Source organism: Nelumbo lutea, chromosome 1 (genome assembly GCF_056320005.1).
Source record: "Nelumbo lutea isolate HS-2025 chromosome 1, American lotus-T2T, whole genome shotgun sequence".
NCBI classification, from domain to species: Eukaryota; Viridiplantae; Streptophyta; class Magnoliopsida; order Proteales; family Nelumbonaceae; genus Nelumbo; species Nelumbo lutea.
The window spans coordinates 86,763,094-86,907,272 of record NC_142684.1 but is presented as its reverse complement, the minus strand read 5'-3'; the positions used below and the strand labels follow the sequence as shown (position 1 = coordinate 86,907,272).

Sequence of the window (144,179 nt, the reverse complement as noted above, 5' to 3'; positions counted from 1 at the left end):
ACTGGTCCTTATTACTGGGGATCCATTAATAGTTGCAGTTAATATCAGAATCAGAGGAGCAGATCAACAAGTACGATTTTTTCTTTATGGGGAAGTGAAACCAAGTACATTAGGATTTGGGACGATAGTGGACCGGGTCAAACGATCCCATTCTATCTTGGGACGGTCCAATTGAAGTTGTACGATTTTTAGAATAGTTTCTTCTTATATATAGCAGCAACCTTCTAGAGTTCAAGTTCAACAAGCAGAGAGAAATTATTTGAGGGACATTTTTCCTGGTTTCAGTTGAAACAATTTCTTTGTAAATTACAGTTTGAATATAGTGACATGTCATACTTGGTCCACCTGGCAATTTGGCATGGCCCAAAGGATAAAGTTAGAAGATGATTTGTACAGGTCATGTTCCACTACAGCTGGGAGCTATGACCCTTATGTTATATCCTTGTCGACCTGGTACAAACAGCACGAGAGAGGCCCAGCTGCTGACGAACAAGGCTGAGAATGGGTTATGGCAATTGGCAAATCAAAGTCCCAATACGACAAATTAGGAGACAATAGATTGTTTGCCGGTGCTGGACAAGGAGACCTAGAAAAAAGGAGAAGATAGAAGTGAGAAATGGGTTGGTAGGTGGGGTACACAGACCACGTCGTTTTCCTTTGTACTCGGATTGTCAGAAGGATGCAAATTAAAGCATAAAGTATGAGAGAGGGAGAGAGAAGGGCTGATTATCTCCCAATGTTAGCCTGAAATCAAAGCTAGTCTTTTGATAAGGGTGTGGACCGGACCCACTCATGTTTTTTCTTTATTTATTTTATTTTTATTTTTAATTTTTTAAATCAGATTGATAAGGGTCAGTTTAAGGCCCGTCTACCCTAACCATTTTCTGATCCGAAATACTCTCTATACTAGGCTGTATTGGAAAGGCCCTGATACGATATGTATTGACATTACGGATTAGAATTTTGAACGAGATGGATTTTGGGCATATGTCACTTAATTTATACAAAATAAGATATTATATGGTATTTTATTATATATAAAATAGATATTTGTCTTGATTTTTGTATAGGTGATACTTCAATTTAATTGAGCATCAAGATGTGAGGTGGGATAGGGTTCTGGCCTGGTTTATGGGAATAAAAGGTTTGACCCATATGAGTAAGGCAAAAATAGGTTAGTTCTGGCCTTTGTTTCCTAACCATCTATGGTCAAAGGGTGAGATGGGGCCTTAATTCAGGTTCTACCATTTTGATCCTTTTGAATTTTTAGGTTTAATTTAATTGGCCGAAAAGGCTTAGATATTTTGTAGTTAGGCTTAGGTGGGCCTTAAATTAAGGTTCTTCATTTTTTTCCACAATTATGCTGTACTCTGGATCGCCTTTATTAGCTTGATGGAATGTTAAATGTTAAAATTAGAGTACTAAAATATATAAATAAAAATAATGAGCAAATTTCATTATTTAGATACTCAGCCTATAACTGAAAATTCATCCTTGTAATTTGTAAATATAAAAAAGAAAATCTTCATTATACTTTTATCTGTTTATATTATATTAGTACCCAATAGATTAGAAATTGTTTCAAAATCTCCCTTATAAAAGCCAAACCTACTTGTTAATAAATAGTTAATTTCTTTGACATGTTGGTTTCCACTTTTACCCTTTTCTTATACCTTATTTTTTCTCAGACGATTAATGATGTGCTGTGTGGGATAATATTCTACGGTACCCGGCTATACATGCATACCTCAAGCAAAAAATCAAGCAATTTATGCTCTACGGCATTGGTTCTGCTCAACACTAGAATTATCAGTAATATTCAGCCAATCAAGGAGATGATGAAACAAGGCACCAAGGCACCCTGGGGGAATCATTTTGCTTTCTTACATGTGCCAATCCCAAAGTTAGCTGATTCTGATACTGCAAATCCTCTCGATTTTGTGCTCAAAGCAAAGCACATAATCAGGAAGAAGAGAAGCTCATTGGCTGTATATCTCAACGGAAAACTAATTGATACCATGAGGCAATTGAGAGGCCCTGAGGCAAGTACCCCTACTATGGCTATGGCTTTGTTTGGTTGGTTGGTTTTACAAAAACTTGTGAAAACGATTGTTTTGAGAAATATTGATATTGTTAGTATTTGGTTGTCAGTAAAACATGAGAAGACGAAGTAAAATTTCTCTCAAATTTAGAGTGGAAACAACACAAAATCAAAATGGTTTATTCAACCAAGCCATTTTCACTTGGGGTTTCTAATAAGATCATCGTCACCTGTTGTTTCTATCTGACACGTTTTGAATTTATCGATACAAATTTTTGAGAAATTGTCTTGTCACATAATATTGCATGGGATTGATGTTGGCATGGTGAAAATTGTTAATTTTGACTTTTCACGAAGAAGCAGCAATAGAACCAACTGTTGTATTGATCAAATCAAAACATTTGTGGTAAGAAAATATTTCTCTCACAAATTTGTACTAATGACCAAACCACATGTAGAAGTGAGAATGGTACCAAACAACACCTATTAACTCAGCCCACCAAACCAAACTTCAAGTTTGTTTCCAGGTTAATTGCAATAAATAAAAAAAAAAAAAAGTGTTTTAGAAAAATACTTTTTTACAAGTAATTCTATATGTATTTGCATCCCAAAATATTAGCTTTGTAATCCAAACACAGCCAATATCTCTATATTTGTTCTTATCAGTATGCTGTATGTCATAGATAATTCGGTTTCCATTCATGATGCCCAGGGGATTCCATCAATGTTCATGAAATAACTTCTTATTTAAAGCGATATATTTAAATGGTTTCATTTTAGTTTTACAGAAAACAGCTCAGTACATCCATAGCACAATAAGGAAAACGAGCATGGGGATCTCAAATATGGTTGGACCAAAGGAGAAAATGTGTTTGGCAGGTTATCCAATTGGGGGCTTGTACTTTTTGGTGGCAGGGGCACCACAGGTAAGGCACCTACCTTTACTTTTATGTGAATGTGATGTGGGTACAAAATGTTAGAAAAATGTTTACTTCCCGTTTTTTGCATGGCTTCTCTTGATGATCTGCATCTGTTCTGAGATCTACCCAGTCACAATTCACAAATCATCACTTCCCCAAATTGATTTAGGATTTTATTTTTTGCTCTCCTGAAGCTGCATCTCTATTTAATTAGAGTATAACTTGGGCGGGCTCAGGTTGAACTTTTATCAAATTTGAATGGGTCGGATTGGGCCAACCCGAATTACAACCCTAAGTCTATATCATCTTGAGAGAGAGAGAGAGAGTATTAGAGAGTGAACAGAGTCTACTCTGCCAACGTACAGTAGTCTTGAGTGATGACCAGAGTATCTCATCCTTTTGATAAATCTTTATGATCAACACAATATAATCCAGTTACAGAAATATTTTGTACTATTATATCTATGGCCTTATATATAAGAAAAAGTTGATGGGTTATTTTGCAGAGTGTTTCAGTGACAGCAGTGAGTTACATGGGAAATTTAAGGATAGCAGTGGCAGTGGAGAAAGGTTTCATAGATAACCAGCTATTCAAATCATGCATGGAGAAGGCCTTTGAGAGGATCTCTGAAGCTGCTCTTTGCACTTGAATTGAAATGAATACAAATTCAATATCTATATGCACTACCTTGAAATTATATTATATAATTTCTTAGTCAAATTTATATTCTTGTACATTAAGTTGTTGTCAACGGTTATATTTATTTATTAAGGCCTTATTTGTTTGTAATGCGAATCTGAACCATATAATAGATTTTGCACCTGGTTCAGTTTTGTATCTATTTGTTTGTGATCGGTTATAGTTTGAACCCTTATCTGATACAAAATTTGCACTTTTGATTCATTTACATTTTATTTATAATGCATATTTTGTACTATTTTCCTCCTAAATGAATAGTTATCCTCCTGCGCAACTGGAGAAGGACAGATCTGACGCAAAAATAAATCAGAATTTAAACTGTACAATTGCAATTTGTACAGCAAACAAGCAGTGCTTAAAACGTGTTTTGCAAAAGCATTCATGGAGGATGATAAAAGTAATAGGGGAGTTCGGATCTGGTACCAACAACCAGTCCCAACATCCATTGCAGTTGTACATAGGGGGTAAAAAACTGAACTGAATAAATCAAAATTTTAATTTAAAAATTGAATCAAAACCAAAATATTGAAAAACCGAAATATTAAAAAAAATATATTATACAAAGTATTAAAAACTTTATTATATATAATATATATATATATATATATATAAATATTATATATTAGAAAATATATATTATACAAAATATATAATAAATTATATATTTTAATACACAATATAATATATTTTATACATATATGTGTATTATATGTTAATATATATATATATATATTATATATAATAAAGTTTGGCAGTTTTTTCAATTAACCAATTTTTTAAAATTAAAAATCAAAACTGAAATAGAAATTTTATCAAACCGAAAAAAAAACTAAAGTTTTCTATTCGATTTTTGGATTTGAAACCAATAATGCTCACCCCTAGTTGTACATCAGGAATAACTTATCACGAAGGAAAGGAGATGTTCCCAATGCGCGGCTGCCATGGCTGGGACCAGCGTTGGGACTGTATCTCGAAGGGGAGTCTTAATTTTAAGTTAGATCTTTCCACCGCCGAACAAACAAAAAGTTGTACCGAGCTGTTAAACGAGTAGAAGGAATGAATGGTGTTTTAATTGTGAAAACCTTATCCGAAGCTTCTCGATTTTTTGCTGTTTTGGACTTTTTTTATCGGGAGTTTGGAACACCCTTAACATCACACAGATCCGGATCTCCTGCCCACAGCTTCCTACCCACGTCCCTGCCTTTGAACACATGTCCATTAATACGTGCTTTTTCTTCACATGTGGAAAATTGCATATAAAATCAAATACATCTTGTCAGAACTCGGAATTTACCCATTACTTCAATTAATAGTTTTTCATTTTCTTCATTCATTATCTATAGCATAATGGACATCTGGGGCAATCGGGGACGTGTTCACCGATACACCGGTGATTAACACAATTGATCAGATACCTTTATCTGCAAGGAGTGGCATTTGGGTTCCCCCATGGTCTAGCTGAGCATTAGAACACAAGGCCAAGGGAGCCAAATCATCAGGTTTGGTGGTGTTGTATTTCAAATCGATGCTGAACAGTTGAACGTCCTCATAGGGCACCTGTTTGCTGCACGCTATATTGACTGCATCCTTTGATGCCGAGGTGCCTCTGATATTCTTGAAATTAACATCGCTGATCTTTACACGAGATAGCTGCCGGCCGGATAATAAAACAGAATCAATTAGTGGTTCCGACTTATATTGATGAGTATATATAGTAAATATTTTTTGTATTGGTTGAGGTTACTTAACCACTGGTGTATCGGTGAGCACGTCTTCAATTGCTGGTTGCCAGATGTTGGTGGAATCTCTTTGAATAGGATGTTGTGGAGAATAGAATAAGAAGGTTAACTGATGGAGTAGAGAGAGAATAAGATGTTGATAAACACGTCGCCAGTTGTTGGTTGTCGGTTGCCTGTGAAATTTCTTGGAATAGTATGCTGTAGAGAATGAATGGAGAGAATGAAACATTATTAAGGTTCTTGGGAAGGGGAAAGCAATTATTTTTAGAGTAAAAAATTAATTAGGGTAATGGGTGAATTCTGAGTTATAACGGTGTATCCAAAATTTATGGCCTGAATAGAAAGCTATGGGCAGGAGATCCGAACTCAAAAATACATTGATGGTCACGCTCATCCATCAAGAACATCTCTTGTAAATGAATAGACAAAGGATTGGTCCGATTGGAATATTTGCAATCCTTGTATGTTTACCAAATACAGTGTGGCACGCAATGGCATGTTTTTTTTTTTCTTCCTTTTTTAAGTTGAAACGGACCACTATGGATCAGATTAGAGAAGGGTTATCGACATGTTAGAACCAAGTGGTCAGACTGGTTTGACCGGTCTGAACCGGTTCAACTGGCATGGATCTTCTGTCCCTAGTACTAATAAAATCCAGGCCTCCAGGGAGTTCTTAAATTCCCAATCCTGAGAAAATTTCAGTGAAGGGGGGATATAAATTTTAGAAGGGCGAAAATCTTTAATGGAAAATTTACCTTTTTTTCCAAATGATCCGTAGCCCTCTTCCTTTTCTCTGTCCTATTTTATTGCCAACCAAACATAGACTAATGGGTGATTAATGTGCCCCTGACTATTTCACCCAAATAAGTTACTCAATTAAGGCACTTAATGTTGTATATGGTTCTCTATCTATTTATTCCCTAAGCCAAGAAAAAAAAACCAATGTACAAGAAATGTTTATTGAGGTAGTAAATAAGGTATATACTGGATCTCTCCTGCCAATAAAACACGTTCCAACCACCTATCAAATATGATCTCTCCCTGTGGTGTCAGATTATGTTGGTAGGGTGCTGGAACGTATTTTGTTGGCAAGTGATCCAGACTTGTATACTATATATTGTCATACCCTTGGATTTGGAGAGGATGTGTTTGCAAAAGTATCTAGAGATGCCTTTGTTTATTTTACCCTTTAATTGATCTAATTGGTTTGTTCCTTTTATTGGACTGATGCAATATGATTTGCCCTACTTTTCTCTATTTTTCATTGATGGGTTTTTGACAAACATAAGGAAGGGTTAATGGGTTAGTAAATAGTAAGTCGGGGATTTATTGTATGGCCAAAATTAGGTGTACACTTAGCTAGGTTGACAAAGGTTGCCCCATTTACAAAATCTGAATCTCATTTTGCTTCACTTTCTTTTAGTACAAGCGACAACCATTAGGGTGGGTTGCAAGGCACAATGGCACATCACTTTTAGGCAGAGTCCCAAAAGAAACTAATAATGCAGTAGATGAGGTGGCAAATTTTGGAATGTATTTGGAGATTAATGAGGTGGTGTGTTGGATGGGTGCATTGTACCACCTCAATGTATATGCCATGTTCCTTTCATGCTGCAGGTACAATGACTTCTGGTTTTTTGGTTACACATACCGTATTCTTTTGCTTTATTTGACCCATGACATTGCTCCCATAAAACCATATTATATCTATAAAATAAAATAAAAAAATATCTGTTATCCCGTTGGCTTAGTCTTGGGCTAAAACTGTGAATCGTGACTAAGAAGATGTTAAGATAGAATGACAGTCAACATCGAAGGCTTTGATCTCATAGTTTTAGCTAAAGGCTATTCCAGTGAATAGCTGATTTCTTCTCCTGTAAAATAAGGCTTATTCAACAGGGGAGATTGATTTCCTTTAGCTGTTGATTTTTTTTCCTTTTCACATGGTCCGACAGGTCTTACACAACGGGCTTAACCCATCCTCCTAGAATTGAGATCTCCTCCTCACACCGACTTTACTGTCACATTCTACTCTGTATTGAAAACATTTCTCATAAATAATAATATACAAGTACGAAAATGTTCCTAGTATATAATTGAGACATGCTGTGAGGTTGGTCCCAGTAATGCTTAGTGAGGAACAGATCGAGACCAGATATCTGAGTCCAGATCGAGACCGGATCTGTTTCTCACATTAGGCGTCTCACATGCACATCCTATCATGCATTGGGAACATGTCCCATACTTATTTATTATTATTCACGGGAGATCCTATCACGTCCAGATCTCCCAACAAAAGCCATCTCAATAAAGTTCCAACATGATCTTTATCCATACATCTCGTGCATGATGGGGCCCAGTCTTATGATGATATGTGCAGTCATGTATGTATGGACATTGATCATGTTGGAACCGTGTTGACACAGTTTTTGTTGGAAAGAGATCCTATAGCCAATCAAGTAAGTTGGCACATGGCACATTCTAATTTTTGATTACTTTGTATTTTAACTGGGGATATGTTTTTTGATTTCTTATCAAACGAGCATATAAAGACAAGGAAATCACTGCTAACAAGTATAAAAGACAACATGGAATTTCTTTTATCTTGTAAAGCATGGACCTTTTTTCTTTTGGTAATGGTTAACTTGTCTTTGAATCCCCTTCAATCCATACCTTCTTAACTCATTATTACTCTCTGAAATATGAGTAGTGAATAATTCAACCTAGCTGATTGTCCATTCAATGACACTATCAAATGGTCAAAAGATTATTGGTGCCATTTGATTTTACATGTGCAACTAGCGGAGGGTTCTGCATTGTAGGGACAAAACATGATGGTAAGTGGCTTATTAAAGGTAATTCTATCTCTTATTTTTGCTAGTAATAGTAATTTATTAGATTATTAAATTATTAATTTAATTAATTAAATAAATAAATTTATGTATTGTCAATATAAGATCGGTAAAGGTTATCTCAAATTATTTAATTAATTAAATTTACATTGTTAGTGGGTCGGGCAAAAATTATTGGGCTACTGAGCCCATGAACAGACTTAGCCTAGTTCATGGCCCAGCCTGGCCTAAGACTTGGCCCATGGACCAGCCTGGCCCGTGGCACGACATGGGCCCATGTGGGCTCGGGCTAAAATAAAATTTTAAGATCTTCTTAAATTTTTTACCTTTTTTTTTAATTTATGCTAAAATTTTCATTATTTTTTTTTCAAATTAAAAAAAAAAAACATTGCTTAGCCTGGTTCGTGCCCTGGCTTGGCCTATGGACCAACTCGACCTGTGGCATGGCACAGGGCCATGCAGGCTTGGGTTGTATATTATATGCAATAATTATATAATATATTAATATTTTCAATTTTATTATATTATTTCATTTTATTATTGCCTATATAAACAATTGTACACATAAAAATTCATATAATATAAAAGTTTGAGATCTTTTTTTTTTTTAATTTTTAATTTATAAAAACATGGCTTAGTATTTTCAATTGTATACAACAAAATTCATATAAAATAAAAATTTAAGATTTTTTTTTTAATTTGTTGTTTAGTTATTTTAATTTATGTTAAACTTTTCATTCTTTTTATCAAAATTTTTAAAAAACATGGCTTAGCCCGGTTCATGGCTCGGCCTGACCTAAGACTTGGCCCACGTCATGGCATGAGCCCATGTGGGCTCGAGCCATATATTATATAAAATAATTATATAATATATAATTTTTTTCATTTTTCTTATTTTATTTTATTTTATTTTATTATTGCATATATAAACAATTGTATACATCAAAATTCATATAAAATAAAAAAAAATAAGATTTTTTTTTTCAATTTATGTTAACTTTTTCATTATTTTTTTTCAAAATTTTTAAAAACATGGATTAGCTTAGTTCATAGCCCGACTTAGCCTAAGACTTGACCCATAGACCAGTCTGACCTAGCACAACATAGGCCTGCGAGGCTCGGGCCGAGGGCAATGCCGGGTTGACCCCATAAAGTATCATAGGGGAGGGAAGCATGGCCTACATGGCATGACCCAACATAACTCAATTGTAAATAAAATGAGAGATAAAGACAATTTATATCAAATATGAAAAAGGTAGAACTTTAGTGGCATTATTGTAAATAGTTAGCAATTGCACCATTATAAATAATTATATGTTTAGTATCAAATATGAAAAAGGAAAAATGACAAGTTATTGGTTTTTTTTTATTCAATAGCATCATTGTAATTAATTAAATTTGTAATGGTAATAATTAAAAGCATGAAAAGGGAAGATTATAAGATTTCATTTAGGTTATATAAAATAATATTCCATTTGGCAAATGTACAACAATTGGTCATACAACCTTTTGCTTTTAGCTTTTAGTTTATACTAGCTGAGGGGCTTTTGCATTGCAAGGGCAATAAAAATTTATAGATAATAATATATTTAATTTAATAAAATAAAATAATAAATAAATAAATAATCACAGCCATCGGGCAATCAAGTGAAAGGGGGAGAGATGACTTTTGTCATTGTATTTTTGTTTTATATAGTGGAAGAGTTTTAAATAGTTAAATAATAATTAATTTAATTTATTAAATAAATAAATTTATAAGATAAATGAGATAAATAGGCAATCAAGTGAGAGAATAAATATATAAAACTATATAAACGATTCTATGTCTTACTTTGCTAGCAATTATAATTTGCTAGATTATTAAATTATTAACGAATTAAATAATTTAGAAGAATATGTAAATAAATAAATAAAACTTTATGTATTATCAACGCAAGATCGATAAAGGCTATCTCAAATTATTTAATTAATTAATATAGCACTGTTAATGGATCAGGCTAAATTCGGGCTAAACTACCGGGCTATTGAGCCCAGGAACAAGCTTAGCCCGATTCATGGCCTGGCCTGGCCTATGGACCAGCTTGGCCCATGGCACAAGACCGCTTGTGCAGGTTTCAGCTAAAATGAGACTTTAGGATCTTCGTTAGTTTTTGTCTATTTTTTAATTTATGTTAAAATCTTCATTATTTTTTTCAAAATTTTTAAAAAGCATGTCTTATCCCAGTTCGTTGCCCAACTTGGCATAAGACTTGGCCTGCGGCATGAGACAAGCTTGTGCGGGCTCGAGACATATATTATATACAATAATTATATAATATATTAATATATATAATTTTAGTTTCAATTTTGTTATATTATTTCATTTTATTATTGCATATATAAACAATTGTACACATCAAAATTCATATAAAATATAACTTTGAAATCTTTATTAATTTTTTGTCTATTTTTGTTAATTTATGTTAAATTTTTATTTTATTTTTCAAAATTTTAGAAAACATGGCTTAGCTCGGTTCATGGCCCAACCTGCCTAAGACTTGACCTACAGCATGGCATGGGCCCGCGTAGGTTTGGGCCTTATATTATATACAATAATTATATAATTTATAATTTTATTTTCAATTATATTATATTATTTTATTTTATTATTGCATATATAAACAGTTGTATACATCAAAATTCTTATAAAATAAAATTTTAATATTTTTTTTATTTTTATCTATATTTTTTTAATTTATATTGACTTCTTTGTTGTTTTTTTTTTCAAAATTTTTAAAATATATGGATTAGCTTAGTTCGTGGCCCAACTTGGCCCGTGGACCAGCCCGATCCATAGCATGACAAAGGCCTGTATAGGCTCGGGTTGACCCCCTAAAGTATCGTAGGGGAGGGAAGCACGACCCAATTACAAATAAAATGAGAGATAAAGACTTTTATTTTGAGCAAATATAAAAAGGGTAAAAGTTTAGCGCATCATTGTGAATAGTTAGTAGTGGCACAATTGTAAACAATTACATATTTAGTACCAATATGAAAGAGAAAAGGGGAACGGACAAATTATGTATGCTTTTTGTTTTATTCAATGACATCATTGTAATTAATTAAATTTGTAAGGGTAATAGTTAAATGCATGAAAAGAGAAAGATTGTAAGATTTCTTTAGTTTATATATAAAAAAAAGATTCCATTTAAATCTTTTGCTTTTAGGTTATAAATTGTTGGGGTAGAGATGTATAGTAGAGAGATGAGGTTCATTAGTAACAAGATGCCTTACGTTACCTCCATGCATGCATTCCCTAGCCCATAGGGTTAGTGAATGCTATTCACTACACTTAGGGATATCAGTGGACTGGTTATGGGTTGCCTCCACCCGAATCAAAATCAATTTGAATAGATTCGATAGACCAATAAGACATACTGCATTGATTCACTTCAGACTTAACGGTCGGCAGTATTTATTGGATAGAATTGTAACAAATCGGGTCCAATTGACAACCCTAATAGTGATTTGGTCAAGACTCAAGATGCGTGTGAATTGCAAACACTGTGTTGAATCGCCAGAAAGGATCCAACTGTTTCAGCTCTGCAGTTTGTCTTCATCCAACTTTTCTTCCCAATTTTCTTGGGGGAGAAAGGTCAGAACTTTCTCAGTTCTCACCTATACATTATTGCTGCTTGCTTTCTCAGTTCTCACTTATACATTATTGTGCCCCTGAGAGAGAGAGAGAGAGACTAATCATACAGTACATGAAGTGGGCATGTTTTGGAGAGATCAGTAGAGGTGCATGCATGGTAGATACTAAGGGGAGTACCGCCTTCTTGGCTTCTTCCTTTCCTCGACCACAACAAAGGGAGAAAATTAATGGTCCCAAGGCTGTTGGTAATTGAGGGTTAATTAATCTTTCTGGTCCAGTCACTTCAGCGGTTACCAAACGGCCACTGAGGGCATATACCAACTTATGACTTTCATTTGTTTTGTTGTGAGACAGATAGGTTGAATCATTAATTTACAGAGATGACTGTCAATCAACATGTCAGTGAATGGTTGATGATCTCCATGTGGACCGGTAAGTACAGGATAACATGAGTGAGAGAGAGAGAGGTAACTAATTGGACTACCTAGCTATTATCATCTCTATTCTAGTCTATATATGCACACAAGGAGTGAAAGAAGACCGACTGAGAAGACGAGTAAAGCAAAAACACAAAACCCAGCAGCAGCCATTGCAACAGCTATAGCATCAATGGAGTTCAACAAAACACCAACTGTTGAAGAACCAGAGCCCGTAAGCCCCCATGCCCAGTACCTAAATAGTTCAGTTCTCTCTATATGCGTTCTTGCTGTTTTGGAATCCGAGGTTCCCATCGATGACTCCCAGACCACTGTTTTACTTGAGAAGATGCTCCTCCCCATCAACCCGCGCTTCTCCTCCATCATGGTACTCTCTCTCTCTCTCTCTCTCTCTCTTGGTTGTTTACTTGTTTAGCTTGTAACTGTTTGTGGGAGCAGGTATTAGACGATCATGGAGTAGGACATTGGAAGAAGGTTGAAGTTAAGCTTGAAGACCACGTCCGGGTCGCTGTTTTCCCAGACGGATTACCGGCGACTACCTACGATGAGTGCTTTCAGGAGTACATGTCAAAGATATCCATGGAAATGCTTCCACAGAGCAGACCACTGTGGGAGATCCACTTGTTTAAATATCCCACCAGCAATGCAGCTGGGACTGTGGTGTTGAAGCTTCACCATGCATTAGGTGATGGCTTCTCACTCATGGGTGCATTGTTTTCTTGCACCCGAAGGGCCGATGATCCTTCACTTCCCTTAATTTTTCCCTCATCTCGGCCAAAACCTATACCAAATAAACACGGCGCCGGCGGCCTCAGCATTTTGAAGAAAGCTCATGGATTTGTCTCCCTGCTCTTTAATTCCGCTTCGGATTTTGCTTGGAGCCTTTTAAAAAGCAGCTTTTTAGAAGACAAACAGAACCCAATCCGGTCCGGAACTGCTGGGGTTGAATTCCGGCCTAAAACCGTCTCCACTGTCAACTTATCTCTCGATCGGATCGGACAAATCAAGGAAAAGATTGGAGGGGTAAGTCTGGATAAACCTACACATACTTATTTGAGACTGTTCTTTTCCTTTTTTATTTTGGAAAATTTCCCATTAGTACTCCTGTACTTTGGCTTACTGATATTTTGATGTCAAACTTTAAAACTTAACAATTTAGTATCTTTAACTTTGAAAACAAGTGAATCTATACCTGCTGTCTATCAGTACATTAACAAACCATTAAGTGACATTTGAAAAGATATAAATATCCTTTTGATGTCTCTAATTCTCTTTATCAACCATCCAAATATTGATAAAAAATGAACAATCTCAAATTCTTGTCTCTTCTATTAAAAAAAGTTGGGGTCATGCCTCATTGGACAATCCTACAACCCCAACTTTCTTGAATAAAAGAGGCAATAATTTGGGACTGTTCACTTTTTATCAATATTTGGATAATTGATAAAGAAATTTAGATGACATTCAAAGGGCATTTGTATCTTTTCAAATATCACTACTAGACTGGAAGTTAGTATACTAAATTGTTGCATTTTAGAATTCGATTGCCAAAATGACACCAGACGCAAAGTAAAGATACTAATAAAAAATTTTCCCTTCTATTAAAAAAATCATTACACCTAATAGCAAATTTCAGAAAGTAAAAGTAAATTTGGTTGATAGAATTAGTAGGACACGTCGATTCCAACAGCATGCATGCATTAACTAGACTAGTTTATTTGCCTGAATGCAAGCGTGTATAAATAAGTTAAGTGTAAATTATGATTATTTACTTTCGCTTTATATTTTAAATTATATCATTTGTTTTTTGACAATTAAGTAAAGTGGTCCCCGCTTTAAATGATGCTGTAAAAACATATGATACGGGAAATAGCTTGACTAATCAATTATGTGGGAATTGCTTGTGGGTAGCAGATCGGAGAGGTAAGACATATGACTTGCAATTTTTTTTATCAGTACTTTTTTGGATGCAAAATTTAGATTGACAATATTGTCGATTAGTGCGATAGAATCTGGCGTAAAATTTTTTATCTTATTCAGATTTGCACCGTAAATAAAGACAGACTTAGAAACAACAGGTGGTTGAAATTTGGCTCACCCTATCATTCCTATTAGGTCGAGTTGAAGCCAACTCTAACCCAACCTGAGTTGTTGAATTGATCGAGGTTACCTTGTGCTTCGTTTTGGTTTTTTAAAAATATTTTCACTTATTAGATTTTAGATTAGTGTTGTAAAAATCAACCTAGAGGCTTAATCATTTTTTATTTTAGATTAGGTTATTGGTTTGACTGTTCGGGTTGAACGGGTCAGACCATGTCACATTATTATGTCATATATAGGTATATATAGGTTTATACATACTTACTATGGTAAAACATGTATAATATCAATAAAATAATATATAATTAATTTCTACATATAATATATGTATATTTATGTATTAATTATGTTTAAGTTATATTTTTTATTTGTAAAAAATGTTAAAAATTGGGATTTGAGGCCAAAAGCGTTTCTTTTTTGGTGAAAATAATGGGCAAGGTGACTTCAGCCCCTTGGGACATAGATCTTGAAAATTTATCCAAAAAAAAAATGAAAAGAAAGGATCACTCTAGTTAGACATCTGGGTGCAAAGTTATGGACTCTGGAAATTTGTATGTATATTGATTGTACAATTGTGACCTGGTGACCAGGTCAAATGAGTCATCGGTTCAACCACCTAAGTCAATGGTTTTGACCAAAAGACAGGTTTTAAAAAACCAAGCCTAAATATTCTCATTCATTAATGACCCGCAGTTCCAATATGTATGCATGTAAAGCTGCAACTTGGGTCGGGTTGGCCTGAACCCACCTATAACCCAACCCGAAAAAATTGGGTTGGGTTGGGTAGGGTTGATGCTTGGGTTAGGGTTGGGGTTGAAATTCATGAGCCCAACTTTACATTGGGTTGGGTTAGGGTTGACCCTTAGACAACCCGAATCCGACTCTATAGTTCATGTCATATATAAATATATGTTATATGTAATACGATACTCTCGATACGGGGTGTATCATATCCGTACCCATGATCATGGATACAGGATACACTACGACTGGATACGTATCATATGAGTTGTGTGTATCGATACGATATGCCTCTATATCGATGGATACGGTCTGATACACACCAATATGGAGGTGCATCCCTGCCTTATTTGACAAAATTGAACATTAAGTACCTTTAGATTGTTTTTCATCTTTAATACAAGTTGAAAAGTAGTATTATGAAAACTAAAATAAATAATTTAAGATTTAATTTTTCCAAAAAAAAATAATAAAAACTAAAAATTATAAAAATAATATATTTCATCTACCTTAGATGATTTATATATTTTATTGTACACATAATCATATGTTAAAAATGAAAACATGGTTATTATTTGTAAAAAATAGAGATTATATAAAAATACAAAATAAATAAATTTTCCCAACAAAATTAATGGAAAACAGAAAATTATAATTAAAAAAACTGAAACAAATAATTTAAGATTTAATTTGGCCAAAAAAATTTAATAAAAACTGAAAATTAAATATAATTTATTTTGTCTACCTTAAATGATTTATTTGTTTTATTTTACAATTATGTGTAAAATAAAAGCATTATATGTTAAAAATGAAAACATATTTATTATTTAAAAAATAGTTGTTAATTAAATAAAATACTAAATTAATAAATATACCAAAAAATTAATAAAAATTGAAAGAGTGATAATTATTGTACAATGTTTGAATGTTCTAGAGTCCCGGTATTGTTTATTGTAATATTTTTCTTCATATAACCTATTGAAGTATGCATTTCTCATGTGTTTATATCTTATTCATAGATAGTTCAACCTTTTGTTTAGTATGATTAATGTATTTATGCGATTTGTTTGCATTTCACTAGCGTATCCATGTGTTTTTACATCTTTCGTTCGTATCCACTCATGTCCAAAACATATCTGTGTCTGTATCTATATTTGACTTATCCAATATGATACCTGATACCGCTACTTTGATCCTTGTATAGCCCCCACCACATAGTATCATGTATTTCTTTTAAGATAATCACTTCACTTAATCCTAATTAGATATACTAAAACCTTAATAACACTATTTTATGTTTTTTGAAAATTTTATTCTTCATTTCCTATCTATTGTTTTTTGCCCATAAAAGATCTATCATAAGTCATAACTCATAATAAACTATAGTCCTTTCTAACACTTGTTTCTCTGAATTTTGTACCAAAAGAACAAAAAAAATAAAAATAAAAAATAAAAACGTCAACAAACAAATACTAATGAAGCATAGGATTAATATATGTAGTGAAAGTTGAGTTAAGATCTAAAATTGAGAAATTCTATGAAGTTTTAAGTGATGGGAAGAAGGTTGGTTGGGCCCAACCCGAGGCCAAATTTGGGTTGGATTGGGTTAGGGTTGAAGGAATTTAGTTAGAATTAGGGTTGGGGTTGGGTTGGTTGGATTGAAGATCAGGTTGGGTTAGAGTTAGGGTTGGGGGTTTAGAACTTAGGGTTGTTCTCAACCGGACCTAACCCAGCCTGACTTGCAGCTCTATATGCATGTGGGTTGGAACCCAACCTAACCCACTCATTTTGATCCATTTGCGGAATTGGGCTTATGTAAATATTTGAAAAATAATCTTTGGGATTTTCATAGTTCCATGTGTCATTGTTAGGTTAGTTAAACTAGATATACAAATGGCATTTAAACAAATTTGGAGGAGAGAGAAGAAGGGGAGAGAGGAAAAGAGAGTTGCGGGGAAAGAGAACGAAGAAAGAGTAAATATATTGGGAGGAGAGAGAAAGGGGAGAGTGATGAGAGAGATCATGAGGAGAATGGAAGGAGAGAGACAGAAGAGAGTATAGACAATAGGAGAAGGGGAGAGAAAGAAATGAGAGATTTTAGGAGGAAAGAGGAGAACAAAAAAATAAGAAGTGTGTGAGAGGAGAGAGAAAGAGAGAAGAGAGGAAATATTGCTACCCAATTGGTTATGGAACCCATTTATGTCCCGTTAATTGGAACATGTTTGGTACAACTCTCATTCTTTTTCATTTTTACCCAAGATGAAATTCTAAAATAGACAAGAATGGGTAAAAATGGGTAGAATGAGAGAAGATGGATATGAATCAAATGCTTTTTCCTGAAAAATGAATTCTTTTCAAACAATCAAGTACCTTATGTTGTTTATTTTTAATCTTAAAAAAAAAAAAACTGTGTTAACAGTCATAAACCAATGGACTAGGCCTCCAAAATTATTAGCATAGATGTTTACCGGTGGATGGCTGCAGTCAATGTCCATTGACATAAATTTCCACGGCAGCCCGCCAATAAAATTTATGGCAGTTTATGACCAATGGCATAGAATTTCTTTAAAGAATGAAAATGAGCAAGACAATGCATGATTATTTTTCATTCTACAGGCTACCTCAGCTTTTGTGCTATGGGCTGATTTTTCATTCTGAAAAGAGTGAAATCCATGGCAAGAATTTTATAACCAAATGCTTTAATGTTATTCATTTTTGCTCATTCTTACTCAGAATAAATAAGAATTAAAAAGATGAGGCCTAGAGCAATGAAACCAACATGGCCAAATTGATTGCTTTATATAGATATAAATAGGTGGGTTGGATGGGTTAGATGGGATGGATAAAAGAGATTTTTTTTTTGGCTCCATGGGGCCATAACCCTGAGAGGCATCCTCCAAACTCCAAACCCTCCAACCCTGGTGCAGGTGGGATTAGTTCTCAAGTCTTTCCACTACAATCATCAGTAAATTTTTACCAACCAGCTAAATGACACCTTATTAAAGAACGAAAAATCTATGTTACCGGAAAGATGATGTAATTGGTCTTAACATTTAATAGATGATCTAATTGGTCTTATTATCATTAATTCATCTTATTCTTTTACTTCTTTGCCAGACAATTAATGACGTGCTCTGTGGGGTAATATTCTACGGTATTCGGCTATATATGTACAATTCAAACAGAAGTTCCAGCCACATAAGTTCGACCGCTCTGGTGCTGCTCAACACTAGGATAATCAATAACATTCAGCCAATCCAGGAGATGATGAAACCAGATACCAAGGCACCCTGGGGAAATTACTTTGCCTTCTTGCATGTCTCTATTCCCATACTTGATGCCGATACTACAACCCCTCTTGACTTTGTGCTCAAAGCAAGGCAAATAATCAAGAGAAAGAAAAGTTCATTGGCTGTGTATCTCAATGCCAAGCTACTAGAAACCACCAGAAAATTCAGCGGCCCTGAGGCAAGTATACTGCATTTCTCTAATTGTACTGCTAATTTGTCTTTTGCACATCTTTCCCCTAGGAGTGTCAATTAGACCGGATTTGGTTCAATCCAATAAATATTTGGGAGAATGATGGTTCAGTAAAGGGTCAGAATTTGTAGGCTTAAAGTACATTTAGGGTAAGTGTCAGTTTGGAATTGATGCTAATTCAGGGGTGGGTATGGGTGCATAGAGTGTGAGTTTTTGACGTTTTGAATGTTTATAACTCTTCAATAAAAATCAGAAATCTGCATTGGGCTTATCTGTACTTCTCTATAAATATTTTGAACCATTTTGGACAAATCCAATTCAATGTCTGGACTGTTTAATCTGTTCAAACTGGTTTTAATTTATATTTTTTCCAATTCAATGTATTCTTTTATACTATCTATGGACTGGGTATTGGTTCAGTTTAACCCAATTCAATATAAATCTATTATGGATAGACGGGGTCCAATCAAATCCAATATACTTTGGACTATTAAGTCTGGACTGATCGAATTAATTCAATATATCTTATTAGTCCATCCAATCTGTTCAAATTGATTTTGATTTAGACAGGGTCCAACTCAAAACTGGTCCGTGACACCCCCTATTTGCACGGAAAGGGAGAATTGCATTGCATCAATAAACTAAACAGTTTCTTTCTAATTTTGCAGAGAGCAGCACAAATAATCCATAGCACACTAAAGAACGCGAGCCTGGCCATCACAAATATGGTTGGACCAAAGGAAAAAGTGACTCTAGCAGGTCATCCAGTCAGCGGCTTGTACTTTACATTGTCCGGGGTACCTCAGGTAATTAATCCATCGGCAAACAATTGCTTTGCTCAGTTTGGAAGGAGTGCAAATCCTTGTATTTTGTATTATTTTATATATATTTGTATTTGTACTTCTTCTAAACTGAGCCTTATGAGAAAATTGTTAGGTTAGGGTTTTCTGTTGAGAATACATATGCCTTATTAGAGTTGCCAATGGATTCGTCTATCCAATAGAATGAAATTGATCAAACCGATTTCTTTGATTCTAGTTCGGTGATTTGTGATACAGATAAATAATTGGGTTGGATCAATTTTTTTTTTTTTTTTCTGTTTTGAATTCATTAAAACCACTTGTTTTATCAACATATAACAGTTTTCTATTTATGTTATTTTTATTAAGTTATATTATCAAACTTCAAACTTTTGAAGGTTTTAATTTGTCATTATCATTGGTAATTATAGATATCAAACATATATACTTGTGTCTAATTGGGTCAGACTCGATGATCCTGATTGTGGATTTTTTAATAGAATCGATTAATAATTGGTTTGCAACTGATCCACCATGCCCTAAACCAGACCTGACCCATTTGACAGTTCTATTACATTATATGCAATGTAATATTTAACTATAAAAAGAATCGATAAAACAGAAAAAAGCTTGATGGATTGTTTTGCAGAGTCTTACAATAACGGCGGTGACTTACATGGGAACTTTGAGGTTAGGAGTGGAGGCAGAAAAAGACTTCATTGATAACCAACAATTCAAATCATGCATAGAGGAGGCCTTTCGGAAGATCTATGAAGCTGCTCTCTCCGCTTGAAACTTGGATTTAGATGGATTCAATTCTTCCTTTCAATCATAACATTTGAGAGGTTTAATAAATTAAGTATTCACCATATATGATAGTATTCGGATTTAAATTTTATGATGTTCAAGTCAAATATTCACTTTATATAGACTGTCAATGGCAATATTTATTTGTTTTGTTATTAGTATGTTGGAAATAGCTTCCTGAGGTATGAAAGTTATAGTTTGGCAATGGGGTGGGTTGCCCTTCTCAAGGATCAAAATTTTGATACGAGACATATCGTATCGTATCTTTTGGATTTTAAAACACCTATACTTCTCTTTTTTTAATAGAAAATATATAAAAACTAATTTTTAAAATAAAAACTAAAAAAATATAAAAACGCAAGATTTTTAGTATCGATTCTTTGAATCTTCGGCCTTCCAACTTCAACCCATTAAGCATCTATTCAAATAGAATATAATGTAATCGGTGCGGCCCAATTAAATCTGTTCAACCCATTATACGACTTTTGGCCCATTTAAAGTTTTTTATACGAGTTAATATTTATACGGTTGTGATTGGGCCACAATTGAGCTGGGTGGGTTTGGGGTTGATTAGGCAGCCTAATTCCACCTGAACGAGATTTATGCATTTATTTACTTATTTATGTTCAATTGAAAAGTGAAGAGAAAAGGATCTCAAAAGGTATTTTTGTTAAAATATTAGTATATATAATATGATGTTTATGCATGAGTGTGATAATAAGTATGCATTTATGGATGAATATATGTATTTGTAAATTCGGTATGTGTTAATCCAACTTGACCAACTCAAATCCAAATCCGGTTGGGTTAAGATTGATTACTTTGGGTTGGTACAGCGGGGAAAAGTGACATGTGGGGGAAGACAGTTTTGAACAATACATTAAGAAAATCAATAAAAATTTGTGATTTATAAGGAGAATAAATCATAAATTTTCTTTTAAACTTTTAGTGTTGTGTAGCCGAAACTGCTATAGTAATTAACATGATCTTATAAAAGCAAAAAAATTCTGATTAATTAGGTGTTGGGGTTTGGATGCGCGACCAGACAAGGTTAAAAATATCGATACACCCAATATACTGGTAGAAACGTATCGGGCGAATCGATATCTTTTTTTTTCTTTTTTTTTTCTTTTTTTTTAAACTGGTTCAAGGGGGCCGTTTAGGTCTCCTCCACCCCCTGAACCGGTCAGACCCCCAATACATTCACTATAGAAGTATACCGAGGGGTTCCAAACTGATATATATCGGCCGATACTTTGAACCTTGCGATCAAACGTGTGGAACAATCTTGTGGGTCAATGCGAACCAACCCAAACGCTTAAGAGATAGATCAGACCGATTTCTACAGGAGCAACTGAGCAAATTCTTAGGGAGAAGTGATTGGTGGAGAGAGCTATTGGCAACTTTTCCCTCCCCTCTTAACGCTATTAGTGGGGGCTATTAATAGCTTCGTCCTATCGACGGGTGGGATGAGTCCTAATCATGAATTGATGTCAAATTTATGGGTAGGATGCGATTTATAGGGAGCTACTAATAGCTTAGGAGAGAGTTGTAATTTCGAATTTATGAAATGGACTGCAGTCTATTTGCCCCTTCTTCTTCCTTTTCGGTCTATTGTGGGCCCTCTTATCCCGTCTTCTTTCTTTTAGGCCTATTGTGGGCCCTCGGGATAGCATCCTTATCACATTCAGACAATATGATCTCTATTCAAATTTCCAGATGTTGTTTGTAGAATAACCCTCTCGTGGCACAACTACGACATCCCCAACTCCCAAGCCTATCCCTTTCTTTACAATTACACACATCAGCCTTGAGAAGTAATTAGCCTTCTCCTGCTCTTTGCTTCCTTGTCGGTTGGAGCAGGTTTGGTCTAATTTGATCTGGTCCAATATGAATTAATTACAAATGGATCAGATTTAATCTAATGCAGTTGAATGAATACTTAAGAGCATTTTGGATAGTCCAATTTAATGTTTAGACCGTCCAATTTATTCGAATAAGTTTTAATTTAAATTTATTCCAATCCAAACTTGGTCGATTAATATCTGCATTGTATTCTTATTTCCAATCAGTAGACTGGGTATTCGTTCAATCTAACCCAATCCAATATAAAATCCATTATGGATGGACTAGGTCCAATCTGATCCAATAAATACTTTAGACCATTAAATTAATTTGGACTGGTCCAATTTAATATATTTAATTCGTTCATCTAATTCGTCCAAATTGATTTTGGTTAGGACCGAATTCAAACCAAATCGGTCCATTGACACCCCTAATTGTTTCTAACTTTCTATCCTTCGCTTATTTTCTATTGTGCGTCGCACTTTCGCACAATCTTGATCTTAGTGGGTGAATGTGCCCTGTCCGTCAGATAAGCATTTCAGATCTTATACCGACATTAGGAAGCATTTTTTACTAGTGTTTTTACCTCGAGGTTAACAAAATTTTCTTATTACCAAGAAAAAGAGACTTGTCATTCACCCTAGGGTGAGCAATCAGTTTATTTGGTTCGGTTTAGAAAACTGAATTAGAAAAATAAAAATCGAACCAAAACTAAATTAGAAGAAAACCAAAATAACCAAAACTGAAAATTTTGGTTCAGTTTTCAGTTGTTTCAGTTAAAACCGAATTTAAAAAATATATACTATATTATATATTATATATATCATAATATATAATATATAAATATATATTATAACATTATATTATGAAGTCAAATTTTATTATATTATATATTAATATATATATATATATATATATATATATATATAAATATTATATACTAAATATAGTATGATATATATTGTATATTATCTATTACATGCTATATAGCAAAGTTCGATTAATTCAGTTTTTCGGTTAACCGAATTTCTAATTCGAAAATCCGAAACCGAAACCGAAATTTTGGTTCATTTTTTCGGTTAAATGCTCACCCCTAATTCACCCGGCTAATTGGATTGGTGGTCAAATTAAGATAAGTAATCATTGCTTATCTTAATTAGATTAATAAAGTAGCACAATACTAGAGAGAAAGACCTTTGGGTTTTCAAAGGCCTCTTATTTTAATGCATGCTACTATTACATTTAAAAAAGATATTTAAGAGAAATAGAGAGAGAGAGAGAGAGAGAGAGAGAGAGAGAGAGAGAGAGATTTAAGGCCTCTTTTTGTATATGTGTGTGTGTGTGTGTGTGTGTCATATATATATATACATACATTCAAGGCCTTTTTTTAATGCATTGTTATAATTACATTTAAAAAAGACATTTGAGAGAGAGAGTCAGGGAGGGAGTAGTAATAATAATTATTGTATATTAAAATTCATAGAATTAATAATAATTAACATTATTAACCATATATATTAAAAATAATGCATTTATTAATTAATAGTATTTTTACTAATTAAAAACATTTTTATATAATTATCATTATTTATTCAAAAACAATTTTAAATAATGTATTTCTTAATTAATATAATGTGAGTTATAATTCATAAAAACAATATTAAAAATTATAGTATTTATTAATTGACAGTAATTAAATAATTATAGAATTGTACTAGTAAACAATATTATCTATAGTTTTAATTAATAAAATATTTTTAATAATTTCAATATTATAAATTAATTAAAATTATATATTAAAATACTAAATTTATTAATTAATATTGTACTTTTAATAAATATAGTATTTTAATTAATTAAAATTATCTATTAAAAATAATTTATTTTTATTAATAGTATTTTAAATAATCATAGTATTAGTAATAACCGTATTTTACAATATTTTCAATAATTTCAGTATTATTAATTACAATATTTATTAATTAACAATTTTTATTAAAATATTGTATTTATTAAAAAATATTAATATTTTTATTAATTAATTACTTAATAGTTTCTTAAATTGTAAATTAATGTAAGTTATAATTTAAATTATATTTGAGACTATAAGTAATATAATTAAATTTTAAACTATAATTAAAAGTAATTATATTTACATTATTTATTTAAATATAACTTAAGCTATAAATAACAGAAAAATACTTTTAATGAATAGAAATTAGCCAAGAAAATAACCAAAAATAATGTAACTATAACTTTGTCATAATTACAAAATATTATCCAAGAAATTACCAAAAATGGATTAACATGATTTCTAGTAAATAGTATAAATTACCCAAAATAAAAAAAATATATATAACCAATAGAATTACTTTTGAGAGAAGTTATTTAACTATTTTCTCTTTAATTTTTTCTTATTTTCTTTTGTTTTAGAAAATATAAAAAAACAGTAATCATTGCTTATCTTGATTAGATTAATAAAATTGCACACTATGAGAGAGAGACGTTTGGGTTTTCGAAGGCCTCTTATTTTAATGCATGTGATTATTACATTTAAAGAAGACACTTAAGAGAGGGAGAGAGAGAGAGAGAGAGAGAGAGAGAGAGAGAGAGAGAGAGAGGGAGTAATAATAATAAATTAATAATTAATAATTACTGTATTAATTTTAAAATTTACAGTATTAATAATAATTATAATATTTTCAATAATTTACAGTATTTTTAATAATTATAATATTTTTAAATAATTAGCAGTATTTATTCAAAAATAGTATTAAATAATGTATACTTTTATTAATATATGATATAAATTATAATTTATTAAAAGAGAGTATTAACAATTACAACACTTATTAATTAACAATAATTAAATAGCTATAGTATTTTATCCATTAATAGTATTAACTGTACTTTTAATTAATACAGTATTTTAATAATTACAGTATTATCAATTAATTAATAGTATTTATTAAAATACTGAATTTATTAATTAACAATATTTTTAATTCATATAGTACGATTAATAAATATTTTATATTAACTAATTAACATTATTGTTAAAAATAATGTATTTATAATAATTACAGAATTAATAATTAACCATATTTTATAGTATTTTCAATAATTATAGTATTTATTAATCAACAATGTTTATTAAAATACTGTATTTATTAAAAAAATAATATTTTTTATTAAATCAATACTTAACATTGTTAAAATTGTTAACTAATGTAAGTTATAGTTTAAATTGTATTTTATATATTATTTTATTTATATTTGAAACCGTAAGTAATATAATTAAATTTTAATGAACAGAAATTAGCCAAGAAAATAACAAAAAATATAGTACCAATAATCTTGTCAAAATTACCAAAAATGGATTAACATGATTTCCAATAAATATGATAAATTACAAAAAATAAAAAATATAACTATTAAAATTACTTTTTGAAAATATGTACTAATTATCAATAATCTTCAAGAAGTAAATATAATTAGTTCATAGTGTATTAAAATACATTTATTTTTCGTATAAATTACGATTTATATAATTTAAGCATTATAATCCTTGCCTATGATGATATTAGTTCATAGTGTTACAATGGAAAACAGAAAACATGTGTTTACTATTATGTATTTCCATTATTTAACTTAATAAATATTAATAGGAATGAATACACCAATACAAAAAAAAAAAAACAAATGTATTAATGAATTTTTAATTAATAAATAATATTTATGATTTAAGAACTTTATTGTGCATAATTAACTCATTAAAAATGTTAAAAATTCATGAAAATTTAAAATGTAGAATCGGTTTTATTAATAGTATTTTATTACAAAATTTATTGAATAATAAAGAAAAATACCAACAATTAGTTAAAAATATAAAAAAAAATTAAAGAACCTAAACATAATTCAAATACTAAAAAAAATAAAAAATTGAAAATTAACAATATTTTATATTAATAATGGTATTTACTGTAAATAATTAAAAAGTATTAATAGTATTTTATTATTAAAAATACAAAATATTATTAAACATATTGAAAATTAGCTGTATTTTTTATTAACTATGGTATTTATTTAGTTATTAAATTTATTTTTTTAAAGCAAATGCAAATTAATTTTTTAGTGACTAATATGCTAAAATAAATGCTAAAAATACTGAACATTATTGAAAAATACTCATATGAAAAAATTACTGAATAATAATGAATAAACACCAAAATTATTTAAAAATCCGAAAATTCTAAAAAACCTAAAACTTAATTAAAATACTAAATAATTAAAAACAAATTATTTGTATTTTATTACAAAAAATACTGAATAATAATGAAAAAATAATGTATTTTAATTATTAATAGTAATATAATTAACAATAATTATTTTTATTGTAATTAGCAGTAATTATAATTTAAGCTATAAATAGTAGAAAATTAAATTTAATTAGTTTTAGGCAAGAAATTAGCAATATTTCTAAAGATATGATAACTTCTAAAAATTATTGTATTCTAAATAAATATAATAGTTTAATAATTACAATATTTTAATAGCTAACAATATTTTAATAATTAATAATAAAAAGTAACAAATTGTTTATAACTTAACCTAACCCGATTAAATCTAAAAATTTGCAAGCTCAAGCAACTATTTCCTTTTGATTTAGGTATAGCTGAGATATGCACCATGCCCACACATTATTAGGGATAATCAGATTCAAAGTCTAATTAGATATCAAACTTTTGGAGTCCAATGAAGTTTTTAGCAGATAGAACCCAAGCTAAACAACCCCTAATAAGCTGAACTTGGAAGTTATATGCATATATGGTAAATATTATTATTTAATATTTAAATGACAAATTTTATTTTAATATATATAGAAATGTTATATATTTTTTATGCCAGACTATAATTAAATAAAAATTTTAATTTGTAAAAAATCATAGTTTTATTATTAACGCGTGCCTCTTTATCAATAAAAAATGTGCAAGCTCGAGCCCAGCTTGACCATCGAACCTAGATTTTGAGCTCGAGCCCAATCCTTATATAAACCTCGAAGCCCGATTTGTACACAAAATGTATTATTTTAAGTATACTTTTATAAACTAATATTATTAGTAATAATTTAATTAATTGATAAACTAATTTATATTTCCTCATAGTAAATTGATATTTATTAATAATTTAAGAAGTATATATATATATATATATATATATATATATATATTATATTTATTATATATAAGTACTTGTTTATATATGTAATAGTATCAGGTTGGGCTTACTTGAGAAAGCCCGAGCTTGAGTCCACGGGCATGAAATTTTGTCCAAGCTTGAAAAATAGCAAGTCAGGCTAGGCCGGGCTGTCGGGCTACCCAGCCATGAATAGGTCTAATTGTATATATAAACAATTGTATACATAGAAAACCATATGAAATAAAAATTTAAACATCTTTTTCATTTTTTTTTAAATGGACCACTCATAGCTTGGCTTAGGCCTGGCCTAGCCCAAGTCCATGGACCAGCCTGACCCACGACACGGCATAGTCTTGTGCAAGCTTGGGTCGTGGGTTGTACCAAGTCGACCCCCCAAATTATCCTATAGGAGGGAGGCACGACTTGGGATGCCCCGTGGGCCAGCACAGCACAACCTGCACTTTGTGCGGGCCGCATGCAAATCGTGTCGTGCTAGCCCAGCCTGACCCGATTTACACCTCTACTTCAACCCGCTCAAAACAAGGGATGGGGCAGGGAAATTCAAGGATTTCCCATCCTTGATGAGTAGTGGGGTGCCTTTTCCCTGAACTCGCTGACATTGAAGAGTGGTTGCCTTGCCCTGAACCCCCCTGGCATTGGGAATGAAGCGGGGATGGGGAAGAGTGTCTTGACTATGGGGCAGGGACAGGGATGGGGTGTCCTGCCCTAAACCCATCCCATTATCATTCCTATATAATTGTTAATTATTGGTGAAATTAGTAAAAATGTAAGCTTTTGTAATTGTTTTTATTTATTTAAAGGCAATCAAATTTTCATTTAAAAATAATAAAAATAATAGCAATTATTAAAATTACTCTAAATTATTAATAAAGCTAAATTTGTTCATATTAAATTATCAATAATTAATTTTTTTGTAAATCAACATAAAATGAGAAATACAATTATTAAAATTTTAGATATTAACAATAACTTTGAATACATTTAGTTAATTAACAACAATTTTTTATTATTAATTTAATATTAATTAATAGTAATTAAAATTATTAAATCTTTCAAATTTTTCCATGCATCACATGGGTCCCCGCTAGTGACTACAAAAGTAGAAAAGAGAATTGATATTTGATGCATGAATATATAACTAGGTCAAATGATTTAGCTATTCAACCATTAATGTCATTGGGTCATTGACCGAGTCAACAAATATTTCCATACAAATGGTTTGTTGGTCCCCCTTTTACTTTTACTCTGGCTTTACAACTCACTTCAAAGATCAAAGCCTGTAAAATATCTTTAATGATTTGGAATAAACAGAATTTTAACAGCATACAAGATCATCTTTGTAAGGGGATTGACCTAAGTAGAAACACGGATCGACGATTGCGACAAACTAACTAAGCCTAGGTCAATTCAGGTCATTAAATATAAGTGTTGAATATTTCGGCACAATTAATGAATATTCCAGAAACTAAAAGAGCATTCTTAAATAAGAAATAAACATGGAAACATTCTAGAAATAAATCTAAGCAAAGAAATAAACATGTGACAAAAAGGGTAAAATTGGAAATAAGAACTAAGCAGATAATTCTAGAAAGATAATTAATCACATGTTTAAATGTGTAAATAGAACATTCTAGAGTAAGAGGCTAAAAAAGGTAAAACATAAATTTGAGAAACTTTTGGATGTGCACCCAAAAACTACAAATAGGAACCTTGGAACCACTCTTACCCCATCACTTTGACATCAGTCCATCCATTCTCTCTCCTTCTCTCATCCATATTAACCTTCTTCCATCATTCCATTTCAGCCATCCACCATTTTCCTCCTTTTTCTCGCTAGAATTTCAGTGCCGACGAACTATAGTGGCCTTGTCCCCCGTCGGAGGGTATGTAAATAGCCCCTTCTTCAGGGTCCCGCCACTTGCTTCCTTCCCCTTTCTTCCCCTTTTCTGGTTCAACCAGTTCCTCAGACCTTGGAGTATAGACCACCTTACACCCCATGCCTTACAATATCAGGCTATCTAATCGGATTTTACCACTTCAGATGCAACATTCTTCTTCTATAGTTGTTGATCAAATAGAACTCTACAACAACAATATCAGCATTGGTTGTTGAAGGAAGAACTATGGAGATTTTAGTCTAATGAGTTATGGCTACAAAAGGGTGACAAAACACTAAGTTTTTCCATCATATAGCCAATCACAAGAACATGAAAAATAACATAGAGTGGATGAAACGAGTTAATGGTTCATGGACTTCTAATAAATGTAAAATTTATCTTATACTTAAGAAATCCATCTTGGATATAGGGGGAGTAATTGAATCTTTTGATCCTTCTATTCTTGACTCTCTCAACATCCCTAAAATATCAGATACATAAATAGATAGTTTGTTTCTACCCCCCACCTTTGATGATGTTACTCAAGCAATACAATAGATGCATCCACACACAGGGGCAGAGTCAACAATGCCCTGCACTCATACTCAACTATAGCAAATGCAATTGGGAATATGCAGTTATTCCCATCTAAAGCAATATCCAAGAGGATATGGCCGAAGTTAGGTGGCTTCATGTGGCAGCCATCAAACCCTATGAATGGGCGACAACCATCCAAAAAGCCAACTTTCATTGCATTGAAACAAATAAACATCCTCTCAAATTGTCCAGGGACCCCCTGAATTGTTCACTATGTATCCACTCAATCTGGAAAGTTTCCTTTCACTTAGCTCTATAAGCCAACTGCTTACTAATATCAACTCTAAAATCTCTTAGAGTCTCATTGCATAAAGCAAGGGCTTTCCAACCAGGATCATCCATAAATTTGTTCTTGCATTTATTGGCTAGCCATGTAGATGACATTTTGTCATTCCTCAATGCCCGTGCACACTCACACTTGTCACTAAAAGTTTTAATTTGGAAAGATTCTTGGTCTTGCATCCAAGATGCATGAATCCTCCAACCACACTTCTGGTTGCAAGCTTTCATGACCTTATCTTTATTACTCTTCACATAATGATATTGTATGTCATGTATGATCGCAAAGTTAACTAGTGCTTCCTTAAATGTAGCTAGATTGGAAAATCTCATCCCCACCAATAAGTTGGGCGAATCCTTTTGCCTCTCTAGTATAAATGATTCATATTGTGCATCCTTCTCGTCACCCGATGCATATGGACTAAGCAACTCTTCTGGTTGATGATAATCATTGAACAACTTTGGCCCAATAACATCATCTTGTAGTGGTGTGGAATGGTCATCGTGATCATTCTTGTATTCTCCATCACCACCGATATTAACTGCATCCAATGGGATGTTGATGTCATCATACTCATCTTCCCTAGGACTTGAGGAGCTGGCCTCATTACCCTCGTGATGGATGAAAACAGTATACATACAATAAATGATATAATACACTATAAAATCCAATATAACCTATATAACCATAGGTTTGGACCATTGCCTCAAGCACACTTCGGCCCAATGTTTCTAAACCATATGGTTGAACCATGGTCTGCAACATAAGTTTGAACCATGGTTTGGACCATGGTATGAACCATGATTTGAACCACAAGTTAGGGCTTGAGTGTCTCACTTGTCAGGGATTGGGCAGCTACAAACAAGTAAAAAAAGTGGGGAACCATTTTACATGCGCAGTAAGTACACTTACTTTCCGTCTATGAAGACGAATGCATGTCTAACAGACAAGGTTTTGCCTATGAAGACAAATGCATGTTTGAAAAACAAGGTGGGGAACCACCATTAACAATGACTGATTAAAGAAAGGGAAACATTTCCCATGCATAGCATTCTCGTATGTATCAAATGCATGTCTGAAAAATCTTGGATTAAAATCTCAGTAACCCACTTGCAGAGAAATCAAGGAGAAGTCGATGTTCAAAAACGCATAGAAAATGATAGAAAACAATAGCAAATAAACATACCTAGTTGTCTCTTCGGCGCCGGCTATGGCTTCCCGACCTAGAGGGGGTGGATTTGGATATGGAGTTTGGAGTCGCCACCTAAATTTTTGGAATTGGGAATTTAGGAAAAATTGGGATTTTTCAAGAACAACATTTTGGTTTTCTTGGTGACTCATTGCCCAATGGGGATGAGATTTTTAGGGTCCGGGGACCATTGTACGGTGTGGGAAGGTGTTAGGCACCCCACATTGGCCCGATTAAACTGGCCTCTACTTCACCAATGTTCCAAGGTTAATTTTATAATTTTTGAGCATTAAAAAAGAAAATTTCTAAAAATGACTAATCCAAATTAACAAACATAACACAAGCAAGAGAAAAAGATCTAGTATTACATGAAAAGAAATTTATTAGTAAACAAAATAGGAAAAGTAGTTTTGAAAACTAGGAGATCAACGATTTTGTGAAGGACGTAGTAAATCCATGAATAAAATATATACAAGAAGAAAACTCAAAATAGAAAGATAATACTAATTAGATGATTAAATGACTAGCATAGTAGAAACACAAACCTATCTACTAAATTTCCTATTTATAAAAAAAATGTCTAAATGCAACCTTTAAGAACGTGATCTATCAAATCTTAATGGAAAATTCCTAAAGATATTTACTACTGAAAATGAAAAAGAAGAAAAGATGGATGGATACGTAAACAAATGATCTAGCATAGAAACTAACAAGTGTATTAAACTAAAAGTGTTGATGGCAATAAAAAAAAAATAAACGGAGTAAATGTTAAAGTAGGCTAGGCCTATTTAATGCATATAATGGGAATGGTGGAAAAGATATAAACAATCGGTTAACCACATGAGAACTATAATAATTGAACATATGCATGCATGCCCCTAGTATAAACAAATCAATTAATTAAGTCATTTTCAACACTTGAGACTAATAATAATCACAATGATAAAACTTATGCTAAAAACTTGAAAATCAACCATAGGATAACTAATTATTGATGAAATCTAGGCAACCTTGGTGATGTGAATTGATGACTCTTGATAAATTTGATTATCTACTAGTGAAAACAATCAATCATCGGTCAAACTAATAACAAAGATGTTGCAAAAATCCTTGAAAGAAACATATGATTATTTGATCAAGCCGATAAAATAAACCCTTAACAATTTACTAGCAACAATGAGCCAGATCAAACAAATCAACCCGAGGAATGGGAAAGTGTTGTTCATGTAGCCCAATAAATGATGTTGCACGCCTTCAACATTTCTGCAACAACTTCAAACTTCAAAATGCTTCGGCTTTCTTCTTCAATGTGGCTTGACCTAGGGGGTTTTAGACTTAAGATTGATGTGGTGGGATAGAAGGATGTGGGGAATGTGAATGGGGGAATTCTTGGACGTGAAGGGGGTATTCTCTATACTAGTGATTATAGAGTAATTGCTGATGTTTAAATAATTTTTTGAGAGGGGAATGGAGGGCTGAGATGAAAGATCAGGGAGATCAATGGCTGATGTTTAAATAATTTTTGGAGGGAGATTGATTGAAAAAATGAGGTGTCAAGACAGCTTTGTGAGAGATTCTGTCAATCAATCAAGACAAAAAGTGAAAGATTTCACCAATTTACCTAAACTGGACATTCCAAGTTTAGGTGATTTGCTTGATTGATTAGAAGCCATAGCTAGTCAAATCATAGATTTTTAAGATGTTTTTAGAGGCTGAGGGGAAGTTTGGGTCGTGTAATGCCCTAGGTTCGAAGTTATTGTGAAGAGGATTCTAAACAGAGGGCTCAGATCGAGTCTAGCTTTGGGTCTCAAGATTGAGGGGTTAACGGTGTTAGAATTGGGCGATCTTGGTAGCGTTGGACTTAGAATTTCAAGCTCTATCCATCTACAAGGTTGGATTTATGATTTTATGGGGGTTAGGATTTAGGATCAAAGATGATCCTGATCGGACGATCAGAATCAGTTCCGATTTCAAGTCTTGAGATGAAGGGGTAAGCGGTGTCGGATTCGGGTGATCTTAGTGTTGTTGGATTTGGATTTTTGGGTGTTAGACAGTTATGCTCTTAGGTCCAATTAGATTGATATATCTTTTGGCATTTCTGTGTAACACCCTTAAACTGGACACTTATGAGACTTGTGTTAGTTTAGAATTTTCATAGCCGTTGGATAAATCTGGGGAGATTTATCCTGCCAAGGCTGACACTGATGTACTGCCAAGTTGGTTAGGGTGGCTTGTCTCAGCTGCCAGGATGAGACCTAAGGTACATGTAGTGTGGATTTTTTTGAAACCCTGAATCGGTCCAAAATTCGAGTATTGCTCTAGACCTTAGAGATAGATGGGCAAAACTGGAATGTTACACCTGACCCCTAGACTCGATTATGGTACTGCATTAGGTGTTGGATTGGGTTGTCTTTGATATGCCAATCAGTGAGATCCTTAGAGGGGTCAAAACCTAGGTATGTTGGGACAGTCTGAGAATTCACTTGAGTGGGTGATCATAGCGACAAGATCAGCTCCTTTGTCGGACAAAGTAAATGATCGGGGATGCACTCTCTTTGATGGAAATTTAAATTTTCAGTAGTTGATTTCAACCATTGAAATTTGTTTTTGCAAAATATATTTATAGAGATATACATACATACATACATACATATATACATATATATATTATGGTTTCAAAATATTTGCAAAAGGTTTTAATTCCTGGGATCTGTGTGAGTAGAGAGTGCAACACTGTTCCTTGCAGCCGAGGGAGAGGTCCTCTCTTGTCGGACAGTGTTTGATCATTATGGGCTGAGAAGTTGAGTGTAAGACCATTGATGGTAATACCTAATGGGCTAATCTTGCATCTACTCACAATCCTTGAGTTTTCATAAGATGACTGGACCTAAGGACCTTTTAGTGTAAATGTTGGGCTCATTAAGAATCCAAAGTGATGGGCTCAGGGGTTCACTGTCTCCTACAATGAATTCGGCTAGGCCTTGTAACAAAGGCTGGGTTGAACCCATGTGACTGATGTGTAGATCAATGTTTGGGTCCCATGCCATACAAAGAGAGCCAATTAGGTAGCAAGTTAAGAGGTTAAGTGATCACATAAACTTAATGAGCCTAAAGCCCAATTCGAACTGGGTTAGTTAGATTAATTAAATAGGGGCGGTTCTGGGTTTAGATAAGTAGATAAGGATAAGAGGATAAGCCTTATCCACTTAAAGAGCCAATATCCAAATAAAGATTTGGATCAAGAAACTCTTAATCAGATTACGAGATTGTCTCTTTAAGGCTATAAATAAGAGAGCAGGGTGGACATGCAAAATACACCAGACAAGACATAGCAAATTGCAGAGGTCTTCCCTATTCTTGCCTCCCCTAACCAATTCGATCTCCACTTGTGGGAGTAAGCAAGAATTGTTTTTGATATTGGTTCTTGGTAGAAGAAGCAATCTGAAGTCGTGCTTATCAGCTCTTTACTCCATTCTTGCTGAAGAATTCGGTTCTTGCTGAAGAGTCGTCCTGTTGATCCTGCATCACCTCACACTGTGTCATATTCAGTGGAAGCATGTTTTGGTTTTCTCCTTAGGCTTGAACACCTTCATTGGGAGTTACTACTACTCTGTATCAGGTATATCCCTCTCCTCCCCCTTTTTTTTAGATCTGGTCCGGTTTGGTTCAAGATTGATCATTGAAAATGCAGTTTCCTAAAATAGGGAATGTGATTCCCAGATGGAAGAGAGAGAAATTTTGAAATTTCCCAGATGGATGCCTTCAACACTTCTGCAACAACTTCAATCTTCAAGAATGCTTCGGCTTTCTTCTTCAATGTGACTTGACCTAGGGGTTTTTAGATTTAAGATTGATGTGGTGGGATAGAAGGATGTGGGGAATGTGAATGGGGGAATTCTTGGACGTGAAGGGGGTATTCTCTATACTAGTGATTATAGAGTAATTGCTCTAGGCTTTATTGTGTGTTTTGGATGTGAGAAAGGGGTGGTATTTATAGATTTTCTGAGAGGGGAATGGAGGGCTGAGATGGAAGATTAGGGAGATCAATGGCTGATGTTTGAATGGTTTTCAGAGGGAGATTGATCGAAAGAATGGGCTGTCAAGACAATTTTGTGAGAGATTCTCTCAATCAATCAAGACAAAGAGTGAAAGATTTCACCAATTTACCTAAACTGGACATTCCAAGTTTAGGTGATTTGCTTGATTGATTGGAAGCCATAGCTGGTCAAATCTTAGATTTTTAAGATGTTTTTAGAGGCTGAGGGGAAGTTTGGGTCATGTAATGCCCTAGGTTCGAAGTTATTATGAAGAGGATTCTAAACGGAGGGCCCGGATCGAGTCTAGATTTAGGTCTCAAGATAGAGGGGCTAACGGTGTCGGAACTGGATGATCTTAGTACCATTGGACTTGGAATTTCAATTTCTATCCATCTACAAGGTTGGATTTCAGATTTTATAGGGGGTTAGGATTTAGGATCCGAGATTATCCCGATTGAACGATCAGAATCGGTTATGATTTCGGGTCTTGAGATAAAGGGGTAAGCGGTGTAGGATTCAGGTGATCTTGGTGTTGTTGGATTTGGATTTTTGGGTGTTAGACAGTTACGCCCTTAGCTCCAATCAGATTGATATATCTTTTGACATTTATTGTAAATAAATAAAGTACATAATTGATTCATGTCATTGTAGTGTGTTTCTATGTAACACCCTTAAACTGGACACTTATGAGACTTGTGTTAGTTTAGAATCTTCATAATCGTTGGATAGATTTGGGGGGATTTATCCTGCCAAGACTGACACTGATGTACTGCCAAGTTGGTTGGGATGGCTTGTCTCAACTGCCAGGGTGAGACCTGAGGTACATGTAGTGTGGATTTTCTTGAAACCCTGAACCAAACCAAAATTTCAGTATTGCCCTGGACCTTGGAGATAGATGGGCAAAACTGGAATGTCACACCTGACTTGTAGACTCGATTATGGTACTGCACTAGGTGTCAGATTGGGTTGTCTTTGATATGTCAATCAATGAGATCCTTAGAGGGGGTCAAAACCTGGATATGTTGGGACAATCTGAGAATTCACCTGAGTGGGTGATCATAGTGGCAGGATCTGCCCCTTTGTCGGACAAAGTAAATGATCGGGGATGCACTCTCTTTGATGGAAACTTAAACTGCCGACAGTTGATTTCAACCATTGAAATTTGTTTTTGCAAAATATATTTTTAGAGATACACACACACACACACACACACACACACACACACACACACACACACACACATATATATATATATATATTATGGTTTCAAAATGTTTGCAAAATGTTTTAATTCCCAGGATCCATGTAAGTAGAGAGTGCAGCACTGTTCCTTGCAGCCGAGGGAGAGGTCATCTCTTGTCGGACAGTGTTTGATCATTATGGGTTGAGAGGTTGAGTGTAAGACCATTGATGGCAATACCTAATGGGCTAATCTTGCATCTGCCCACAATCCTTGGGTTTTCATAAGGTGGCTGGACCCAATGACCATTTAGTGTAAATGTTGGGCCCATTAAGAGTTCATAGTGATGGGTTCATGGGTTCACTGTTTCCTACAGTGAAGTCGGCTAGGCCTTGTAACAAAGGCTGGGCCGAACCCATGTGGTTGATGTGTAGATCAATGTTTGGGTCTCACGCCATACAAAGAAAGCCAACTGGGCAGCAAGTTAAGAGGTTAAGTGATCACATAAACTTAATGAGCCTAAAGCCCAATTCGAACTAAGTTAATTAGATTAATTAAATAGAGGTGGATCTAGGTTTAGATAAGAGGATAAGTCTTATCCACTTAAAGAGCCTAGATCCAAATAAAGATTTGGATCAAGTAACTCCTAATTTGATTAGATTTAAGTTGATCTTAAACTGCAGATAAGATAAGGGATTATCCTTATCACTTAAAGAGTCCAAATCCAAATAAATATTTGGATCAAGAAACTCTTAATCAGATTAGGAGATTGTCTCTTTAAGGCTATAAATAAGAGAGTAGGGCAAACATGCAAAACACACCAGACAAGACACAACAAATTGCAGAGTTCTTCCCTATTCTTGCCGCCCCTAACCAATTCAATCTCCACTTGTGAGAGTAATCAAGAATTATTCTTGATATTGCTTCTTGGTAGAAGAAACAATTTGAAGTCGTGCTCACCAGCCCTCTACTCCATTCTTGCTGAAGAATTTGGTTCTTGCTGAAGAGTTGTCCTACTGATCCTGCATCACCTCACACTGTGTCATATTCAGTGGAAGCAGGTTTTGGTTTTCTCCTTAGGCTTGAACACCCTCATTGGGAGTTACTACTACTCTGTATCAGGTATATCCCTCTCCTCCCTTTTTTTTTATAGATCTGGTCCAGTTTGGTTCAATATTGGTCATTGAAAATACAGTTTCCTAAAATAGGGAATGTGATTTTCATATGGGAGAGAGAGAAATTTTGAAATTTCGTCCAACCTTCCTGCAGGGTTTGGCCATCCATATGATGGATCTCTCATCCCTTTCATTGGTCTCGGATTTTGGATTTTATGTGAAATGAGAATTAGGATTAAAATGACTATGATCGGATGATCGGAATTGGTTTCGGCTTTGGGTCTTAGGATGATGGGGTAAATGGTGTCAGACTCAAATGATCTTGGTGTCGTTGGATTCGTATTTTTGGGCTCTACGTACCTATGGTCTTGGATTTTGGATTTGATGTAAAATGAGGATTAGGATTAAAATGACTCCGATGGGACGATCAGAATCGGTTCTGGCTTCGGGTCTTAGGATGATGGGGTAAACGGAGTTGGGCTTGGGTGATCTTGGTGTTGTTGGATTCGGATTTTTGGGCTTTACGTACCTATGTTCTTGGATTTTAGATTTGACGTAAAATGAAGATTATGATCAAAATGACTCCGATCGGACGATTGGAATCGGTTCTGGCTTTGGGTCTTAGGATGAAGGGGTAAATAGTGTCAGGCTTGGGTGATCTTGGTGTTGTTGGATTCAGATTTTCAAGCTCTAAGTACCTTGTTTTTAGATTTCTGATTTGGTGTGAAATGTGGTTTAGGGTCAAAATGACTACGATGGGATGATCAGAATCGGTTCTGACTTTGGGTCTTAAGATGAAGGGATAAACAGTGTCGGATTTGGGTGACATTGGTGTCATTGGGTTTGATTTTTCGGTCTCTACGTACTTATGTTTTGGATCCTTGAGTCCTCAGCTTTTGTAAAATTTCAAAAATACCCCCAAGTCAACTGCGAGGTTAGCTAAAGCGTGCTTAAAGCTCAAAGTGCTGCAGATCGAAGAGTTTAAAAATGGGGTGTCTACACCAGCAACAAGTCGTCTTCTCCGGCAACGGCTGAGTAAATAGTGGGCGCAAGAATTTTCTGGCATCGTGTACATCGAAATCAACTGCACATTTGCCTGACACCACCGGCGTGAGGGAGCTGGTTCTCGAATTCTCTGTAAATGCAAGTATGAATAGTGGTTTCTACTTGCATTGATCGATGTGCTATTTTAGTAATTTTTATCGATCAAAATAGCATTGGGGGTATTTAAGACTTTTTATCTGCTAACCGATGGAAATCTAACACCGGGTATCAAATTGTTCCAAATTGAAAGTTAAAATTTAAATTACGAGTACTAAATTGACACTCAACATAAAGTACAGATTACTTATCACGAATTTTCCCAAAAAAGAAAAAAAAACGGATTCTGATTACCCTAATTATGGATCAACAGGTCCAACCAGGACCGGCCTGTAGAAACCTGGAATAACATGTATTATGAGGCTCTTATCTCTGTTATTACCTTGTAGAAACATGGCCCAAGCCCAACCCAGCCCACCCATGATCATCCCTAGACCCTAGCAAACACACAATAACATTATTAAGATTTGTGCGGCCGTGATTTGTTTATTATTGGAGGCAAATTGGAATCGACAAACAAGATCATCACACGTATGTGTATCCTTTAATTAAGGCCACAAGGCCACAAACCATGATCCGGTGTTGGGATCCTCAACCTCAAGTCCTCAAGGCTCAACCTGCCCTCACCGCTTATATAGTCTATGAGTCGAGTCTCTAATTACGCGTTTCGCGCCGGAAAAGGAGATCACCACGACCATCCGGCAACTTCACGGTCAAGCAATAAGGAGGACTCCTGTAGTTCTGTCAATACACAAATAATTAAGTTTTATACAACTCACCTTGTGATATCAAATCCCCATTTGCATTATAAATAACCCATATTTCAATAGAAACTTCTCTCAGTCTCTGATCATGGAATATTAATTTTATCAGATAGCCGCATTCTCAAATACCCAGTTCGTCTCTTACCCTCCTCACTCTCATGGACGCCTTCCCTCGAGAAAGAATGGCCACCACTTTCCTTAAGCTTCCCACCATCCTCTCTGTAACTGTAATCCTTGCTTTGGTTCTTATCCTACACACCCACATCGTTTTCTCCCAGGACATAGAAGACGGTGAAGACTATGTGGTGGACAACCCCTTCACCAACGCCCTCGCCGGAAAACGTTTCCTCGCCAGAATCAGGAAGGGTGCACACTGTGACGTCTCTAGGAACAACATCTGTAATGTGGTATCGGTGAACAACGGGACCGGGCTTCTTCAGTGCTGCAAGACGCATTGCCGCAATATTCTTGAAGACCGGAACAACTGTGCGCGGTGCGGGCACAAGTGTAGATTTGCAGAGCTCTGCTGCCATGGGAGCTGCACCAATGTAGCCTACAACGCCAGCAACTGCGGCAAGTGCGGTAACAAGTGCTTGCCGGGCGTCAAATGTGAGTTTGGAGCTTGTGGATATGCTTGATTAATTATTTGTTCTCATAATCTTACAAGGTAGTGTGTTTACGTAATTGAGGAGGTTTGGGATAGCTAAGGGTGACAGAGAGACGGAGAGCCAGAGATGGAGGAGATGATATGTCATATATGTGATAATAAATGTAGAAGAGTTTGATGAGAATGGGTCTGGAGTGTTATTAATTTGTGCTTTCTAGTCTTCTTCTTCATTCTTCTCTTAGATACAAAGGTGTAAACAAGTTTGCTCTTCAAAAAAAACTGTAAAAGAAATATTCTTTCTTCTTTCCGCTTCTTATGGCCTTGTTCTGTGGCAAGAAGAGAGTCTGCATTGATCTCTGGTTAACTAAGATCCATATTTCTGAATAAATGGGGCAATTAATCTTGATGTTAAATGAGCAAGACTTAGTGATTGCATCAGGGTAAGCAATGATGAAACTAATTTTGGACCATCATCGAATATATACACAGTAATACAGAGAGAAGCATGAAAGCAAATTAATACGGAGAAGAATGAAGAAGATTGAAACCATGTATTGAATCTAGTTAGCCCACAGGCAGCCATTATATTGGCATGAATACCCAGAAGTACAAATCAATCACTGACTTCAAGATAGAATTGTGGAACCAGATGGTGAAACTGTGAAAGATCAAAACAAACTTGAGACGCAGACAAAACCTAAAGCGCTGGAGGGTTCACTACTTTTTGTTGTTTTAATTCTTTTGAACAAGTAACAAGCCCAGTGTCCGAAATTTTCATTCACAAGACTGTCAGTGTAAGTGTAACCATGTTTCAGGGTAGTTTTCAGGACAAGTAACAAAGAAAATAGTCTCAGTTGCTTCTTGTTATAAAAGCTGGCTTTGAACCAGAAAGATGGTGAAGATAGCTTGTGAACGGAGTGGGGATCTGCTGCAGACAATGGCGTGTACAATAGGCCACATAACCAATCAGGAGTTAACGTGTGCGGATCTGGAGTTGATTGATTTTGACAATCGTGTTTAGCTTTTAGCAAAGAACTAGCGGGACCGGGCTTTTGTTAATCACTTATAAACAAATTTAAAGAATCAAAAGAATGGTATAATCAATTTATCAAAGAACTAAAATAAATTATAAAAATAATGATCAAAATAAAGTCAAATGCTTAGTTTATAGAAATATACAAATAAAGTACGAATATAATATTAAGTAACCATAGCAAAGCACAAAAAAAGCCATATAATGGTAATGGAAAGTCTAACTACATCTAATCGCAAATGAAGCCATGGCATAAAAAAAAATAATAATAATAATTGATTTCAATAAATAATAATAACAATCGTACATTACATAGGTCCATCAGACCCGTGTTGTACATGGGTGGATCCATGTTGACCCATGCATCACACGGGTCCACTAAATCCGTACTATATACAGATGGATCTATGACGACCCGTGCATCACACGGGTCCATCCGACCCATATCTTACAGGCGGGTCTATGATGACCCATCTTTTCGCATTTGGGTCTATCAAAACCGGGTCATCACAGACCCGTTTCTATCGTCTTCTTCACTCGGACGATCAAAACGGGCCTTGCGTCAACCCGATTACTTTACAACATTTTTTTACTCTTTTTTGCTTTTCTAAAAAAAATGTCTTTCAATAATTTAAAGTAGTATACCAGATGTTTCGAAACGTTTGAAAGTTGGAGCAAAATGTGAAGCATTGAAACAGTTACAGTCAACACAACCGAAGCATTTCAAAGCTAAAGGAGTTGCTGAAACCTTTGCTAAGCATATAATATTGCAGCCACACATGAGGAATATCTCATCCTCTTGTTATTAGGCATGGGAAGATGTTCCCAATGCATAGAGGTAGCATTTTGTGGGTAGGCTTAAGTAGAGTTGTTGTGGGTAGGAGATCCTGAGTCCCCGTACGGGTCTTAATTTATTTTTCTTGGGTATCCATTGATTAATATGATACACAGATTAAGAAATAGGAGTATAGAATCCATGAGCTCTGCAACTCTTGATAGAATTCTCAATTCTTGGTTGTGGGATTACAAAGGGGGGAAAAGCAGAGAACCAGGGTGTGATAGCTTTTTGGGATGCATATCCCAAGCCATTTTGACAGTCTAGGAATGGCTAGAGGGGAGCTTATTGAGTAGGATTAGCTGTAAATTTCGTAATTATTAGAGAAGACTATCAAAGCCCATTTGGTTCTTAATATACTTCTGTCTCCATGTGATTGAGTAAAACTATTCAACTCAAGCCTGAAATCAGAAAAGACTATTAAATTATTATTCAAAATTCGATTCAATAAATTGAAGGATGGATGCAAGGCTGTTGTATACTATATTGTTTCTTTGGAACGTAAGAGATGATCAACAGCGTAATGTGTGCAACCTTTCTTTCAAAGCAATGGATCCATCGAACAAAATGGGCTTTGATAGCTTACTGGATAAAGATGATTCCAGTCAATGAAAGCTGCTGATCATGAACCAAAATCCATGACAATTGTCAATGCATGGTTCCTGTGAAATTGCATAAATTGGTAAAGAAGCAAGTGATCTTCTCTTGGATCACGTCATCACCCAATTTCTAGCTTCCAAGTTTGATTGACTATGCATGTGCTACCATCTACCATGCAGAAATGGGCCTACGCCCATTCCTCATTTGAATATTCACTGGAAGCCTAGACCCTATCAAATGATGGGGGCCCACGCCATTAAGAAAGGATTGCCCACCGGTGCTTTAGCCCATTATTATCGTGTGAATCACGTGCATAGGTGGAAATTCTAATCTTACATTAGTGGGACCACTTCAAGATAGGTTTTTTTTTTTTTTTTCTTCTTCTTCTAAGGATGGGGTGATGATGGGCCGCCAGACCAATCCTGCCGTAGGCCTGTATGGGCCACGCTTCAGTAAACAACCTCAAACCCTTATGTTCCTTATAATATACTTAGGGCCTATAATTCCAGCTGCCTGGCCCAGGATGGGCCCAGTCTTGTTCAGCCTGTAATCAAGCTAAAACACTGGCCCAAGTTCATCCCTATACAGGTCCAGTCTTTTCGGGCCTACTATAAAGGAGCATTTCCCAATGATGGCTCTAACTCCTAACAAACCAGAGTATTGGGAAATGGGAATAAAAGGTAAATATAAATATAGAGCTAAATTTTGTCTCTTTCTCTTCTTGGCACAAAGTGGCCTCTCTCACTTGAGCCTACATTCTTAAGCTTATCATCCTGATTCCTGAGAGCAATGGCCCCATATATCCTAGGCCAGGCTAGAAATGATCATCCTCCTACCTGTTCAGGCCTACTTTTTTAAGTGTTGGGCTTGGGCTTTTTTCAGTTGCTCTCCATATCTGAAGGCCATGCTAATCCATTCCCGGGCCAGTACCTGTCATATTAATATTCTATGTTAAGCCTGGCCTGAGCCCAGCTAACCGGGAGTGACCCACAAACCTTAAGGCCATGTTTGACTTGAAGGAAAAGGTAGGAAAATCTATACAAGGTTTGTAAAGTTTTCCCTTCCTTTCTTTCCTTTTCCCTACTTCTTTTACAAAGACAACAATTACAAAAGGCATTCAAGAGAAATCTTCTATCTTGTGAAGGTCTGTCCTCATTGCAATAATTTGTTTCTCATCTATGATCTATACAATAATTGCCACCGAGTTCCCTATCTACCATAGTATCACCATGGGGCAAGTGCCAATTCAAGCCCTTTCCTATTAGCCTATATAATTTTTTTTTTCTTTAGGTTGTGTTTGATTGTAGATGCATGAGAGTACAATTGGGTTGAATGTATAAATTCTGATTTGCTTTTGCTTCAGATTTGATTGTCTTGCTTATTTGTGAAAAGTAAAATGGTGTAGTCCCACCTTATACCTATATCACTATTAAAAGTGTAAATGAGAGTGTGAAACTTTTATTTAATTAAAATCTTAATTTTGAAGTTGGTCCCTCTCTAATTGTAAAGACATAAAATGTAATTTGAACAATTATTTTCTAACCCTTCATATCAATCAATCAAAGGTAAAGTTGCAACTTTAAATTCTCTATGTTTTTGGTGTTTATAAAGTTTGTATTGTTTTTTTTTTCAGAAATTAGCTTCGGTAGTAATTGCATGGGCATTTTGGACATTTTTCATGTTTTTTGTTAGAGGATTCTAATAGAGGGGGTCTACTTGCAACTGTATTAAAAAGTTTTAGGGCATGTGATTGCAATTACCAAACTTCAGGAGATGTTTCAGCAATTTACCCCCATATTTGAGGTATGAGTAATTAATTTCATTATGTTTTAAGGTATTAACTCTCGTTATCATTCATTGAATCCTATTCTTGACTAGAATACCCATGTTTTTGAATTTGTTCTCTTTATTTGTGATTTGTGAAGGCACAAAGTGTGATTTGGACTACTGCATCATAGGGGTGGCCACGGGTTGAGCTTCTCGCAAGTAATTCGAGCCCAACTTGTGAAAAATTCAGCTCGACTCAACTTAAACTAAGCTTTGAGCCGAGCTTGAGCCCAGTTTACAAGCTCATTTGCTAATTTAATCAAGCTCAAGCCCAATTTACAAGTTCGTTTGTTAATTGAGTCAAACTCGAACCCAATTTCTAAGCTCATTTACTAATTGAAGCCAAGCTCGAGCCTAATAAAACTTGGCTCATGAGGCTTGCGAACCTAATCAAGCTTCTACATACATACACACACACACACACACACACACACACATATATATATATATATATATATATACATACATACATATAAAAAATAAAAAATAAAAAATTATTTTACAAAGAAAATAATATATATAATAACTGATTATTATAATTCTTAATATTTTAAATATCAAATAAAAAAATTTTTATATAATGTTTTTATTTTTATAAAACATTCCACTCACAGTCGAGCTTGAGCTTACAAGCTTTTTGACTCGAGCCAAACTTGAGCTCAAGTCTCCATCTTAAACCAAGCTCAAGCCTCATACTTTCTTGGCAAGCTGAGCTTGAATAGCTAACTATTTGGTTAACTCTCATATAATTCTTCTCACTTAGTCTTATATTTGGGGTATTAACTGTCATTCTCTCATTGAATCCTATAATTAAACTATTTTTCACTAATAAATTCAATCTAAATCTATATCCAATATTTTGATGATATAAAATACATGTTCTTTAAAAACAATCAAAATGGAACCATTCTTCCATTCCATCTTGGTGGTGAGTAAGCAATTCAACCATCAATGCCAAATGAGTTAATCCATGACATCATAATTATAGAAAAATTGGGCACATCTCTAATGTTTCTTATTAATCATGTTAAAGAAAAATAAGTGTAATAAATAATAACTATTCTTATTGATGTTGGAATGAAATATAAATTTAAAATCAATCCAAAAATAAAATTATTTTCATTGTGGTAGGTTAACAATTCAACCTTTTGGGTCAAATGTGTCAATCATTGATATCATAATTAAATAAAAAATTAAAAAAAAAAGATAAGAACAAAAAACCATTATGCAATAATACATAAATTTTGTAAAAAACATTTTGGCACATATCTAATATTTTATATTAACCATATTAAAGAAAAATAAGTGTGACATAGTTGAATTATTTTAATGGATGATGAAAACAAAATACAAATTTAATATTGATCCAATAATTGAGTTGTTTTCTTGTTTGGTTGTGAATCAACAATTTGACCTTTTGAGTTAAATGTGTCAACCCTTGATGTCAAGATTAAATAATAAAAAGTTAAAAATACATAAAATGTAAAAAGCATTTTGGCACATCTTTAATGCTGTATATTCATCACATTAAACAAAAATAAGTGTAACAAATAGGAATAAATTTTATACACATAAATATAAAAATATAAAAAAATTGGAAAAATATTATTTACTATCATCATAAAAATTGCCATGCGTAAAGCATATATAGATTTACTAGTGCAAGAAAAATAGAGGTAGCAGGAGGGTTATTTGTTTAGTCTCTATTTGGGAAGAGTACAAATATATATGGTTCATGAAAACACAAATTTGGGTTAGTCTTGGAATGATAATTTTATACTATTGTCAAATTATTTTTAGTAGTAAAAGGTAGAAACACGAATCCCAATATTAAAATGCCATTTTAACAATGATAAACTTTCAGTGTAAAGTTTGCATCCATTTTTTAATGCAAAATTTGCTCTTATTTTGATTGCAAACATATTTTGAAATCTATGTTTATTATCATTTTCTAGACATAAATGCATTCTTACAAAAAACTAGCAAAATTGAACCAAAGTGCATATATGCATTGAATTGGCATATGCAATTTTTCCAAATGGAGCCTAAGAATGAGGTAGAAAGCAAAATGATGTAGTTGCCACTTTATATCAAGAGAATTGAGGTAGGAGGAAGGTGGAATAAATTTTGCATCAGCTATTGAGATGCAAAATTTACACTATTATTAAGTGCAAATGAGACAAACTGTACAAATTTTATATAAAATAAAAGTGAAAATGATAGTTACAAACAAATGAATAATCCTAGTTACAAACAGATGGATGCCAAACACAAACACAAAATTTATATCAAGTTCAGATTTGCACTGCAACCAAACCCAAACTCAAGTGAATCAGTGCTAAAGGTGCTCACGATTGGATTAACTGAATCATGGGCCTAGTTTTGAAATCAAACCGATAATTACTGGTTCTTAGAAAATCTATAACCCAAACCAAACCGAAGCTGATTGTTTAGTCGATTAATCGGTTTGGTTTGTCAGTTTTTGATTTTTAATATTTACATATATATATATATATATATATAATATGTAAAATATTATATTTTAAATAATAAATAATATATTATATATTATAAAAATATATTTATATATGATATATTTATTAATTTAAAATATATAAAATATATAATATATACAAATGTACATAAAATATATGCAAATATATGCATATCAATCGGTTCGGATGGTTAACCGAAATCGATACCTTCGATTTTTTGAAATACCGAACCGATCGATTCAATTAACGAGATTATTGGCTCGGCTTCGGTTGCTCACCCCCCTAAATTCACTGACTTCCAGCTTCATAGAGTTGTAATTCACCATTTACTACATCGACGAATAATTTTCTCCGGATACTTATATGTAAGGACTAAGGAGTTCTTATGAAAGGAACAGAGTGAAAAAATTCCTTCTGGTAAAATGGACCTTCTCGCTGTGGAGTGACCGAGGGGACCAAAATGCCGCAACTGTTCGTTATCCTTAGAATCACCGGAGCTGAGAAGCTGGTAGAGCAGCCATTCCCGCCGGTAGCGTTGTTGCACATTTAAGAGTTATGCTTAGGCCACCGATTCGTCTTCACTATTACCGCTAACCTTCCGTCAAAATTTGACCTGGAGGGACAACAATAGCCCTAAGAATTTTATATTATTACAAATTTATCCATTATATGTGCTCTCCTTTCCTCGGAATTACGACAAACTTAAACAAAAGAGCTTGGAGGCCGGAGCGATAAGCTGATGCAGAGTGAAGGAGGCCCAACATTTCTGCTGGGAACCTGATTTCTTTCTCCCATTGAAGAAGCTTAGTCCTTTCTGAGGTACCATTTCGTGCTAATGAATCCATGTAATTTTCATTCAACCTGTTAATGGAGGTTTTTTTTTTTCTTTTTTTCTATTTAATAGATTTATTGCCAATTTCGTCGTGCATGGTTTGAAAAACATGATGTGTGTTTTGGGAAGCTTGAATCATCATCACTCATTTCTTGGAGTGAATTCTTCTATTGTTTTTTCTTTTTGTGTTCAGTCTTTCGGGTTAGGGAGATTCCTGGATAAGAGTTCTGTTGTTGTTATATTTGCGAGTACCATCTGTTTGAGAGAGGATCACACTCACTACATTGAATATGACTCCACTCAAAAATCAAAACACGTAGAATAGTGATATCAATTCATCAATCACATTGTTTTTCTTCATCAGTGAAGGTCTTATCTGGGTTTTATTAACTAAAGAGGCTCCAAGTAAGGTGCACTAATTTATATTTTAGAGCCCATTTGCTTCATGGTTCATGTAATGTTTTATGCGGAAGAAGACATTTATGGTTTAGTATTTCCTAGAAACTGCTATAGTTTGTCTGTTTGTTCTACTATTGTATATCATCAAATAATGACAATTTATATTTTAGAGTTAGAATGTGTTATATTAGGAATTTAGGATGGTTAGCACATGAGTTCAAGGGGAAATGGTTTTTGTTTAAGACATGGAGTAAAATTTTCACAACTAAAGGTATACTTTTTGAACAGAGAAATCCTTCATTTTATTCAAGATAAGCTTTGGATTGCTGAACAATATCTAGAATGATTAAGTCTCTGACAATTCCTTGCAAGGTATGCGTTTTCTTCATAATTTATTCATTTTTATTCTTATTTTGGCTCAACTCATTTTTGGGATGTTTTCGTTTCTTTAAAACTACTTTGGTAACAAGGCTTGAGAAATTAAGACTTTTCTTATCTGTTTCATTGTCAAGGGCACCATGTCTAGGAATATTTTACTTTGTTTTTTCTTCTATTTTATGTCAACTAAATCTCAACATTGGATGATCTGTGATGCTCTTTAGGGACTATATTCACAAGAAAAAAAATGTAAATAAGGTTTCCTGATTTTGGTTGTGTTGATTAATAGAAGTATGGGACTGCATTTGATTCATCTCACCTATTATCATTGTGAACAAAAGTTCCTTTTTCGTTTGATCATGGTGGCCTCAAAACATGGTCTAATGACCATTTGTTGCAACATCAGCTCACATTTCCTGTTCATAGGCATGAATCTGATTTCCTTCATTGCAGACCAAATCAGTAATGTATTATTTCCATTACAATCACCAACTTGTGTTTAGAGGCATGAAGGGCCTGCGTTCTCAAGAAACATGGCACACTGACAACATGATGGCCCTTAAAGTGTGGAAGTTAAGCATTGCTATCTGTTTGGTTGGAACCATAACTTGAAAAAGAAACAACAGTAAAAACAACACATCTAAAGGTCCTAGCATCTTGCCTCATGTCTCTGACTCTCCGTTTTTAAACATTGTTATGGATTCACCATTTTGCAAGTTTTGGTATTGACTTCAAAGTTTAATTAGGGTTTTGCATTTGATTTTTATGATGTTTCTTTTATTTGTTGTTAAGCTTAATCATAGGAATTGTTATTTATTTTTTCTGAATTTTGATATTTGTTGGATTCTAGGCATCAAGTTTTTATTTTAAAAAGGTTGAAGGGCCCCGCGCTTTAAGAAGCAGAAAAGTAAGGATGGAGCTGACAATAACACAGCCTGATGACTGGCACCTTCATCTCCGTGATGGTGTTCTTCTTGAAGCGGTTGCTCCTAACAGGTCCTTTTCTTTTAACACGTTTCCTTTTCTTCATCGTATTTGCCAACTAGTTGCAGCAAAGATCTTATGAAGATGATTTTGCACAAGAGCAATTCTACATGCAGAAACATGTTTTATGGTATAACAGAAGCATTGTAGAGCTGTAAATATTGCACATTTGCTCTGTAAAAGTTGCACTTTGTGACCGGTTTAAATTCAGGCTATAAATCTTGCTAACACTGGGTGTAATATTCAAAGCCTATAGTGCTTTACTGTTTTTGTGGCACCAGTACTGCAAAACATGTTCCTGTACCATAGAGTTTGCATTTGCATAATATTTGGCAACTTTTTATGTTTCTTTTTCTTTTTTTTTCTTTGAATTCATCTTATTTTCCCAATTTCTATTGTATCTGACATAATTTATTCTTACATACAGTGCACGCCATTTCAAAAGAGCAATTGTGATGCCAAATCTTAAACTTCCCATCACCACTACAGCTGCTGCTGTGGCTTATCAAGAATCCATACTGAAGGCATTGCCAGCTGATAGTGATTTCACTCCCCTTATGACACTTTATTTAACAGATACGACCAGTCCCAATGAGATAAAGCTTGCCAGTGAGTCTAATTTTCAATTTGCAATTGATACAAACAAATCTACTTTGGAAAATGTGACATTCCAAATAACTACATAAGCATATTTGAAAGAAGCTACCGATGTGTGATTTAACATATCTTCTATTATCCCTGGTTTGGTTTATATTCAATTGTACAGTGAACAAAAAGTGAATGGATATGCATTTATTGCTCAGATACCATGTTACATTTGAAAGTAAAAATCAACCATGGGGATTCTCAGGTTTAAGTTCTTTTGTCTGTTCAAGACCTCCATTTGGAGGGTTAACATATGGAAGAAGCCTTCTAAGATGAGCAAAGACTGCTACCAAATAATACTAGAACTGAATTGCATATATGCAACCACTTGGACCAAAAAGTATTCTGATACAAGGCAGCCACATACCAATTGTAGTATATAACAACATGAAGGTAAACACTTCTTTTGACAGATAAATGTGGCATCTCAAAAGGTAAAGATTTTTAATGATAAACTGTTTATTAAGAAAACTAGAGAAATTTAATTATATTTCTTTTAAGTATTATCTGTATGCTGGGAATTTCTTCTACTTTCAACATGCTTGTTTTAGCTTGTGGTGTCATTAATCCCATTATGTGGAAGGATGGCATAGGGAGTTTGGGTAAGAAGGGGAAGAAAATTTGGAAGACAATCCTTGCAGCTATTATATGGACAATGTGGAAGGAATGGTAGTTAAGAAGTTTTTAGAACAAAACTGTAAAAGAGGATGAGATGCTAAGAAATACACTGCAACAACATTCAATTGGTTATCTGCACCAAGAATCTTCAACAATTTTCCCTTTCATAAGAGTTTTTCTTTAGATGTTTTGCTGAGTTAAATGCCTGACTCATCAGTTTTGTTTACGAGTCAATTGTGTGGATGCATAGTTTCTCAGTGTATGGTTGCTGTGACTATCTTCTGTAAGCACACCTGAAGTTTTTGAATAGAATTATATACTTTTCATTTTCTCAATAAAGTTTTTGCTGCACATATGGTAAATATACTGGAACTGCACCATTGGGAAAGAAGTGAATGTATACTCTAGAGTCAATTTCCTCAAACTATGTTCTAATCAAACATCAACTGGTCTGACAGGAAAGAGTGGGATAGTTTTTGCTGTGAAGTTGTACCCTGCTGGTGCTACTACAAATTCTCAAGATGGTGTTACTGATCTTTTTGGGAAGTGTCTACCTGTTCTTGAGGAGATGGTTCAGCATAATATGCCTTTGCTGGTAAATCTGCTAATGGACCTGACTACAATATAACGGTTTCATGCTTGGAATTTTTTTCCGGTTAATGTAATTAGAAGTTAATTGCCAATCAATTTTTCTTGGTTGTACCTTAGTGTAGCATAACTTTTGTTTAAAAGAAATTCCTAGAAGCTGTGATGGGCTAATGATGTATTACCTAGGTTTAAAGTCCAAAAATAAAAGGTTGGGTGACTTATATAACTGCAGGATATGTCCATATCCAGTCTACCCCTCCCAGGATCTTGGATGGATGGGACCAGCATTGGGTAAAGGCCTTTGATGAAGCTCTGATCATTTTGAAATAAGTGACTATGTTGTCTTTGGTATTATACTTTGAAAAAGTAATCATATAAAAAAAATCAGGCATGCCTTATTTTACTGAGAAGACTAAAATAAAAGCTATGAGGGAGTCTTGAAAATTGTTTTAGCAGTTACATTCCGTGAAGCTTATGAATTTTACAGCTTCTCTGTGCTTGACCATGAGTTAAGATATAAGACTTTCACAAAAGGGTCAATCTGCGTTTTGCTTTTTGCATTATCCCTGTCTACTCTGTAACAGGAGGATGGAGCATTATGAGTTAGAACCTTAACCTCTTGATGGAAATTGTATCTAAGGGTTTTTTTTTTTTGTTTTTTTTTTTAATATCATTCTAGCCCAAATATTCTTTATATTGCTAGTATTATGAGTTAGGACTTAGGCAGTTGCCTCCCATGTGATGAAACATTGTTGGTTGTGTATCATAAAGCACTGTAGTGTTCGCTTACAAAATTTCACTGAAATTCAGTTCTATGATACTATTACACAGGTTCATGGGGAAGTAACAGATCCAGAAGTTGATGTATTTGATCGTGAAAAGGTTTTCATCAATACCATTTTAAGACCACTAGTTGAAAAGCTTCCACAGCTAAAAGTTGTAATGGAACATATCACTACTCTAGATGCTGTGAGGTTTGTTGAGTCTTGTACTGAAGGTATCTTTGCTAATTGTGATGTCTCATCAGACACATTTAATTCATTACTTTTAACTTCTTAAGGCCCCATTTTATTTTATATATTCATATTTGAAATCTCCTTCATTAGGATATATTGCTGCCACTGTAACACCACAGCATCTCCTTCTCAATAGGAATGCTTTGTTTCGAGGAGGACTACAGCCACATAATTACTGCCTTCCAGTATTGAAGAGAGAGATCCACAGTATGTTCCACTTTTTTTCTACACTCTAGAGCTTACCATAAAGGCATCATGTTTTTCCATGATGATCCAATATATGGCTCATAGAGATTCTCTTTTTAAAATAACACAATATAGCTATGAGAAACCTCACTCATTTATTGCATCATAGTATTGTGCTCATTTTGGATGAATATTTATTGTAAGAGTGATGAATTGGATTTTATATCTTTTCAGTATTGTTAATTCAGCCATTTCATTTATTGATCAACTCTTTACCTTTTCACATATTTTTCTTTGTTTATTTGGCCAGATCCAACGTTTTGTAAGTGTTATATCAATAATGATGAGCAGGGGCTTCTTGCTACTCTATAAAATGGTTGTAAGTAATATTTATAAAAAAAAGTTTTAAGCAATGCGGATGAGTGGAAAAACTAGAAAGGACAGGGTTAGAAATGAAGTCATTCAAAGAAAGCTAGGAGTAGATGCAATAGTTGATGAAACAAGTGGAAGTAGACTAAGATGGTTTGGTTGCATGCAAAGAAGACCATCTGCAGCACCCATAAGAGGAAGTGATCTTTTACAAGTTGAAGGGTCTAGAAGAAGTGACGAACTAGGGATAGACCAAGAAGGGCATGGGTTGAATGTTGAAGTAGTAAGAAATTATTTAAGGGCATATAATTTAGCAATGGATATGGCATTGAACAGAGCAGAATGGTAAAGCAGGATTCATATAGCCAACCTCATATAGTTGGGACAAGGCCTAGATGATGATGAGGAGAGGCCTCAGGCTATTAAATACTTAGATTACCCATCAAATATTCTTATGCTTCTTCTTTTTATCTGTGTAATATTATATATAAACAACTAAAGCATACCCTAATCAGCTAGGCCTGAGACGACAATTGTGCCACACTTAGATTAGCACTAGGAAAAAGCATGTTCTAGGCATAGGGTTGCAATTTGGCTTGGTAAAACCATAGAACACAGACAGCACAGCCTCAGAGTTGTGCTGGATGGTACCAACACAGGCATGGCAATGCAAATGCATGTCATTGGCTGTAGATATGATTTTCCTGTTAGAATCGTAAACATACTTTTTTGAAAGCTCCAACTTCTTCAGGTTCAAGATACTTCTGTTACCAAATTCTGAAGAAATTTAATGCATTTACCAAGAGGGAGAGATTTGAGGTGAAATTACATGAATATTCTAACAGCAATTTATATAATGCCAGAAGGATGTGATACCAGAACCTTGACCAATCAGAACCCCCACCCCCCCTGTGAATTTTGATGAATACCATTTGATTGGTTACCACTTCTATGATACTCTTGACTGGTTTTCAGTTTATTAGGTATCATAGTTGATCTTAGTTTTGACCTTTCTCTTGAAGGATCTGCAGAATTTTCTTATTTAGAAGTTTCCTAATGGTTGTTCTATCACACGCTAAGCTTCAAGTGCAAATTTTTTTCTCAAGCCTTCTGGTCATCACAACAGACAATTAGCTTCTAGAGTTTGCTTGTCCAAAACATAAAAAATGTGTCGGTCTTTGAAGATCTCTATTGTCTTATGTGGAAATTATTATACTTCTCTCTCTTGGAAATGAAGGCTATCTCTGAAGTATTTGAGGTATTTTTATCCTTAATTTTTTAGGATTTCAACCACTGCACTTCATGAGAAGCACTGTATTTGTTCATTTTTGATATTTATGATTTTATGTTCTACATTTTATTCCGAATCAATTTTCTTTCTTGTAAAGTTGCATTTGCTTTTAATCAGGTACTGTTGTAATTGAAACCATTAATTTGCTTTCCATACAGGACAGGCAATTGTATCAGCAGTAACAAGTGGAAGCAAACGATTTTTTCTTGGAACTGATAGTGCTCCTCATGAGCGACAACGAAAAGAATGCCCTTGTGGATGTGCAGGGATATACAATGCCCCTGTAGCCCTCTCACTTTACACCAAAGTATTTGAAGAGGTAACCTCTCTCATACTGTTGAATGTTTTGCTTCTTTTGAACCAGATAAAAGACTAAACTTACTGTAGGATATTGTTGTTACTATGACTCAAATGATATAGCATGATTAGTCATGGTAATATGTTAAATATGCCTGTGACATGCAAGGAGTGTTACCTGTGCTTAGCACATTTCTACCTTGTTAAATGCTTGGTGATTTTGGACATAGATTCAAGTTTTTATATATTTTTCTTTCCTTTTAGTCATTCATATTAATCAAGATTAAATATGCAAGCAATTCTATGGTATGAAAATACTTCTTTTAGTGCCAGTACCGCGAAATGCACCTTAAACAGTAAATGTTGGATAATGAACAATTTATGTTGCAACCAACCTTCAAAGTATCTATACACCCTGATACAGTGCAAGGGGTGTATCAGTACTTTGAACCTTGCACCCACCATTTTTTTAGTTTTTTACAAAAATAGGTCAAGGGGTATGTCTTTTAGGCCTGTTTACCCCCTGAAATAGGTCAAACCCCCAAAGCTCCCTTATTTAGCGTATCATTGACCCACCAATACGGGCCGATACGTGAGAAAATTTTGAACCTTAGTTGCATCGTGCTAAGCATGCAACGTTGCTACATTGGTTTTGCAACCACATGGATGCAACATCAAGAGATCATTCTGCAACATTTTCTGATCAAGATGCATTTCACGGTGCCAGTACTGAAACTGTTTCTGTACCATAGTATTTTCATAAATAAATGCCAAAGCTTAGGTCCATACCCTCCCAACACCCCAGATAGTTGGAACGCCATTGGGTAATGACCCTTTTACTTGATATTCTAGATAACTATTGCTATCTTTTACTTTCTTAAAAACCTTAATGCTTTTGGAACCCTTGTCAACTTTAAAATACTAGCATAACATTCATAACAATGTAAATGAAATGATTATCATTTTTCCTCCCGTCATTGTTGTTTCTTTGCCACCTTGTTTGATAACTATGTATTTTATTGTTTTTAGGCTAACGCGCTTGACAAACTAGAGGCTTTTACGAGCTTTAATGGCCCAGATTTCTACGGTCTTCCAAGGAACAAATCAAAAATCAAGTTGATCAAGACCCCGTGGAAGGTGCCTGAATCCTATGCATTTGCATCTGGAGAGATTATTCCCATGTTTGCAGGACAAACTCTTGAATGGTTGCCATCTATTGTTGCTTGATCCATCTCATATTATTAAAAATCCTCTTCACTTCTTTGTTCATCATTCATTCATTCTAAGGAGGTTCTCAAATAAACTAACCTCCTGAAGCAAACCAACATAGCTATCTCTTTAAGTTATACAACTATAATTTATTTGTGTAATTGCCTATACTGTGATGTTTAATTATGGAAATACATGTAGGTTTGTTGCTTAATTTTGTGATGCAGCCAAATGGTCTTGCTTTTATCAAGTGTAGGTTCCCAGGTAAGGATGGTCCACTCTAGTCGTACTCAACTTTAACTCTAGTCGTCTGTCAAAGTTTGACAGAAATCGAATAATTGCAGCTCTGCCATCTCTCACATTATTCCATGTGTTGTAAATTTTTTGTTTCTTAAAAGAGTGCAAGGTATGCGGATCGTATGTTAAATAACTTACCGGTTACCTTGCTTCTTGGTGTGGGTAATCTTCATGGTGTCAGACTTCTTTTCAGCCCACACCCAGCATTTAATTCTCCTTACAGTCGGTTGTTCTACAGTGTTTGGTTTGGATTGAAGGAGCAGATCAGGATTTGGATTTAATTCTCCTACTTTGTTTACGAGAGCGCTTTCCATTGAGTTGATCATTTAGCTCTGGTCACATTTCTGTTCAAAATGGAAGCATCTCAGTTAAATCAACAACATTAACAGGCTACCAACCTACCACCAATATTTTGTTGCATTGAATTGAGCACGGATAAGGCCATTTAATTGATGGGTGCTTCTACTCCTAGTACAACAAAATTGCCACTGTGATCCCACCATTCCTATTGATAAAATAATTTTCTGTATGCTCTCTGCCAAATCTAGTTACCCTTAATAAAGGGCAACTGACTGGATGGTTGGAAGTATACAGGAACAGGATTTATCCGATCAATCTGATTTTCTGAAGGCGTATGGTCCATCAAGGATTGTTTCCATTACCTTTAATTTATCGACACGCCACGTATATTCTTTCTACTTTTTTTTTCTCCTTTTTTGCAGACTGTTTCCTACTATCCCATGACGCCAAAAGGAAAGGTAAAAAAATATATTGTAGAATTAGCCACGTCATACCTCCAGATGACAAAAAAATGATGAGTCATGTAAGAAAAACTCCTTGTTTGATTGTTTGATCAGATCAGTAAACCTTTTTAATGATTTTTTTGTCTCAGAAAAACACAATATTAAGTCTATATATTAGTTGATAAACTCGGCTAAAGTAAAACCATATATATCAGGTGGTCCAGTGTCGATGAAGATGGATTTATTCAAGAACTTGTAAGGATCTCTTTAGGCCTGCTTTCCTTCCATCATTTCCTTTCTCATTCTCTCTGCATGTGCATGATTTTGTCTCCCTAAAGCACAAACAACTTTGTCTCTTTTTTCTTCAAATTCTTTTTAAAATAAAGTGTTCCACCACGTGGAGCCACAATTATTCAAAGTGGCACCCAAATGGTTTGAAAGAATCAGAAAATAACCCAGGAATTCATGTCTACAGTCTACACTGTAATTTTTATTGTTCTACAACCACTAAATATATCATTTATTGTCACAAAGCCAGTCGACTCTCTAATTTCTTAAGCATAAAACACCAAAGAAGAAAAAGGTAGTCACTCACTACATAAAAAAACAAAAAAAAAAAGCTCTCACACACTTCTTCTGCAGTTCTGCCTAGGACATACCCAAGAATTCTAAACCCTAAAATGGCTACAAATATTTGAAACAAAGAGGACTAACAATGTGACTGACTTCTCACTGATGCAATCACTTGACGCACTTGGGAGCGAAGGCAAGAGGCCCGGCGGTGTAGAGAGCGAACGAGATCGGGGTTTTGGGCTTCTCGTACCTCAAGACGGCCCCAGTTGATCCCTTGTGAAGATTGGTTGGTTGTTGGCATGAGGCCAAAGGTGATGAGACCAAGAACACCTTACACTTGCGAACTCCGTAGGTGGTCACCTTCTTCGGTGCTTGCAGTAAGAAGTATCCATTCTTGTCTGTAGTCGCCTGTTGAGTTACTGGGGACTTGGTGTTATTGCACTGCAACTTCACAGTTGCACCTGCCAAAGCAAAACAACCATATATACCTTTAATCATTAGATCATGAAGCAAAACACAAATCTACTTTGGAAATCAAAATATCATCTCTCTCTCTATCTATCTCGTACACAGACACACTATTCAATTGCAAAATGCAAACTGTGAAGTTGCATGGATGTCAGGCTGTTAATTAGCAGGGGAAATCTTTCCAGAAGAAGCACCGGAGGTGAGACATCAGGTGACCCACGTGAAGAGAAGTTGCCAAGTACAAATTGAAGTGGAGGAATCTGACTAACCAGCAATTGGAGTAGCACCCAGAAGCGTATCAACTCCTGGGTACTTGCATGATTTGCAGTAAACAACTCCTTGTACAGCCACCAGAGTTCTTGGGGGCACGTACGGAGGACGAGGAGCCGGCGACGGAGGAGACACTTTTGGAGGTGGTGCAGGAGGTGGGACGTGAGCCTTAGGCGCCGGAGCCGGAGTCGGAACTTGACCCTTGGGAGCCGGACGTGGGTGGGGGCGTGGCTTAGGTGAATGTCGGGGTGGGTGTGAGTATGGCTTAGGTGCCGGAGCCGGAGCGTGAACGTTAGCAGCTACCTTTATCTCATCAACCACTTCATCGACTTGATGGCCAGCTGAAACAGTAAGAGAGGCCACCAAAAGAAGTGAGAGCTGAAGAGCTACAAAAAGCTTGACCTGAACAAAACCCATTTTTTTCCCTTAAAAAGGAGAAGGAGAAGAGAATGATAGACGTTGAAATGGGTCGTGAAGGAAGTGGGGATTTATAGCAACTTAGAGACGGAATTCTGGGCGGTTTTGGTTGAGCCAAATGATGATCTCTGGGTGGTTTATCTGGGTTTTGGTTGGTGGGAAGACAGGAGATTGTTGTAGCATCAGAGAGTGATAAGAGACTTCGAGATTGGGATTTAAGAGAGAAATTTGTAAAATATAACAATTTGATGTTGCTTATTGCCTTATTCAGTTGTGGAGAGGGACAAGTGGTGGATGGGCTAACATGCATGGGGGAGTGGAGCTGGAGTTGTTCACATCTAGCAACAGAGAGAGTCCTGTGGTGCAGAAGTTTCCCATGTCTTCGGTATCTGCACTTGTTTATTTCTTCTTTGGTAAATCTAATTTACACGCTTGGTTTAACGTAAATATGTGAAATTAATAAACAATAAACAACAGCTTTATGGTTTATGAAGGACTGCTTTTTGCTTTTTTGCTTTTGGTGAACGAGTCCTGAGCCCATCACCATGGCTTTATTTGTTAAAAAGCCTAAGTTGGGCCTAGATGTGCCTGGCTAGGTTGAGTCACCGTGCCTAACTAGTATGGGCTGGGCTCTTACTTTTAAGCGGATGTTGATGTCAATTTTAGCTGGGATATATCCAATCTAAGTATCAAGTAGTGATGCAGAGAGTTGGCCATTGCAACTTGTAAATAGACGTGTTCATGGCCTTTCAAGAAAAAGCAAATAAAAATAAAAAAACGCATTGATGGGCCGGGTAGAACGGGCCGATCCGGCCCGACCCATTCTTTACCAGCTTTGGACAAAGTCTTATACCCATGGACTTGAGCTTGGGCTCTAAACTTCATGCCTGATAATTTTTGGAGTTGGGCCCACATTTCCTTAAATAAAACAGGTTCATTTTCTATTAATAAAGAGACAAAGCACAATCCGACCCAGTCCATCTATAAAGTCTCTAGTCTTTCTACGTTACAAATAAATTAAGGATTACAATCCAAATCAGGACTTATATTTATGTATAGACCATTTTTCAATCAAAAGCACATATTTTTACCTTCTTTGTTTTCATATTTTATTGAGAACATAACCCCTTTTTTCCCGTGATATGACACTGGCTGATTCTGCATAAATATGACGGTTTATTTGGGTACATCCCTTTTTCTTTATCAAGGGAAACACGTACGCTTTTAATAAAAAAGTAGAGTTTTTAATTAATCTTTAAACTACTTTAAATAAAAAATGGAATGTCACCAAACCGGTCCCCTGATATAGACTTCATTATTATTTTTTATTGTGGTTTGTGGACCATTTTTTTTTTCTATTTTGAATTGGATAAACCTATATTCAAATTGAATAATATAATAATATAAAAAATAGCTTTGGTATAGTTAGGGGTGTCAGCTGGACTGGATTTGGTCCAATCTGATCCAGTTTCATGTGAGTCCATTATTAATGGACCACGTCCAATCCAATTTAATGAATGTTTTAGACCAATTTGGACTGGTCCAATTCAATGTCTAGACCATCCATTCTGTTCAAATTCATTTTGATCTAGATTGGTTTTAACCCAAATCCGGTCCATTGACACATATATTCTTATCTTATATTAATGGACCAAATATTGGCTTAATCCAACCCAATCTAATATAAATTTTTTATAGACGGACCAGGTCCAATCTAATCTAATAAATATTTTGGACCGGATTGGTCCAATCCAATATGGCTTGTTGATCCATCCAATCCGTCCAAATTGATTTTAGTCTTAACGGGTCCAATCCAAAAATGGTCATTAACACCCTTAGGTATCGTATACCATTAATTAAATTAAAAATCACTTTTATGATACTTGGACATACCACTATTTACTAAATTCACGACATTCAGACCAACTACCATGAGATAAAACATAAATATAAATACTATCAGATGGAATGAATCCATGTAATTCTCTCCAAAATTTATAAAGGGATCAGATTTGAATTCAGATTCAGACAAATAGGGATGCAAACGGATTGAATTGGATTTGAATTATGGTATAATCCAGTTCAATCTTGTACTATAAGGATGTCAGATATTTTTTAATATAATCTGATCTAATTTTTTAATCTAATCTAATTATAAGGATGTCAGATATATCTGAAATCTAATCTGATCTGGTTTAATTAAAAAATATAAATTATTAAAAAGAAAAAAATATAACAATTTAAATAAAAAAATAAAAAAATACAGATATTTTTTAATTATTTTCATTATATATCATTTAATGAAAATCTTTCTCTCTCTTCCCACGTGTTCTTTGAGTAACTTTACTATTTGGTAGAAGTGAAGCAGTTACGTCGTTTCCCCGACATAAGATATGTGGATGTGAATCCCACCGTAATTTTTCTCTGTTTCCTTGCTTCATGCATGGCTAGCTACCCGTAAATTATTATCTGATCACGTAAATATTTTCAACGGCGTGGATCATGGGATCGATCCACCGCATGGAGTCTCCGGAGCTATTCTAGAGAGAGAGAGAGAGAGTCATGACGCAAATCGGCAGGTTCAATACGAATACGATGGAGCTTAAAGCATTTTGGCATCAACCCAAGTCCAAGACACGGCCATCGAGAAATACTGGGTAATTAGAATAATAGAACACAGACAGACATTAGAGTGCAGATAACCTACATGCAGCTACAATGCTCAATGCACCATTAACACTTTTCAAGCTTTAATGAGCGACCACATGGGCATGCAGCAGGATTGGAGATGAACGGTGCTTTTGCTTTCAAGCAATATTCCTCTGCTCTGATATAAACTCATCAGTTTTCTAAAGAATCAGAGTTGCCTCCTTCGGAGTACTATTTGGTCGATCTGTAGTCGCTAAATATACTCTTCTTCATAGCTAGCGACTAGCGAGACCATTGTTGTCTGCCCTCTTGCAGCGGCTAGCACAAACCAAATACCTCTTAGGATGCGTTTATTTGCGATACAAACGCAAATATGTACAGTGCAAAAAAGCCTCAGATCGATTTACGAATGCAAATTGGGTTAACATTTCTATCCCATTTGTATTGCTGTTTGTGAACAAACACCTGAATGTTTTTGCTGGCATTTGGAAGAAAACATTAGAGCAAACATTAAATGCTCTACAAATGGGGATATGCTTTCATAACTGCAAATGAGGTTTGCCTGAAACATTGAAAGTAGTGGATAACAATACAAGATCTGAAATGTACTTGGGTGCAAAAAATAAAAACAAAGTTAGATATGTTATTTACCATTACTGGAATATACCTCCACGTGTATTTTCCTGTAACAGTAGAGTTACTGCATCATTGGTCTCTCGATGAGTCTTGGTATAACACTCATCGCATTCAGGATAACACCCATCCTTCAAGCTGTAATCTTCTTATCCATTATTGATGGACTCCTTTGTGTACAATTCTTAAACTATTACAAATAGAAACAGGACGGTGGATTTCATCATCCATCCACATTATCATTAACTCTGCTATTTCAATTTGGTATCAGAGCCTTCATTGATGGACGCGGCTTCAGTTCTGGCTCTCAGAATTCAATAGGTGTTTTAGCCACCAATAACGCTCCAGGCTCGAGCTCAACTCATTCTAATGGAATACATTTATCTCTCTATTAAGTTCAGTAATGACAATTATTTACTCTAGAAAGCTCAACTTCTGCTGATTCTCTACACAAATCGATTAATCAGGTATGTAGACGGATCGATTGCTACCCCACCAAAACAAATACCAGATTTGAATGGAGGTGATCGGATGATTCTCAATCCAGCGTATTTAGACCGGTTTGAGAAAGATAAACCGGTGCTCTCTTGGATTATTGCATCAGTTACATAGAATGTGTTTGTACACACTACAAGAAAAATGATGTAAGCCGGCCTTAGAGGCGGCGGTCTTTAAGACCACTGCTATAGACACAGCTGAACTGGCGTTCTTATCAAGATCGCCGCCCATTAGGGCTGTTCATGGGTCGGGTTGGGTTGATTTATTGGGGTTTTTCCAACCGACCCAACCTGGTTGGGTTACCTGAGATGGAAACCAAAATCGACACAGTGCTAAGCAAAACAGACCTGGCCGGTTTGAGTCGGGTTGGATTGATTTGGGTCGGTTTCGGTTCTAAGTTCATATATATATATTTATATAAACAAAAAGATACATACAAATATATTGGAATATATATTTTCTAGAAAATATATATATATATATATATATATATATATATATATATCTGACATATTTCATAATATATTTTTTTTAGATATATATTAGAATATATATTTTCAGATATTTCAGTTTTTAGTTAGATAGGAATTAAGTCAATTCGGTTTGGATTGGTTTCGATTTTCACACAAGAAAACCAACACGGACCCGAATCATTGATTTATGAATTTGTACAATCCAAAACTGAGCGATGCTGATGAAAACCCAACCGACTTGAATTGGGTCGGTTTGGTCGGATTGAGCCTTTTTATGAACAACCCTACCGCCCAGAAAACGAAAATAAAAAAAATTGGGCGGTGGACCGGTGTTATTCGAGAACTGGCACGACATTTTTGCATTTGAACCGGACTTAAGCCAGCTTATTACATCTGCGAGAGAGAGCAAAAATCCAAAAACTCTCACACTGCCGCCTTATGCTCCCGCTCAAAACCTTTTTGAGAGAGAAATCGATTCAGAAATGCTTCTGACAAAGAACGAAAGGTAAAAATTCTTTTATTCTTCTTCTTCACGTATGGTTGATTCATTTCTATTTCCTCCCATTCTAGGGCATTAATCGGTGGAGGGCAACAAACACAGTTAAAGGCTTAGCCGCAATTCTACTACATAGGAGAAAATCCGTATCAAGCTGGAGCAATCCCCCCAACTTCCCTTTTTGACGATCCAAAATGCAGTAAACCATCTTCAAAAGATACAGCTTCTCCCTTCACCTACATCTACTGTGGGACCTCTGGCGTCACCACCATCGGGTCATTATCATCCCTCTCCCTTCCATCCTCTATATTTTCTAGCTTCTTTTTCTTTCCTGAATTATATTATGCAAGTATCGATCATCTTGGAATTAGGGTTTATTGTTTACAGAAACAAAAAAAGGGTTTATTGCTTACAGAAACTAAAAACGTTTTAGTTGAAACTTGAATCTTAGGATTATGAATTGTAGATGACTTTTTGATTCCACGATCAGTAAAATAGATGGATGGTTTAAAAATCAAAATGCACATTCCTTTTCTTGGCAAGGACTATTTTATAGTCAAAATGCGTACTTTGCCAAAGGTAATAATTTCAATGCGATAGGAGCTTATGTAATCCTAATGTCAGCAGTACAAAATGCTAGAAAAGAAAATGAAACAAACATGTCTATGGCTTAGGGTCGTCAAAATTCCTCAATTATTCTTGATTGTGAATTATTGTGATGGCCCTATTTTAGGTCTATTAGATTTTATGCAGTTTGTGCTTTGGCTTTTATGTTCCATGTATTTGTGTTGTGCCCATGGGAAAGAAGGGAACCTATTAGTGTTGGCATAATCACTAAAAGAAGGCTACAATTCATTCATCTGATGCAATTGCTAGGTGGTTTTGGAAGTTGCATGGGAACAAAGAGATTAAGGTGGTTTCTATTGCTGTATTGTTGCTCTGAGGTTGAAGTGCTAGTTTCTTTTGTTAGAAATATCGGTCTGAGGTTAAGAAGCTTGAGTCTTCTTCCATTTGTCATGGTTGACTCTTACTTAGATTTAGGTAGTTTGAATAGAGATACTTCTCAGTATAGATATTGATTAATTGATCAAGTAGTATTTTGTTTTATTGGAGATTGATTGCTGTGAGCCAAGAAGGATGCCACCCCACAACAGAACTTTTGTCCTAAAGCTAAGATCTACTACTATTTGATCTTTGGTCATGTCTGACCTGCAAAATAAGCCAGGGAACCCATTATTCCACTAGAGCCACAAAATAAAGGAAAAAAAGTAAACACCAGAGATTTTCTCCAATAGTAAGTCATACAGACACAGTAAAATAAATGGATTCCGTTCCACCCAATTAATGGAATTTCTTACCAATAATCAAATTAAATGTACAGAAGATAGTGATAGATAATATGCTACCAGTCATCCAAGTCACTTATTATTCATCCATGTACTGTATGAATGCTAGAAAGCAATCTGATAAAAGACACAATAAGACACCTTATGCATTGCCTGCTAGGAAGTCCTCTGTCCTACCAGATAATACCCAGTAGATCAGTGTGAGCCCCTTTGGAGGCTCAAAAAGAAGCCAATAGATGTTACAAATCAGTGTGAGCCCCTTAGTAGTGGAACCACTGAATTACAATGAAGTTTATGCCAAGAGTAAACATATAGACATCTAGTGTTATCCCTTTCCATAAAGGAATTTTGAGGGGAAATTCTGTTGTTGGTTGGACGAAGGTTTAAAGGAATAATTTTTATTATTCCTCATGGGGGATGGGGCTGAATTCAAAGTTTGAATTGTTTCACCTATGCGTTAATTGGAGTAACCAATACATCCTGTAGGTGGTGTTGGTACAATTCATGCATCCAATATTCTCCAGTCTCATGTGCTTGGATCTTAGTTGAATAATCTATTGTGGATAAAACCCTTGACATAGGTACTATTTGTCAAGACTCTCTATTAATAAGATAGGGAACCCCTTTGGGTTGTCCATAGGTAAGTAGTAGTGAAGCTTCGTTGACCTGTACATATCACCCAAAATTTCACTTTCTTTCTTTTTAATTAAGGTTGTATATATTTTGATTGTCATGAGAAGCAACCTTTTTGTTGTTAACGGGGGGGGGGGGGGGGGGCGGGGAGGCTTATATCAATCACTTCTTGTGTGTTTGTGGCCTGGACAAAAACTTAGGCCCAGGTCTGGTAATTTTCTGCATGCTAGGCCTTTTGCATCAGGTTAGTAATGATCACCCTCTATGTGAGAGTACATATATTAAGTACTCAAGTATATTCTTACATTCAAACTTCTTGTTTCTTTTTATTTTGCAGGGTTTTCATGTTGCTGCTCTTGCCTTTGTGAGGTGAGGCCCACCTGATCCAAAAGCTTATAAGCAATGTTTTGTGAAAATTCCAGGCAACCTGAACCAATTATATTTTTCAGTCATTCATTGAAATCTCTTCTAATTAAGCAGCTCAACTGAAGCAATCCAACTCGAACACTGCCTTTGCTTTTGATTGGGTTTTCAGTTTCAAATTTAGGCTCTTAATTAAGAAAGAAAAGTTGTTGATAGAATTTTGAATTGAAATTTGGTATGAAAAAGTGAAAAATTGAACAGGTATAAGTATTTTTTAGGATCAATCAACTAGAAGGCCTGGCCTATTCACTGTTGATAAAGCAGAGGATGAATGGGTTACCGAATACTTGGATACCCAACTTAACCCAAACGTAGATGGCATGGGCCTAAAAATATTGGGACCAGGGCCCATAATAAGTTGAGCATATGATTCTCCCTCTGCCACTAATACCAGAACCTGACCCATACCAGGGTCCAGGTTCACATGAATGAAAACCTCACCTGTTGAGTTCACTATCAAAGGAAAATTGACCAGCTAATAATGTCAGAAAAGCCGATTCTTCACACCATTGACCAAGATAAAGGAACATACAATTCTGCTCTGCTGAACACAAAACGCTGGCCACATTATGTGCATCAGACAGCACATTGTTTTGATTTCACTCTTTTGAGTTTCTTAATCTCATTTGTTGGATAGGCATTTGATTTGTCATTATTCTTATCTTTGTAAAACTCCTATTAGCATGCGTGATTTGTAACTGTATTTTGATCTTCACGTGAAGAGGATTGCAAATGGTAAAGAGGGTTGGGTTGCTCCTAAGGAACCTATTGCTGGTTTGACTGTGGATCCTGCCTTGGTTTCACATTCAGTACCTGCTACCACAGATAGACATGGAGGAAACTTGGTTTGACTGTGTGATTTATACCTTCTATCACTATCTGATTATGTGATAAAAATGGCTGTAGATTTTGAACTTTATTTATGACTTTATATCTGGTATCCCATTATAAAGGAAACTATTTAGTTGGATTATTTTCCTTTATGTAGGTACCACTCCCATAACAATGATTACCTTGAGATCTGTCGTAGCTACAAGGCAATCTATGAGATTCCATCTGTCAAAGAAGATCCGGCACAATGGATACCAGTAAGTACTGTTTTTTAATTCATGTCTTCCCTATCTACCTTGGCATTTCCTGACAATTATTCCCACTTGCAGGTCCTAAGGAAAATTTACTGGTATTTAGTGCTGTCTCCACATGATCCATTGCAGTCAAGCCTTCTTAACTCTACTTTGGAGGATAAGAATCTAGGTGAAATTTCAAAATTTAGGTATATATTTGGTGGCATTGGTGTTTTTTCAATACCAATTTCTTCTTTGTTCTATACTTCAATCTTGATATAGGGGAAATAGAAGGATTTCATATCTGAAATATTAAAGAAAGAGTGATGAAATAGAAAAGATACTCCATGAACACCGGTTTGTTGACATCACATAAGCTTTTTTATATTGGCAACTGGTAAACTTCTATTGATGATAGTGAAATATGTAAATAGGGTCATATAAGCACAAGGATACAGATAGCACCACTTTTAAATGGGTAGATTGGGTTCATTATTTGAAATATTTTACATTCTTTTATCTATTAAATCCAGACCAATCATCCTAATGTGCTTTTATGTGCTACAATCTGATTACATTAACTGTCATGCCATAGAGGTTTCAATTTGATTTGGTTAATTTACTATTTGCATATTTCATTTATTGATATGAGAATGCTAAATTAGGATGGCTCCTTGAATGTCTTGTTTTTTATACATTTTTTATGGTTATCTCAACTACTTTACATTCTTTAATAATTTATATGTTTTTGATTTACAGGTTCATCAATTACGCTAAGTGGATTTGCTTTTGAAGATGTGGACCTTATTCGATAAATTGAATTTTTTTAAGTCCTTGTATTTTTATATGTCAACTGGATATTGTATGTGAATAGTTTGATTTGGATATTAATTAATCTTTAAATTAATATATTTTGTTTTAAATTGCATTTTTTTTATTTAAGTCTCTTAACTTAGCTTTTCATATATCAATTATCATGAATTATTTGTTAAGCATGTATTAAAGTGATGAATTAATAAAAAAGTGTATGTACCAACAAATATCGGAATTAACCTGGCATAAACATTAAAAAATGTATATATATATATATATATCTAAGCTGGCGGTCATGAAACTGCTAGATTAGCCATAAACAACACCTAAGGCAGCAGTCCTTTGGATCTAAGCCGCCGCTTAAGGAAGCAAATGATGTTGGATTAAACCAAAGGTGGCGGTCAATTAGGATCAAAGTCGATGGTCCGAACTACCGTCTAAGAAACCAAACAATTTTTGACAAAACCTAAGCCGGCGGTCAAAAACGCTGCCTTTAATAACACTAAGTCGGTGATAAAAACGTCGTCTTTAATAACACTAAACTGGCGGTCTCGATAGACTGCCGTGTTAATAAAATTTGGACCGGCCACCAAAGGCAGCAGTCTTGATCTAGGCTGGCAGCTACTTAGATGGCAGACCAATGATCGCCGCCTTAGATCTAAGGCTTAGACTGTTTTTCTTGTAGTGACAAGTGGTTGGTCATCACTCACGTGAAGTGTGGAATGCTCTCACCAAATCTTTTGCCAATTATTCTCGCTCTAGATTGCTTCAATATAGGAGACAACTCTAGAGTCTCAAGAAAGGAGGTATGACTATTTTTTTAGTATGTCCAAAAAGTTAGATTTATAGTTAATAGTCTATCTACAGTTGCCAGATTGTAGTTACTAATAGGTTTGATATATAAGACTTTGATGTTGATGATGTTTTAGGCATTCTTCTTGGTCATGAGGGCTGGTTAGAACAGAATGCCACCCCTACCGATTCCACCTCCCCCACGGCTAATATTGCTAATTTTAGAAGTAAAAATTTTAGTAATAATACCCAATATATTGCTCCCAGAAATAACCACGGTAGAGGTAGAGGGCGTGGTTCTTTAGATAACCATACAAACAATGGAGGAAAAGGTCATGGTAACCCCATTGTCTATTAATTATGGAACAACTGCCTACAATAGTAGTACTACTTCTACACCTCCGTTTGATACAACCTAGTATGTGGATAGCAGTGCCACACATCACATGACACCCAATATTGAGAATCTGCAAATTTGGCCTGTGTGTGGAGGAATTGATCAAGTTAAAGTCGGAAATGCTTTAGGTTTGGCAAGTAATCAACTTGGTTCATTAGTTATTAACATTGCTACTCATAAGTTTGCTTTAAACAATATCTTTCATGTGCTGGATTTGTCTAAAAATTTGTTATTTGTTCAAAGGTTTGCTCATGATAACAACTTATACTGAGTTTCATGGTGATTGTTTTCTTGTGAATGACTATATGGGGAAAACACTGTTGCGAGGGCCCAGTAGAGACGATCTCTATCAATTTCCAGGAAGTGTGTCTAAAATGAATAAGCCTTCAACCTTAGTCGGTGAACATGTTTCCATCAATGATTGGCACAAGCAACTTGGACATCTGGCTATGCGAATTTTGAGGCATGTAGTGTCACAGTTTGGGTTACCCTATGAGGGTCTACTTAATTTTAGTTCGAATCTAATATGTGAGTCATGTACAATGAGCAAAAGTCATAGGTTTTCACTACTCCCATCCTCTACAGTTATTTCTGGTCCTCTAGACTTAGTCTATTCTAATGTATGGGGACCAACCCCAGTTTTATCTGATGTAGGGTTTCGTTATTATGTAATTTTCATTGATACTTATAGCAAATTTTCTTGGTTGTTTCCCTTACAAAGAAAGTCGGATTCTTGTCATTTAAGCGTCATGTCGAAGTTTTATTCTATGCTAATATCAAAGCCTTATAATATATTTGGGGTGGAGAATATTGGAAACTTTCTCAATATTTGGACTCCGCCGACATCACTCATAGACTCACATGCCCTCACATGCATGAACAGAACGGGAATGTTGAATGGAAACATTGCCATGTAGTCGAAGCCACCTTGTCTCTACTGGCCTCCTCGTCGCTCCCCTTTTCCTTTTAGGCAGTTGTTGCTTTTACAGTAGTCTATTTAATCAACCAACTTCTGACCAACACTCTACATGGTAAGTCTCCTTTCAAGGTTCTTGGTTCTCCTCAGGATTATTGATTCCTCAAGGTTTTTGGGTGTGCTTGCTATCCGTTGCTTCCATCATATAACCAACACAAGTTCGACTACCTTTCAAAACAATGTATTTTTCTCGGCTATAGTGACAAGCACAAAGGTTATTGATGTTTGCATCCTCCTATTGGACGAGAATATGTTTCACGCCATGTGTCTTTTGACTAACACAAATTCTTCGAAATATCTATGGCTACTTCATCAGATCCAAATCAATCTATTGGAATTTATTTACAACCTCCCATCTCCTCCAGAGCTGCTTCCATCACGTTTGAACCTATGGTTCCCTCATCACCACCACCAGCTAGGTCCACTTCTTCTCCTATGACACTTAACAGTCATAATAGTACATTGGCATCCCCAGATGTGTCCATCTCCCTTGAAGTCGGTCCTCATGGAACACGTCCCTTATACGATACCCTTGATAATACCATTACTCTTCCTCCTTAGAATTTTGCAGCTCCTAGTCGCCAACACACCATGGTTACTCGGTCTATGGACGGCTCCCTACCTCCTCGCACACATCTGACTACCAAGTATCCTCTACCTCAGTCCTTGTTGGCTCAATTACATGATGAAAGTGTTGAACCCTCCAGTTATTCCAAAGATGTGAAATCTACTCATTGGTGTGATGCTATGACAAAAGAGTTCAATGCTCTAGTTAATAATGGCACTTGGAATCTTGTCCCATGTTCTTCTAATATGCATGTGGTAGGTACTAAATGGATCTATAAAGTTAAACGGAAGGCCGATGGCACCATTGACCATTACAAGGCTCGTTTGGTTGCACTAGTATTCACTCAAGTTCCCAGTGTTGATTTCACCGCTACCTTCATCCCTATTGTGAAATTGGTGACCATCCATATTATTCTCTCTCTTGTTGTCTCTCAACGGTGGTGCATTCATCAGATTGATTTTGACAATGCGTTAATGGTGAACTTCAAGAAGACATATATGTCCAATAACCCAAAGGTTTCGAAGATCGTCTAAACCTGATCATGTTTGCAAGCTACATAAGGCCCTTTTTGGGCTTCGACAAGCACCTTGTGCTTGGTACTCTTACCTCACCTTTCAACTAACAAGATGGGCTTTCAGGCTTCTGCAGCTGATACTTCACTATTCGTTTACTGCTCAAAATCAATCACACTCTATCTACTGGTTTGTGTTGATGATGTGTTGCTTATAGGAAACTCTAAGAAGGCCATCAACAGTTGTATTATGAAACTCTCATCATTTCTCTCTCAAGGATCTCAGACTTGCTACCTTTTTCCTTAGCATTGAGTTTATTCTGCACCCTCAGGGAATTATTCTCAGCCAACGTCGATATATATGTGATTTACTACAGTGTGCTGACATGGATTCTGCTAAACCCATCTCTTCTCATATGGCGGTCAATACCAAACTCTCTAAATATAATGGCTGCCCTGTCGCTGATCCTATTGAGTACAGAAGCATCGTGTGCCTTACAATATGTGGTCATCACACGACTAGATATCTCTTTTGTAGTAAGCAAGGCATCTCAGTTCCTTCAGTCTCCAACCGATGAGCTTTGGGCAGCAATAAAGAGGATCTTACGTTATCTTAAACACACATGCATGGGTTGAGCTTATTTTGAGGTTCCTCCTCTCTCTCCCTTCATGCATACTCTGACGTCGATTGGGCCGGTTGCCCTGATGATCGGTGGCCCACCGGAGGTTTTGCTATTTAGCTGGGTCAAAACTTGATTGCGTGGAGTTCCCGCAAACCGCAAGCAGGCTACAGTTGCACAGTCCAAAACAAAGTCAGAGTTTTGTGCATGTGCAACCGTTTGCCACCAAGGTTCTTTGGATCTTCTCTCTTCTCCGAGATCTTGGTGTCACTCTTTCTAAACCTCTTATTATCTGGTGTGATAACATTGGCACCACCAATCTTGCGGCGAACCCCATATTCCATGCTCGAACTCGTCATGTCGAGGTTAACTTTCATTTTCTACGGAACTTGGTTCTTGCTCGATGGTTATGTGTTCGATTTATTTCATCGGTTGACCTGATTGTTGACGTATTCATTAAACCTCTCAGTGGTGATCGCTTCCTTTCATTACGTAACAAGCTCTATGTGATCAATGAGCATGGAACTTGAGGGGGCGTATTGGAGATATACCTCCACATGTATTTCTCAGTAGCAATAAAGTTACTACATCATTGGTCTGTTGATGAGTCCTGGTATAACACTCATCCCATTCAGGATAACACTCATCCTTCCAGCTGTAATCTTCTTATCATTTATCTTTGTAAAACTCCATTGTTGATGGATTCTTTGTATGTGTACAACTCTTAACCATTATAAATAGAAACAGGATGATGGATTTCATCATTGATCCACATTATCATTAACTCTGCTATTTCAAGTACCACCGATACATAACTCAGATTTGCCAAAAGAGATGGTAGATTTGTTACTGATTATGTTTGAGAGGAAGGTCACCATCTCCAATAGGCGATGGTTTAGAGTGGACAACACTTGTATGCAATGAGTAGAACGAAGAACACCAGCAAATAGTAAGCACAAATCTACAAAAATAAGGGAGTGGTCAGTACAAAAAAAAAAAAAGGAAAATCATGTTTACTGGTCATATTTGATGGATTTTTAGTGATATTTGTTGTGCTGTGGCAGGAAATAGACGACGATAACTTACCGTTGTAGTAGGGTTTAGCAGTAACGGTGACCACCTCCCATGGGCGATCGATGCATCCATGAAGCTTGTGTACTCTCTCTTCGAAGAAAGCAAATGTTTGTATTGGAAAAGTCAATATGAAAATGTCTCGATTTCTCAAAACAAAACTGTCAGAAAATACAATTTCCCACCGTTTTACAATGCAAAAATGTATTGCAAACAAAGCCTACAAACCTGAACCGGAGTATATAAAGTATCGGTTTTGCGTTTGTACCACAAACAAACATAGCCTTAAAGGATTATAACTCATCTCGTAAGTCGTTTTATTTGGCCGGATGGCGTACGTACATCTGGAACGAAATGATGTTCTTGCTAAAGCCTTCTTTCATTGGGTTCGCCTTTTAGCACTCTACCAGTGATTTATAAATAATTTACAGTGATTTATGTTTTATTGTCCAATAACTTGTTTTCATTTTATTGGTTGGAGATGAAAACAAATGTAATAAGTTTACAAAAATGTAATAATTTATATATTATTTTCCAAGCAAAATTCATTATTTAATTAATCAACAAATTAATAATTTTTCTCAAAACATAATAGTTATAAATAATTTTTGAAAATTGTAATAATTTTAAATATTTTAATAATTTAATTTTTATTTCTAATAAAAAAATTTCAACAATTATTTTCCAAATTACACTAATTTATATTTTATTTTCCAATATAAATAAACTGATATTTTTCTGAAATGTAGTAATTTTAACATAATTAATTTATAATTTTCTTAAAATGTTAATAATTTATTTCTTATTTCCCAATAAAATTTAATCAACAAATTAGTTATCTTTTATTTTCCAATGTAAATTAATCAATAATGTTCTAAATATGTAAGAAACAATTTTAAATAATAAATTGAATAATTTATATTATATTTTACAATAAAAATTAGTCAACAAATTAATTATATTTTATTTTCCAATATAAATTAATCATTAATTTTAAAAAAATGGAAATATAATTTTTTTTTATAATGTAATAATTTTCAGTAATTTTCTAAAAATTTAATAATTGATATTTTATTCTCCAATAAAAATAAATCAACAAATTAATTAAATTAACCAATAAATTTTTTAAAATGAGAAATAATTTTATGAAGATGTAACAATTTCCAATAATTTATTTTATCAATAAATAATTAATATAAAAAATTAATGAAATATCATTAAATTACAATGATTCGTTAAACTACTCTATTGTTAAGTAACCCATTAGCAATAATGGATTATTTATTAGTTTTTGATAGATTATTTAATATTTTTAAATAATGAATTATTTCCAAAAATAATAAATATTAAATAATAGTTGGTAGATTATTTTCCAGAATTTTTTTAATAATAATTTTTATATCTAATAGATATTACTTAACAATAGATTATTATTAAGAGAGTAAAATATTATTTGCTAAATAATTACTGAAATCTATTTAGTAATCATTGTATTACTATTAGTAATTACTGAAATAATAATTAATAAGGGTTGCTGTTTAAATAATTATGAAACCATTATCGGTTTCAAGCACTTTTCTTTTAAGCTTTTATGAGCTTCCTGAGCCACCACATGGGCAGCAAGATTGGCGATCAATGGTGTTTTTGGTTTCAAGCAATATTCGTCTGTGCAGATGTTTAAGGAATTTCGGTTCCAACACTTCTTCCAATTTTAATGACTGTTCAACACACCCTAGAATTGGAATAGGTGCCAGCCAGCTAATACACAGATGTTTAAGGGTGAGGTATTTATCATTTTAAATTATGTTGGAATGCAGAATTCTGTAATGCGGTGCAGTGTACTGTACACTTCTTTTCCAATTTACAACCGCATCATAATCTATATACCTCATTCTATTTGATGTAACCTTCAATTCATCATCATCATTTAAGCCTCATCAGCCACATGAATCCGGTTTACAATTTTATTCTGTTCAGTCCCAACTCCGGGCTTTTTTCTTATTTATTTCTTTATTTTGAGAGAGAGAGAGAGAGAGATGAACAAACCAAATTACTAAACATGACATCATGGGCAATGATACTCCATATTTGACTAGAGCAACTTGTAGCTTAGAATATGATAGCATCCAAAACAAATTTGAGCAAGGTCCAAGCATCCAGCTATGTCTTCTAATTAAAATGTAAAATGTTCTGGTAATTGTCGCAATTTTATAGTATACCACTCAAACCAAAAAAGAAAAGAAAAAACAAAAAAAGCTTTGGCTGCTTCCTCAAATTACCTCAGCACCACACATTAGCAACCAATAACATTATGAGCTTAGTCCATCCCCCCTCTCAAGGATGCAAAGAACAAGAATTTCCCTACTACAACGCCAAACCAGCTGCAAGCTCGTCAGCTGGAAAATTGGTCTAGAGCTAATTCTTCGTTAGTTTCTCACAGAAAATAGTAGTACCCAACTGCTACAAGCACCACCACTAGCAAAGCTGCAGGAGCAGCCCATACCCAGTATGGAGTTGACTTTTTGCGTCTAAACATCATTTTTGCCTTTGGAACTGGATCTTGACCTTTTGCTTGATTTCTGTACCTAACAGTCACAGGGTTCTCCTTCTGCTCTTTAATTTTGGACGGAACTGGAGATTCAATGTTTTCTTCCGCCTTCTCTGGTTCGGCAACCTCTCCATTTGCCTCAGCTTGCTCCTCAGAACCGGTAGGAGGTGCTGATGCTGCAGCCTTTTTCTTTGCTCTCTTTTCACGCTCCTGAGAATGAATAACAGAGGAAAAAAAGCGCCTCAGGATCTCAAAACCCATGAGAAAAGCAAATTATAAATACCTAGGAAATTCAGAAATCAAAGCAATACTTTCCTTGAGCTTCTTTTCAGCTTCCTTTTGAGCCCTTACAGCCGCCTTCGCTGCTGCTTTCTCTGCCAACTTCTTCTTCCTCTCAAAAGCTTGCTTCGCTTTCGCAATTTCCTCTTCTCTTTTCATCTCTTTCAACTTTTCTGCATCAATCTCATTGGTGGTAGATGGCTCCTTTACTGTTTTTTCAGAAAATGAGACGCTCTCCTCATCTGGATCACCAGCTTTTGTGGTGGATACCAACTCTGTCAATCTACTGTTATGTTCTTTCTGTACCTTCTTGATGGGGATCGTGTCATGTTGGGGAATGGGTTTAGGCTCTTCCTTCGGTTGTTTTATGTTGATCTTTGCCACTGCCTCTGGCTCACTAGCTGCTGGTACTTCAAAAACCAGTGGCTTCTCATCAGGGTTCCTCATTCTCCCATCCCTACTCAACTGCCGGATATCAAGTGATGGCAAGATTCTTTTCTCATAATCATCTCTAAAAGACTTATTGCTGCTCCAAATGGACATGAATTTCTCAACCTGACCATTTGGAAAGACAATGAAGTTGAGACTAAAAAAATATAATATGTAAAGACCCCTAGAAAGGATTGCTTCAGATTTAACTCAGATTTGATCCCCACTTATAATGGAGAAAATGAAGGTGGGAGGAACAAGTGCAAATTTCATATCAGATAGGGTTCTAATCAGTGTCAAGCAAACATGCATAAAACTGAACTGGGTGCAAAATGGGAAAGAAAGAAAGAAAAAACTGGGCACAAAATTTGCACCCAATTTGGATATGCACTGCAAACAAACAGAAGCCTGTGAGCCAACAGACCTCAGTGTGAGATAATTCTTCTAGGGCTGCCACATCCTTCTTTGCAGCAAGGTCCCGGGCATTGTTTAAGATCGAACGATTCTGGAAGTAGTGAGCATTCTGAATGGACAAGGAACCACAATGATGTATCAGGAAATATGATCACAATCAAACTTGTGAACGAATTAAACACTAAAACAACTCAGCATTCATAATTGTGAAAGATAAAACAATGTTCTTCCGGGGGATCAACAACCATAATACAATATAAACTTTTAAATTCTCAATTCCAAAGATGGATTTTTATGTAGCAATGCTTCAACCAAAGCACCATCCCCATTTACTATTTCTATTTGAGTTAGCTTAAACTGATTTGATTAATATTTGAGATGGATCAACACTGCCATTTTCTGGCCCTATCCAACATGATTTTGTTTGACTGAAGAACATAGCCAATCTGCCAGGTTTTCCTGGTTAGGTTGGCGCCCCAGTTGACATCCTGGTGAAGTCCATGTTAGGCACTTCCTGAATCAACACATCCACTTCCTTGACAATAATTTTAAATGGTAATGATAAAGTGATAATCACCATAATACAAGACCCTCCTAATCCATCCCACACAACCCCTTTCTTTCTTTATACAACACAAGTCATTTGGTTTTTTTACAGTTCAATGAATTATAGTACACTAGATAGTTTTAGATCCCATGATAAAAAGGAAATGAATCATTTAGTTATTTCACAAGTGGAAGAAAATGACCAGAATAAAGAGTTGATTACACAAGTATATAAGATTAGGCATCCCAGCATGTCAGTGCTCAGGTCACCTAGGCAACAATTTCACAACATCTCCAAGACCAAGGAATATATTGGGGTTCACTTTGTAAAAATAAAACATCAAGCATATCAGTTGCCTCTATGGCTACAAATAGAATCACTTCATTTATAACAACTGACTATGTGTTACAATAGATGAAGACCTATACAAAACAAACAACTGAACAGACATCTACAAAACATTAAAAATTTCTTAAAATCAGGACCAGGTCATCAAGAGAAGCATCTCTAAACTCCTTCCTCATGAAGAACCACAATCTAATACTACCCATAATGTTTTCCATCAGTTCATCTTCCTGAGAGAACTTTCATCTTATTCTATTCTTCAATTCAACATCATTCAAACGTTTCTATATTTTAGTCGGTACTCATGAGAGAGTCTAAGATTTTGACTACTGTTAAATTATTAAAGCTTTCTATTGATTTGTGAATAGGGGATTGGGGGTGGACTTTTGGCAAGATAGAAAAGGCAATTGTATAATTTTTGTTGTTGAGATGAAAGGAAAAACGGCAATTACCATGGAGTAAAGACTAGATATTATTGTGATCATCACCATGTGCTAATTCCACCTATGACCTATTTGGAGTTAGTCGCATCAATCTTTTTCCTATTCAATTCTAAGGTCATAAGCCTGTTAAAAAATGAGCAAGGTGATCCCTTTCACCATGTGAACCCATTCCTTTGGCCTGAAGTTTTTATAATAATTAATCAGTACAAATTCCTATTATCATCCTTTCCAATGTGTGTCACAAGGCATTCCACTATCCCAAGGCATGAAGCATAAAATAAACACATGTGGTGTAAACCTCCCAAGTATGGAGTTTTTAATTAATAAATAATTAAAAATAATTAAAGGAATACATGCATACACAAACATAGTAAGTATCCCAAAAGGGGAAATTATGAGAAATTAGAAAACTTCAAATCTGCAGTTTCTAATAATAGAGTCATCCCTAATTATATTATGTATCATCAACTATCAATACATCACTTGCAAAATTACAAATCAAAATTTCAGATTTAAAAATTCACATAAATTGCATAACATTAATATAAACAAGTATGTCATCTCATATTCAATTTTCAGTTTCAAATAATAGAACTCATAGAAAAGGAATCAATTTTTCTTGATTCCTCATCCAACGGCAATTTCGTTATTTCCGGTGTTCTGGTTTTATCACTCTTATCATTTTATGTCTTTTTATTACTAGTGTCTCAGGAATAGGGTTGGTCATTTTAAAGGGTGAAATTAGTTTAAAAAGTCATATTAAAGAGGCTTTAGAATTTCAATCATAGTTGTCAAGGCTAGTCGCCTAGGTGCCCACCTAGGTGATGGAATCTGACCTAAACTATTTAATAAGTTTGGGAACTAGGAAGGGAGTAAAGTAGGTTCGGCTGTTAAGAATAATAAGTACAGGCCAGTAACTAGGAAGGGAGGAAGAAGAAGGAGGAGGAGGAGGAGGAGGAGGGAGGAGAATAGGGGCGGAGCCCCTCTTTTTCGGAAAAAAAAAGCATTGAATCTGAGCTGGAAGAAGAAGAAGAAGAAGGAGGAGAATAGGGGTGGAGCCCCTGTTTTTTTGAAAAAAAAAAAGCATTGAATCTGGGATGGAAGAAGAAGAAGAAGAAAAAGGAGGAGGAGGAGTATAGGGGCAGAGCCCCTGTTTTTTTGAAGAAAAAAAGAACTGAAGCTGGACTGGAAGAGAAGCCCCTGTTTTTTCGAAAAAAAGAAGAGCACTGAAGCTGGATTTAGGCGCCCGCCTAAGTTTCTGGGTGCCTGGGCAGTCGCCTAGTATACAAAACTATAGGTGTTTGGGCGAGGCGACACTGTAAAACCGCCTAGTCACCTTGACAACTATGATTTCAATAAGTTGAAAATACAGTTTACATCATTTTCTTTGAATTTATATTTCAAGGATCAAACTTCCATGTTGCTTTTTGCATGGTATAAGTGCCATTATGTAGGTAATTTAGTTATCCATCCAACAAGACCAAGATCTTGTATCTTGCATGTTTTGAGGGAGTTATGGTCATTCTAGTAGTAGGTGTCCTTACATAACAGGATTTCAATTTTTCTATTTCTTTCGGTTAGTCTTGGAGTTATTTTTGGTTTGTTTAGTTGTAGTAAGACTAGTAGAGTGTTACTACTTAGTAGAGCACCACTATTGGAACAAGCAGGGTACTGGGTACTTATAAATAAATAGATGTACTTGGCATTTATGGTCATTTTTAAGAAACAAGGTAACCTTCCATGAACTCAAAGAAAGCATCATAAAAATGATAACCCTAAAGAATGCAAACAAATACTAGTTAAGCTTGAGAATAGGGCAGAAAATGTAACTAGAGTTGGAAAGGCATACCCCTTCATCACGCTGTTTTCTCAATTCAACAAGGCTTTCATATGCCTTATCCCTTTTCTGGTTCACGACTGTCAGTTCCCCCTGTAATGAACTAATTTCGTTGTCAATAGCCTTCAGTTCTTCCTCAAAATGCTTGATTTTTGCCCTAATTGCCTGTTGCTCCTTTCGTACTCCATCCAAATCAACTCCAATAAGCTACAATGAAACAGAAATGCATGAAATTTTACTTCATCTTAAAATGGTCAAGTGGTAGAAAGATCAAAGTGGATAACCCCGGAGGGAGAACATAAGATAAATGAAAGGTTGCATGGGGGTGGGAGGAAGCAAGAAAGGACCAACACTAGATCCTGAAATTTACTTTGACTTGATCTTGAATAGCCTCTTTCTGACCCAAAGAATCCTCAATCTTTGCCTTCATAGCAGCATTAGCGATAACTTTTTCCCTTGTCCCCTCAAGCTGCTTGATTTCTCTAAGCAGTTGCTTCTCCTCAACCAATGATATACTTTCATGTTGCATTCGATAATGCAAGCTCTGGATCTGTTTTTCCATATTCCCATTGAAAGGAATTAATACAGGATGATGAACACTAAAATGCCGTGAATAGGATTCCAAAACAATTTCGAAGTTTCCATCCTAAACTTACAAGATCATTAAGCTCTGCTTCAGATGAACACAAACCAACACCCCTCTCTCGATTTGCATTGTTTGCACTACGCAACTTTCCAAGAGCCTGTTGCAGAGGCTCCATTTCCTTCCTCTTCTCATCCACAATGGACCTATATCGCTTGTCCTCAGCAGTTAAAGGTTTCAATTGTGCAATAACCTGTGCTCGATCTGCCTGCTCAAACAACAGCAGCAGAATTAAATGTTCAGAAACTCAATTTATTGGGTTTATTAAATGCTATATTAGGCCATATGGTTAAGAAAGCATACTCGGATGTGCACACTGCACACTCACACAAGAAAATAAGAGGTTAACAAACAAAACAAACAGAAGTTCAAGCCTCCACCCAAGTTTTCTTATCAAGGGAAGAAATACCAGCAGAAAGGAAAATCTTTCAAGTACCCTCTTTGCTCTTATGGAGTCGTTGATCTGAATTCGGGATTGAGTCCTTTTCTGAAGCTCCTTGTCAGCCAGTTCGATTTTGGCTCTCAGCTTTGGGTCTTCATACGACCGAAACTTGACGAAATAAAAAGTATGAATTTGTTTGGGTGCAGGCCATTCATCAACGGCATCCTTCGGGACATCTGAAATGGTCTCCATCTCTGCCTTGATGGCACCATCATTTCCATGTGAACTAAACTTGATCGGTTCATCGAGCCCTGAACCCTGATTTAGTTTTGCGCTGCCTTTCTCGTCGCTTCCATCCTTCACAGGAACCTGTGTGAAATCGGCTGCCAAGACTTCCACAACCATGGTTTCCACCGGCTATTTGATAAAGAAATGAATTTGTACAACCCTCGGTTGATCAGTTCCTAATTACAACACATCAAACAGATAGAAAGAAACCCTTTATTAAAAGATAAAAACGGACAGGAGAAATTCATATATCGAATGAAGCAACCGGGTTCAAATTACTAAAACAATTTCTTGATAATAACTGCTTTCAGTTGAGTTGACTATCATGAAAAGAAAGTTGGAGTGAGATAGAGAGAGAAGGATTCAAACATTCAGACATTTATTACAGAATAATACAGAGATCATGGGAAAAAATGAACCAAAATCAACCAGGGTTCAGCCTTGTAGAAACGTATGAAGTCATCTAGATGAATAATTCAACGAAACAACAAAACCAAGAGTAAAACCAAATTATCATAAACTGTTTTCAAAAAAGATCAGTTCTTTCAAGAAAAGAAACTACTAATAGCCAAATCGAATCCTAAAAATTAAAAATAAAATAATACATTATTTCCACAGATGTCTGCATTAAGTGTGATCTCAACCGCTAAAACAGATAAAGATTCAACCTTTCCTCAAAAAACAATCTCTACCCCTTGAGATAATAAAGATTCTTACAGATCCAACAACGAAACATATAAAAGAGGATAAAATAACACTGAAAAAAAAAAACAAAAAAGAGAAAATAAGTAATCAAGAAAATTGATGAAGCTTTACCACGATAGAAGATCAACTGAAAGATTTCAAATGAATCGACCCTTGCTACAGGGCCGCTGAAGAAAATAAGAGTTCAGATCCCGTGGACGCTTACAGGAACAGAAGATCAAGACAAACGAAGAGCGAGAGAGGGGGGGGGGGGGGGGGGAGAGTTCCAGTAGAAGAAGAGATCAAGAGATAGATTTTATATCTTTTCTTTCTATAAGCGATGAAAGGCCCATGGGCCGGCCGCGGTTTTCCTTTTCGTTAATGAAGGACTTGGATACAAATATAGTATGGGCCCGCATCGCTAACTTTATGGGCCCCGCATTTGCGACTGAAAAACGTGTCGATGGAAGGCTGACGAAGGCTACGAGGAAGGTGGTCCAGGTGGAGGACATTCAGAGCATCATAAGGATAACGATAGAAAATTGAATAGGGTCCCACCTCTACAGCTACAGGCTTCGATCCAACAGCTACGACAAACCAACCCACTCGTATAGTTGATCGTCCTCATATCACAGCTGTTGGCCACCTTTGCTGCATGTGGGTGAGACCTGAGATCATTGATGGTTGAACCACTCCCGTCTTCAGTTATATGGCACGTGCCACATCTCTCTCTACGTTGACTGAACTGAATTCACATGATGATTGGTTAGTTTAGCGAACAGATTTAGTGTAATCAAGCTTGTGTGAGCTGGACCGAGCTCGAGTCCTTAGCCCCAAATCAATACGAGCCCTGGAAATTAGGGCTGTTCACGGGTCGGATTGGGTTGATTTATTAGCGTTTTTTCAATCGATTCGACTTGGTTGATTTACCTAGAAATGAAACAAAAATCGACTTAGTACTAAGTAAAACCAACCTGGTCGGTTTGGGTTGGTTTTGTGAATGATTCTTTCGGTGTAAACGATAAAGGATTCAAGTCTAAGAAAGCAAAAGCTGGATGCCTGAAAATTAAAAATGATTTGATGTATCAAAACTGATATTTTATATATAAGAAATTTTATATATAATCTATATATTTCTGAAATAAAGCTGAAATATATATATATATATGTATATATATAGTAAAACTGAAATATCATATATATATATATATATATAGTATCTAAGTTGGTTCGGGTCGGTTAGGTTCGGTTTCGATTTTCACACATGAAAACCAAAATCGAACCGAACTATTGGTTTATGTTTTTTGTAACCCAAAATCGACCGATGCTGAAGAAAAACCGACCAACTCGGGTTGGATCGGACAGGGTTGGTCAATTTGGTTGGTTTGGGTCTTGTTATGAACAGCCCTACCATATATGTGAAAAAATATGTATTTTATATGTATTTGGCCTGTACATATTTATATTGGTATTCCTTCCAAACTGAGCCTTAATAATTTTTTTTTCACTCAGATTACATTGTTTGAAGTATAATTTGATTTGTGCTAATGTAAATGCAAGTAAGAAGAGTGTAAATTTTGGTTTAATTTTATTCTAGATTTTATTTTGCTTTAGGCTTTATTTTCCTCTTTCCCACTTCAAACAAACAAAATGTGGTAAAAGCTGAACTTATACTTTTTGCACCAGTATAAATAAAATTGCACTGCAAACAAATAAACCGGGCTTAATGAAATATTTTGGTTAGTATTTATGCATCCTTCACAGTAAAAGTGTTGTTTATGTTTTTACCATGGTTTTCAAATCATCGTTGACCCGAACGGTTGGATCATTCGATTTGAAAATCGGTTTCATTTCACCTTTAACTCATCCCTTGACAAAAAATCATTGACTTGGTCAATGATCCACTTGTTTGGGTGGTCGAATCGTCAACCCGTTCGACCTAAATAGCAATTATTTGGTCATTTTTTATTTTTTATTTTTTTTTAAATTGAAACGGGTTGTTCATTCGAGACAAATAGTCAAACCACTAATCCAAAAACCAATGGACAAAGCGGTTTTGATTTCCAAGTCTTTTTTTTAAAATATTGGCTTCTACCAAATGGACAAACTTTTCATTATAGAAGGGGAAAATATAATTTAAATATTATTTTCAACCTAAGAAATTTTCCACCAATGTATAAATGGAGCCTTATGAACTTAGGGTCTATTTGGTTTTCGGGAATAGATGCCTTGTTTGGCAAGAATGGGATTCAGAATTCCATTCTTGGGGGAATCTCCCCATATGGGGAATGGCCATTCTAAACTCCCTTAGGGGATGGGAGGGACTCCCATTCTAGAGTTTGTCAAAAAGTAAAGAACTCATGACAAAAAGTCCCCCAAATCCTAATATTAATAAAATGATAATGTATTATTACATCAATAATAAGATAATAATAATAATAATAATAATAATAATAATAATAATAATAAATAATAATATATTAATAAAAATATTAATTTAATTATTCAACTCCTAATTAATAAAAAATTAATTCAATAATAATAATTTATTTGTAAAATAGTAAACAAAAATAATAGAAATTAATAAACTAATAAAAATAATAATAATATATAATAAAATAATTAATAATTAATAAAATATAGTAATAAAAATGTTATTAATTTAATTATTCAACTCCTAATGAACCAAACAATAACAATCAAAATCCAATATAATTCCAATTCTTGATTGAACCAAATAGATGTCAAGAGTAGGCGATTCTGATTCCAATTCTATAGGATTTCAAATCCAATTTTGATTCTAGTCCTAGCTGAGAACCAAATGAACCCTTAGTTTCTTTTGCATGGATATTCCTTTGCTTTATCTTTGTTGTTATAGGGTACCACATTGCTAAGTATTCAAGGCTTTTAAATAATATAAAGGCCTCATTCATGTCTAAGTAAGTCATTGACTTGGGTAAATTCACATATTTCGGCAAGTGTTCACTAAAAAATACTTAACTGGATAAATGCATTTACCAACATTCTTTTATTCCCTAGGTAAAGTTGTATAATGATTGTTTTATTAAAAAAAAAAGTGGCATTATTAAAGGGACAATATTCCCATCACGTATTAGCAATTTCCGATACGTATAGATAAGTGATTACTCAAGTCTAAGGAAGATATTATTTGCCCAAGTAAATGAGCCACTTAAGAATCATTATTTTCTTCAGAACCCACTAATATGAAATACAAACATGGATTTATTTCTTTTCCATGGGAGCCACCAACTTACCCGCCCTGTACTATGATCAAGGATACAATTTTGGCAGGCTCTAGTTGAGCATTATTAAATTCAAACGGGCAAATGTATAAATTCATCAAATCGGGTACCTAACTTGCACCCCCTAATTATAATTCTTTTATTAATTACTCCTTTTGGCTATGTTTGATTTGAAGAAAAATGTAGGGAAAGGTAAGAAAACCTATACAAGATTGGTCAAGGTTTTCCTACCTTTCCCTACTTTTTCCTTCAAACCAACATAGCCTTTATGGTCGTTTTTTCTTACTAGATATTCTTTATAATTTTTGCCTTAGATATAATTGTACTTTCAATTATGTTCCTACAATGTTTTTCCATTTCTTAATTGTTTTACCAAGAAAATTCCTTTACGTCTCATTAGTGGTGCAAATTTTACATCTAAAAACTGATGCAAAATTTGCATCATTTTCCTCCTACTTTAATTCTCTTGGGGATCATATCAATTTGCCTTCTACCTGACTCCTCCCAAACAAACAGAACAAAATCAAATATGTTAGCAAAAGTAAATCAAGCCCATATGCACTCTTATTCATTTACACCCATGCAAAATGAAATTCTCAAACAAATGGAGCCCAAGGTTTTAATCCCCCCAGTTTCTTCTGTCTGGCTTCATTAACGAAACCCCTTTGACTTGGTAATTAATTTTTCAAATTAAAAAAAAATCAAATATAACGTCTTAAAGTAGAGGGTTTTTAATTCCATCCCAAGGTTCAAAGTATTGATACGTATCGTATTAGGAGCTTCTCAATATGCCCCTACAAAGGGTGTATTGGGGTTTTGACCAAGGTTCAAAGTATCTATACATATCGGCCTGTATCGTATCAGGAGCTTCCCGATATGCCCCTATAAAGGGTGCATCGGGGTTTTGACCGGTTTAGGGGGTGGACAGACCTTAAACCAGCCACTCTGAACCGGATTTGGAAAAAAAAAATAAAACTACCAATACTACCCAGTATGCCTCTACCAGCATATCTAGCGTATCAATATTTTGAACCTTGGTTTTGACTAGTTCAGGGGGTGGACAAGACCTTAAATCAGTCCCTCTAAACCAGATTTGAAAAAAAAAAAACTAAAAAAAATCTATTGATACTGCCAGGGTGTATCGGGCGTATCGATATTTCGAACCTTGCTCCAACCTACAATTGGGATTTGTTCCTCAAATAGCGCTCTTTACACCAACCTCACAGTACACCCTACCATGTATTAGAGCATCTCCCCATGAATAACAACAAACAAGTACAAGAGATGTTCTTAATGTGCGGCTGGGACATGCTATGAGGTTGGTGGGGTGAAGAGTGATTTGTGAGGAACAGATCTGAACTCCTCTAACTCATGTAAATGCAACTAGGACAATAAGTTCATGAAGCCTTGCTTGATAGACATGGTGGGATTCAAGAAAAGACAAGTTTCAAGAAAAGTTGAATACCCATCGCAATACAAAGTATGATTTTCAAAATCAGACAAGATCGGACGGTGGGACAGAAAAACCAAAAACCGGTCAGGTAATCAGCTCTGTTTCACCCTAAAACCATTTTTTGGCCAAAAATCATTGATTTGGTCAGTGACCTGCTGACCCGGGCAGTCAAACTGTCAAACCATTGACCCAGACAAGAGTTTTTGACCATTTTTTTTATTTTATTTTTTTTGTTTTTTTAAGTCAGAATGGGATTGATTGCCCATTGAAACTGGATGGTCAGGCCATTTGACCCAAGAATTGGTCCTAAAACGGTTTCCTGTCCGGTCTGATTTTAAAAACCTTGATACAAATAACATTACTTGTAATGTGTTTGTGAGTTAGTGCACTTGCAGCCATAACACCGAAGCATCTTCTTTTCCTACATTATTTGACCACATTAAATCTCAATTGGGCAACCCAGCCTTCTTTAGCAATGGAAGAATGTAAATGGGAAATGAGTTGATGAGGAAAAAAAAAAAAAAGGAAATTGAAGTGGATCCAAGCATATTTCTAACCACCACACCAGCAGGCGTTGGACCATAATAAAACATAAAAAAGGGTATAAGCATCCTGCATCCATGGTCACCACCCACCAGAAAGAGCAAGCACTATATTGTTGCTTTCATCTCTTAAAGCAGGACTCTCCACAAAGGTGATCTCTTGTGGGCGTACGCCAGGGCCCAGGCCCTCTGTGCTTCATTATGAAAAATGTAGAACACACAGGAGTGAGAATAATACACTGGTTATATGTATAGGTCCACTAAGGCATGTAAAATGGGCTAACCACAATAGGAATATATGAACCACTGAAGTGTTCACTTCTGATTGGGTTACGTAGACCATTGTACTGTACACATCTTGTTAATTTGTAGAATATCCCAACCCCATTTTTAGTGTGTGTATTTGTGTTGTGAGTGAGTCAAAGGGATGACTTGCATGTGTTAGTGGCAACTGTGGCATGTTTGTCATCAGTCGTCACATCACAGGGTCATATTTAAGACTTACCACAAAATGGAGTTTCTATATTTCCAGAAAAAATCAAGAGGAGCTTTACGATATGCATCATTAACATAAATAATTATTTTTTGGTAGAAAGTACTAACATGAATAATTGGGTTACACAATTTAATAAAACAATGAACTATAATACCACTAAATGATGAAATACACAAAACTATCTAATTTCTTGTAAGTTATGAAGTCCAAAATTGCATGAATTCCATATCCTAACATTTAGGCCCTATTCGTTTTTTTAATAAGTTATTTATTCAGATAAATGCAATTATCTAGGTAAGTTTTTCTTGAAAAACATTTAGATAAATATATTTACCTATATTTTTTTATTTTCTAGGTAAATAAAGCAATGGCCATTTTAACCATAAAAATCCATTATTAAAAGAGGCATTTTTATCACATTCAAGTATTAGATGGGAAAATTACTTGCCCACCTTGAAAATGGGTATGGGGTAAGTGATACCCAAGAAAATAAACTTTCCTTGGTCCCAGAAGATGAGTATCGGATAAGTGATACCCAAGAAAATATACTTTCCTTAATCCCCACATAAATCTGAAAAATGAACATCAGATTCTTGGTCAATAGAAACCAAAATCCCATTGACCAACTTTTTCCTCTCTCAAAATCCAAAAAAAGAACACCCCCTTAGAAGATTATTCCTTGTGAATTTTCAACCACAGTTTGCACTTGCGGGAGACAGTAATTCTGGCGGCCAAGAAACGCCATGCCAATCAAAATTTATTTATCTAAAATCAATACCAAAAAGGGAAAAAACATTAACGAAGAGAGTAGAACTATAAAATAAGGCTAATATCTTGCAAAATTACAACATAAACTTGATAAATGAACCAAAATTTAACAGTTATCTTAAAATTCCACCTTCAGGTACACTCTTGAATAAAAGAAAAAAAAACAAAGACGAACAAAGAACAGTTCCCTATTCCTCTTCCTAGTTCCTACAAATGGCCGATGACAGGAAAAACATGGAAGTCTTTGTGAGACCGAGATCTCTAGCCTCCTCTGTAATGATATCTTTGTCCTCTCAATATCCTGAAGATTCAAAACAATAAATTATTTTCCCAGAAAATAGAAACATGCGTATGTACAATATGCATAAAATAGAAGGTGATGCAAAATGGTACAGATGTAAGATACATGGAGAAAATTTGTCAAAACACAAAAAGTTCATTGCATTCTTCTGCCTGCAAAAACTCGTCTTTAGGCTTCTTCCATCATATTCATAGGCCATCACCCAAAGGACACTGAATGTCTCTATCCCCAACAGTGTATAAAACTAAATAGCATAAAAGGGAAGGAGAAGGTATAGCAAGTAGCCAGCTCCGTGATTTAACATGAACTTCTTCAATCTGCAGCATTTAAAATAAATCTAAAAATACACACTAAACCAGCTCAATAAAAGTTTCATGGATCCACAAATACTAGATGAGCACATGCACAAAAATGTGCTTTCGTAAATAATTAACATCAACACAATTGATAATCCAGCTGGACTAAAATAATCTTAACGATCAAAATTGGCCATCTAAAATGAGTGTATTCCTAGCACGTAAGCAGTTGTGCTACTCACAATGGAGCCATGAGACACTACCCATAATGGCAACAGATAAAAGAATATTTACATAGAAGATCCACCAAAAATTACAATAAAAAATACCAGATATAAGTTTTTATTTGGTATTATATACAACACATTACAGGAGATTCGGAGGTGAGGCACAAGAGCAGAGTAGGGTTCACATGAGGCCCACTGGCCATTTCCCAGAGAGCCTGGGGTTCGGGTGGGTTTGATCCTGCACCTCCTATTTTGAGGGTTGCCAAGTGACCATCTCAACAACTGGATCATTGGCACCAGATAGAAGTTGGTTCTACTCAAAGGACACATCACACCACCCAACAACATTCGATTGCAGACTGCAGTGACAATTGGGATTTCTAGTGATTCGTTGCATTTCATATTTGTTTGGACCATTTCATATTTCATAAACAAAAAAATGACTTGTAAATTCTTTGTGTGCAGATACTCAAGACTACAATTTTCCTTCTATCTTTGAATATACAGATTCAGCTGAACTGCTCTTCCTTTGAAAGTCTGCTGCTACTTTCTTGCCAAATCATCCAAAATACTTCTGCTGGAAATGTATTCCATATAATTCTTCCTCTTGTTCAAGCTTTCCAATCTCCACCCTTTCAATAACTCCTCAATTGAAGCAAGAAAACACTCTCTGGCAGCAAATATCATCATAATCCTAGAAAAGACTGTGTAAGCAAATTTGCAGTTAAGTAAGATGTGATCTGCCAATTCCATAAGCTCTTCACACAATTAACATTCTGCTTTGTTCATCACTATCCCCCTCTTTATCAGGTTGTCCCTGGTTAAAATCTTGTTCCAATAAGCAGCGCAAACAAAGAAAGATACTTATGAGGGCACATTTCCACGCCACACAACATTAGCAGAGGAAAGCACTAATCTCTTGCCTTGTTATTTGGGTATAAAAAGTCTTCCCAGAAATTGGTCAGAACCTTCCCAATTCTACACTCCTATCCTCCCTACTGGTGTCAATTTGGGTACTATGTAAAACAACAATAGTTCTTGGAAACCTTCACTCCCTTAATCTTAGCCCATGAAGCACTAGATTAACATGCAAGCCATAGTTTTTTTTATCAGAAACAATAACTTTCATTAGAGATAAATTAACCTGAAATACAGAATTCAACCCTTATTAGAAAAGGTTGATCCAATAAACATCAAGCATTACAGCACTGCCCAAAAAAGACTCTCCCTTGCAGTCCCTTGTTTTGCTAGGGCGTCAGCAAAAACCATTTGCTGATCTCCTTACCCACTTCAACCAAACACCCACCTCCCTTGTTATGCTAAGAATTTCCCTTATCAGCTGTCTATATTGCCAAATTCCCAGCTTCCCTGATTGGATCCACCCAATTACCAACTTGGAGTCTCCCTCTATCTCAATCTGCTGTAGCCCCAACTGGTTGGCCAGTTTTACACCTTGATGTAGTGCCAAGATTTCCGCTCTTGAGGAATATCCAACTCCTATTGGATCTGAAAACAAAGCCATTATCTTGCCTTCATTATCTCTGAAAACACCTCCTATACCAGATGGGCCTGGATTACCTATAGAGCTTCCATCAAAGTTCAGTTTCACTCTTTGTTGTGCCAGTGGGGACCAAACTTCCTGTATCATAGCTTTGGAAGTAGTAGTAGATGCCACAATACCCCAACTTCTATAAATGTCTTCAACTGAGAAATCCTTAAAAAGATCACAGGATTTCAACCAATGGATAACCTTAGTAGTTATTCCTTTCACAACCTCTTCCTTGGATCTACATCTGCCTTTAAAGATCCTATTGTTTCTTTCCTCCCACACTGACCACAATACAGCAGCTCTAGTGGCTCTTCACATAATCCTTCCACGAACCGTTGGTTGCCTGTAAAAAGTTGGATCAAAGAGGTTCACCAGGCTTGAGGTGGGAGTCCACCTGCAGCCAAAGAGGGGAGAACCAAAACCAAATAAAGAACACAAAGGGACATGAGATTAGTAAATGTGAAATTGTCTCACTAGAATCCAAACAGAGGCAACAAACATGGGGAGAGAGGCACATATTTGGCCTCTTTTTCTACAATAAATCCAAGGTGTTGATTTTTTGGAGTACCACTTCCCAACAAAAGGCCTGAATTTTAGGGGGTACAGGGCTACCCCACACCTCCTTTGAAAGAAAGTTCCCTACAAGGTTAGAGGTCTGAAGCAAAATGTTATAGAAAGAAGAGCAATTGAAAAAACCAGAAGGGGAAGGTTTCCAAATTCTGCTCTCTCTACAGAACTGATCAAGAAAGACTTCCCCTAACTGAGTGATCAAATCACCAACCATTCCCATTTCAGAATCCCTTAGACCTCTTCTCAAGCTCAAATCCCAAGAGTCATCAACAAACACTGAAGAGATCGCTTTTCTTTTGTTTTCAGACAAGGAGTAAATAGAAGGAAATCTATCTCTAAGGGAGTTTTCACCAACCCAAATATCTTCCCAAAACAAGACTTTATTTCCAGCGTAGACATCATATTTGAAATAAGGAAGCATAAGAGGCAAAATACCTTGAATAGCTTTCCAAGGAGAACACTAAGAAGCCCCAGGGTCGAGTCCTGCATCCTAGCCGTTACCTGCCAATCCATGAATACTAACAATCACTCTAGACCAAAGTCTGTCTTGTTCCATCAGTAGTCTCCAAATCCATTTCCCCAGCAAAGCCATGTTTCTTAATCATATATTTCCTAACCCAAGGCCTCCATCATCCCTACTCCTAGAAACCACCTCCCACTTCACTAAGTGATCCTTCTTAGTATCCCCTGGTTCCCACAAGAAATCCCTCGTTATCTTCTCTAACAAATTAGCTACTTTCATTGGTACTCTAAAGGTAGACAAGAAAAAAACTGGCAGGTTGGCTAAGGCTGACTTGATTAAGGTTATCCTACCCCCTAAAGAGATGTAATTCCTCTTCCAATTTGCTAACCTCTTGGAGAACCTTTCAATTACAGGGTACCAAAAACTCTCAACCATTGGGTTCCCTCCCAGTGGTAACCCCAAATATTGTAAAGGCCAGCCCCCCGCTTCACACCCCAAAATCCTAGCTAGGGAATCCACCTCCTCTCCACCTAGATTGAGCCCTGCCACACAACTTTTTCCCCAATTCACTTTATGATTGGACTTCCTTTCAAATTGAAGCACTATAATCTTTAAGTTCCATAATTCCCCTTCCTCCCTGTCATATTTGAAATAAGGAAGCATAAGAGGCAAAATACCTTGAATAGCTTTCCAAGGAGAACACTAAGATGACTTGATTAAGGTTATCCTACCCCCTAAAGAGATGTAATTCCTCTTCCAATTTGCTAACCTCTTGGAGAACCTTTCAATTACAGGGTACCAAAAACTCTCAACCATTGGGTTCCCTCCCAGTGGTAGCCCCAAATATTGTAAAGTCCAGCCCCCCGCTTCACACCCCAAAATCCTAGCTAGGGAATCCACCTCCTCTCCACCTAGATTGAGCCCTGCCACACAACTTTTTCCCCAATTCACTTTATGATTGGACTTCCTTTCAAATTGAAGCACTATAATCTTTAAGTTCCATAATTCCCCTTCCTCCCTGTCACAAAACAAGATGATGTCATCTGCAAATTGTAAGTGTGTGACCACCACCTCCTCCCTACCAATCCTCCAACCTCTTATCAAATTGTTAGCGTCGGCCCTCGAAATCATGGCACTCAACACATCAGCTACTAGGGTAAAGAGGAATGGGAACAATGGATCTTCTTGCCTATTACCCCTCTTTGCAGGAAAGAAACCCCTAGCTACACCATTCACCAATATTGAGAAATGACATGAAGAAATGCATCCCTTTACCCAACTGCACCATCTCTCCCCAAACCCTCTCTGCTTGAGAACTTCTAGTAAAAAATCCCAGTCCACCATGTCATATGCCTTTTCAAGATCCAATTTGCAAACCAACCCCTTTTCCTTTCTCCTCCTCTTCACCTCAACACATTCAATGGAAATAAGTATTTGATCTACAATTTGTCTTCCTTCTACAAAGGCCCCTTGATACGGTGAGATTAGAGACGGGAGAATCTTTTTTAATCTTAGCGCTAAGACCTTAGAGATGATCTTATACATGCTTCCCACCAGGCTTATAGGTCTGAAATCCTTTGGTTGGAGAGTGTCCTCTTCTTAGGAACCAAGGCAATAAAAGTTGCATTTGCTCCCGAGTTAAATTTGCCTCTCTCATAGAGCTCTTCAAAAACCTCCAACAAATCCTCTCTAATTATCTCCCAACAATCTTGATAGAAGGCCATCGAAAAACCATCAAGCCCAAGAGCTTTAGTTCGATCCATGGAGAATATTGCATTTCTCACTTCTTGGGCCTCAAATCTTCTTTCCAAAGATTCCAACAAGACACTATCTTCCACCCTCCACTCCAAGTCCTCTAAGCTCTCACTAGGTCTCCCTGGGTTGTCATACACTAATTTGAAGTGATTAACCAAAGCTTGAGCTATATCATCTTCCCTTGTCAGCAATTGCCCATCCCACTCCAATTTTGAAACGGAAATCTTCCTTCTCCTCCCATTTTCCAACGAATGAAAAAACTTTGTATTGATGTCCCCTTCCTTTAGCCATTTGCACCTGGATTTTTGCCTCCAACTTATCTCCTCCTTCCTAAGAAGATCTTCCAGTTCCTATTTCAAATTCCATCTTTCCACCCTACCCTCTTCCCCCAGCCTTCTTTCAGCTTCTAGTCCATCTAGCTCCTGCACTCTCTGACTGGTTTCCAATTTCCTTTGCTCTAATCTACCAAAAACCTCTTTATTCCAAATCTTGAGTCTAGCTTTCAGAAGTTGTAGTTTCTTGTAAAACCTATACCCCTTCCATCGGAATTCTACTTGGTCCACTTTTGTTATGGGCCCAGGAATAGGATCTCGTCACGGGTCGATCCATGGGAAAAACCTCCTATTTTCCCTTGTTCCTCCCTTTTCTTGAGGAACCTATTTTGGCGCCTTAATGGTGATTTGTTCAAGAGATCACCAACTCTCCTAACTCTTTTCTTGACTGAAATTTTCCGATGCCTTTATTGAATAATATCAGCTCCTTAAATAGGAGATTACAAGAGATAAGAGTCCTACTTTTAGGAAGACTCCTTGCTAATTAGGAAGACTCCCTACTAATCTATCCTACTGAACTGATAAGATAAGATAAGATAAGATAAGACTCCCTTAATCTATCCTACTGAACTGATAAGATAAGATAAGACTCCCTTAATCTATCCTATTGAACTGATAAGATAAGATAAGACTGAACTGATAAGATAAGACTCCCTTAATCTATCCTACTGAACTGATAAGATAAGAACTGTATCTAGATAATAAAATTAGATAAGATGAGAATCAGCAAATCTTGCTCCCTTTACTGCTGCTACCGGCGGTGATATGTCTTCCCAATAAAAGCATCCACATCATTACTCCCCTCCTGGACTTTGTCCTCAAGCTCGAATTCAGGATGGGTGTCTTGAAACACAGTCAAAAGAATCTAGGATAGGTGGAATGATTTTGCCCTCTTGGATCAGGTTCCAATGAAGAGGGTTCATCCTCATCTTCCTCTTATTCCACCAGGAGGCAGAAAAGTCTCTTGCACTTATGCCCTGCTAAGTAAAGTTCATCACAATTAAAACACTGTCCCCTCACCCTGCGTTCCGCCACCTCAGCCATGGACAAGTGCTTAATAGGGGGTGCAACAACGCTGCTCCCCACTAGGTGGTGATCCGGAATTGTCGCTCGTCTATGGTTTCCGTTCTTGGCTGGCTGCTAAAGATGGAGCCATTCCGAGTGGTTCTGGGGATGCCCATGCTGCTGGTGGCCGCCCTATACTGATACTTCCGCGATTGAGTTGCAGCTTGCGTTCAAAGGCGCGAGCCGAATTCATAGTAGTAACCAGATTGGGGGGATTTTGCATCTCCACATCCACTCTCAAGGTTTTTGCTAACCCCGTGGTGAACATGTCAACCTGTTGGTCTGGTCGTACCGATGATGCTCTTGCAAGGAGGGTTTGAAACTGATGTTGATATTCAGCCACCGTAATCGTCTGTTTGAGGTTGATTAGTTCGCCTAATGGGTTGCTTGTTAATGGGGTCCAAATCTGAGCAGGCAGTAGGATTTGAATTGGGTCCAACTGAGCTCAGGTTCCTCCTGCTCCAATTTATAAACCAGAGTTGCGCCTCCTCCGTCATGTGGGATGCGGCTAAGCTTACCTTGTCGCTATCCCCTGTCCATTGGTTGCGGAAGAACTGCTCACATTTGTATAGCCATCCCAAAGGATCTCCGGTGCCGTTGTAAGGGAACTCCAGCCTGCTGTACTCGGGAACGACCGCGGCTACCGGGGCGAGGACTTGTTGTTCGCCGGACGATTCCGTCTAGTCTGGTCGGCGGTTGTTTGTGGTTGCAGCCCCTTCTGGATTACTTTCCTTGTTAGAGAAATACAACTCCTTCAAGCACCGTAACTCTCAGACATCGTCCTTGATTTCGCGTACCTTCGTGTTGTTCTCCCCGAGCCTGTGCTCCAGTTCGTGGACCCAAGACGTCAACTGCTCCAGATCGCCCATGACATTTGGCTCTGAGACCAAGCTGTTATGGGCCCGAGAATAGGATCTCGTCACGGGCCAGTCCACAGGGAAAACCTCATGTTTTCCCTTGTTCCTCCCTTTTCTTGAGGAACCTATTTTGGCGCCTTAATGGTGATTTGTCCAAGAGATCACCAACTCTCCTCACCCTTTTCTTGACTGAAATTTTCGATGCCTTTATTGAATAATATCAGCTCCTTAAATAAGAGATTACAAGAGATAAGCGTCTTACTTTTAGGAAGACTCCTTGCTAATTAGGAAGACTCCCTACTAATCTATCCTACTGAACTGATAAGATAAGATAAGACTGAACTTATAAGATAAGATAAGACTGAACTTATAAGATAAGATAAGACTCCCTAATCTATCCAACTGAACTGATAAGATAAGATAAGACTGAACTGATAAGATAAGATAAGACTGAACTAATAAGATAAGATAAGACTCTCTTAATATATCCTACTGAACTAATAAGATATGAATTGTATCTAGCTAGAATTAGATAAGATGAGAATCAACAAATCTTGCTCCCTTTACTGTTGTTGCCAGCGATGATGTCTTCCCAAAAAAAGCGTCCACATCAACCTCCCACCATTCTTTTACCTTAGCTAGAAACTCTGGATGAAGTAACCACATGTTTTCAAACCTAAAAGCGCATGGGCCTCCATCTAGTCTTTCTTGAGACAACCTGATTGGGCAATGATTTGAAATAGGTCTCGACAATGTTGTAATACATAAAATCCCCCATTCAACTTCCCAATCCACTGTAAAGAGGAACCTGTCCAATCGACAACAAGTAGGGTTTTCTTGGAAGTAACCACATGTTTTCAAACCTAAATGGGCATGGGCCTCCATCTAGTCTTTCTTGAGACAACCTGATTGGGCAATGATCTAAAATAGGTCTTGGCAATGTTGTAACACATAAAATCCCCCATTCAGCTTCCCAATCCACGGTAAAGAGGAACCTGTCCAATCGACAACAAGTAGGGTTTTCTTGGAAGTTTGACCAAGTAAAATTTGCTTGCTAAAGAGGGAGGTCCCGCAATGTAAAATTCTCCACAACGATATTAAACTTCCTCATGCTAGATGTAATCCTACGACTAGGGTTATTGGACTCGTTTAAGAATTTTATTACGTTGAAATCCCCACCCAAACACCAAGGGCCATCCCACAAAGCCCTAACAACTGCTAGTTCTTCCCAGAAACCTTCCCTTTCCATGTAAGAGGTGGGACCATAGACATTAGTTAGCACCAAACCCACCCATCCTCCTTTCTCTTCAATTTTATTGACATCGAGAAGTTCCCAATTAATTCTTCTTCACACTGCTAGTCTACATTTCTCCACAAAGTAATAATTTCCCTGAAGCTCCCCACGATTGTGCAAAGGCCCAACTCAAATTTCTTGTTGACCAAATGCTCCTCACCCATATCTCGTCCAACTCAGACAATTTTGATTCTTGTATTAAGACCACATCTAGCTTTTCTCTTCTCAAGAAGTCTTTGATCACTTGCCTTTTCTTTGAACTCCCCAAACCTCTTACACTCCAGCTTATTAACTTCATGGACAAATAAATCAGGTAGCACCAACCAAGCCACCCTCTTTACTCCTTTTTTCTATCCTTCCTACCCCCACTCGCTTTATCATAAACCACCCCTCTTCAACCTCTCCACCTCACTCAGCTTTTTCTTCCTCTTCTTAGAAAGCTCTCCTACCTTCTTACTAGACTCTTCCACCTTCTCAATCCCTTCTAGTTTCTTACTTGACCCCTTCTTCTTTTTCAGTTGTCCTTTTGATTTTCAACTGTATCCACTTTTCTCCACTGTATTGAGAAATTGAATAATCCCCTCCTCAACCCTACCCTCTTTCACATTCAGATCCTCTTCCATTCTGATTCTAAATAGTTCCAAGATCGACTCCCAAATTTTGTCCCCTAGTTCTCTCTCTTCTGCTTCTGAATTTATCTCCCCCACTACCCCTGTCACTTGTCCCAAATCAAACGAATTGACAGACTTTAAAGCTGGGTTGGAATCACTTGTAGGCCAGACACACACAGGACTTTGGGGAAACAGAGTTAGTAACCAAAAACTGAACCTGAAAACAATCCAAAACTTGGGAGGAAGAAGATGCAATATGAGTTGCTGGAATAGCCTGAACCGCTTTTGTTTGACTTTCGCTGGGAATAGGACCCTCGAAATCAAGATCTGGATTGACTGCAGTGGGAAGCGGGCAATTTATAGCTCTGCTTGGAGGAACCATATTGTCAACACACACCGTACAAGCACCCATTCCCTGGTCTTTACAAAGGATTGAATCCTCTTTTCTCCCTGTTTCGGTTTTCTCCTCACGCGAGCCTGTTTTCTTTCTTTCCAACTCCTTTATAGGCCGAACCAACTCTCCTGGAAGTGTACAAGCCTCTTCTTCAAACAGTAACTTTAATATTGGGTCATCTTCCTCCCCAAACCTTGAACGAAATTTACTCTGTATACTACCATAGCTGGACTCTTCAGCATACAACTCCTCTTTCAAAGACTCATCATCTACACTTACCCAGTCTGAAGCAGAATCCTCCTCTTCTAACCTCATGCGATTATATCTCGGATTAGGTTTATTCGGGGCTAGTGGAGTAAGAGACTAGTCTTGAATACCATGCTAAAGTCGGACCAGACAAACGTTTTTCTTCCGAGCCAGTTGCAGACCAATCTGAAGAGGACAAAGATATACCACAGCGAATGTCAATCTTTTGAACCTCTTGTTCCACCTCACGTGCCTATTTAAGTGGTCACTTGATTTATCTATGGGCTTACTTGCTGTTGGAGTCTTATTTCCATGCCCATCCACTTTAAGTTTAAGACTGGGCCCACCAGTACCCCTCCTACCATTGGCCCATCTTTATAATTTTGAACCTGACCCAGTCTTTTTAAAAGTTTAGTATTGGTTCACTGATTGCAGGCCTGGGCCATATCAAATGACAATCCACCTGGTTGTTGTTCCAATCAAACTCCACCTGTCCCCACCTTTGGACACTTGTTCAAATTCAAAAAGTCTTCCGACAGACTTTCTCCACCTTTGGACGTTACTACCTGAGCAAAAGTCCTAGTCCGATCCTCTAATTTGCCAATTAAGGTGGAAGACTGAGGTACTGCTTTCCTATCCCTTGCTTTTATAGTTTCCCTCCCAGTGTTAACTCGAACCTTGGAGGCCACATCATCTTCGTCTTTCCCACTCCTCCCCAATCTCCACCATCTAGCTTCTGTAGAAGTTGCAAAACCCTGAGTTCTACATTATCTTAAGTTAAATCCAAAGACCTTGGGATAAGCTCTGGCTTTGCTCCAGCTACATTAATCTGCATGGCACTCAAGTTGGAAGCATCAAAGGAAACCATCTTGCCTCCACATAGCTTCGCAACTTTCCTGAATACCTCCATCTTCCATAGATGGAAAGGCAACCCAATAATTTTCAGATTGATAAGTTCTGTGGGTTCTACCAACTGTACATTGCAAAAAGGCTTCCATTTCTCCAACAACACCACACCTTGCTCTGTTACAATCGAAGCAGTAGCAAAATCCAAAAGAATCCCCTGAAAATACACCACAGCCTTGTGGTTGTCAAAGGGAGAAATCTGCAACACCTCTGTAGTCTTCAATATCTGTTGGAATTCTTCACCTAGTCTCTCCCAATCTTTTACTTTCTTGTTTACCGAGAGGACAAGTTTAAGCTGCCAATCCTCTTTAGGTTTGTTCACCCACAATTTCACCAAACCTAGTCCAGCATCAATCTGTGCAATTTACTTTCCGTCCCTATCTCCTCCTCTCCTGGGATCTCCCTGAAAACTTTCCTTGGCTGCCCTTCAGATTGTTCCTTAATTTTTTCACCATCTTTTAGGGCACTTTCTCTGTCATTAATTATCACCATAAACTCCTGAATTGCTTCTGCTAACTGGTCCCATCCCGAGGCCTCCCTTCCTTCAGGAAAACAGGTAAACTGCTTCAGCCCCTCACCAAAGTGTTCCTGCACTCCCAAAAACCTCCCGTACTTGTTCTCTTTTCTTTCAGCCACATACTTCCTGTTTTGTTCCAATAGACAGTACCTCCACTCCCTTGACTTTTCTGTTATTTTAGCTCCATCGAGAACTCCTTGGAACCATGGTACCGCCCTTCCTTCGAGAAGCAAGGAAGCTTTACTCAATTCTACAATCTTTAGAGAGAGTCCATTTCTAGTCCAGATTTCTTCCAAGATGAAAGTCTTCGCTTCCACCTTCAACGCTTTCTTCCATCTTTTTGCTTGCAGGAACTGACCTTCCCTCCCTCTTTCCAAGCTTCCCCTGCCGACCTTCATTTTTTCTTCGCACTCAATGCCCAACCCAGCCCAACCCAGCTACTAGAGCACAAACAGACCCAACACTAAACATGTCATTATCACAGAAAATTTTGGCAAAATGATATCCCATGGTCAACAAACTATATCAAAGGAAATCAGCACCTAGACAAATTTTATAATATAAAAAACTAAGTTTTGGATAGTTCCCTAGTTTTATATACCATTCAGCATGTATATTAATTGAAAAAATAGCAATTCTCTTTAGTAAGAACATTAAATTTCCTCTAAAAATGTGGCAAATCATCACATCTAAAAGATAAAAATCTTTTACATATATTAATTTCATTATTTTCAAAAATAATAATACTATAATAAGTATTTAATAGAGCAATTTCATATCAGCAACTAAAGAAGGTTATTAAGTTTATATGATAAATATTCAAGATGGAAAGTAAAATAGGAAAAACAAGGATGGGTTTTCTATTTTATTTAATTAGAGAGAGAGAGAGAGAGTAGAAAAAAACAGAACCACTTTATAATTCTATTCTTTCTTTTTTTTCTTTCTTTCTTTTTCTCTCCTCAAAACCCTTTGATCTTTTAGACTTCAGTAGTAAAACATTAAAACAAGTATAATTAATATATATAGCATATAATAAAATCTTTTAATGCATAAATTAATAAGATACAGCAATACAAATGATATTATAAAAGGCGCCCCTTGTCATTTTTGTCACCTAGGTGGGCACTTAGTCACCAAAAAGGGTGCCTAGTTGCTAAAAGTAAAGGCGTTTGGGTGAGGCACCCAGCCAAGGGCACCTAGTCCCCTAGGCGACGCTTTGACAACTATGATGCAAACCTCATTTTCATCTATATAAAAAAAATGCAAACCCCATTTTCTATGCAGAAAATATACCAACTTGGCTTTCTAAATGTTTCTTGTAAATTCTCTCTTCCTAATGGTGACATCCTAACTTGTTATGACAACCAGATCTGAACAATTTCCCCTCATGATATATATGACCATAGTGATTTTCCAATGTCTGTTGCAGTCATGACAATATGAATACAAGACATCATCATCATCATCCAATTCTTATCCTAACTATATGGGGTCAGCTAGAAAATATGAATACAAGACAGAACAGAATAATCTGCTAGTTTGACCTCAAAGGGGATTGCACCTTATGCCACTGTCAGCACATTTTCCCTTCTTAAGATGCAAAGGGAATCTTACATTATTCAGATGAATGAACTTCCATAAAGGTGGCATGTTTCCTGAAAAGTGGAATATCCAATAGATACCGTTGCAGTTCAGGCAAGGTAATGCCATTATGTAAAATAACCCTCTTAAACCTTGATATGCCAAGCATGACTATTTTGGTATTCAATTCCCTTGCAATCCATCTAACCTGGGCGTTCAACCAAGACATAGATTCTCTAATTTCATGTAGAAGTTGTTCTAGTTTCCAGGGGGCCTGTAGCACTTTTTGGCACCATCAACATGCATTCTTGGAATTTTACCATCAATTTCAAAAGAGATCTGAAGTTGTAATGCTGTACACAATTTACTTGGAATCCATCTAACCTGGATGTTCAGCCAAGAGATAGATTCTCTAATTTCTTTCAGAAGATGTATCAGTTTCCATTAGCTGGTCCCACTTTTTTACCCAATAAATACCCAATCAATGCAACCATCAACTTTTTAAAATCCCACTTATCCCATCTAGTTTGAGGTTCCCTACAGAACCATAATCCAACTAAAGGCTGACACCCCTACCAATTAGGGCGCAGCTCAGGGAGGAAGACCTCAAGATATCACTATACATCCCAAGTCCTGATCTGCTCAAATATTCCATTTTCTAACTTCACATTTTCAAAATTTACATTGACCAGCATAAGCAATGAAATCCTTCGTTTAAGTGTAAAATAACATCATTGGGTGACAATACATGGTAAAGCATGGTCACTACAATAATAATAAACCGTGGATGGTAAATAACTATAAAAATATTAACCCTTAGACTAGAAAATAACATAGCATTGCATTACTCATAAAAAAAAAAAAGAAAATAACATAGCATTGCCACATAACAAAACACTTTGTTTATAGGGTGAATAACATCTTAAGTTGCAAAATATTGGACCTATAAGAGTTCAATATTCTCCTAAAAATACTAAAAGTGCCAAGAGCCCATATTTACAAATTCACACTTGTGTAAATTAGAAAATCTAAAGGGCCTGAAAATACAAGAATAGTAAAACAGATAAACAGAAAACCTGAAAACACTAGAACAATGAAAATACAAGAATAGTAAAACAGATAAACAGAAAACCTGAAAACACTAGAACAATTCCGCATGTTCAAACATCAAGGAGGACTGTGGGGAAAAGTATATCACCTTCAAGCCTCAGCGTCAACTTCCTTTTCTTCCACTTCATTTGCAGAAGCAATAGCCTCACCACCGTTAGCATCTTCTTCCGCTGGGGGCTGCACTTGTTCCTCCTCTGGTAATGGCTCCTCCACATAATCATTCTCAAATGCATCTGCAGGAACCTCATAAATCCTTACTTGTGGTTTGGATGGGTCCTTAACTAGAACATATTTTCCCTCATTCAGTTTCATGCACAAATCAACAATGGATTTAACAATCCCCCACATGTTTGAGGTGTTCAAATTGATCTGTGTCGCAAATTCCCTTGGTTTATAGCCAACCACAGATAAGATGACATGATTAAAATGATCCCGGGGATGAACTCTTGAAACGTATCCCAACTTCATTACGTCAGCACTTGCCAGCAATGCCTGAGCAGTCCACTTAGCAAGTTTGTTTGCATTGTTTTTCAGTTCAGTAGCCAGCACAGCTCCTCTCTGTGTCTCCAACTTCTGCCTCCAGTCAACTCCCGAATACTTGGGATCAAACTCATTGAGCGCATTCAAAGTCAAGAAAGACCTCTGCCCTTTCACATCTGAGACACTCTGGGCCTCACACCGTGCAACAAGATACATGTCATCGTCAAGTTTCCACCGCCTGTAGCGATAAGCAACAGAAGCAACTTCTTCCCCTTCAGCAGCAAATGGATTTGGCTCTTCAAAGGTCACCTTATTCCCATCCCTAACCAAAACCTGCTGTGAGAAATTCTGGTTAATATAAGCAGCCTCGACACTCAAAGAATATGCAGAATTAATATCTTCCTTGGCCTCCGGCAGTGGCTCCTGCGATGTCTCATTAACAGAAAGCAGATCAAGCTGCGAGCCATCTCTCTTATCGAAAAACAACTTATTCCCAACTCGCTGAATGACAATATCCCAGGAGTAAACCGATCTGGGGGCACACATCAGAGTCGAAAGAATCGAATCAGTAGCAAAGACAGTTGCTTTATCCTCGTTGGCAAGGCGGCGGATGATGGGATCGTCGGTGGTAGTAACCTTAAAGAAGTTGCGGTTTTTGAAGCGCTCCAGACGTTTCTCGTTCTTAGGATTAACACGGTCATAGGATCGGTCATAGAATTCGAGAGCACCGCAAACAAGGAGGTCTTCAGGGTCCGGAACTGAGAAAGACAGTTTTGAGAATGTAGAGAACGGGATTTGATCAAGCATGGTCCATTCCGGCTGAATATCAACGGATGACTTGAAGACAGCAGCTTCACGACGGGGAACATTAGAGCCAGAGCGGTTGAGATTGTAGAGGCGGTCGCGGCGGGCACGTTCTTTCTCAGCTTCGCGCTTGCGGGCTTCGACTTCTTCGTCACGGCGTTGAGGCAGCTGGCGTTGCTGTTGGAAACGCCACCTAGGGCCGAATCTGGGGCGCGGAGGGGGCTTGCCGTCGACAAGGCGGAAAGTAGAATCATCATCGGCGGCAAGGGCAGCGGAAGATTCGTCAAGGGCAAAATCGAAAACAGCATCTGAGGGGTTCCGGGGGTTGTTGCGAGATGGGTTGTAGTTGCGTGTCCAGTCAGCGATGCGACCGAGTTTCTCCGAACGTGAGAAGGGAGCGAAGGGGACGTTACTGGGGTGATTAGAGAGGAGCGGAGCGGGTGTGTCCGGCGGTCCCCATCCGTCCGGATTGAAGGGAACTGCCCCCACCTCGAAACCTACCATTGTGGGAAGAAGAAGAAGAAGAGATTAGCTTTGTTTGGTTTGTGATCAGTAGAGTGGGCGTGGATGATTCGCAGAGATGAGAAAGAAAGAGGAGAGTGAAACGAAGGAACAAGCAACTCATAAACCCTAGATGGACTCCTAGAGTGAATGAAGAAAGTATGAAACGAGCGCTGCGAGTGGGCATGGGCCGGATGGCAATTTGGCAATGGGTATAACTAAGTACCATTGAAAGCCCAACACCAGCCCATTAAATAAACGGGCTTTATACTTTGGCCCGGGAAAAGGACTGAAAAAAAATTGCCTTGCCAAAGTCCACATCCTGAAAGGTCTATGAGTATAGTTTGCGTTTTACTAAAATACCCCCTATAAGATAATTTAGCATTCCGTAGATGGGAGTGGAAAATAATAGTTTTGAGTCTTTTGACCTCAACGTTCCTTCAAACAAATTTAATATACAGAAAACAAAATGGAAATATCATTATTGTAACTAGTAAAACACCGTCAACGTCAAAAACTCTATTCCATAAAATTTATTGTTTATTTGAAGAAGGAAGATAAACCATTGCAGAGAAAGCCCTTTTTTATGTGAAATCCTCCGAAATGGACAATGAAGCCTAAGTCCACATCTGCTGACTACAAAATTGTAGAGCAGAACACCCTACTGGTGCAAATTTGGAACGTCTCCTCTTGTGCTATTTGTCGTCATTCATGGGAGACGTTCTCGGTTTGGGACTTTGGTATTTTGTGCACAGGATGTGGCCAGGGTTTTGTGTTCAGTAGATATGAGCTCATGAGGCCCATTTCAGAAGGGTGAAACTTTGGGCTCCGTTTGGAAGGAAGTCAAATACATGTACAGTGCAAAACCTTATATTTTGTTTCATTTTATATGTATTTATATACATAATCGTATTTGTACTCTTTCCAAACTGAGACTTGATTTTTTTTTTTTTTTTGATTGGGCTGCTTTCATTAAACTGCTATGGTAAGCTATTAAAAGAAGCCACATCAGAGAGCCATTTTCTTAGCCGAAGCAAAGCATATTTAGGCTTTAAAGGTTTGTTCCCAAACATTGCTTATAAGCTATCTGAGTGGAGCCTACCTTACAAAGCCGGTTTGCGAGGTGACGGGGCAAGACCAGCTGGCCCAGCCCCAAATCAAGACCCGAAGACCTGTTTTACCCAAGTTGTTGAATTTGTTCTTTATATAGTTATATTGATGATAACTATTGTGGCTCATGTAGTTGAATTCTTTTGAGTTGGGCAATTGCATATAAAATAAATCTTGAACAATGTGTTCAATCCATCGTTCATAGATAGGATTGGTTCAGTCAAACGCTAAATCCACTAAAAAGCAAACGTCTATCAACTTAATCAAAAGGCAATCAAGCTTCGGACTTTGAACATTTATTAGGTTTTGAAAGGGCCCAACCCAATAGAGTTGGGATATCTTGCCAATAAAACGCGTTCCAATACTTTACACACCACACATGTCACTACGAAATTGCGACTCACCATAAAAATGGAACTTGTCATGCATAGATGTACAGTGTCGAATGATGTTGGTAGGGTGTTGGAATGTATTTTTTGGTTGGTGATTCGAATTCGATCTAAAGAGTTTAGGCCCGGTGCAGTAAAGAATTGCCTGTGGATATTGAAAGTTGGTGATTGATCAATGTTAATAAACATAGATAGCCAATCCTGAGATAAAAGGATTGGAAGAAATAAGAAATTTTTTTTTTGTATTCATGTATTTATTTTCAATATTTTGTTTCCAAGGCCTTTGAATATTATCTATTTGCTTTCTTAATGAATTTCTATTTAGGTTTTGGTTAGATACCAACACCTCGTTCACCTGTTGATTTACTCAACCCCCCAACTACTTTATTCAATATGTTGTATGCTTGAGACGTTGGGAGTGGTGTATCCGTAGGCTTTTTTTTTTCTGATTTAGAGGGGCCAATTTAAGGTTCATTCATCCTCTGAACTGATCGGGGCCTGAAACACCCCATATCAGAAAGCCCCCGATACGATACGCATCAATTAATATGACCCAATACATATCGATAATTTGAGCATTGATTCCACCCTTCCATTAATTTCTAGTCAATTTAAGTGATGGAAAGTGCTCACATGATATTTAATTTTCAATTTCTCCCAATTGCATTTTACCTTTTTATAATTTGAGATATATATTTTTTATAGTTTTGGACAAAAATACTCCCAGTTTATATTTTCATAATCATACGGCAGTCTCAGGCCTTTGGGGTCCATTCGTGAAACCCAACCCAAATCCGCCAAGTGCATACAACCCTACTAAGACTCATGTATAAATATTAAATACAGTTTTTATCATCCTAAAGCTCTTACTTTATTTTATTTTTTGTGAACCTATTACCTTTCATTCCACCTTGATAGTAATTTGTCCCTTCAAAAAATTACCCATCCACCCAATAGTTTAATTTTTAGAATTTTTTATTTTTTATTTTTATGACGATAAAGCGATTTTGGATCTGAATCTTACCTGAATATATATGATATTTTAGATTTTGGATCAGATATTTATTTGACGATTCAATAATTAGATTGGATGCAGATTTTGGATCGGACATGACAATAGTGAAGGACAGATTCAGTCCGACTGAAGGTAGGGTTGGTTTCAATTTTGTTCAAGAAAAATGCTAATCATACAAATTTTTTGGTGCTCCTTACAAATCAATCTTATGCCACACATATGGAATAATATTCTGTGTGGAACAATCTATACTCACATTTGAAGGGAGATCAAATCAGCCCCCCACAACGTTCCCACAGAACATCCTCGCCATGTATTGGTAACATCTCCCAATAATAATATCAAAAATGATGATGCCATCATTGAGAGATGTTCCTAATACAAGGTAGAGATGTGCTGTGGGACATTGTGGGGGCTGATTTGAACTCATTTGAAGGACAAATTTGAATGCATACAATGTTTGTGGATGTGTGGTGCATGATACATTTGTAAGACTAGTAAATGTGCATGTGTGTTGCATATGGTAGTTTATCAATAAAATAACACAATAACAAAAAAAAATAGTAGTAATAATAAAAAGGTAAGTAATTGAAGCATGGTGTATATTGGTCAAGACAATGACCTATTTGACCAGGCCAATAGGTTATAGATGAGACATTTGTTTTCTTTTTTCTTTTATATTTTAGCTATTTCCATTAATTGCAATAATTCTCATTTTTCAAACTTTTATGTTTGATGAATATATAATATTAAAGACATACTTATTTTTCTATAAATTTGATAATGTTTTCTATATTTTTATTATTTAATTTATGACATCAAAAGTTCACTTGTTTGACTAAGAGGGAAATGTGGTTTTGTCCGATTTCTAAAACATTGGTATTTTTATCAGTATTTTTTTTATCTCATGATCAAATGGTTGACCCATCATCAGTTCAGTACTTTGGGTCCATTTATCATCAAATTACTTGTTTGTAAAAACCATTTGCTCGATCAACAATATATTAACTTAACTATTTGAACCATTGAACTATTCAACCTTGTTAGTGGGATCACAAATTAGACACTAATTCTCTTTTTTTACTTGTTGGTAAAAACCATTGAACCATTGAACTATTTCACCTTGTTTCCTTCATTCAGAAAAATAAATTTTTATTTATTACATTTATAATATTGTTAATATGACAAATACATAACATTAATTGGATATATATTTTTATCTATTAGTTTTTATTATTTAATTATGACATCATGATTGACCTATTTGGCTTAAAATGTTGAACTGTTGACTCACCATCTAAGCGGAAAAATGGTTTTACTATTAGATTGTTTTAAAATTTTGTATTTCATTTACATCACTAATAGAATAATTATCATTTATCAATTATCACACTTATTTTTGTTTAATTTGATTTATATATAATATTAGAGATGCATCTAATTTTTTCTTTTCTTTTCTGTGTTTTCATAATTCTTTGTATTCTCTATTTTTAAAAATATTATTTAACTATGACACTTGATCCATTTGACCCAAATGGTTGAACCGTTGACCTGTTGCATAAATACGAAAATGGTCTTATTTTTGTGTCGGCTTTAAATTTTGTATTATATTTTCATCTTTAATAAAAAATTTCTTATTTTTCATAATTATTTTTTGTTTAATGTGACAATTATACTATTGGTGATGTCATGATGTGCCAAATTTTTTTAATTGTCAATTTTTATACTTTTATATATTTTAAAAGTTTTAGTGTTTAATTATGACATAATGGCTTGACTTGTTTTGACTTAATTGGTTGAACTACTTACCCACAACTTGAAAAAAAAATTATTTGCTGGTCTATTTTAAAATATATGTTTTTATATCATTAAAACTATTACCCATGGATTTAATTAGTAGAATTCAATGATGAGAAACAAATCTAACATAAATATAGGATTCAATGAGACTGAATGGTAGTTAGTACCATAAAAATAGGTTTCATGGCAAGGGGAATAAACATAATAATTATATTTAAATTACAATTTCTACCCTCAAAATAGAAAGGGACTAAATTAAGAAAAAGAATATTTTGGTTAAAAAAATGTCCAAAAGTCATGGGAGTTGATGAAGGCGTATTTGGCCCTCCAATGACATTATGACACCTAGCAACTCAGAACAACTAGGTGACACTCGGGACCACTTTGGCAACAACTTGCCTTTGTTAAGTTGATGGTGTCCCACCAGGTGTAGCTTGGCACAGGCGCGGCCTGGCACAGACGCAACCTGGCGGCCTGGCCCTGGTGCGACCTGGCCTTGGCACGAGCTGGCGGCCTGGCCCAGGCATGACCTGGATGCTTGGCCCAGGCACCGACCTAGAGCCTAACAAAGGCGCCAACCTGACAACCCCGAGGAGCTAACCACCGTACCACGCATTTTACGGGATTGTGACTTGTAACAACTATATTAGCTCACCCACTCCCCAAGTAAGGCAGAAATGGGCAACCTTACCAGTTGGTGACTTTATCCCCACCTAACACGAAAGCAGGTCCCATCACAGCAGGAATCCATGAACTGCTCCACCTAACCCACGAGGACTCCAGTATATAAAGACCTCACCTCCCAAGGGAGAAAGATGGATGGTAATCTTTGCTCTCTAGCTCTCTCATTCTCTTATATCATCTTCAAGCTCTCTACTACTATACTGTGCTAACTTAGCCATCGAAGTGTCCCCGTCGGGTAAGCCACCCCGGGTCCTCTGACATTTGGTTCCTTGTAGGTCTCTAAAAGAGCAACAAAGCTCATCAAGGAAGCTCACCACCAGGGAGCTTGGCATCAAGGTAGCTCACCACCAGGGAGCTCGGCATCAAGGTAGCTCACCACTAGGGAGCTCAGCATCAAGGTAGCTCACCACCAGGCAGCTCATCAAGGTAGCTCACCTCCAAGCAGCTCGTTAAGGTAGTTCACCACTAGGTAGTTCACCACCAGGCAGTTCGCCATCAGGTAGCTCACCACCAGGTAGCTCGGCATCAGGCGGTTCGCCACTAGGTAGCTCGCCACCAGGGAGCTCCACTTCAACCTCTGAGTCACAGGCCACTTGGGAGTAGATAATTTGACGAGGTACTTAGCCAAAAAATGATACGTGACCAGAAACCATTACATCAGTTGGCCCTGTCTGTGGGAACATGCTACAAAAAACTAAGTTCTCATCCTACAAAATGGTAAGTTCTTATTTTACAAAAAGCTAAATCCTCTTCTCCCAAAAAGCTAAGTCCTCACCTTTTTAGAAACTAAAGCTCCCGCTTTATAGTTTCCTTTTTTTATGAACTCAAAGAAACCGAACCTCTTGCGTTATGAGGCGGAGGCAGTGCAATCATAGCTCTAAGGCACCCCCCGACGGCCTGGCAGCCTGGCATATGCGCCGACCTGACACGACCTAGCACGGGCGCCGACCTGGCGGCATGGCCCAGGCGCGAACTGGCGAACTGATAAAAGACTTCCTCACCCAAGATCCAGTCGCCTCTTTGGCATGGGCAAAGTTCAGGATGTTAGACAGTGTATGCCCTTAGCTCCAATCGAAATGATGTAGCTTGTGACATTTAATGTAAATGAATAAAGTACATATTTGATTCATGTTATTATGGTGTGTTTCTGTGTAATACCCTTAAACTGGACACATATGAGACTCGTGTTAGTTTAGAATATTCACAGTCGTTGGATAGATCTAGGGAAATTTATCCTGATAAGACTGACACTGATGTGTCGCCAAGTTGGTTGGGGCTGCTTGTCTCAGCTGCCAGGGTAAGACCCGAGGTACATGCAGTGTAAGTTTACTTGAAACCCTAAACCGGATCAGAATTCCAGTATTGCCCTGGACCTTGGTGATTAGTGGGCAAAACTGGATTGTTACACCTAACCCCTAGACTCGATTATGATACTGCACTAGGTGTTGGATTGGGCTATCTTTGATATGCCAATCAGTGAGATCCTTAGAAGGGGTCAAAACCTAGGTATGTTGGGACAACCCGAGAATTCATCTGAGTGGGTGATCATAGTGATAGGACCAGCCCCTTTGTCGAACAAAGGTAATGATCGGGGATGCACTCTCTCTGATGGAAACCAAAGCTGCCGGCAGTCGATTTCACTCTTTGAAATTTGTTTTTGCAAAATATATTTATATAAAGATATACATATATATTACGATTTCAAAATGTTTGCAAAATGTATTAATTCCCGAGATCCATGTGAGTAGAGAGTGCAACACTGTTCCTTGCAACCAAGGGAGAGGTCCTCTCCTGTCGAGCAGTGTTTGATCAATATGGGCAGAGAGGTTAAGTGTAAGACCATTGAGGGTAATACCTAATGGACTAATCTTGCATCTGCCCACAGTCCCTGAGTTTTTATAAGGTGGCTTGGCCCAGGGACCACTTAGTGTAAGTGTTGGGCCCATTAAGAGACCATGGTGATGGGCTCAGGGGTTCACTGTCCATAACAGTGTATTCGGTCAGGCCTTGTAGCAGAGGCTAAGCTGAACCCATATGGCTGATGTGTAGATCAATGTTTGGGTCCCACGCCATATAGAGAAGCCCAACTGGGCAACAATTTGGAGAGTTACTGAGCATATAGACTTATTGGGCCTAAAGACCATTTCGAACTGGTCTAATATGATTAGTTAAATAAGGGCGGATTTGGGATTTGGATCAATGGATAGGATATGGATTATCCACTTAGAGAGTCTAGATCCAAATAGAGATTTGGATCTAGAAATCTCGTAATGAGATTAGGAGAGCTTATCTAATCTGCAGATAAGATAAGGATCTATACTTATCACTTAAAGAGAGTCTAAATTCAAATAAGGATTTGAATCAGGAAACTCTTAATGGGATTAGGAGTTGATCTCTTTAAGTCTATAAAAGGAGGAGGGGCGAACCATTCAAAATATATTAAAACCCTAGACATCAGATCTTAGACCACACAGAGAGAAGACAACAATAGTGTGACTGCGCCATCTTCTCCCTGCGTTCACCTCCAGTTGCCGCCAATTGCCAGTTCGATCTCCACTCTTGTAGGAGCGATTAAGAATAGTTATTGATATCAATCTTTGGAGAAAGACTGATCTGAAGTCGTGCTCACAGCCTCCATCGAATTCTTGCTGAAGGGTTTGGTTCTTGGGAAGAACACTGCCAATTCTGCTCCACCCTACACTGTGTCATCTTCAGTAGGAGCAGTCTTTGGAGATTTCTTTGAGCGTGAACAACTTCATTGGGAGTTACTGCTACTCTGTATCGGGTATATCCCTCTCCTACCTTTTGGTTTCAGATCTGGTCCGGTTCTTGGTTCAAGATTGATCATTGAAAATGCAGATTTTCTAAATCATGGAATGTGATGCCCATATGGGAGAGAGAGAAATTTTTGAAATTTCACCCAACCTACCTGCAGGGTTCTGCCATCCATATGATGAATCTCTCATCCCTTCATAGGAGTCGACTATGAGTCACTCCCAAAGCCTAAGGGCCATAATATTGCTTAAAGACCCAATCGCCTATTCGGCATGGGCAAAGTCCAGGAGTGGACTACAAGTTGCTCCTAGAGCCTAAGGGCTACAGTACCGGACTGGCAGAGACCTCGACGCCTCACAGGCAGCTAGGCAGCTCGGCACTCGGTCAGCCCGACACCTCACAGGCAGCTCGGCACCCGGTCAACCCGATACCTCAAAGGCGGTTCGACACCCGGTCATCCCAACACCTCACAGGCAGCCCGACACCTGATCAGCCCGACACCTCATAGAGACCTCACCGCATAAAACCTAGTTGCCTCTTTGGCATGGGCAAAATCAATGAGTAGACTGCAAGTCGCTCCCAGAGCCTAAGGAATTGAATCAGGGCTTATGAGCTCATTGACTTACGAGCCAAAAGGAGAAATCTACTCCCTTTGCCGAGTTACTTTCAGCTCGGGAGTGGGGGCAAATGATGAGGGTGGATTTGGCCCTCCAATGACATTATGACACTTGGAACCTCAGAACAACTAGGTGACACCCAGGACCACTTTATCAACAACTTGCCTTTGCTAAGTTGATGGTGTCCCACCAGGCGTGGCCTGGCACAGACGCGACCTAACAACTTAGCCCTGGCGTGACCTGGCCCTGGAACGACCTAGCGGCCTGGCACGAGCTGGTGGCCTGACCCAGGCACGACCTGGCGGCCTAACACAGGCGCCAACCTGACAACCCCGAGGAGCTAACCACCATACCCTGCATTTTACGAGATTGTGACTTGTAACGGCTATATTAGCTCACCCACTCCCCGAGTCAGGCAGAAATGGGCATCCTTACCAGTTGGTGGCTTTATCCCCACCTAACACGAAAGCAGGTCCCATCACAGCTGGAATCCAGGAACTGCTCCACCTAACCCACAGAGACTCCAATATATAAAGACCTCACCCCCCAGGCGCGAAAGATGGACGGTAATCTTTGCTCTCTAGCTCTCTCATTTTCTTATATCATCTTCAAGCTCTCTACTACTATACTGTGCTAACTTAGCCATTGGAGTGTCCCCGCTGGGTAAGCCACCCCGGGTCCTCTGACATTTGGTTCCTTGTAGGCTTCTAAAAGAGCAACAAAGCTCATCAAGGAAGCTCACCACTAGGGAGCTCGGCATCAAGGTAGCCCACCACCAGGCAGCTCAACAAGGTAGCTGACCTCCAAGCAGCTCGTCAAGGTAGTTCACCACTAGGCAGTTTGCCACAAGGTAGCTTACCACCAGGCAGCTTGGCATTAGGCAGTTCGCTGCTAGGTAGCTCGCCACCAGGGAGCTCCACTTCAGCCTTTGAGTCACAGGCCACTTGGAAGCAGACGGGCTGACAAGGTACTTAGCCAAAAAATGATACGTGACCAGAAACCGTCACATCAGGAGTTATTCCCACTTTTTATAGTAGCATAGGTTAATGCTGGTGTGGCATCTAAGGTGTTTAATTTAATTTTGTATTAAAAAGTTGATGGAATTAGAATGTGACAGCTCAAAAAAGAGTTGTGCTTTTTCACTTTTCAATGTAACATATCAAATGGGGCATCGCTGTAATGGTTTCACAATGAAACATCAAAAAGGAGTTTAAAGACGGCGGTAGGAAAATGCATTAATATCAATTATTATCTATGCATCATTAGGCAACAAAATTTGCATAGTTCAATTCATATCATTAGGAAACCATTTGGAACCAATAAAGTGTTATTTTTTGCATGGTTTTTGAACCGTCATTGACCCGGATGGTCGGATTGTTCGGCATGGGAATCTTCCAAGAAACCGATTTCGTTTTACTCTTAACCTGGTCCTTGGCCAAAAACCGTTAAATCAGTCAATGACTTATTGACTTGGGTGGTCGGTTTGTCAACCCATTCAATAGTTTTGGCTGATTTTTTATTTTAATTATTTTTTTACTTTTTTTTAATTTTTTGTCAGAATGGGCCATTTGTTCGAACCAAATGGTGAACTGTCGACCTGGAAACCGATGGCCATAACAGTTCCCTTTCTGGGTTGTTTTTTAAAACCATGCTTTTTTGTTCAATTTGTTTGCGGTGCAAATCTGTTTTGGATATAAATTTTGCAATCTGTTCAGTTTGCATCCATTTATTTTAAGTATGATTTACACTCTATCTGATGCAAAATTTGCATTTTTTGTCACATCTGCATTCATTGACAGTGCAAATTTTGTATCTAAAAACTGATGTAAAATTTGCACCACTTTCATTCCACATTGTTTTACTTCCTAGATAATTTCTTATAAACATACATAACAAAGACAGATCTAAAAACAAAGTAAACTAGAACATATCTATCGACAAACAAAATACAAGGATTTACACTCTATATATTTGTATTTATACACCTTTCAAACTGAACCTTAATACAAATACAATTATATAAAATTAATACAAGATTTTTGCACCGAACATATTTGTCTTTGGAGTTATTCCAAATGGAGCCTTAATTTACCACAGAATATTTCTAGCATTATGGGTTGAAGATCATGAGGCATGATATTGGGGACCAGCTGTTTTGTAACTTGTGCCTAGCTATGCCCATGGTTTTAGTTATTAGCCCTGGATTAAGTGACGGGATCTGCTCCTCATAAATGGCCGCTTTACAGGCACATTTATCATGCATTGAGAACATCTCCCGTAAATAATAACCAGAAAGTACGGGAGATATTTCGAGTGTATGATTGGATGTACGTGTGAGACGCCAGGCGTGGAGAGCAGATCCCGTCTCCTGGGCTAAAACCACAGCATACCGTACCTTTTTTTGGTTACAATCTTTTTAGGAGACAAGGTCCCTTCACTTTTCTTATTAAAGCAATTCTACGGTACGGAAGTATATATGATAATTGGTAAAGCATGATAAGGCTGTAAATCTCGTGCACCCAACTCCCCAATCCATTTGAAAGAAATGCCCCGGACCACATTATTAAAGGGTTGTGAACCATGTACCTACAATAGTGCTTTTTACGGCCTAAAATAGTGCTTTTGCAGTGGCAAATGTTCCCCAATTGGAGTAGGTGTTTTATTTATATTAATTAATTTCTTCTTTTATATATATATATATATGTATTGTTTTTATGTTGATGCAATTTAATACTTATAATATTTAGTTAAATAATGTTTCATTAAGCTGCCTAAACATGCTTATAAAATCCCAAACCTAAGGCGATTAATTATTTTGAAACCCAACCCTACATAATTGAGTATACTTTTCTATACTAAAATTGTGATTTTTTCTTTCTAAAATTTATGGAGACAATTTTGTTCTTTTCTTTAATTCTACGACCAATAACTTCTTTTATTGGGCAAAAAGAAAATCACTAACAACATACATTCCGATCATATCATAAAATTTACACATAAGAATTGAATATTAGCTTTAATGCAATAATTTAATTTGTGGGCCAATCCTTTATACTTTGCATCTGTTTTCTTTTTCGCAAGAGGGACTCTTCACTCTATACGCTCTCACGTGGGTCACAGCAATAAACCACAAGACAACCCATTACCTTGTTGCCTCTGTTTTTGTAACATATATTATATACATAAAGAAATCTGCATCAAGCTAGCCAAATCTCTGTATATATCTTTAATTCTAAGATCAGTGCCCTCCATTCAGAATCTGAACTCTCTCTAGCTTTAGAATGAGTCCCTGCTGTATAAAGAACTTTTGATTAGAACTAACAAAAACCATACCTGTCTGTAACTGCTTTTCCTGCAGTTGGATCAAAAGATTCATCCACTGTTAATGGTGAATGGGAGTCGGGAGAGCACTCTTTTTCTTTCTTTCTTTGAAACATTCCGTTGCTTTGTTTTCTGAACAATTATTAGGTATGCACGAAGTCAGGAACAAATCCAAAATGAGAGAGAGAGAGAGAGAGAGAGAGAGAGAGAGAGAGAGAGAGAGAGAGAGATTATACCACTGCAGACAAAAGAGTTACGCAACCCCACCCTTGACAAACCTGACTGAGTGCAGTTGATGAGTAGGGTGGAGTGTGAGTTTCCATCACCCACCAGATCAAACTCATGGTCATGGCTTCTAGAGAAGGTAGAAAATTATATATATATGTGCTACAAGTTTACAATTTGCCTCAATTCCGCTTGTTCCATAACTGTAGCTCACTAATTTGGAAAACAATCCAAGACTTGGAGAAAAAAAAAAAAGAAATGACATTTTTTTCCATTAATGAAGCTTCCTGCTACTGGGGATTGAACCAGGCCATCACACTCACTCAGGAAGCATTAACGAATTCGCTGACAAAATTTTTCAGTCTTGTAGATATCCTCGCAGCTCCAAAACCATGCGTGGACTCTCCAATCTACACGAAAGAGAGCTTAAATATATTAGTTAAATTGCAAAAGTTAATCACTCAGACTCAGTCACACAGTCACACTCTTCTTAACTATTTTATCAAATCAAACCGACAAAATACAGAAAGAAAAGCGAGGTACAGAGATTTTAACTACCTCGGAATGCACTGTGTGGAAAATCATGTCATCGGTTATGGAAAAATTGGCATTAACAATCTGAGCTCCTTCTTCATGAAGCAGACGTATAACCTCATAGAACATGAATTGCTGGTCCAGCCCACTGGTCAGAACCACATGTAAAGCAGAACCCATATCGTGAATCTCAATGTGGGGTGACTTCACCCCCACCATCATCCCACTACTTGTACTTCTACTTAATTTGTCTATTCCCATTAAATTCTCTTTCTTCTCTTTCATTCTTTCCACTTTCCTCTGCAACTTCTTTATATAATTTGCAGCTTCATTTAGTTGATCCGGCAACGACATAGTCTCCTGCAAGGCCACTAAAGATCATTTCCACATATTGAAAGAAACATAGAGAAAGAGAGAGAGGGAGGGAGGGAGGGGGAGATTATTTTTCACCCTTGTGCACACAAAGCAATAAGAGAGAGAGAGAGAGAACCTTAGAACTGTGGTTTGGGATAAGAGAATTGAGTTCAGAGTAGAGGTTCTTCATGTGATTTCTCCTGTTTCTCTCTACAGTCTTGCGATCTGTTTTGGAAGAAGCATTTAGGTGGCTTTCCATCTCTTAGGCTGTGAATTGTTTTAACAACAGAAAGGTAAGAGATAAGAGATGCTAAGAAAAACTTGTGGCCAGCGACGTTACTGTGTCTCTCTCGGGCAGCCACCCCCAGAGCCCTGCTCCTTATATCGGCAGAAGATGAGAAGAAAGCCCCATTAAAGGCGAAAGCAATGTAGCAACAAAAACAATTAGCTAGGCTTCTAAATAAAGTTGTTCTCTCAGACTGAGAGGGCCCGAGGCCGGTTGTGGGTTGTGTGAGACCCACGTTCAATTTTTTTGACCAGTTGACTTGTAGAATAATAATACTGTAAGAATTTTGGCCATCCATTAGAATTGGAGCTACTTTCCATGTATTTTCTAAGTCGTACGTAACCGACCACAATTTTGGATTAACAAATTAAACCCAAAACAAGAATAACAAAAAAAAAAAAACAGTTGGTTTCAAAATAAATTGTTTTTTAAAAGCAAAACACAGAAAACGTGTACTTGATTATATATGTTTTTTATTTTTTCTTTTGTTTTTAAAACTGAAACCAAAAACATCATCTAATTATGTAATATCATGTTTCCTAAATTATATAATTTTATTTTTATTTTTTCTTGTTTTAAAAAACACCATGTTTTCTACTTTTGAAAACAAAAGTAATAATGAATACGAGTAGGGTCATTTATCAGAAAATTAGGAGACTTAAAAAGCTAAAAAAACAAAAGTAATGAACACAATATATATGCTTGGACTTGATCATTCAGCTTAGCCGGGGTAGTTTCAAGAATCAGGTGTTTTGTGTTATCAAGGGATACAATATTTTAATAATATAATAAAGCTCCATTGATGGTTCAAAGTGTCTTAATCGTGGTCTACACAGATATTTCCATTGTTATATGCTTCACTGGGCTTTGCTAATAAGCTTATGACTACATAGAACCTGGACATGATATTATAAGCTGATTTGTAATAGGAACAGACATCCATGTTGGAGTACCATCTCATTTCACATGCAAATATTTAGTTAATTGGTTTCATTTTATCCTAAATGTGATTTTAATCAATCAATGATTCATTGGCTCGGGGTGGTTAAACCGTTGATCCATTCAAAGTTTTTTAGTTGTTTTTTATTCTAATTATCTTTTTTATTTTTTATTTGTCAGAATAGGTTGTTAATTCAAACCAAACTGTTGAACCATCAACACAGAAACTGGTGGTCAGAACGGTTCCGATTTTAAGTCGATTTTCAAAACATTGGTTTTTTTAAGTTAGTATTAGTGCTTGTTTGACTAAATGGTCTGCTGTTTGATCTTTTTTGCCTCATTATAATTAATTAAATTTTAATATAAAGTATGAATTGATCTGTATTAATTCATACTTTAAGAATAAAAACCTATTCATGGATATCACATAAACAGCTTTAAATTTTTTAGATTGAACGGTTCTTTAATCAGAATGTAATCTTTGATATTATAAGGTTATTCTTGGTTTGATAGAAAATAAAAAAGTTGAGAAAGGGTTTCTAACACAAACAATTTGTGCAATTCCAACCTTTTCTCAATTATATATTTATTTCTTATTTTTCATATCAAACCAAACATAGCCCAAGAGATTAGTAAAAGAATCCATATCTAGTGAATTAAGCCTTGCAAGACAGGCCACCTTTACGTGATTAATCAACTAATTAATTGTCATTAATGTGAGTGGTGTGAGAAATGCTTTAATTAAGAGTGGGTCCCTCAGGTACAGTGTCCTTGGAATAATTGGTACACGAAAATTATTTAAATATATTAACATGGAAAACGAGTTATCTCTGGTAGATGTTGGTGTGCTATCAACGGTTGTGGGTGGGTCCCTCGCGAATCAATGGTTGGTTTATCCAATAAATTATTAAAGAATAGGTCTATCCCATGGAGGTAAGGCACGTGTATGATGTATCAATTGGTTGGACTTAGACATGTCTTAACCGTTTGGGACGTGGCCAAAGGTGCACCATATATATATATATATAGACTTTTCTGTCTCCCCGGAGGCAATAGACAACCCACTGAAGGTCAGGCCAAGTAACCCTAATTACAATTTCCTATATTAATAACTTTTCTTTCAAAAGTTGGGAAATAACCATTGGCTATGCCTTCTAATTGTGGCCAGGGGTGGAGTCAAGTATATTGGTGGGCCCTTACCCTTTTAAACTTTTTGTTAAGATTATTATTTATTAGGGGTGCTCATGGTTCGGTTACTCGAATCGTGGAGATTTTTTGGATTGAACTGGTAGTATTGATTTTTGAAAAACTGGTAATCGGAATTGAACCGAAACTAATAGGTTAATCGATTGATTAGTTCGGTTAACTAACGATTTGATTCATTGATTTTTTTATTTTTTTTTTGATTTTATAATATTTATTATAAAAATATATAATAAAATATTATATTTTAAATAATAAATTATAAATTATAAATAAATAAATATTGATACAAACAGTGGGACCGACCATTCTATGTTAAAGGTAATGATCATCATTTAATGTAGTTTAGTGATGTCTGTGAGGTTGGTATGAACCGTGCTATCTAAGTAGTAGATCTCAATTAGTAGAGCGACCATGGAGGTGGTGGTGCAGGTAGTTCGACATATCTAAAAAATAATTGACCACTAAATTAGTCATAAAAGTGGTGGCGAATAACATGTCATTTATTAAAATTTATGGGTGAATTTTAATTGGTTAAAATTCTTTTCATACTATATCTTTTTCGTATTATAGATTTTTCCATTTATTTGATTTGTTTCATGGGAAGATATTCCCAAGGTATGATTGCAAAAAACTGTTAAAACGGTATGAACACGGGTTTACTCTGATAGAAGCCGATCTTGGTGTGGGGTAAGCACTGTCTGCCGCTGAGGTTTGAGGGGTGTACAGGGTCAAGGGTCAGGAATGGACTAAAAGAACCAAAAATTGAAAACGATACATCCCTCAGGGTGCGCAAGCGGAGATCGACTTCAGTCAGTGCAAGACCTGTTCAAACACTGTTTGAACAGCCTTTACAGCTTTACATTAAGAACATCTCCGTAATTCTATTCTTTATTTCATGAGTAGATATTATCAATGCAAGGCTATGGGCCCTCAATTTTGTTGTTGAAAGTTTTCAGGTGGAAATGTGGAATGACGGAAAGAGATTGAGAGAGAATCCAGAATCCACAAGACCACAAGTCTTCGGTCCATCTTCCAACTTTTCACATGCTGTTTTTTTGTTTTAATTTTTTATTTTTTTTCTGTGTGAAGTGTGAAGTGTGAACAGCCCCCTAATCAGCCGCTTTTATCCCAACCCTTGTTTTTTTTTTCACACGCTGGACGTGGATGGCAATTAAATTCATTATTTCCGGTGGGTCCCCCCTTCTCTCCAACCGTATCCCACAATTTTGATATTTAGGAACATATTAATTTTGTAAGTATTTGGCATTGGTTATGGGAATATCGCACTATTTTCTCGTAAAGAATGGTATCGGGCACGTGGAATTTGTAAGAGAAAATGGTGCTTACTTTTTATTTAGAGTCAGTGTTGTTATATAAGATGTTTTTTGAAAAAATAGTATTGGTTTTATTTAGTGTTAATGTTGACAGCAACGTTTTTAAAATAGTATTGGTTAATATTGACAGCAACGTTTTTATTTAGTGACAGTCTATTTTATCTTACGACCAAGATGATGCCACATTATTACACTATTGGTAGTAATGTAACATTTTCTTAAAAAAACATTAAATTTGATGTTACTCCAAACCACACTTTTCTAATTTCTAAGACATGGTTTGGAGTAATTTTTTTTTTTTAGAAAAATGGTACCAAACAAAAGAGTATTGTTTGAAACACCACCTTCTTTGATATGGTGCGCCTACATGGCACTGTTTTCTTAAAAAATGGCATTAATGCCAAATACGGCCTTTATATTATCCTTAATTAGGGGGGGGGTGTTCTACCACGTTACATGAATCAAATATCTGTTTTAGAAATATTTTTTAAAACAAAAAATATATTCTTGGTTGTGTGTACTTGTGTATATGTTATTTGCTTTTAAAACTGAAACCAACAAACATTTTATTGAATCTCTAGATTTTTCATATGGTCATTTAGGTATTGTTTGGAAGGATTGCCATTTTTTTAGAAAATAGTGCCATTTTCTGAAGCACATCAGGTTTTGAGAAAAGGACAATAAAGAAGCCTCAGCATATATGCTGTTTGGTTAGCTATTTTCTCAAAAAATATCTCGCCTTTTTTTCTTTCCTCCTAGTGTTGTTTTTTTATAAACCACCAATGATAGTTAGAATCTCCTACCAATAAAATACATTTCAACACCCTACCAATTTGATCCCAAACCACATTTCACTATAAAATTGGGGTCCACCATAAAGTGGGACTCATCATGTATGAGATATTAGTAGTGTGTCGGACGATGTTAGTAGTGTGTTGGAACCAAACATCACCATGAAAAACAAAAAGGTTTCTCAAAAATCAGACAAAAATATGCAATTTTAACATTTTGTTTTTTGAAAAAAACGGCAATGGTCCCACATATATTATATAAATTATATAATCTTTACACTGCGAAATTTGATTTTATTTTAAAAAAATCAATATTTTAATAGTTTCAAAAATATGTATTGTTTTATAAAAAAGAATCAACTTGTTATTCTTTTCGAAAACAAAAAAGAATTAAAAACACGCTCTTTCCCCACCAATTGGGGCTTAAAAAAACAAGCGAAGGTAAAAGCATTCATAGTAGAACACCCCCTAAACTAACAACAAATTTTATTTTCTATAAAATATTAAAAGTGGATGCTTTGTTAAATGGTTGCTACTTAATTCCGTACCGCACAATGTGCATGTGCTCAGAATCCCTTGGTTCTGGGCCTGGGCCTTGTTTGAGTAACGGAGTTATAAATTACTAAATTCTGTTCAACTTTTTCTCAGGGGCTGAGGGGGTCTGTCTCTACCCAGTACCCAATTAAGCAATTGAGATTTTCCACCTTTTGTGAACCCAGAAAAAAGATATGTTTGTTCCCCTACCCCGCACCCTCACTAAAAAAGACATCCAAAACTCAACATCATGGCCTCACGTGGCAAGACACGCACGTGCCTATCACACTACCCCGGACGCCATCGAGAGATAAGACAGAAATGAGATGATTGCAAAGCAAATAGTGACGGAACGGCGAAGCTTGAGGCCAAAGGACACTTTAATCCGTGCAGTTTTGCCTGTTACGAAAAATCTGTCTCTCTTCATTTGCTACCTTCAATTTTGTATGGTCCTATTTGCACAGTAGTGGTGCAATTTTGATTCTTTAATGGTTATTTTATTCGTTTAGTGAATCCATCGTAGCTCAAAAATAAACCTGAAATTACACTCAACTTATTTGCACTCTCACGCATTTACGCCAGTACAAATCAAACGTAATATGATGAATATATGACACATTTAACCCAGAAATTTAAGAATACAAGTTCTGTTTCACCTCAGAAGTAAGAAATAACATATCGCAACCAACAATGAAATCCAAACCTCTTTTATTTCTTCATTTTTTGTATGTATTCTACTGTCTCACAGCTTAATTTGATGGTGGCCTGGTGGGGATATGATTTGCATTTTGCTGGTTGTCCCCCACTGTACTTTTATTGTTGGTACGCCTGTTACCTCACCTCGAAGTTGTTATCCACGTAATCCGTATGGTACGAAAAAGGTATGGTACCTAAACAAACTGAAAGACTGATACCAATCGGTTGGAATTCATCGATCATTTAGTAACCTAACAATCAATTCATCCAAATTTAGTTGGGGTTCTGACTGGTTAAAAAGTTTGGGTAAAATATATACAGTCATTACCTCGGGGTTGTAATCTATGATGCCGGAAACATATGTTGGAAGAGTTTTGATCGATCAATAATGATGAGGGGTGATTTAAATATCCAATTACGTTTTATTTGGTCATTAAAATCATTTTATGACACCTCGGTATCACATGTGACATGACCTCGCTTGAAAGGTTCTTGATAGATTGGTTTATCCAATTTGAATGAATTTTGATCTCATTTGGGCAACCTGTGATCGCATGTACCTCAGCATGCCTTTAGTCTCTCTCTATCTGTTCTCTCCAGTTAGCGCCCCTGAGACATGCAGATACGCCGCTCACCTGGCAGCAATAAACCCAATTCCCTCTACTTCATGGGGAACCAGATAAGGGTGAATACGGTTCCGTTTGAGAATCACCATTCCTAATGTATCAGACATGCTACAATTGAGCCTCGAGGTCTATATAAGAGTGACCCCTTCACCCTCAAAATGTATGCTCACTATTTGGATTACACTCTATTGCTCTGACTTTCTATTCATTCAAAATCAGACCGGACTGGACGGTTGGATCAAGAAAACTAGGAATCGGTCACTTGACCGGTTCCATTTTCCCCCAAAAACGTTTTTTCTCTCAAAACCGTTGATTTTGGTCAATAAACCGCTGAACCGGCCAGTTAATCATTCAAACAGTTTTGATCGTTTTCCAAATTTTTTAATTTTTTTTTATCTTTTTGTCAGAATGGCCGATTGTTCGGATCAAACGGTCGGACTGTTCGAAGCAATAACCGGACCCCTAACAGATTCATTTTTAAAAACCATGCTTATAACAGTCAAAGTCCCTTCCTGGGTCATCCCCCGGGCCCCTTGATGTCCATTTCCTTGCAAATCCAGCAGCCAACCTAATATGCCGAACTCCAAGTTGTCCACTCATTAAAAACCCTCATGTGAATGTTGTCAAGTGCCACCTCATTGTTTATCATTTTTATGGTACTGGTTGATTGGTTATATATATATCATGTGTAGGCATTTTGTCAAGAAATTGGTGGAAATGATCTTATGTTTAGGGGTGGCAATACTAACCCTAACTCATTTCACCCACCCAATCCATCCGTCGAATGACGCATTAGGGTCAGTATAGGTTGGGTTGAGGGTGCCATTGGGTCATAAAGGGTCAAGGTCAATTGGGTCAAAACAATTGAACGAAACCTCTCTGTTCTAGGGGATGTTTGGAACTGTGGCCATTTTTCAAAAAAAATGGTGCCACGTCGGATCCACATAGGCATTTCAACAAACGCCCATGTATCCCATTGTTTGGTTCAGTCGATTATTAAAAAATCGGGCATGCCTCAAAAATCAGGACCCCACCGATGCATGAAACACCAAATTTTGGCATTTCATGCATCGGTGAACCGTTTCCCCCAACAATTGACTGATGTATATCCTATGTGGTGCTTACCTGTCAGCACATACATGAAAAACGGTGATGAAAATCACCTTACCAAACAGCATAGTGTTGCTCACTACTTACGTGGCAGAAGCGTTTTTTTGTGAAAAACGGGTCTTGGAAGCATGGACGTTTTTTCTTGAAATTCAGTCCCAAAAAGCACCCACACTTCCAAACACCATCCTAGTGTTTTTCCAGTTGCCATTGTTGAGTCATCTTAAAGTTATTACTGTTTCTCTGTCCCATCATTATAGAAAAGCTTCAACCCCATTTTTCTTGCCATTGTGGCAAGATTTGATGGTATGCAATGACGCCCGTCACCACCAAAAGATCTTGTTACCTCTAGCCAATGGAGCTTGTCTCCTATATGCTTTCTTCCGCCCTTTCAAATGTCAACAAACCATTTTTTATTGGAAGAATGGCGGTTCAGCCCAGTGTCAAAATTCATAGGCCCAAAATACAGTTGGGGTGGGTGCCAGTTAGGAATTGATGTCCATTCATAGGCGGGCACTGGGGTATGCAGTGGGGGTTTTTGACATTTTGAATGTTTATAGGTTTGTAGTAGAATTAAAAAATCTACATTGGGCATGTCGATACTTTTCCTTTTTTTTATTTTCTTTTTCCACAAATGACACTTGTAGCACATATCACTTTTCATGGGATCCTTGGTGTCACGGGGTTAATAGTTGAGGCCCCGTGCGGCACTCGAATGGGGCGAGTAAGCCTAAGCAGCAAAGCAAACACACACAAAAAGGCAACAATCTGACACACGAATTAACAAAAGGCTATTTGTATTGCATTAATAGATGGCAAGCACAAGCATACAGTTCAGTGTCGAGGGGATCTCGTGCTTAACCTTTACACGCTACTGATTCACTTGACTACCTACCTCCCCTAAAAGAGTACATTAAGCTTTTGGAGCAGTGACATAAGAAAACATCAAAAGAGTGGAAAATCATACTAAGTAATTACAATAACGCCATTGGCGGTCCCCCCTTACAAGATACATACATAGCCCACCCATGACACACATGATGACACCATGAAGGCACACTATAGGCACTCTGATGGCACGACGGTAGGTGCTTGATGGCGCGGTGAAGGAGTCACTTGTGACAGTCTCCCCCACTCAATTCGATCTACGTCCTCGGAGATTGGCTTCGACTAGTCCCTTAGTGTCACTGATGCGGAAGGAAGGTTCTTCTGCTGTTCCACGAATCGGTTGTCGTCCAAGGCCGAGGTGTATATTTTGGTGGCATGGTTGGGTTGGGTTGTTCTGTTGGCGTTTCCTATGGCTAAGTCCTTTCTTGGCGGCCTCAAGGTATGTTAGTGGCTGATTCAGCTTGGCTATGGGGAAGGTTTTGGCCAGGTAAGGGTCAAAATGGTATTTTGGATTATTGGGGTGTTGGTTCCCATGAATTTTTCCCCAAGGGTGACTCATAGGGCTACTATGGGATTTAGCCTGAGGTATGGTGCGATAGTGATCCCTAAATGGCTTGGGTAGCACTCACTCTCCCCGGTGGTTGTGGTAGTAGATGTGGGCGAAATTGGACACGGCCTTGGGTCTTCTGTTGGGCCCATCATTTACCGGCATATGAGGCTTTTGTTGTGGATGTGGCTTCTACTGATGTTGTTGCTACTGTGGCACTATCTTCTTGTTGGAGTTGGCACGATCATGTCTGGTGGTAGTGTCCTTGGTTGCTGCTACTGAGTCCTTTGATGTCTCTCGATGTGGGGTTGAATGTTGGAGCTGAAGGGTTGAGACTTGTTTCTTCTAGGTGTCAGCTGAAACAATCATTTCGACCATATAAGTGACGGCTCATCCATGATCAGCAAGACGTTTAGATGAGGTGCTGGTGCAGCTCTTGCTTGTGTCAAAAAGTCCATGCCCAGGACAACATTAAAGTCATCCATGGGTACAACGGAGAGATCAATCTCCTTGTCCCAGGTGCCGACTCGAAGCCTTACTCGATGAGCCATGCCTTCAATGGGTTTTGCACCTGTGTTAACAACTTTGAGCCAGCCGGGCTCTTTTTGAAATGGCCAAGTTAAGTCTCTTGGCCTCTGCAGTGGAGATAAAATTGTGAGTGGTCCCTGTGTCAACTAGGGCCCTGGTTGGCCTCCCACCAAGGCATATGTCAACATACCTCAGTCCTCTCTTGACTGAGGCAACCAGGGCATGGACCTTCGGCTATAAAGAGGTACTCCATGGCCAAGGTAAAGGATCCCAACTTCTGACACCCATATTGTTGTTCTGCCCAGACCAGCATCCCTATAGCTTGGCTCGGCCATCCATTACCTCCTACTGACTTGAGCGTCGGAGTACCTACCCGAGGATAACTCCTCGGGCCTCTGACTTCTCCTTTCTTGATCATAGGTCTTGAAGTGTGGCCTCATACTTGTAGCTCGGCACCGCCCTGTTGGCAAGGACTATTTGGTTGCTCTCCTTAGTTCGTGCATCACCTCAGATTGAGCAACATTAGGCCCATTTGACCAATTCAATGGTTTTAATTGTATTTTATTTTTAACATTGGAACAGGCTATCCATTTGAATCAAACAATTAAACCGTGGACCAAACACCGATGGCTAGAACGATTCTACTTCCAAATCGGTTTACCGTTTGAACGGTTTTGATCGTTTTCCAATTTTTTTAAATTTTTTAAATCTTTTTTTTGTCAGAATAACCTGGCCGTTCGAACCGGTAACCGGATTCCTAACCGTTCAATCACCGATTCATTTTTAAAAACCATGATACACAATATAAGGTTTTACACTGTACCAATTTATATTCTACTCTTTCTAAATTGAGCATCAAACCTTTTCTTTTTCTCTTTACTTTTATTTTTTATTTTTTTCTTAATTTTGTTTGTTTAATATGACTTTGGCCGCGTGCCCAATCGGGTCTTGAGGGAAGGTTTCTTTTATTTATTCTTTTAAGGAAAGAAACATTGGAGTCTAATTGCAGGAAACCATTGCAACCTCAAATGAAAGATAGACACACCTAGAGAAGACTTGCATCAAATCCTATTATAATTATGTGGTCGGACTCTAGAATGATCGATCATGTCAACTATTAAGATTAGAGCAACGATAATATATCCGACTTGGGATAAAAGCCAAATATAGTTATGTGGGTTTTATCCCACATCTCTCGCGTGGAGGGATACCAAATGATCATATCGCAATTGATCAGAATTAGAGCAATGGTTTTATATGGGACATGGAGTCAAAGTCGGATATGGTTATTTGGATTTGACCTACACCTCTATTCTATATTATGGAGGGATGTCAATGTCTATGTATTGCTTCTTTAATGGATATTTATATTACCGATACTTGGCTTGGCCTCATGTGAACCTAATTATTCCAAAACTTTTCTTTTTCTGGTGGCACTCTCTTACTTTGTGTACTAAAAATCATGACGTGGTTACTACTTTGATTCTTTCAAACAAAAAAGAGTCCGGATCAGAGTTTTAGCTCTTTTTTGTTTTATTCATCAAGACAAAAGATATTATGGAGATTAATGATTGTTACGCCCAACTCAGAATTCTTAGCTTTATCTACATGTGGAATGAATCTTGATCGTAGATTGATGTTAAATCCACGGTAAGATGCTGTTTATAAACCGGGGCTACTAGTAAACTATGGGAGGGCTATAATTTCAGAATTTTATCGTAGGCTGCAATGTACCTCTCCAAAGATATCGTAAGACTGAGCTGGTACAATATTTTAGTTTTACCTACTACTGTTTGATGAAAAAAAAAAAAAAAAGAAATGAAAAGAAACAGCTCAACACCCTCCATATTCGATCGATAATCACTGCGAGTAACGCTTTAAATTTTGAAAAGTTAAATGCTTCAATTTTGTACCGTCAATGATTCTTGAACAACACCAGCCTCAGATTCCAAGTAAATTTTGAAATTTATATTTTCTTTTTGGGTTTCCCCACGCGTAACATGTAATGCGTGATAAAATAGGGAGAATGATGGTTCAGTCCTGGGTCAGACTTTTTAAGCCCAAAATACAGTTAGGATGGGTGTTAGTTCGGAATTGATGCCAATTCATGAGTGGGCATCAGTGTATAGAGTGGACGGTTTTGACATTTTGAATGTTTGTAACTGTGCAGTGGAATTCAGAAATCTGCATTGGGCCTATCCGTACTTCTCTAGAGGGGTGAATTTTGTCCTTATAAAATTCCAAAACTATTATTGAGGCCATTTGTGTTTTTTAAAGTAGTATAGATATATAAGGATAGAATTTGTCAATTAACTAAACATTAGGGATAGTTCAAGAAATTTGCCGTTGAAAATAGATAATTTAAAGATATTCAATGCATTCAATTGTCTCTCATTAAATCCAACATTTAAGTTATTAAGTTGCATTCATGTTCATTGGATCATATATTTAAGTCATTTTTGTTTCTTCTCATCATTAAGTTCTATTAATTAAATTCATACTTAATAAATTAATAATTCTAATAACATAAAAGCTTATACTTGTAAAATCTACCTAACAAAAATATGTTTTCATCTAGGTGGTGATAAGAAATTAAATCACTTTGGGTCAAATGGGTTAATCCATGTTGCCACGATTAAATAATAAAATAAAAAAAATAGAAATATTCACATACATATTAAACAATAATAAGTATGATAAATAAGAAATGCTTTTATTAATAATGGAAATGGAATGTAAAATTTAAAACCAATTGGAAATAAAAATATATTCCTATTCTCTCACATTAAATCCTATATTTAAGATATATTTTTCTCATCATTAAATTATTGTAATTAAACCCACAATATTAGTTTTAATAGTATAGAAATAAATATTTTGAAAAGTAATTTGAAAGCAAAATCATTTTCTTTCCTCCCAGTGGTGGGTAAGCAATTCAACCATTTGGGGTCAAATGGATTAATAAATAATGCCATAATTAAATAATAAATAACTATGATATGTAAGAAGTATTTTTATTAATGATAAAATTAGAATGCCAAATTCAAAATCTACCTAGAAATGAAAGGATGTTATACTCAAATAATAATTTTTTTAATAAAAAATACAAAAAAATAAAATATTGGGTACATCTCTAATATTGTGCATTCATTATATTGAATAAAAATAAGTTTTATACATAAGAAATAATTTTATTAATGATAAAAATATAATAAAAAATTTAATGTCAACCTAAAAGTTAAATAATTTTTATTTTTAGATGGTGGGTTAGTGATTTGAGTCAAATGATAGAATAAACAAACAAAATTAAGTGTGATAAGTAAAAAATATTTTATATAATGTAAATGAAATATTTAATTTAAAGGAAAAATTATAGTTAATTAAAGTCGGTTTAAATTTAAAATTAGGTTGCCGGTTGGTCTAGAAATCAACAAAACTTTGACAAATGACTACATTTTAAATTATAAAAATTCTCGCCATGTCATCGAAGGCTTATGTGGTTGTTTCCAACATGAGACTCTTAATCCATGTTGGACACAACAAAAAACCTATATCGAAAATAAGTTTCCAATTTCTCTCCCACTCCCTCTATCTCGATCTCCTTCCCTATTCTCTCATTCTCACAGTCATCTCTCAATCATTTGCTCTCATTGTCTCTCCCACTCTCTTAATTTTAGTCTATAGCCAAATCAAAACCTCTCTCTCTCTCTCTCTCTCTCTATTGTCCTTGTTCAATCTTTCTCATTCTTTTCTCTCATTCTCCCTCTTAGTCAATATCTCTTTCTCCCCCAATCTCTATTGTTTTCCAATTGGTGTAAATTTCATAACCAAGAGCTTATTGTGAATTTTTATCAAATTGGTGTAATGATTTTTAAAGCATACCAAGTTAGTCTCATATTCTTTTATATGATCTAATTAATATTATATAAGTGTGTAAGAAAATTAAAAAAAAAAATGAGAGAAGGAGCAGAGAAACTGAGGGAGAACGATAGAAATTAAGGGAGAATGAGAGATCAGTCGAGAGAGAGAGAGAGAGAATGAGAGAGTTTGAGGGAGAATGATAGGTAGAGAGAGAATGAAAGAAATTGATATAGATAACGTAAATACAGAAACCAAAAACCATTTTTATTTATTTTCAAATTACATAGTCATTGAGCAGATAAAGATGACTGTGAGTGAGAGAGTGAGGGAGAGCAAGAGATTAACCCCCCCCCCTTCCACTTTTTATTTTCCAATCACCCAACATTAAAGGGCAATTTTAGTATAAGCTTTTTGTTGTGTCCAACATGGATTAAGAGTCTCATGTTGTTAACCCCAGTTTAGAGCCAAGGAGGGGGAGTGCTCAACTGAGATGTTGTGCGGTCATTTAACCTAACAGGGCACCGAGGTGTTGAGCTGTCTTCGAAGTTTGGATCTTCCTGATGCTCGGTGGAACTTTGCCGATGAAGGTTGTTCGCTCCTTAGCTAAATTGCTGCATGGTCGTTTAGCTCGGCCAGGTGCCGAGGTGGAGTTAAGCTTTGAAGTCGGGATCCCTCTGATGCTCGGCAGTGCTGTGTCAAGGAAGGGCTCTCTGTTCTTTGGCTAAAGAATTGTTTTTGAAATTTTGAAATCCGAACACCACTCCCCTAGTTCCGAAGTCGAAGAGTGGAGCACCCGGTTGAGGCGCGACACGTCGCTGCCTCCTTTGGTCGGTGTTTGCTGCTGGGTGTCCAGAGGAGACCCGAGGGGTTGATTGGATTGGTGGTCCTGGGCAAATCTCGGGCATCCACAGTGTTGGTTGGATCGGTGCTACAGGGCGAATCGGGATAATTAATGTCCTTGCCATTGCTTGTCAAGATCGTCGCTTAGGTTCCCAAGGCCTTGCGCGTGTGGTGACAGTCACGCCAATTGGTCTTCCTGAGCTTCGTCAAAGCGGCGCTTGATCCCCATCGTTGATCTAGCTTCAATTTACGCTCCTAGGGGTTATAAGAAGGGGTGGATGGGCATTTCTTCTTCGCCATTTGTGAGAGGAATTGCTTGGATTGCTCGGGAAGGTATTGGTGGCGTTGCTTGGCCTTTGCTCTTATTCCTCGGCTTCAAGTTTGGTAAGATGTCTTCCTCATCCCCCCGTTCTTCTTCTGCTTCTGGTTCCTCTTCGAGTTCTAGTAGCTCTGACTATGAGTTAGAGGTTGGGGATTTTGAGGCTGTCAAGGTTAAGAAGGCAGAGGTTGGTTCCTCTAGGGTAGAAGTAGAGCGTCCCTTGCGGGCTGGTCATTGATTTAGGACAACCCCCTACATTTTGACCCATGGGGATATAGCTCAGATCCGAGCTATGTAAGACATCCCCAATGAATTCGGGATGAGGTGTCCGCAGCCCAGTGAGATGCCAACGTATACTCATCTAGGTGAGATATGTGTGTACGAGAACAATTTGGAAGTTGGGCTTAGGGTTCCCTTGAATGAAGGGATCGTCGAGGTGCTTGGATGGTATCGAGTATTGCCGGTGCAACTGATGCTAAACTCCTTTAGATTTTTGTTTGGCCTTATGTCTTACTGTGCGGTCCTTGACATCGAGTTGACCGTATGGTGAGCTTCTTACTTCAGTTTAAACATCACCAGCAGGGCTACTGTTACTTCTCGATTAGGAAGAATATCAAGGAATTGGGCCCCTCTTCTATGAAGCATTGGAAGGAGACTGTCTTCTTCGGGCATTGTCCTAGGGGCCTCCCCTTTCTGGCTATGCTGTAGGTACCGAGGATGAGAGTGTCGCAGCCTCTATGGTTTGTGCTCACCTGGGAGGAGAGGCCAGCCCTGAGCATGATTCATGAGATAGACGTGACGACATACACATGCTCTGAGATGTTGATGCTTGATGCGCATGGTGCTGATCTATTCTTTTTGTCGCTTCAGTTTACTTGTCAAATCCTTATTTTTTCTATTTTGATGTTGTGCTTATTGTTACTATTTTGCGGTGCAGGTGTGGAGATGGCGAGCGAGGAGGAGATTGCCCATCGAATGAGGGAGAATCGGCAAAGACAAAACTGGGCTGGTGCGCAGCCACAGGTCCGCCCAGAGGTAGTCCCTCTACCAAGGTCTTCTGAAAGGGCATCTCGTTGCCAAAAAAGGGTTCGACGACGGGGGAAATGATGACAAGGACGTCGTAGTTGTGGATCTAGAGAACGTTCATCGGACAGACGTTCCTTCACATACTGAAGTCGAGGGCAACAACTCAGACATCCACATGCCGTGTTGGTCGGCCCGTAGCAGGGACGGGCTAGAGACCCCTAAGGTTTCTGAGCAACTGCTCCACGGAATGATGAAGGCGTACGTAACTGAGGAGGCTAGGAATGCTAGGAGCGGTGCCTTGGAATGCTCATTCACTTGGGCAACGACTCAAGTAAGTTCATACTTGCTTTCATTGCTTTAAGTAAGTTTCTTCATGCTAAAAACATTTCTTATGTCCATAGAACGCGTGCTTGGAAGTTGCTCTGATCGATCGACTTCGGCACTTGCGGGGAATGTACAAGACGGAGCACTACGAGTATCTGTGACAAAAGGCTTAATTGGCCAAGCTTTGAGTGGTCGAGGAGCAGACAGCCATGCTGGAAGCGGAGGTGGCCGAGCTGAAGGCCCATATAGCTGAGTAAGCAAACGTGGCACATAGCCTAAAGCAGGAGATTGTCGAGCTAAAGGCGGAGAGGGAGCAGCTGAAGCAAGAGGTCACCGAGGCAACGGTGGATCAGTACAAGGCCTCAGCGGAGTACCAGGCAGGAGATGGATCAGTTCACCTCGACTTCCTTCGAGGATCGATTCAACATCTTCCGTAGGAGGGCACTGCGTCACTATCCAGAGCTGGGTCAGATTGTGTAGACTTGGGAGACATATGACTTGGAGACCCCACCTACTTCGGACAATCTTGTTGATGAGGAGGTCGATGGGGATGAGGATGTTGAGGAGGGTGAGGAGGCCGCTGATCCCCTGCTGAGGATTGAATAGTTGTGGGGTTTTCCTTTGATTTTCTTGTTCTTGTAATGGCTCAATATGTCGAGCCTTGTAATGGCTCAATTGGGTTCCTCGGCCTTGCCCCAACCGAGGTCTGGGTTTGGCCGAGATCATCAGTCTCTGGTTAGTGAGGTCGGAGTATATTCCAAGCTCTCATCTTTGGGATGCTCAGTTTCTGGTCTCAGGAGCTTTTTGGGCTCTTCAAGGGTTAGCCATTGCTCGGCTAGCTCTGACCGACTGTTTGTTAGTGGATGTGTGGAAATTAATGACTGCCCCCAGGCCTTGATAGGAGGGGGTGTGCCGAGTCGAGTCGATAGTCAAATCGAGTACCTTGGTCGGTGATATGCTACCGAGCAATGCGTCATGGGGTCAAGCCGTTCGAAGATCTGCCGAGTTAGTGAGGTGTGCCAAGCTACACATGTGTTACATGGCGTGTGTCGCATGGTATATGTTCTGTGGTGTGTGATGTGTGTGCTATGTTACATTGTGTAGGGTGAGTGTGCACATGGTGTGTCGGGCAATCAACACATTGCTTGAATAAGGTATTCTTCATTGTCATCAAATCATTGATAGTACATCCAAAGGTTTCCTGTGTTCCAACTCCGTAGTATTGGTCAACCATCAAGGTCTTCGAGTCTATAGGTGCCTGGTCCATGAACTCTGGTGACTCAGTATGTCCCTTCCCAATTTGGTCTGAGCTTGCCTTCTCCTGGCGTAGGCACAATGACTTTGTGGAAGATGAGTTCGCCTGTCTTGAACTCACATCTTCTAACTTTTGAGTCGTAGTATTTTTCCATCATCTGTTGTTGTGCTACCATCTTGACATGTGCTCGGTCCCAGGCTTCTTCTACCAGGTGTAGCTTTGCACAGAGGTCCTCATCGTTCTAGTCTTCATCATAAAGCTTGGCCTAGAGAGTTGGGGAGCCTATTTCCACGGGTACCATGGCCTCGACCCATAGGTTAGGTTGAAAGGTGTGTCTCCGATAGCCATCTGCGGATTAGTCTTGTAAGCCAAGAGTATGCTTGGTAGTTCCTCGACCCACCTTCCCGTGGTCTGATCTAGCCAGGTTTTTAGGCCATGCAATAAGGTTCAGTTGGTCACCTTGATTTGTCCATCACTCTGCGGTTGATGTACGGGAGTGGTTCGGTGGTCAATTCTTAAGTCGACGTAGAGCCTCAAACTTTTGGTCGGTGAACTTCGTTCTGTTTTCTCTGATGAGGACCTGCGGAATACCGAACCGGTAGACAATACCTTGCCAGAAAATTTTTTGAGCATTGTGTGTGGTATTACGTGCCAATGCTTCGACTTCCACCCATTTGGTGATTTAGTCTACTGCCACTAGGAGAAACTTCTTCTATGCAACCGCAATGGGGAAGGGGCCAAGGATGTCCATACCCCACTATGCGAATGGCCACGGGTTGGTGATCGGCTTCAAGGGGACCATAGGTTGAGGATGGAAGTTGGAGTGTCGCTGATAATTGTCGCATTTCCAAACGAGCTAGGCAACGTCTTGCTTCATCGTCAGCCAGAAATAACCTTGTAGGAGTGCCTTGTGTGCTAGGGTGTGTGCACCGGGGTGGTCTCTATTAATACCTTTGTGGATCTCTTTGAGGACGTAACCTGCCTCAATTGGGGAGAGACACTTTAGGTAGGGCAGAGTATGTAAGCGATGGTAGAGCTGACCTTGGATAAGGCAATACCGGGATGATCTATGCTGGAGCCTCTTTGCTTCTACCCGATCTTCTGGAAGTGTTCCTTCTTGTAGGTACTGTATGATGGGGTCCATCTAGTTCAGACTGTGCTGTATTGGGAGGATGAGAAGAGCCATCAATGCAATGCTCAACTAGGCTAGCGTGTCCAACTGCACCGTTGTGTCAAGGTTGATTTTGGGGTAGCTAGCTAGCTTTGATAGCGCATTGGCTCATATGTTTTTGGCTCGAGGAATTTTCTAGATGCTGAAGTGCACTAGCCGGTAGGCAAGCTCTTGCACCTTCTGTAGATAGCTCGCCATCATAGGAGTTCACATCTTGAATTGGTCGTGGATCTGGTTGACTACCAGTTGGGAGTCGTCGAAGGGTTCTATTCTTTGAGCTCCGAGGTCTAGGGCGAGGTGAAGTCTAGCGATTAGGGCATCATACTCAGCCTCATTGTTAGATGCCTTAAACTTGAACCTAAGGGCGTTCTCTAACACCGTGTCAGCCAAGGAGGATGAGGCCGGCCCTGCTGCCTTGCTGATTTGATGAGCCATCCACATGCAGAGTTCATACTTGTGGCGACGGGGCCGAGTCCTCGGTGGTGAACTTGCATTTGGCAATGAAGTTGGCCAAGGACTGAGCCTTGATCGTGGGACGGGGGGAATACTTGATGTTGAACTCACTCAGCTCTATGCACCACTTGATTAGGCGGCCAAATGTTTTCGGCATTTGGAGGACCTGCTTGAGGGGCTGGTCAGTGAGCACTCAAATGTTGTGGGCCTGAAAGTATGGCCTGAGCTTTATGGCCGAGGTAACCAGCGACAGAGCCATTTTTCCAAGTTGGAGTACTGGGTTTCTGTGCCGCTGAGGACCTTAATGGTATAGTAGATCAGCCTGTGTACCCAGTATTCCTCCTTAACCAGCATCAAGCTAACGACCTCATCCCCGGCCAAGAGGTAGAGCAGCAGCTCATCCCCTTGGCTCAATTTGATGAGGAGAGGTGGCAAGCTCAAGTATTGCTTCAATTCTTGAAAGGATCGTTTGCACTCCTCGATCCACGGGAAGTCCTTCGATCACTTGAGGGCTTTAAAGAAGGGTAGACACTGGTACGTCGATTTGGACATGAACCTGCTGAGGGCGGCTACTCTACCAGTGAGTCGTTGCACTTCTTTAGGAGTCTGGGGTGATTGCATGTCGAGGATGGCCTGTATTTTCTCTGGATTCACTTCAATCCCCATCTGCATCACCATGGACCCAATAATTTATTGGAGCCAACCCCGAAAGCACATTTGGATGGGTTCAGCTTCATCTTATACTTCTTGAGGGTGCCGAAGACTTCCTTTAGGTCGACAAGGTGGTCCTCGGCCTTCTTTCTTTTTACGAGCATGCCGTCGACGTACGCTTTCACGTTTTGGCCGACCTGCTCCTTAAATACCTCATTCACCAACCGTTGGTAGGTGGCACCGGCATTCTTGAGGCCAAAAGGCATCACCTTATAGTAGTATAGGCCGTGGTCAGTGATGAAATAGGGAGAAATGAACATTTCATTTGGGGAGCAGAAAGTTTGGTTAAACATTTTTAGTTCCTCTAAGTATCCAAACCTAGGGGAAGATGAGTGCAAGGTGGATAGAGGATGATCTTTTAGATTCTCGGTCTACCCCTTGGTTAGCCCAATCTGAACCATGTCCGTCAGAAGATGAAAGTGAGCCGGAAAGTTTAGATGAAGAAAGTGCGTGAATGTGTCTGGCTGAAGATGTTAAACTAAGCGCTGGTTGGGAGGCAACCTGACGTAGTTTTTAGTGTTTTTTTTTTTATTTTAAGAGTTATTTTTCTTTTCTTGATTCGAGACTAGGTGGCAGACCTTGAATCCCTCAAGAAAGCCCTATTCATTGCTCCCTTTGGCCCATAACCTTTTTGCATCATTCTAGTCATGCCATTAGGGACAATGGCATTTAAGTTGGGGGGTGAGGAAAGAGAGAAAAAAATTTAAAAAAAAATTGAAAAGCTAAGCCTTTAAAATGTGTAGAGTTAAAATTTTACTGAAAATTTTTAAAAATTTTCCATTAAAAGAGATTCCCAAACAGAAAAAGTTGAAGAAACTGATAAAAGAATATTGAATTTCATAAAAATTGGTAGCAAGAGATAGGAGTCAAAATTGGTCTTATTTGAATATTGTCGAAACCATTTAGAAATTAAAAAATACTCTCAAGTTTTCCCCTGCGAAGATAATAAGAGAAAGATGGAGAAATTAGACAAAAATTCTTCAAATTGTTAGAAACAGTGGACTATCATGAACAATGCTACCAAAAAAAAAAAAGAATAAAAGGTCAATGGACAATGGACACCCTAGACTTAGTAGCCGGGTCTCTTCACCTAAGTCAAGTGTCAAGATTCGTGTCAAATGGAAAAGGGAATGCCAAAGACACTTACCTAACACTTAATTACTGGGTCTCTTCACCTAAGGCAAGTGTCGAGATTCGCGTTAAATGGTGGAAGGCACCTCATCCCCGATCTCTTGGGTGAACGGTGATTCCTTGGTGGTTGGTGTAGCTGGCTACACGGGCTGATCTATAGCCAGTGTCGTGCTTCTCTGGCCTTGGTTGCCCTCCAACTCTTCCAAGCATTGTCAAATGTCCTAAATTTTTGTCCCTGTTTTCTGGGATTGGGGTATGTGCGACTTTCTTGCTTGGGCCATGTGGAGCGATCTTTCACCGAGCTGGACTCATCGACGGAGACCATGCGAGGTGGCGTCCGCCTGCCGAGCCTCTCTTTGGCAGTGATCCGCATGGTTTGGTGTGTTCTACTGTGGTTGTCAGGCTTGCGAGAGTGGGCCATGGAGGTGGACTTCCTCACCGTGACTTGCTTCTCATGGTCGGACTACGCTCCCCTCCTTTTTGGCGGACACATTTTGGGGTCCTCGGGACGAGGATCATCGTTTGTGTGCGGCGGGGCATGAGGGGGGATGGCCTGGTTGGGTGGTGCCGCGGATCCTAGAGGCTGCATCATCTCGAAGATCTTATTGACCTTCTCTTGCATTGCTCAGAACTATGTAGGATCAACCACGGCTGGAGGTTGTAGGATCTCTTGATGTGGAGGGCTGCGACACCAAGATTCCCGAGATGGGGATCGACCTGTTGATCGTTCGGATTGGTTCATGGGCATCTTGATCGCTTTCTTGATTGCATAGTGATGAAGGAAAGATTTCCGAGAAAGACTTTTTTTGCATTTCCCATAGATGGTGCCAATTTGATGCTGTTCGATCCGAGGTAATGCATGAACCGAGGAAAGCAGTCAAATAATCCTTGCCAATAGGGCAGTGCCGAAGTGGAAGGACAAGGCCGCGTTTCAAGATCTGTGATCAAGAGAGGAAAGTCAGAGGCCCGAGGAGTTATTCCCGGGTAGGTACTCCGATGCTCAAGTCAGTTGAAGCTGATGGATGGTTAGGCCGAGCAATGAGGGTGCTAATTCGAGTAAAGTAATAGTATGGGTATCAGAAGTTGGATCCCTTACCTTGAGCAGAGAATGCCTCTTTATAGCCAAAGATCCATGTCCTGGTTGAATTGGGCTTCCAGGGTCGTCGAGATGAGGTTAACCACCGAGGTCCTTGGGGTAGAGTCCTATTCCCTAGCGGAGTTGTCTTCCTCCCTCCTCTTATCCGTAGTTGTGTTTATTCGCGTGATGTATAGCTGACGTGAATAAGAGGATAAGATGGGGAGCCATAGTAGTAGCGTAGCTCAGCCGAGCTATTCCAATGTGACCAAACTATGCCGCCGCGGACGAGCTATGCCAACGTGATCGGGCTGACTGAGAGATGACTGAGCGACCACGTGTCTCTCAGGACCAGCTTAGCCATGACCCGAACACAAACTAATGGTGTTAGTAGATTACCTTTTTACCCTTTGTTATATTTGACCCATTTTTTAATATTTCAGAAATATCTCTATTATTATTCGACCCAAAACCCATTTTTCAACTTTCTTGGAATACATTCAAGTAGCACAATGAGAGCAAAACGCCTTTCAATGAGTAGAAATCTTATATATAAGCAGTGAGGCACTTAAGGGCATTATAGTCATAAAAATATGTTTAATAAGGTTGACTACCATTTAGGGTCTGTTTGGTCATGAAAATTGCATTTATGTTGATGTGGACAACTTCTGTCAATGAACGCCAGTGCTCTAACGGATGGTGAGTGCTCTAACGGATGGGGTTCCCTGGACATTTTGAAAAGTTATGGCAAGTTAAGATAAATGCTGAAAAGTCATGATGAGTTTTAGATAGTTTCCCTTACATTTGTATGTGTTATTTTATTTCTCAACTAGATAAAATAATGACTAAATAGAGAATTAGAAGGGATAATATTATTGCATCATGTGCTGTCAACTTTTCTCCAATGTGGAAAAGTTATTTACCTACCTAGAAGAAGGGTATGATAGCTACAAAAAGCGACTTTTTCATGGATCTTGCTTAAATCCATAAAAGAAATATGGGAAAATTGATTTCACAATTCCATTGACAGAATTCCCCCTTCAGGATATGAGAAATGAACGAAGCCTAAAAGGAATTTTGCTGGAAACAGCACTTAGACAAGTGAAGTCATTTGCAGTGGAAAGTAGGATTCAGGTGAAAACGCCTAGTGTCAAATTCAACCCTTTGATGATAGTATTCAAATATTTGTAAAAATTAAATAGCCTCATTGAGTACAGATATATCATTTGTAGGGCTGATTGGATTGGGTTTGGACTTCTATGTTCTTTAGCTGCCTTTGGTGTGGTTTGGGTTAAGCCAAACTTGTGCCGAACCCCACCGGTTGATATGATGTAATTGGTAGCATGCAATGATATTCTGTAATTATAGTATTGCGTCAGAAGAATTCTGTGTGATTCATGGACTGCTGACCACGTTTTACAGTCGAGTGATTACAAGTAGGGGTGTAAATTGAACTGGATTTGGTCCGATTTGATCCAGTCCAATGTGAATTCATTACAAATGGATCAGATCCAATCCAATCGAATGAATATTTTGGACCATTTTGAATTGGTTCAATTTAATGTCTGGACCTCCAATTTGTTTAAATCTGTTTTAATTTAGATTAACTATAACCCAAACCTTATCCATTAACACCTATATTCCTATCTTCTATCAATGGTCCAGAATTGGCTCAACCCAACCCAATCTAATATAAATTTATTATGAATGGACTAGGTCCAATCCAATCCAATCCAATAAATATTTTGGACCATTAAGTCTAGAAAGGGTCCAATCCAAAATCGACCTATTGACACCACTAATTACAAGTTTCTTAATTAAAAGAAAACTGAATTAGTTGTGAGGAGCAATACAGTAATAGATGATATGAATTGAAAAAGGTTGTAATTAGTGATTAGTTATAGAATCATTCTTTTCAATTCTAACACTCGAAGCAAACTAATGTCAAGTCCTGATATCAAGACTCAGTTTGGAAGGAGGACATGTATTTTGTATTATTTTATATGTTATATTTATATTATATATTTATATTTGTAATCTTTCGAAACTAAACCTAACGAAAATTAATCCATCCATCACTCTTGTACAACACCATACACATCAGTTTTTTGGGGTTGTCCATAGATGAAATATGAGAAATTAGAGAACGTGACTACCAAATAATATCCTTCTAGGAAGTCTTATTTCCAAATAAGTTGACATTTATTATGCTATACCTTACTTATTTCATATGTGAAGCAGAGCTCAATCACAACAACCATCAGTTTTACTGACAAGTCTCTCTAAGTTAAGTGCTTTTCTTTTATATTTTTAAAGGAAATCAGTAATGCTTTGGACATTTATTTCCTCGACTAGATTGGGTCAAACCCCACATAGCTCATCCCTAGGAGTAAGGGTGTCAATGGACTGGTTTTGGATTAGACCCAGCCATCTAGTCTAAAATTAATTTGGATGGATTGGACGGATCAATAAGACATATTAGATTGGATTAATCCGATGTAAAATATTTATTTGATTGGATTGGACTTGGTCCGTCAATAATAAATTTATATAGGATTGGATTGGGTTAAGCCAATATCTAATCCATTGATCTAAGATAAAATTATAGGTGTCAATGGACCGGGTTTAGGTTGAAACCAATATAAATCAAAACAAATTTGAACAGATCAGACACTCCAGACATTCAACTGGACTGGTCCAAAATATTCATTGGATTGGATTGGACCTGATCCATTTATAATACACTCAAATTGGACCAAATCCAATCCAATGACACCCCTAGTCTAGGAGTATGGAGCCCAGCCTGATACACAGGTCACAATATAAAAAACCCAATCTTAGCCCAACCCAACCAAAATTAATGACTAAAACCTTAATTTAACCCGTTTCAACCAAATTTATCAATTACTAGATAAGGTTGATACTCCTACTTCCTCCATCCCGTCACGATTTGCTAGGGGCTATGTAACGAATCACAAGTGGCATGCTAGTGCTCTGTATCGTCTCATGTGGATTTCAGGTGTATGGAATACTGGCATGTTTATTCATGATTGGTTATATAAAATAGATTCAATGTCCTTCCAATTAGTCTATGGTATGACTAGTTGGCCTCATGTGCACCCTACCCATGTCCCCGCCTTGTGTGCCTTTTCCATTGAGGGTAGGTTTTGAAGGGCTGAGCTGAAGATTCAGTTGCTATGAAATGCTCTCAACAAGATATCCAAAAGAAGCTGAAGTGGACAGCTCTTCAAATGACTAACTGACAGCTGATTTGAGCTACCCATGTGGGAACCACCTTAGAAAAACAGAAGCCACTGCGCTTCGAGATCACATCTGTGCCTCACAAACGCCCCACGTGCATATCTCAGCATGTATTGGGAACATCTCCTGTAGTTATCAGTAAGAGATGTTTTCAATACACAGTTGGGATATGCTATGGGGCACAGATGTGAATTCCTGCACTTAAGCCCTTCCAAATGGGCACCCCGTCACTAACTGATATTAGAGTTCATCGGAACATAGTTACAAAATCCCACCCATTAGGCTGTATTTGGTTGCAATGCAAATAAATTTGCACTAAAGCAAAACCATGGCAATGCAAATGATTTGAGTGTAAATTCTGGCCTATTTTGTTTCAAAATTTAGTTTATTTTATTTGATTGCAGTACAAATGAAGTAAATTAAGACATGAAGCAAAATAAAATAAAATCCAAAACAAAAATAAACAAAAATTTGTATTTTTTACATTTACACTCTCATACATTTATACTAGTGCACATTTAACCAAACACAGCCTTAAGGGGGAACACCGTTCCAAACACAAGAATCAATTACTCTTTAGCCTTTTGATCCATCCTGTATTTATGAGATCATTCTCAGACAATTAAACATTAAAGAATATCAAAAATACCCTTCTCATTTATTTATGAGATCATTCTCAGACAATTAAAACGTCTCCCCACGATGACATTCCCACATGGACAGCAAATAATATATTCAAAATTTTTGACTATAACATTCTCTGGTGATGATTTTACTCTACAGAATTATTTCAAAAATATACAAGAAGGATATTTTTGACATTATGTAATATTTAACTGATAGAATACTTACGGATGAATTCAAGCGTCTATTGTTTTGAGTTCAAGATAATCAAGTGTTGCAATTGAAAGTTCAAAATACCTATCTATCACTACCCCAAAATACATGGTACCTATCTATAATTTATACCCAAGAAAACATTTCATTGTTGGCCTTGCAGAGTTTGTAAGCACTCTTCACATGAACCATCAGAGCAACCATCCCTCCATGCACTCTTATTGTTGCATGAAATTCATATGAAATAAAAAAAAAATCATATTGGATCAATTAACCAACTAGGTATAAGAAAACGATCACCTATGGATGAGCCTTGTGGATTGTAATGGCTGTGAAATATAACCTTTTTCATTTCTTTTGTTTTTTTTTTTTTTTTCACAAGATGCAGAAAATGGGTAGGTATGTCAAAGTCGGGTTAAATGATAAACCCATCTTGACCCGGGTTAGGGTTTTGATTCTTTAACCTGAGCCAGGTTAGGGTTTTGGCTGGAGTTAATCCGTCTTGACTGGCCTGATTCTTTCCATGTTTATTTTGGTTTTTCTTTTTTACTCATGGCAAAAGTGCCAATTTCAAACCTATAAACCAAATTCCAACTTAAACTAATGGCTTTGAGATTTTTAAAATACGTTATAAATAACAGGTCAGGTTGTGTCAGTATCGGTTAAACCGCGTGTATATAATCAGAACAGGTTCATAAATTGCATGTTGCTGAGTCAGATCGGTTTAGGTTCGAGTGAGAGCATTGGAGGGTCAGGACCCATAGACCTATACCAACACATTGACAACCTTAAACAAGTTCGGGTCTGTTGATCATAACACATTGTTGGCCATATTCACTTAGCAACACATTGGGAACACTTCTTTCACCCTCAAGAGGAAAAGTGTTCAGGGTTTCACAAATTAACCTATATGCTCAACAGTCCTCAAAACACCTGTTTTACCATTCTCGATCATAAAGCCCCATTTCCTGAGATCAAAACATGGTTTTAGTTGGTTGCTGTGAATTACGATATGTTTGGTTTGAAAGAAAGGTAGGAAAAAGAAAGGAAAGAAAGGAAAACCTTTACAAGCCTTGTATAGATTTTTCTACCTTTTCCTTCAAATCAAGCATAACCTTAATGTATGCTAGCTGTGATTTCACCTTGACATCATTTCACCTTTGAAAACCTTGTATAAATTTTCCTACATTTTCCTTCAAACCAAGCATGATGTTAATGTATGCGCTCTGTGATTGCACCTTGACATCATTTCATCTAATTCAGGTGACGCCACACTGAGGCATCAAGGATGTGATTTTACAACAGTATTTTCCTCCACCTTTGGAGGTAAGAAGGTTTTTTAATTAAGATTCAATTTAGAAGGAATACAAATATAAATATGTAAACTGCAAAACCTTGTATTTTGTATTATTTTATTTTTATTTATACCGTATACATTTGTATTGTATTCTTTCTAAACTGAGCCGTACAGAGAAAAGTGGAAAATATATACGTACTGAGACAACACACCAACTGGCTGTTGACCCAGTGTGACTTTTCGCTATAACATGATCCACGCATTTAACATTGGGGTTTTTACCGTTCAATCCACCTCTGAAATCCTAACTCTACGGTACAGTTGGGGGTAGGTGTTAGTTCCGAATTAATGCCAATTCACGGGTGGGTATGAGTGTTATAGGTGGAATTGTTCATAAATTTGAATTGTTGTAGGTCTGTGCAGTTTAAATCTGAATTCTAAAGTAGAGTGCAGGCTAAAAATCCTTTTAACGGGGGTTTTACCCTTCAGTTCACCTTTGAAATCCTAGTTCCATTGTACAGTTGGGAGTAGGTGCCAGCTCAGAATTGATGTCAATTCACGGGCGGGTATGGGTTTTATAGGTGTAGTTGTTCATAAATTTGAATTGTTGTAGTTCTGTGCAGTTCAAATCTGAATTCTGAAGTAGAGTGCAAGCTAAAAATCCTTTTAACGGGGTTTTTACCGTTCAGTTCACCT

General features: G+C 37.0%; 8 protein-coding genes and 1 long non-coding RNA gene across 17 annotated transcripts in view; 5 read left to right on the top strand and 4 right to left on the bottom strand.

The window, feature by feature from the left end:
- LOC148875912 (wax ester synthase/diacylglycerol acyltransferase 4-like) overlaps window positions 1-3,865 on the top strand; it is a 7,022-nt gene extending 3,157 nt beyond the window's left edge. For all 7 annotated transcript variants that reach the window (XM_088965706.1, XM_088965703.1, XM_088965702.1 and 4 more), the window contains 3 exons: window positions 1,689-2,042; window positions 2,830-2,967; window positions 3,468-3,865. In XM_088965706.1, coding sequence (XP_088821832.1) covers window positions 1,689-2,042; window positions 2,830-2,967; window positions 3,468-3,611 — 636 coding nt within the window. In that variant the 3' untranslated portion in view covers window positions 3,612-3,865. The remainder of the gene's footprint in view (window positions 1-1,688; window positions 2,043-2,829; window positions 2,968-3,467) is intronic.
- An 8,363-nt stretch (window positions 3,866-12,228) lies between these two features.
- LOC148875911 (wax ester synthase/diacylglycerol acyltransferase 11-like) lies at window positions 12,229-20,456 on the top strand. Its single transcript, XM_088965700.1, has 5 exons — window positions 12,229-12,690; window positions 12,762-13,346; window positions 18,282-18,632; window positions 19,313-19,450; window positions 20,094-20,456. The coding sequence occupies exons 1-5, from the start codon at window positions 12,403-12,405 to the stop codon at window positions 20,235-20,237; spliced, it is 1,506 nt and encodes a 501-aa protein (XP_088821826.1). The 5' UTR covers window positions 12,229-12,402; the 3' UTR covers window positions 20,238-20,456.
- Window positions 20,457-39,552: 19,096 nt separating this feature from the next.
- On the top strand, window positions 39,553-40,337 carry GRI (Stigma-specific Stig1 family protein). The gene has a single exon (XM_088981829.1). The coding sequence runs from the start codon at window positions 39,615-39,617 to the stop codon at window positions 40,092-40,094; it is 480 nt and encodes a 159-aa protein (XP_088837955.1). The 5' UTR covers window positions 39,553-39,614; the 3' UTR covers window positions 40,095-40,337.
- A 6,708-nt stretch (window positions 40,338-47,045) lies between these two features.
- Window positions 47,046-55,879, top strand: LOC148875909 (dihydroorotase, mitochondrial-like). Of its 2 annotated transcripts, XM_088965697.1 has the most exons (9): window positions 47,046-47,672; window positions 48,373-48,456; window positions 49,313-49,458; window positions 49,874-50,055; window positions 51,168-51,304; window positions 52,129-52,294; window positions 52,404-52,520; window positions 54,318-54,478; window positions 55,486-55,879. In XM_088965697.1, exons 2-9 carry the CDS (start codon window positions 48,427-48,429, stop codon window positions 55,681-55,683), a joined length of 1,137 nt encoding a protein of 378 aa, XP_088821823.1. In that variant the 5' UTR covers window positions 47,046-47,672; window positions 48,373-48,426; the 3' UTR covers window positions 55,684-55,879. The 2 variants fall into 2 exon arrangements, with proteins under 2 accessions (XP_088821823.1, XP_088821825.1); XM_088965699.1 differs by lacking the exon at window positions 48,373-48,456 and having other exon boundaries at window positions 47,168-47,672.
- Window positions 55,880-57,167: 1,288 nt separating this feature from the next.
- On the bottom strand, window positions 57,168-58,809 carry LOC148875908 (non-classical arabinogalactan protein 31-like). Its single transcript, XM_088965693.1, has 2 exons — window positions 58,016-58,809; window positions 57,168-57,739 (listed from the first exon to the last, which is right to left on the bottom strand). Exons 1-2 carry the CDS (start codon window positions 58,431-58,433, stop codon window positions 57,447-57,449), a joined length of 711 nt encoding a protein of 236 aa, XP_088821819.1. The 5' UTR covers window positions 58,434-58,809; the 3' UTR covers window positions 57,168-57,446.
- A 4,242-nt stretch (window positions 58,810-63,051) lies between these two features.
- Window positions 63,052-67,571, top strand: LOC148875907 (uncharacterized). Its single transcript, XR_016098665.1, has 6 exons — window positions 63,052-63,191; window positions 63,257-63,457; window positions 65,499-65,530; window positions 66,573-66,672; window positions 66,745-66,857; window positions 67,408-67,571. It is a non-coding gene; the product is annotated as an uncharacterized LOC148875907 (long non-coding RNA).
- Window positions 67,572-74,532: 6,961 nt separating this feature from the next.
- LOC148875906 (proton pump-interactor 1-like) lies at window positions 74,533-81,633 on the bottom strand. Its single transcript, XM_088965696.1, has 7 exons — window positions 81,368-81,633; window positions 80,318-80,727; window positions 79,895-80,089; window positions 79,609-79,788; window positions 79,251-79,445; window positions 76,077-76,175; window positions 74,533-75,778 (listed from the first exon to the last, which is right to left on the bottom strand). The coding sequence occupies exons 2-7, from the start codon at window positions 80,666-80,668 to the stop codon at window positions 75,218-75,220; spliced, it is 1,581 nt and encodes a 526-aa protein (XP_088821822.1). The 5' UTR covers window positions 80,669-80,727; window positions 81,368-81,633; the 3' UTR covers window positions 74,533-75,217.
- A 6,151-nt stretch (window positions 81,634-87,784) lies between these two features.
- On the bottom strand, window positions 87,785-103,854 carry LOC148875905 (eukaryotic translation initiation factor 3 subunit D-like). 2 transcript variants are annotated; one of them, XM_088965694.1, is made up of 2 exons: window positions 101,920-103,854; window positions 87,785-88,058 (listed from the first exon to the last, which is right to left on the bottom strand). In XM_088965694.1, the coding sequence occupies exon 1, from the start codon at window positions 103,617-103,619 to the stop codon at window positions 101,922-101,924; it is 1,698 nt and encodes a 565-aa protein (XP_088821820.1). In that variant the 5' UTR covers window positions 103,620-103,854; the 3' UTR covers window positions 87,785-88,058; window positions 101,920-101,921. The 2 variants fall into 2 exon arrangements, with proteins under 2 accessions (XP_088821820.1, XP_088821821.1); XM_088965695.1 differs by having other exon boundaries at window positions 87,785-88,375; window positions 101,920-103,797.
- An 11,709-nt stretch (window positions 103,855-115,563) lies between these two features.
- On the bottom strand, window positions 115,564-116,847 carry LOC148875904 (basic helix-loop-helix (bHLH) DNA-binding superfamily protein). The gene is made up of 3 exons (XM_088965526.1): window positions 116,577-116,847; window positions 116,111-116,446; window positions 115,564-115,962 (listed from the first exon to the last, which is right to left on the bottom strand). Exons 1-3 carry the CDS (start codon window positions 116,697-116,699, stop codon window positions 115,876-115,878), a joined length of 546 nt encoding a protein of 181 aa, XP_088821652.1. The 5' UTR covers window positions 116,700-116,847; the 3' UTR covers window positions 115,564-115,875.
- Window positions 116,848-144,179: the final 27,332 nt, after the last annotated feature.

Coding starts and splice junctions, on each gene's coding strand:
- LOC148875911 (XM_088965700.1), top strand. CDS start 12,403: ATGCACACAAGGAGTGAAAGAAGACCGACTGAGAAGACGAGTAAAGCA. Junction 13,347..18,281: donor TCAAGGAAAAGATTGGAGGG/GTAAGTCTGGAT, acceptor CTTCTTTGCCAG/ACAATTAATGACGTGCTCTG. Junction 19,451..20,093: donor CATTGTCCGGGGTACCTCAG/GTAATTAATCCA, acceptor ATTGTTTTGCAG/AGTCTTACAATAACGGCGGT.
- GRI (XM_088981829.1), top strand. CDS start 39,615: ATGGACGCCTTCCCTCGAGAAAGAATGGCCACCACTTTCCTTAAGCTT.
- LOC148875909 (XM_088965697.1), top strand. CDS start 48,427: ATGATTAAGTCTCTGACAATTCCTTGCAAG. Junction 50,056..51,167: donor CAATGAGATAAAGCTTGCCA/GTGAGTCTAATT, acceptor CTGGTCTGACAG/GAAAGAGTGGGATAGTTTTT. Junction 52,295..52,403: donor TGTTGAGTCTTGTACTGAAG/GTATCTTTGCTA, acceptor CTCCTTCATTAG/GATATATTGCTGCCACTGTA.
- LOC148875908 (XM_088965693.1), bottom strand. CDS start 58,433: ATGGGTTTTGTTCAGGTCAAGCTTTTTGTAGCTCTTCAGCTCTCACTT. Junction 57,740..58,015: donor GGGTGCTACTCCAATTGCTG/GTTAGTCAGATT, acceptor TTGCTTTGGCAG/GTGCAACTGTGAAGTTGCAG.
- LOC148875906 (XM_088965696.1), bottom strand. CDS start 80,668: ATGGTTGTGGAAGTCTTGGCAGCCGATTTCACACAGGTTCCTGTGAAG. Junction 79,446..79,608: donor CTATTCAAGATCAAGTCAAA/GTAAATTTCAGG, acceptor GTTTCATTGTAG/CTTATTGGAGTTGATTTGGA. Junction 75,779..76,076: donor AAGAATTATCTCACACTGAG/GTCTGTTGGCTC, acceptor CCAAATGGTCAG/GTTGAGAAATTCATGTCCAT.
- LOC148875905 (XM_088965694.1), bottom strand. CDS start 103,619: ATGGTAGGTTTCGAGGTGGGGGCAGTTCCCTTCAATCCGGACGGATGG.
- LOC148875904 (XM_088965526.1), bottom strand. CDS start 116,699: ATGGAAAGCCACCTAAATGCTTCTTCCAAAACAGATCGCAAGACTGTA. Junction 116,447..116,576: donor TCCCAAACCACAGTTCTAAG/GTTCTCTCTCTC, acceptor GTGGCCTTGCAG/GAGACTATGTCGTTGCCGGA. Junction 115,963..116,110: donor TCCACACAGTGCATTCCGAG/GTAGTTAAAATC, acceptor TCTTTCGTGTAG/ATTGGAGAGTCCACGCATGG.